At 42.3% G+C, this 139,501-nt stretch overlaps 10 protein-coding genes across 31 annotated transcripts in view; 6 read left to right on the forward strand and 4 right to left on the reverse strand.

Annotated features, from left to right (window-relative positions):
- Positions 1-2,848: 2,848 nt before the first annotated feature.
- LOC101175070 (sodium- and chloride-dependent GABA transporter 2) lies at positions 2,849-39,142 on the forward strand. 2 transcript variants are annotated; one of them, XM_020703050.2, is made up of 16 exons: positions 2,849-2,973; positions 19,912-20,003; positions 20,258-20,442; positions 21,295-21,429; positions 24,001-24,141; positions 24,282-24,369; positions 25,283-25,415; positions 26,842-26,976; positions 27,095-27,198; positions 28,572-28,696; positions 29,000-29,112; positions 30,787-30,924; positions 31,073-31,175; positions 35,224-35,324; positions 35,727-35,897; positions 38,326-39,142. In XM_020703050.2, exons 2-16 carry the CDS (start codon positions 19,996-19,998, stop codon positions 38,467-38,469), a joined length of 1,824 nt encoding a protein of 607 aa, XP_020558709.1. In that variant the 5' UTR covers positions 2,849-2,973; positions 19,912-19,995; the 3' UTR covers positions 38,470-39,142. The 2 variants fall into 2 exon arrangements, 1 of the variants encoding a protein (XP_020558709.1); XR_002290175.2 differs by lacking the exon at positions 2,849-2,973 and having other exon boundaries at positions 19,861-20,003; positions 30,839-30,924.
- Positions 39,143-40,614: 1,472 nt separating this feature from the next.
- On the forward strand, positions 40,615-58,401 carry LOC101175312 (sodium- and chloride-dependent GABA transporter 2-like). Of its 2 annotated transcripts, none has more exons than XM_004068570.5 (14): positions 40,615-40,850; positions 43,296-43,430; positions 43,507-43,647; positions 43,893-43,980; positions 44,958-45,090; positions 52,099-52,233; positions 52,322-52,425; positions 53,123-53,247; positions 53,368-53,480; positions 53,569-53,706; positions 53,862-53,964; positions 55,229-55,329; positions 55,408-55,578; positions 55,678-58,401. In XM_004068570.5, exons 1-14 carry the CDS (start codon positions 40,679-40,681, stop codon positions 55,777-55,779), a joined length of 1,761 nt encoding a protein of 586 aa, XP_004068618.1. In that variant the 5' UTR covers positions 40,615-40,678; the 3' UTR covers positions 55,780-58,401. The 2 variants fall into 2 exon arrangements, with proteins under 2 accessions (XP_004068618.1, XP_078803022.1); XM_078946896.1 differs by lacking the exon at positions 40,615-40,850 and adding an exon at positions 42,101-42,237.
- Positions 58,402-58,943: 542 nt separating this feature from the next.
- Positions 58,944-62,347, reverse strand: ppil1 (peptidylprolyl isomerase (cyclophilin)-like 1). Its single transcript, XM_004068507.4, has 4 exons — positions 62,113-62,347; positions 61,755-61,909; positions 60,271-60,339; positions 58,944-59,240 (listed from the first exon to the last, which is right to left on the reverse strand). The coding sequence occupies exons 1-4, from the start codon at positions 62,166-62,168 to the stop codon at positions 59,020-59,022; spliced, it is 501 nt and encodes a 166-aa protein (XP_004068555.1). The 5' UTR covers positions 62,169-62,347; the 3' UTR covers positions 58,944-59,019.
- A 10,309-nt stretch (positions 62,348-72,656) lies between these two features.
- On the forward strand, positions 72,657-81,195 carry LOC101159429 (sodium- and chloride-dependent GABA transporter 2-like). Of its 2 annotated transcripts, none has more exons than XM_020703052.3 (14): positions 72,657-72,948; positions 74,132-74,266; positions 74,336-74,476; positions 74,613-74,715; positions 77,478-77,610; positions 77,741-77,875; positions 77,961-78,064; positions 78,611-78,735; positions 78,849-78,961; positions 79,052-79,189; positions 79,934-80,036; positions 80,297-80,397; positions 80,490-80,660; positions 80,776-81,195. In XM_020703052.3, exons 1-14 carry the CDS (start codon positions 72,741-72,743, stop codon positions 80,863-80,865), a joined length of 1,800 nt encoding a protein of 599 aa, XP_020558711.1. In that variant the 5' UTR covers positions 72,657-72,740; the 3' UTR covers positions 80,866-81,195. The 2 variants fall into 2 exon arrangements, with proteins under 2 accessions (XP_020558711.1, XP_020558712.1); XM_020703053.3 differs by having other exon boundaries at positions 80,741-81,039.
- Positions 81,196-87,024: 5,829 nt separating this feature from the next.
- On the forward strand, positions 87,025-95,665 carry eno1b (enolase 1b, (alpha)). Of its 4 annotated transcripts, XM_078947954.1 has the most exons (14): positions 87,901-87,979; positions 88,350-88,410; positions 88,579-88,675; positions 88,871-88,965; positions 90,936-91,031; positions 91,456-91,514; positions 91,600-91,669; positions 92,906-93,039; positions 93,128-93,350; positions 93,451-93,648; positions 94,485-94,686; positions 94,851-94,959; positions 95,082-95,140; positions 95,365-95,665. In XM_078947954.1, the coding sequence occupies exons 4-14, from the start codon at positions 88,881-88,883 to the stop codon at positions 95,432-95,434; spliced, it is 1,305 nt and encodes a 434-aa protein (XP_078804080.1). In that variant the 5' UTR covers positions 87,901-87,979; positions 88,350-88,410; positions 88,579-88,675; positions 88,871-88,880; the 3' UTR covers positions 95,435-95,665. The 4 variants fall into 4 exon arrangements, with proteins under 4 accessions (XP_020558714.1, XP_078804081.1, XP_078804080.1 ...); XM_020703055.2 differs by lacking the exons at positions 87,901-87,979; positions 88,350-88,410; positions 88,579-88,675 and adding an exon at positions 87,025-87,157; XM_078947955.1 differs by lacking the exons at positions 88,350-88,410; positions 88,579-88,675 and having other exon boundaries at positions 87,866-87,979.
- Positions 95,666-98,822: 3,157 nt separating this feature from the next.
- Positions 98,823-112,880, forward strand: rereb (arginine-glutamic acid dipeptide (RE) repeats b). 8 transcript variants are annotated; one of them, XM_078946897.1, is made up of 17 exons: positions 98,823-99,212; positions 100,002-100,050; positions 100,806-100,933; positions 101,631-101,730; positions 101,830-101,928; positions 103,899-103,979; positions 104,091-104,244; positions 104,340-104,426; positions 104,511-104,704; positions 105,511-105,672; positions 107,671-107,781; positions 107,868-108,952; positions 110,292-110,484; positions 110,551-111,253; positions 111,328-111,468; positions 111,549-111,720; positions 111,800-112,880. In XM_078946897.1, exons 1-17 carry the CDS (start codon positions 99,187-99,189, stop codon positions 111,957-111,959), a joined length of 3,645 nt encoding a protein of 1,214 aa, XP_078803023.1. In that variant the 5' UTR covers positions 98,823-99,186; the 3' UTR covers positions 111,960-112,880. The 8 variants fall into 8 exon arrangements, with proteins under 8 accessions (XP_078803023.1, XP_023810518.1, XP_078803024.1 ...); XM_023954750.2 differs by having other exon boundaries at positions 111,939-112,880; XM_078946898.1 differs by having other exon boundaries at positions 105,514-105,672.
- Positions 112,881-113,555: 675 nt separating this feature from the next.
- On the reverse strand, positions 113,556-118,381 carry perm1b (PPARGC1 and ESRR induced regulator, muscle 1b). Its single transcript, XM_023954752.2, has 4 exons — positions 118,243-118,381; positions 115,005-117,473; positions 114,465-114,581; positions 113,556-114,182 (listed from the first exon to the last, which is right to left on the reverse strand). Exons 2-4 carry the CDS (start codon positions 117,457-117,459, stop codon positions 114,094-114,096), a joined length of 2,661 nt encoding a protein of 886 aa, XP_023810520.1. The 5' UTR covers positions 117,460-117,473; positions 118,243-118,381; the 3' UTR covers positions 113,556-114,093.
- A 5,007-nt stretch (positions 118,382-123,388) lies between these two features.
- c5h1orf159 (chromosome 5 C1orf159 homolog) lies at positions 123,389-131,225 on the reverse strand. Of its 4 annotated transcripts, none has more exons than XM_078946909.1 (9): positions 131,025-131,225; positions 129,305-129,385; positions 129,149-129,233; positions 127,460-127,555; positions 127,320-127,376; positions 126,180-126,314; positions 125,072-125,097; positions 124,949-124,973; positions 123,389-124,633 (listed from the first exon to the last, which is right to left on the reverse strand). In XM_078946909.1, the coding sequence occupies exons 2-9, from the start codon at positions 129,374-129,376 to the stop codon at positions 124,536-124,538; spliced, it is 594 nt and encodes a 197-aa protein (XP_078803035.1). In that variant the 5' UTR covers positions 129,377-129,385; positions 131,025-131,225; the 3' UTR covers positions 123,389-124,535. The 4 variants fall into 4 exon arrangements, with proteins under 4 accessions (XP_078803035.1, XP_011472995.1, XP_004068621.1 ...); XM_011474693.4 differs by having other exon boundaries at positions 130,895-131,086; XM_004068573.4 differs by having other exon boundaries at positions 130,886-131,068.
- A 272-nt stretch (positions 131,226-131,497) lies between these two features.
- Positions 131,498-136,145, forward strand: ccdc36 (coiled-coil domain containing 36). 4 transcript variants are annotated; one of them, XM_011474698.4, is made up of 8 exons: positions 131,498-131,609; positions 131,838-131,902; positions 132,066-132,216; positions 134,319-134,455; positions 134,536-134,584; positions 134,667-134,745; positions 134,971-135,086; positions 135,179-136,145. In XM_011474698.4, exons 1-8 carry the CDS (start codon positions 131,535-131,537, stop codon positions 135,806-135,808), a joined length of 1,302 nt encoding a protein of 433 aa, XP_011473000.1. In that variant the 5' UTR covers positions 131,498-131,534; the 3' UTR covers positions 135,809-136,145. The 4 variants fall into 4 exon arrangements, with proteins under 4 accessions (XP_011473000.1, XP_011473001.1, XP_023810522.1 ...); XM_011474699.4 differs by having other exon boundaries at positions 131,499-131,605; positions 131,838-131,904; XM_023954754.2 differs by lacking the exon at positions 131,498-131,609 and adding an exon at positions 131,625-131,643.
- kbtbd12 (kelch repeat and BTB (POZ) domain containing 12) overlaps positions 136,076-139,501 on the reverse strand; it is a 4,131-nt gene continuing 705 nt past the window's right edge. Inside the window, exons 3-8 of one of the 3 annotated variants that reach the window (XM_020703059.3) lie at positions 139,442-139,501; positions 138,206-139,350; positions 137,854-138,124; positions 137,565-137,715; positions 137,258-137,455; positions 136,076-137,177 (exon numbers count right to left, since the gene is read on the reverse strand). The exon at positions 139,442-139,501 is cut by the window's right edge and continues 167 nt beyond it. In XM_020703059.3, coding sequence (XP_020558718.1) covers positions 137,008-137,177; positions 137,258-137,455; positions 137,565-137,715; positions 137,854-138,124; positions 138,206-139,278 — 1,863 coding nt within the window. In that variant the 5' untranslated portion in view covers positions 139,279-139,350; positions 139,442-139,501 and the 3' untranslated portion in view covers positions 136,076-137,007. The remainder of the gene's footprint in view (positions 137,178-137,257; positions 137,456-137,564; positions 137,716-137,853; positions 138,125-138,205; positions 139,351-139,441) is intronic. The other 2 variants (XM_078946906.1, XM_004068574.5) reach the window with 2 other exon arrangements.

The following is a 139,501-nucleotide window of genomic DNA, read 5'->3' on the forward strand; positions in this document are numbered from 1 at the left end:
TCGTTTCATTATTTTTACATTTCTTCTTTCTTACGGATCCGTTGAGCTCATATTTGACCCCCGCCACATACCCGAAAACTCACCAAAATTGGCACACACCTGGGATAAATTGAAAAACAATTTTTGGCAAAGAGAACGTCACCCCCCCGAGGTCGATGACATCACGGCGAGCAAACATGTTGGAGATATCCCAAAGCATTATTAAATCATTATGGGATAGCCACACGACCTACGGCTTGGCAGCCATTTGGCGGCCATTTTGTGGCGAACACAGAGAAATGGTGATTTTCGTATTTGTTGACAATATGGGAAAAGGACACTTTTGTTTGAGCGATTTTCACGAAATAGCACACAGATGCCACCAGCATGATTTTACAACTACCAAAGAAGTTTCGTTGACTTTTGACCTTCGGAAGAGGCGGCCATCTTGAATTTTTAAAAAAAAGCACCTTTAATAACGGATACAAACGAAAAGTCTTCCTAGGGATTTTTTTTCGATCTTCTTGAAACTTCTCGGTCATCAATGGCAAGCCACTGTGGACAAAATGTTGGAATTAGAAGTTGTCGATTTTGAAGGGCGTGCGCGTGGCGAATTCGCAACTGTTGCGATCTTAGTTACCTCGCACATATTTTATTGGAATGTCCTGAAACTGAAATATGTGATTCCCTGGCCCACACTGAACAAACCGATGTCACATACGACAATATCGATAAAGGCATGTGGGCGTGGTAAACAAAAAACGATTGTAAAAAAAGTGCCAACTCAGCAAAAAAAAAAAAAATCGGATTTTTTTTTTAAGAATTGGCTAACGAAACCCAGATAACTTTGTCGGGTAGATCCAAACAAAGTTTTGAAATCATTACGTGATGGCGACACAACCTACGGTTTGGGAGACTTTTGCGTTTTTACACAATATGGAAAAATGAACTTTTTTCGAGCGATTTTCACAAAATTGGACTCACGTGTCCCTAGCGTAAGTCTAGAATCACCTTTGGAGTTTCGTCGACCTTTGACGGGATTCAAACGTAAACTTGTCGTTGGAATTTTAATCGATCGTCTCGAAACTTTTCGGGCATCAATGGCAAGCTTCTGTGGAAAAAATGTTGGAATTAGAAGTTGTAGATTTTGAACGGCGTGCGAGCGGCGAGCTAGCAAAGTGGCGCACTGTTATAACTCCTGTGTTTTTCAATGGACTACTGTGAAATTTGAATGCATGCATTCATGCCTGAAACTGAATACAATGAAAAACACTGGATATGGACATATAAGGAATGTGGGCGTGGTTAGTATAAAACCACTGTTGCCAAGGACAACAAAAAGTTTACTTTTTCCGATCTGTCTGAAACTCACGTCGATCTGTTCATCCTCCCGAGGCGACCAAAACATAAAATGGTTGCTATGGAGATAAAATCAACAGAAAAGACGCCATTTTGAAAAAAGTGTTTTTTGTTTTTTTTATCAACTTGGTACATATAGCTCTCACCAATGGAGCAATGTATTTTTCTGAGTTAGTTGATGATGCTGATCGCTATGCTTGCACTTTTAGCAACATTAGCATTGTTAGCATAATTAGCATATTAAACAATGTGTTTTTCTGAGTTAGTTGATGATGCTGATCGCAATGCTAGGACTTTTACCAACATTAGTATCGCTAGCATAGTTAGTATAATTAGCATACGCATTTCTGACTAGCCTTGATAAAAGGTGGCTGGTGAGGGCGGTGAGAGGTGCGTAGAGTTGGGCGTGGAAGGCGGGTTGCGTCTGCGGGCCATACAACGCTGCTTGTTATGATATTTTTCTTATTTTCATTGAGACAATAATAAATTGATCATTCTTGTTTTTATTTTCCCTTTCTTGAAGGAATGTGGGTCACAGAGACACAGAAGTTACAGCTGAAAGCGGCTTTTGCGGCAGGACGGAGAGCATAACCATGTTTATGAATGACTTGTGACGTGAATAATTATTTCATTCGCACAAATTAATTATTGCATGGGAACGAGATATTAATTTGTGGGAACGAGATATTAATTTGTGGGAACAAGATAATTTGTGGGAACGAGACATTTTTTATTTTGTTTATTCATTTTATCCATGTCAGGACACGGGCTCCATAATTATTTAATTGTGGGTGTGTATTTCATTACCAGGACACCAACAACAGCTGACAGCATGATGTGCAAATCTGAAAATTGCTTTCAATTAGGGAAAATCTGATAAACTTTTATAATTCAATCAGAAATCTTTTAATGCTAACAAGCAAAACATCTAGTGATAATTAGAGCAAACCTTGGAGCCACAGTTGTGACTTGGGGTTAAAACATCATAATGAGGACAGAACTATATCAATGCATTTCTGTGATAGCATTGTTGAGACCCTTACCAAGGAATTTCATTGTGCTTGATATAGACATGAGTCTGCATTCTTATCTAAATAATAAAAAAATCATTCTGTTTGTAGTACATACTTTGTTGGATATATTTCAGAGATTTGTTTTATGTCACGTTGTAATACTTTTGTTGATACTGATTTGGAAAAAGTTCCCCTGCAATCAGGGTGTGAAATAGCCCGCATACTTTCTATAAGTAGATCCCGCATAGACGTCTGTCACACAGGCACAAATGTTGCCACTATCATTTTTAAAGTGTCAGGACTTTGTATTTGCAGCTACAGGAGTTCACCCTAAAGTGCATCCGTACCTAATCAATGTTTAAAATACTGTTGAAGGCCTTTACATGGTTTACTCACAGATCCTGAGGTTCCGTCTTGTAAAAGTCAGTGACAGAGAGTTCATTCCTCCTTAAATTCTTGAAGATGCCGCAGAAGTGCTGTGGGAAAATCTGATGACTAGTTTACCAAACAAATCCATTCTCAGAAGTTTGAGTCCTGAAGTTTTGCGACATGCTGTAGTCCTCCACGATTCCTCTGCTGTCCTTCAGAGCAAGGGGGAGAGGATCTGGACTGATTGACAGTGGTAAGACCCTTCCTGCTCTTTTCAAAGAATGCTCTTTAGTGCTAAACCTTTGAAATGTTTTAAAGATCTTGCTTATTATTGTCAGGTTCTGGGCCAGGGCGGTTGTTGGGTTTTGTTTTTTTATCTCTGCTCGTTTGTTCTGTCTTTACCTTATTGGTCTCACCTGTTGCTGAATCACCTGGAGGGTATTTAGCCTGCACTGATCCTGTCCCTGTCACGGGATCGTTTTGGATTATTGTTACGATCGTGAGTGTTATTAAAACCTACGATTTGACTACGAGTCCCTGCGTCTGCGCCTGTGTCCTCACCTGCGAGTCCCTGACATTACGATCCCATCACCATGGACCCAGCAGAAGCAGACAATTCGCCACTCACACTCCCGTTTAGACTATTTATTAATCAGTAACTCTCTTTTAAAAAATATTCAAAGCTCCAATATCCATCCAATTATTATCAGTGATCATGCACCAGTCTCTGTAAACATTTCTAGGGAAAAATCCACACCCTCTGGTACAACCTGGAGGTTTAATACGTCTCTGTTAAAAGACCAGGAATTTCTTGAATTCTTTAAAAAAGAGTGGGCAACCTTCTTAGACTTCAACAATACTCCAGACATCCCACCGTGCGTTCTTTGGGAAACAGCAAAGGCAGTCATGAGAGGGAAAATCATTTCTTATTCAACGCACAAAAAACGCAAAGAGAAAGCAGATTTATTAGAATTAGAAAATAAAATCAAAACCCTGGAGACTGCTTATGCTGCTTCTGCACAGGAACACATTCTGGGAGATCTGAAAAATTTAAAGCTGCAGTTAAATGACATCATTAATAAACGAACACAATTTCAAATACAAAGGCTACGACTTGAAAGATTTGAAAACTCTAATAAATCTGGCAAATTTCTGGCTAATCAGCTTAAAATTAATAGAGAAAAATCATCAATCACCTCTATTACGGACCAAACAGGAAATGTCACTCATGACCCGGTCAAAATTAATAATGCATTTGAAAACTTTTATAAAAACCTGTACACACCGCAGATCAATCCGTCAGAGCAAAGTATTGACTCATTTCTTAATAATGTAAACATACCCAGGCTAAATGAGGATCAAATCACAAACTTAGATTCTCTGCTCTCGCTGTCTGAACTTCATGAAACTCTGTTACTTATACCCAATGGTAAAGCACCAGGGCCTGACGGCTTTCCTGCTGAGTTTTATAAAGAATTCTGGGAACAACTGGCACCAACGTTTTATAAAACGGTCACATCTATTAATGAGAGCCAATCAATGCCACCTAACATGAACTCAGCCAACATAATTCTTCTTCTAAAACCAGACAAAGATCCCACTAGTCCTTCAAGGTATCGCCCCATTTCTCTAATCAATGCAGATGTAAAAATTATCTGCAAAGCACTAGCACAGAGAATAGAAAAAATCACTCCTCACATAATTCACTTCGACCAAACTGGATTCATCAAAGGCAGACACTCGGATGATAATGTCCGTAGACTAGTTAATATAATAGACTTTGCCACCATTGAAAACCAGGAAATGACGGTACTATCGCTGGATGCTGAAAAAGCCTTTGACAGAGTAAATTGGAAGTTCCTTATTGCCGCCCTCCATAAGTTTGGTTTTGGAGAAGCATTCATCAATTGGATCAAAATATTATATCACAACCCCAATGCATCAGTTAGAACTAATAAACAGACTTCAAACAGGTATTTTCTTGGAAGAGGAACCAGACAGGGCTGCCCACTCTCTCCTTCTCTTTTTGCTATATTCATTGAGCCTTTAGCTGCAGCAATAAGACAGAATGAGAGCATTAAAGGAATAAAAACCAAACACAGGCATAATAAAATTAGTCTTTATGCGGATGACATATTACTGTTTTTAAGGAATTTACATTCTGTAAATGAAACAGCAATGATCATAAATGAATTCTCCTCCATATCAGACTATTCCATTAATTGGAATAAGTCTGTTTTATTACCACTCAACAGGAATATGGAACAAAGACTCACAATTCCAGTTAAAACAGGAAATATCAAATATCTGGGTATCTACTTTTCCCCCAAAATATCAGAACTGGTGCAGCTAAACCACACCCCATTACTGAAAAGCATACAGGACGATCTAACACGCTGGACCAACCTGCCTCTGTCACTTATGGGCAAGGTAGCCACGGTTAAAATGAAAATCTTACCCAAGGTTAATTATCTCTTCTCAATGATTCCCACACAACCGCCATTAAAATGGTTCAAAACATTAGACTCATCCATATCAAACTTTCTATGGAACAACAAACCTGCAAGAATTAGTCTAAAAACTTTAAAATCTGCAAAAAGCTGTGGAGGATTAGAATTACCTAACTTCCACAAATACTTTCTTGCAAATAGATTGCAATACATCTTAAAATGGTTAAAAAATAATCCAGAAACCAACTCATGGTTAGACTTGGAACAGGTGTTATGTGGGAAGATCAACCTGTCACAGCTACCATTTATTAGCCAAACAGTTAAAAAACAGGATTGTTTCAAAAGCATTAATATAAATGCCACTTTAACAGCCTGGTGGGAATTTCTCAAAATATCAAAATAATCAATTCAACCGTGCAAAATGACACCCATCTGGAACAACCCGGACATCCTTATTAACAAAAAAATGATTCACTTCCCAGCTTGGCAAGCAGGGGGCATAAAACAACTAGAGCACGTAATTATTGATAGAAGATTCATAACTCCCCAGGAACATCAAGACAAACATGGAATAAATAACTTCTTGGAATATCAGCAACTTAACTCAAGTATTACTAAAAAGTATAAATTTAAAGACGACGATTTAAAGCTACCAGATGTAGTTACCACTCTGATTAATTTTTCAATGAATAGAACTCTCTCCAAAATATACACATTTTTATGTAATTTAGATAACAATATTGCCCTTCCAACAAAAAAATGGGATGCAGATTTGAGCATCAGCACAGATGAAAGCTTCTGGTCAGAACTCTGTCTAAACACCTTTAAACTGACAAAAAGTCCAAATCTGCAGCTAATCCATCTCAAAACTCTTCACAGAATTTACTACACTGGACAGAGGATGTTCAAGATGGGTCTCAGTAACTCAGACATTTGCGAGCACTGTGATAGTAATCTACCCGACAGTTACATGCACGCACTGTGGTTCTGCACTCCTGTCCAGGCTCTCTGGCAGCAGGTATGTGCCGATTTATTAGTCTGGCTTAAGGTTTCAATCACGGCCTCACCGTCACTTTGTGTGCTTGGTGACATGAGTGCCATCGATATAGAAGAAGGATTAGCATCTATCATTTTCACAACTCTTTGTATTGCCAAAAAAACTATTTTAATAAATTGGAAAAACAAGAAAAATATAAATATAAGTCAACACAGAAATCTGCTGTTTGATCATATCAGCTTGGAAAAAATGTCAGCCCAAAGTTCAAGTAACTTTGAAAGAATTCAGTCTCTCTGGTCTCCTGTGGTTGACTCCATGACTTAGGGGGTGGGGGGCTTTGTCGTCGCTGCTCCTTGCCCTTTTGCCGTGGTTTGGGGTGGGGGTCGGGGCCTCCGGTGCCTGGCGGGGGCGGTGGGGGCTCCGTTGGTCGGGGGGTCGGGTCCGGTGCCTGGGTGGGGCGGGCTGGGGCGCTGCGTGGTCCTCTGGGCTTGGGTGTGGGGGTGCGTGGTGGGGGGGTGGGGTGGTGGTCTGGCTTGGCTTGGGGGGGTGGTCCCTTTGCCTGCGCTGGGGGGGTGGGGGGGGGCAGCGGCGCCGGATGGGCTGCCCATCTGCACCTGGGGCTGGGATCGGCCCTTCCCTGGCTCTGGGACGGGACGGGACAACCCTCTCGGGGCCCCCGGTCGCTCTGGGTGTCATCCGCTTCGGATGCGGGGTCTGGGGTGGTGTGGGGTGGGGGGCTTGTCGGCCCTGTCCTGTGGGGGGGGCGTTCTGGGGGGGAGGGGGGCCCATTATTGGTACGGGTCGGGGGGGCTAACGGGTCGGGGTCTCCGCTGAGGCAATCAGTGGTTGCCTCGGCCGGTTGGCCTCCTCGGTCCCGTCAAGGCCTGACCAGAGCTCCTCTAGGGCCGGCGTCTGGGGGTGGGGGCCTGGGCTTGCTCCGGGGGGGGCGACGCTTTCTGGCTCCTCTCTCTCTGTGTGGGGTGGTTGGTGCCGGGCCTGGGGTGTCGGCGCCTCCGGGGGTGGGGCCCCTGGGCTGGGTGGCCCTGGCCCCTTTGCTGGGGGGGGGGGGGGGGGGGGGGGGGGGGGGGGGCTGGGGGACAGCTGTTTGACCACCGGGGCACAGTCGACCAGCTGTCCCCAACTTACCCCCTTCCTCATATAACCTCATATTAGGGTGAGGGGGTGGGGGGTCTAGCCTGCGATGCGCCTTGGGGGGGGGGTTACTTGGCAGTTGCCCCCCTCCTATGGTTGCCGTATGGAGTCGGTTTTATTTGCACTTTAGACATGTAGGGTCCTTGGTAGGGGGGGTGCTTGGACATCACTGCAAGCAAGCAGCAGATGTCCTCCTGGCACCCTACCCGCCAATTTTAACCGCACCTTAGACATTTAGGGCCCCTTGGTGGGGAGGGTGGGGGGACATCACTGTGAGTAATCAGGAGATGTCCCCTTAGTGCCCTACTCGCCAATTTTAACTGCACCTCCCTTAGTACACACACCCCACCCCCTTCAATATATACATTCCAACATAATCACACACACATGCACACACACACCCTCTCAAACACACATACACGCACACACATTTTGCAAGGAAGGGGGGGACCTGGGTCCATCTGTCCCCTACCCCTTCCCTGGTGGGGGGTGCGGGCCCCTTGGCGATGGCGGCCGTGTCCCTTGGGTGCCGGCTCCCTGGGCCCGGCGGTGCTCTCTCCGCACGGTGGGGGGGGTTCATATTACACCTGAGCCGGGGGTGTTCGTGTCCCTGGGGGGTGGGTCCTGGTCCTTGCCCCTGAGCGCTGGGCCCCGCCAAACTTCCAACATGGCCGAGCCTGGTCTGGCCATATTTATAACACACCTTGTGGGACACACTTTTTTCCCCGGGGTTCCCCCCTCCTGGGCGGGGGCGGCGGGCCCCTGCCTTGCTCCTCCCTGGACCAACCGTGGGCCGGGTGGGTGGCTGCCTGGAGTGCGGAGCGGGTCTCCCTTGGGGGGTCCTGGCTCGTACCTGGGGTTGGGGCGGGGGGATGCCCGGAACTCCTGGGTGGTGGTGGGGTGCTCGTCTGGGGCTGTGGGCGTCCTTCTCCGGTGGGGCCCTGCGTTGGGCTCTTCCGGCGCGGCGGGGGGGCTGCTTTCCTGGCTGGGCTGGGGCGGCGCTCTCTTTCCCTCCGCGCCTCCCTGCTCTCTGGCTCTGGGGGCCTCGCGGCGGTCCTGCTGGCCCTGGCCTGGGTGGCGGTCTTGGTCGCCCGGGGGGCGGTTGTTCCCTGCCTGTTCCCGTGTGGCGTTGGGGGAATTCCGGCTGCCGCTGCTGCTGCGGCGGGGGTCTGGGTGTGGGGGTGGCTGGGCGCTCCTCCTCCTTCTTTTCACATTCCACCATCCATTTTAGAAGAACATAAACACTCACCTGAGCACAGGTGTTAGCTCACCTTTGAACTTATAGTTTGCATGATTGAATGAATGAAAGATTTCACACTAGTTGGTTTAAAGGCATAAGTATGCATGTGTGAACACTATCTGTTTTGTGTATATGTTGACATGTGAACATTTCTTGCAGCTAGCAGGTGTGTTGATAATATTTGAGTGTGTGTGAACAGGCCCCGCCCTTTTTGTACTACATTTGAACTGTACCGTAACGATAGACAACCAGTAAACCTGTCTGCTCTATGCTGCTTCATGGTCCTACCCCCCCCTCTCACTATCACCCCCCCCCCCCCCCCCCCCCCCCTCTGACATCCCTCCCTCTTCTTCCCTTCTTTCCTTTTCCGTCCGGTCCAACACCAAAGATTTTCAATCATGGTTGAAATGAATAAAGTTTGGCCTCAATTACAAAAGGGGTTTGTTCAGTCACACCTTTGGTTTGTCTGAAGATTAATAACCCCTCTTGTTAAAGTAAAATATGTCCAACACAAGAGGCCCTCAGCTCTCATCTGCCTGCCTAGCTGTTGGACAGGACAAGTTAAAAAAAAAAAAAAAAAAAAAAGAAGCAGACATTTCGCGTTCAGAGTCCTCCAACCAGGAGAGAGTGCTCCGCCAGCAGGAGGAGCAGATGAATTATTTACGGAGGGGTATGCTGGAGATGGCCAACCGCGAGGATCAGCAGCTGGTTGCGATAGGGGGTCGCATCGATCAGCTGGCGCAACAGCTCCAGCAGCCGTCTCCGTGCCATCCTCCCCGATGGCTGCTAGCCAGACGTCCTTGGCTCCCACGGTTCCGCTGGCCCGACCGGAGAGGTTCTCCGGTGCGTCTGGGGACTGTCAGGCGTTCATCACCCAGTGCGAGCTGCACTTTGAGCTACAAGCGGCCGCCTACCCTTCGGATCGCGCTAAGGTGGCGTTCATCGTTTCATATCTTACCGACAGAGCCGCCGCTTGGGCCACGGCGGAGTGGCAGCGCGGGTCCGCCTCCTGCGCTTCGCTCCCGGCCTTCCTGGAGGCTTTCACCCAGGTATTCCAACATACGAGGCCGGGTAGGGAGGCTGCCCGGGCACTGATGCGGCTGCGCCAGGGGAGGCGCCGAGTGGCGGATTACGCCATTGACTTCCGGACTCTCGCGGCCGAGAGCACATGGAATCCCTCGGCGCTTATTGACCCTTACCTGTAGGGCCTGTCGGGGGAGCTGAAGGACCATCTCGCTCCGCTGGATCTGCCCGCCACCCTGTAGTGACTCATCGGACCGTCTGCGGGAGCGCCGCTCCGATCCTCTCCAGGGGGAGGCGGTGGCGATCTGGCTCCACATCTTTCTGACATTTTTTCTGTTCCCATAGACCCCGCACCTCCGTCGGAGGAACCTATGTGTTTGGGTCGTGGTCTCCTCTCTTCTTCCGAGGGGAAACGGTGGATGACGGCTGGTGAGTGCCTTTACTGCGGCAAGCGAGGTCATTTCTGCAAGGACTGCCCAAAAGCCACCGCTCGTCATTAAATGTGGGTACGTTGACGAGCGGAGGTTTAGCGCCCACCGGTTCTGATGCCAGAACTTGTTAGAGGGGCTTCTTTTGTTTCGGACTGGGGAGATTCCTGTTCGGGCCTTGTTGGATTCTGGTTCTGAGCAGAACCTCCTGGACGCCGAGCCCAGGTTCCTGACCGAGACGTTGCTCCGCCCTTTGCAGGTGGTTTCCCTGATAGTGGCTTCTGTTGCCACTATCACTCAGGAAACGGAGCCCGTTCCCCTTATTATTTCCGGCAACCACCATGAGTTCACTCGTTTTTTTATTTTTGACTCCCCCCATAACCCTGTTGTGTTGGGATTCTCCTGGTTATCTACTCACAATCCAGTAGTTGACTGGGCCACTAGTCGCATTGTCGGTTGGAGTACTAACTGCCATAAGACCTGTTTGCGCTCGCTTCGATGTCCAGAGGCTGATCCCGATGCCCCAGTTGGGCAGCCGCCCTCAACTGACCTCTCCGCTGTTCCGCCGGAGTACCATGACTTGGGGGGGTGTTTTCTAAATTCCAGGCTCTCTCCTTGCCGCCGCACAGGCCCTATTACTGCGCCAATGAACTGTGGGTCGGCGCCCCTCTACCTAAGGGCCGACTGTACAATCTGTCGAGGCCTGAGAGGGAGGCCATGGAACAGTATGTGGCTGAGTCTTTGAAGGCGGGTCACATCAGACCCTCCTCTTCCCCCCTGGGAGCTGGGTTTTTCTTTGTGGGTAAGAAGGACGGCTCCTTGCGGCCATGTATTGACTATAGGGGGCTGAATGCTATTACGGTTAAAAATCATTATACTCTTCCCCTGATGAACTCGGCGTTCGAATCCCTGCAGGAGGCTAGGATTTTCACCAAGTTGGACTTGCGGAACGCCTACCACCTGTGCGTATCAGGCAGGGTGATGAGTGGAAGACCGCATTCAACACCCCGCTGGGTCACTACGAATATTTGTTGATGCCTTTTGCCCTGTCTTATGCCCCAGCTGTGTTCCAGGGCATGATAAATGATGTGCTCCGCGATTTTCTTCATCATTTTGTGGTTGTTTATCTAGACGACATACTTATTTTTTCGCGGAACCCAGACGAACATCGGTGGCATGTTCGGCTGGTCCTCCAGCGGTTGTTGGAGACTAAACTGTATGTCAAAGCAGAGAAGTGTGATTTCCACTCCTCTTGTGTTTCTTTTTTGGGGTTTGTCATTGCCGAGGGGGAGGTGCGACCCGATCTGGCCAAGGTGAGCGCAGTGGTGGAGTGGCCCGTTCCCACTAACCGGAAGCAGCTTCAACGTTTTTTGGGGTTTGCGAATTTTCTACGTAGATTCATTCGTAATTACAGTTCTGTTGCCTCTCCTCTGACGGGTCTTACCTCCCTCTCCGTGCCTTTTCAGTGGACAGATGCTGCTGATGCTGCTTTTTTACATTTAAAGTCATTGTTTTCCACTGCGCCGGTTTTGATCCAACCCGACCCCTCCGGTCAGTTCATAGTCGAAGTAGACGCCTCGGACACAGGGGTAGGGGCTGTGTCGTCCCAGCGCTCTGCTACCGACGGTAAAATCCACCCCTGCGCCTTCTTTTCTCTGCGTCTTACCCCAACGGAGGCGAGGTACGACGTAGGGGACAAGGAGCTACTAGCCATTAAGCTGGCTCTGGAGGAATGGCGCCACTGGCTAGAGGGGGCGATTCAGCCGTTTGTGGTCCAGTGGGGTCATGCCACACGTCTTACCTGCCACCCCGGAGTCCGCAGAACCATCGCTTTCCTTTGTCGCCGGTTTTGGTGGCCCAGTCTGGCACAAGACACACGAGAATATGTTGCTGCGTGTTTGGTCTGCGCTCAAAACAAAGTTCAGCAACCAACCGCCGGCTGGCCTTTCTTTCATCACCTGCCTGTCCCAAGTCGTCCGTGGTCCCATATTGCCCTGGACTTCATGACCGGTCTGCCCTCCTCGGCAGGCAGGACCGTGGTCATGACGGTGGTGGATCGTTTCTCCAAAGCAGCCCATTTCATGGCCCTAAAGAAGCTGCCCTCTGCGGTGGAGACCAGTGGAGGTCGTGGCTGCATGGCATCCCGATGGAGATGGTCTCAGACCGGGGTCCGCAGTTCGTGTCGCAAGTGTGGAAGGCGTTTTGCTCCGCTTTTGGCACCAAAGTCAGTCTCTCCTCAGGCTTCCACCCCCAAACCAACGGACATGTCACGGTGCCTCCGGCTGCTACCCCTCCCCTCCCTGCTCCTTCATTGGAACCAGCTGACCTGCATCATCTCATCACCTGGCAGACCTTCTTAAGGAGATCCATCCCAGCATACTACGCCAGTCCGTTATACTCACTCCGGTGCTTACGTCTGGCCTCAGGTCTAGTAACTTCGCTCTAGCAAATTCGAAGCCTTGTACTTACCCTTGTCTCATGCCTTCAGGTCATCTCACCACTGGTCACGCTGGTTCCTCGCCTCGTTCCTGTTTCCCCGTCCTTGGCTCCACCTCTCGCTCCAAGCTGTGCTCGCCGTCCTCGGCGCTTGACCTTGTCACAGGCTGTCTACGCCGTCCTCGGCTCCACCACTCGCTTCAGACTGTGCTCGCCGTCCCCGGCGCTCCACCTCGTCACAGGCTGTGTACGCCGTCCTCGGCGCTCCACCTTCATCACTGACTGTCTACGCCGTCCTCGGCGCTCCTCTTCGTCCACGACTCTCATCCCCTCTCAGATTAAAACTTCTGACTCTGCCTCGTCTCCTGAGTTTCTTCCGGGTTCCAGCATCTGGCTCTCCATAGAGTTCGATCATGACAGAACGGACTGGCCAATACCCAGACCCAGCTGACCCGGAAGGACTCCGTCTGGCCGTCACCCACCAAGGCGTCGCTCTAGGGTGACAAGCGGAATCCTTAAGTCAGATGGCGGTCGCCCAGCAGGACCTTTCTCGTCGTTTGGACAGTATCGCTCAGACTCTGATGGAGCTAACTAGCCAAAGACCCCCGACCGTCTCTGCCGGCAACACGGTGGCCGCCGCCGCTAGTCCGGTCCCTGCTACGGATAGCAATGCTAACGAAAACATCCGGCTCCTCCCCGAGTGCTTCCTGGGTGACGTAGGAGCTTGCGGAGGTTTCCTCCTCCAATGTCATCTGATTTTTCAACAGGCTCCTCGTCATTACCAGGCAGACCACAGCAAGATCACTCTTATTGTGAACGCTCTTCGAGGCAAGGCGCTTCAATGGGCGCAGACTTATCTGACTGCTAATCCCATTTATCAAACCTCTTTCGAACGCTTTCTAGGGGAATTTCGACTGGTTTTCGAAGAACCCCGCAAGGAGGAGGAGGCTACCCCTCGACTGCTAAACCTAAAACAACGCCACAGATCCGTGAGTGACCATCTGATTGATTTTCGGATTCTAGCGGTCGAGGCGGGCTGGCCGGTTGTAGCCCTTAAAGGGGTGTTCTATCAATCCCTCAGTGACTTTATCAAAGATCATTTATGCTCTCAGCCAGAAGCCAACTCATTTGAGGAACTCGTGACAGCAGCCTTACGTTCCGACGTTCGCCTACAGGAACGTCAGGCGGAACGCTCCCGCCTAGACAAGAAGACTAATTCTAATTCTCCCTCTTCCTCTCCAGCCGCTAACTTCGTTCATGTCGTCTCCCACGATTCAGTTGGACGCTCTGCAGAGGAGCCCATGCAGATTGGCTATTCTAAGCTTACCCCCGAGGAGCGGCAGAGGCGAAGAGAGGAGGGGGCCTGTTTCTACTGTGGCCAAGCCGGTCACCTTGTTCATCAGTGTAAGCTTCGTTTAAACTCCCGAACCCCCCGTTAGAAGGCAGGCCACGGGCGGGTCAATCTTCTCTCTCCACCGAGAGACTTTTTCTTTATTTACCTGTCGAGTTAAGTTTTTCTTCTAGTATTTTTGAAGGTAAAACCCTTATTGACTCTGGAGCTGAGCAGAGTTTCATTGATGACTGTCTTGTTTCTGAGCTTAACCTCCCCACAGAACCTTTGGATATCCCTGTCAGGGCGGCCGGATTGGGTGGTCAGGTCCTCACTCACATAACCCACCGTACTATGGCCGTTCGTCTCATCACGTCTGGTAATCATTACGAACTCATTCAGTTTTACATTACCAAAACCCCCCAGTCTCCCATCATTCTAGGGTTTCCCTGGCTTCGCGCTCATAACCCCCAGTTCGATTGGGTTAATCTCCACGTTACCAACTGGAGCACTACCTGCATGGCCAATTGTCTTCGTTCCGCCATACCCTCGGTTTCTCCTTGTTGTGATCCAGATCCTGAGGAGATCGATCTTTCTAAAGTACCTCCGTGCTATCACGATCTTAGGACCATTTTCAGTAAGACCAGGGCTGGTTCTCTTCCTCCCCACAGGCCGTACGATTGTTCCATCGAACTAGTTAAAGGCGCTACGCTGCCTAAAGGCCCGTTCACACGGGGACGAATTTCGCCGGCGATTTTCGCCGACGTTTAATGCCTCGTGACTAAACAAAGGGCACCAATGAGAGTGTGCACATCGACGCGAAAAAACGCCACGCGTCAAAGCGTAAAAAAAAAAACGCCTCGGGTTCGTTTTTTTTTTTCGACGCGTCGCGTCGAAATCTATTCGACCAATGAGAAAAGCGCTTTTGCACACGTGTCTGGAGCTTCTGAAGTTACAGTAAAACACAACTTGGGGGCGCTCAAACACAAAACTGCCTTGCTGAGCACACATACCAGCGAAGAAGATAGACGCCAAGTAGCGTCTACACTGTCGCGAAGAAATAATGACGGACATTCTAAAATATCCCAGAACGAAGCACCAGTTGGAGCTACTGGTGCTTGAAATATTCATGTTTTCTTTGTATTATTCTGACAAGCGCGTAAATACTTGCTCTCTTCTTCTGAGTGAAGAGCGACTTTAAGAAGCGTAAAGTTGCGCAGCGCCACCTTGTGTACAGGAGTATTTCTGTTTACATTAAGCGCCATCTAATGTCAGGGAAGGAAATTGCATGTTCGCTCGGCTCATCGTCAGCGAAAATCGCCTGGGTGTGAACACAAAAAACGTGGCGAAAAAAACGCTGGCGAATAACGCCTGGCGAATATTCGTCCCGGTGTGTACGGGTCTTAAGAGGAGGCTATTTAATTTATCAGGCCCTGAAAAATTGTCCATGGAGAAATATATCCAGGAAGCCCTCTTGGCTGGTCATATTCGCCCCTCATCTTCTCCGGTCGGTGCCGGGTTCTTCTTCGTCCAGAAGAAGGACAAAACTTTGCGCCCGTGCATCGATTACCGCAACCTCAATCAAATTACCATTAAGAATAAATATTCCCTTCCGCTCATTGATTCTGCTCTAAATTCTGTTCAAGAAGCTCGGGTTTTTTCCAAGTTGGACCTCCGTAACGCTTATTATTTGGTTCGCATGAGGGAGGGGGACAAGTGGAAAACCGCTTTTAACACCCCACTCGGTCATTTCAAGTATTTAGTGATGCCCTTCGGGCTCACCAACGCCCCTGCCATTTTCCAGAATCTCGTTAATGACGTTCTTCGTGATTTTTTGAACCGCTTCATCTTTGTGTACCTTGACGACATCCTTATTTATTCACGCGATCTGGATGAACACACCCACCATGTCCGTCAGGTTCTCTCACGGCTTTTAAAGAACCGACTGTATGTAAAAGCCGAAAAGTGCGAGTTTCACCTACCCACCATTTCATTTCTAGTTTTCATCATAGATTCAGGAAACATTCGTCCCGATCCAGCCAAAATCTCGGCCGTCACCAGTTGGGAACCTCCAACTTCCCGAAAACAGCTTCAAAGGTTCCTCGGCTTCGCGAATTTCTACCGTCGCATCATACGTAGCTATAGCAGCATAGCCGCCCCGTTGACTCAGCTCACCTCCGTTAATAAACCCTTCATCTGGACCCCCGAAGCTCAATCCGCTTTCACCGAGCTCAAGCGCCTCTTTACTTCCGCTCCCATCCTTATACAGCCTGACCCCCTCCGGCAGTTCGTCGTCGAGGTCGACGCGTCTGATTCAGGTGTGGGAGCGGTTCTCTCCCAACGAGAGGAAGCCTCAGGAAAGCTAAAACCCTGCGCTTTCTTTTCCAGGAAGCTCTCCGCGGCGGAGAGAAATTATGACGTCGGTAACCGGGAACTCCTCGCCATTAAACTCGCCCTACAGGAGTGGCGTCACTGGCTCGAGGGGCTGAGCATCCGTTCATCGTTTGGACGGATCATAAAAACTTCGCTTACCTACGTACGGCCAAACGCCTAAACTCGCGTCAGGCCCGTTGGTGCCTCTTTTTTGATAGGTTCAGGTTCTCGATCACCTACAGACCGGGCAGCAGAAACATGAACCCTGACGCCCTTTCACGCATATACAGTTCTGAAAGCGATCGGGAGAGCTCCTACATTATCCCCCCCCACTTATATCGTGGGAAATTTGACGTGGGACATCGAGAGGAGGGTCATCCAAGCCCAGGGAGAAGAACCTGACCATCCTCCGGCGCCGCCCGGCACCCTATACGTGCCCTCCTCTCTCCGCTCGGACGTCCTGGTCTGGGGCCATACTTCACGTATGGCTTGTCATGGTGGTATCCATAGGACACTTAGACTCCTGCAGAGCCGTTTTTTCTGGCCCTCCATGAATAGGGACGTTTGGGAATTCGTGGCGGCCTGCGACGTCTGCGCCCGTTCCAAGTCGTCCAACTCGCCGCCTGCAGGTCTCCTTCGCCCCTTGCCTGTTCCTCAACGCCCCTGGTCTCACCTAGCTATGGACTTCGTCACTGGGTTGCCGGCCTCTCAGGGGCACACCATCATCCTCACCGTTATCGACTGTTTTTCCAAGGCCGCCCATTTCATTCCCCTTCCTAAGCTGCTCACTGCCACCGAAATGGCGGACATTCTGGTTAGAGAGGTTTACAAACACCACGGCATTCCCAGTGACATCATTGACGGAGCGCCTGCTTACACCGCCAGCAAGGTGTTGGACGTCCGTCGCCGGGGCGCGGGTTCCAGTTTCTGATGGACTGGGAGGGTTACGGTCCGGAGGAGCGCTCGTGGATCTCCCGCTCTCTCATTCTGGACCGGACCCTCATAGACGATTTCTATCGGGCCCACCCGGATCGTCGTCCCGGACCGCCTGGAGGCGGTCGTTGAGGGGGGGGTACTGTCACGGTGCCTCCGGCTGCTACCCCTGGCTTCATCAGCTTGGTAAAACCATTTCCACAGTCGGAGCCTGGTCGGCCCATGTGTATCATGCTCAGGGGGGACCGTCACTTTTAACATTTAGACAGGATTGTAATTAATGTGAGCAGCCATCTGGATGGACAGACAGTTGTGTCCAAATTCCTTGATTACTCACTACATAGTGCCCTATATAGTGTGTTCACCATTTTGTAATGCTGTCCAAATCTTTAACTCCAAAATACTACAAATTTCCCAGAAGTCTCTGCGAAAAACCAGTGTACATTGATGCTCACTACATTGGTGAATATAGACCACAGTGCATTGCATCGGAACAGTTTTTGCCAAAAAAAAAAGGATTCAAATGCATTTTTTTAATAAAACATCAACTTTTTTATCTTCAGAAGACAGTGAACTCCTGACTTTCAGTGACTTTCAACACAGGAGGGATTGTTGGTCATGTGAGCAAAGTAACTGGCTCCCTCTCTTTTTACAGACAATAATAACAAATGTTTGACACAATAGAAAGTCAACAGTAACTCCCTTCCTTGTTGACCCCTATGCTGTCCTCTAACCCCACCCTTACATTGACGTGTTCTCCCTACCATGTCAAAGGTGGATAAAGGTGGAAAGATTTCATGGACACCAGTGAAGATCACAAATCATTGAAGAAAAAAGGTTCAGAGCACTGTCTAGTGGGCCTAGATGACCCAACTCCCAATGTCTAAGTGCCTAGGATAGAACAAGGGTTACAGCCATGTATGAAAAAGAGTAAGACTTGGATTATTGTTCTTTTCAGTCCTGGCTGTCCAAAAAAAACAACCTTGAACTCGACCTGCAAACAATCTGCAGACTGTGGAGGTGGGAGGAGCAGTTTTCAAATCACCTGGAAAACACACAATTTGAGATTTTCCCCTGATCAGTTTTTCATTTCCTCAGTTTTTCTCTTCCTTGATTCCCTCATCAGCTGCAAACAACACTTAAAACCAATTTGTGTTTTTAACATGGAGACCTTTAATGGTGCAGATGCAGCACACAGTCTGAGCAACAGCATGTTGGTGGTCTGCATACTCCTTCATGAAGGAAAATCAGTGTTCTAAAAGAAATCTCTAAGTTAATTTTTAATTTGTGCTGCAAAACAGGTCCCTCAGAAATATGCCAAAAAATCTTAATAAATTTTCTTTAAATGACAAAAAAAATCTGCTAGTGAGGTAATAAAAATGGGCTAACCAAGAATTCCTATTTTATTAAAATAATCTAGTCAGAGACATGTTTTGTCAAACTAAGATTCATTTGATGATGTTGGATTAGAAGGCTGGGCTCACAGTCTTTGCTTGAATTCTTTCCAAAGTTGCTCTGTTGGGTTAAAGTCAGGACTCTGTGCAGGCCAGTCAGGTTCTTCTAAACAGAACCGTCTCATTCACGTCCTTACAGGCCTTTGCTTTGTGTCGGGTGCACATTCATGTTGCAACCAGAAAACACCATCCCCTAAATCAAATAATTGTCAAAGATCCCTTGGTATGTTAATTCATTCAGAGCTGCTTTCTTTGGAACTAACACCAGTGACTGAAAACCATCCAACACCTCCTTTCACCAAACTTGAAATTTGGCACAATGTAGTCAGGCAAGTACCATTCTCCCAGCAACCAAAAGAAAAAAACAAAGTTTGGTTTTACAGATTTCCAGAGACAGAGGTATGGTTGGTCTGTCCCCCTAAAGAACTTCTCCTCCTCCAGAGGTCTTAATTAAATAACAAAAAAGTGGCTGAAACGTTATATCACGAGATCAAAATGACATTTCAATCAATGAAAACACAAAAAAATATAGTTAGTAAAGAAATCTCGGCAAAGAAAAAAGCTTTGCTAAAAGTAAAAACAGTGTAAACCCTGATGTCAAACTGACATTGCAAAACTGAAAGTAAACAGAACCTGGAAATACATATGAAGTCAACACATGTATATATATAGATCCATGTTACACTAGCTTTTGGGTTCACTCACTAAGTTAGAGGCACCAGAAATACCATAAAACCAGATCAGGATTTCAACATGGCTTGAGTTAAACAATAAAAGTCAGTTATGTTAACTTTATTGTCTCTACAAGGTCACACCTGAATGAAACAAAAGAAAAAGCCATGGCGATTTTAAAAAGAAAGATGGAATGTAAAGATAGATGGAATTTAACTGCCACAAGTGAGTCACTTATTAAGTAAAAAATTAATAGAGTAAAAAGATAAGAGTAAAAATATTGTGCCATTATAGATGTTCAGACAAAGGTGCATTTGTATAACAGAGTATAATAGTGTGCCTGTGTGTGTGACAATACAAAATAGAGGCGAAACTTGGGTTTCTTTTATTCACACCGAAGGACATTTGAAACCCCAAACTCTAAAGTCCCACCTGGCAAGCCACAAGTCTGTGCAAAGACTGACATACCAGAGAGGGGTCAGCTGTTTTAGTTTAGTTGTTAGTACTGTACTAATCTGAATGAATCAAAGGCTTGTGTCAGTGGAAAAATACAGCACGGAAGTGGCAGTACCACATGGCGTTACTGAGCCAACAACTTGTTCAAGTGAAACAGCATGGAGTGAAAAGCGATCCCAAAATAATTAGAAAGAAGAGGAACTTGCTATTTTTTCTGCTGTGGTCATACTCTGCTGTTTGTGTCGAGGTCTTGCTCAGGATCCAGCTGAAAGGAATATAGATCAGTTTGCTGTGTGGCTGGAAAAAGCTCTGCAGGGGAGAGCTGTTTGCAATGGAGGGGTAAGTCTCTGCTGTGTTTCTGTTGCTGCCAAGACAAAATGTTTTCCAGAGTTTTTCTGCTTCTTTGCAAACAAAATCTTGCCAGTAAAATCAAAAACTGTTCTTGATAATCTTTCAAGTTTTGATAAATGAATTGTCTACACACAAACATCAGCTGAAAGCCTGTGAAATGCAGAGTTGACAGTCTGAGCCCTGGAAACATGGATGTGGAGGTGTCATTCATAATTTCTGCCACTGTTGCTCGACATGTCAAGGGAACATCTCAAAGGGACCAGCCACAAGGCGCCCAGTCAAGAAAACCGCCTGGTGAAGAAAATTCAGGTGCTGGAACGAGGCCAGTGGGCGAACAAGATGGAGTTCCTGTTGGCTTCTGCTGGAACACTCGTTGGGCTGGGAAACCTTTGGAGGTTTCCCTATTTGTGTTTCAAAAATGGAGGAGGTAAACAAGGCATCCACTAAAAAATACACATAAAAATACAGTAAATAGACAAAAAGCACTTGCTTTTCAATTAAAAAATCAACAATGTCATTGGATTTTTCCTTCTAAGAGCTGTTAGAAAGCAATATTCAGGCTAAATTTAAGGCAAAGGTTATTGCATCAGAAGTTGGACCATTGACTGTAAAAACAATGGACGGCTCAACCCCTCCCTTTCTCGTGTTCCCAAACAGTAAGCACCATTGCTTCCTGATAGGGGCGCCGCCATGTTGAAACCAGTCGACCGTGATTGGTCCAAGTCGCTTTGAGTCATTGTATCTATGGCAACTACTGTCACCGTAGCCATTGATACGACGACCCAGAGCGACTCGGACCAATCACGGTCGACTGGTTTCAACATGGTGCCGCCCGTATCAGGAAGCAGTCGTGAGGGTTTGGCCTCATTTCGATGGACCTGGAGGAAAGACATTTTCTACAGTTAATGACTTGGACACACCTGTTTTTGTTTTTTACTGAAGAACTTAAAGTTGAAGTCTGATTAGTTATCACATACCTAGGTATATTAAATTTGTTTTCTATATTTGACCAACGGGGGAGCAGTGAGCTGCAGACACAGCTGCACTCGGGAGCTAAGTGGTTTAGGCTTTGGGTCTCATTTTTAGAGTCTCTGACTCGGCTGTGGATTTGAACTCACAACCTTTCAATATCAGGGTGAACACTGAGCTGGCCTTGTTGTTTTAGTGCTAATATTCTCCTACTGGTTCCCCATTCAAAAAGGGTGGGTCTATAAACAGAAACATGTTACAAACCAAACTTTTCCACTTGGTTTGTTCTTTCTTTTCCTTTTTCTTGCAGGTGCTTTTCTGATTCCCTACATCCTGTTTCTTCTTGCTTGTGGTATTCCAATGTTCCTGCTGGAGACAGCAATGGGACAGTTCACATCCCAGGGATGTATTACCTGCTGGAGATACTTTTGCCCCTTGTTTGAAGGTCAGTTTATTAACAGTCCCTGAAATAACTATTTGTCATGAAGGACCTGATTTACAAAGATCCCCCCCGAGAGTTTACTCAAATTAGCTCCTAAACATTGCAATACTATTATGGTAATAAATTATCTCTCAATTCACCTTCCATGGTACACAGGCAGAACAGTTGTGCTGTCTGTGTCGATGACTGAAGTTGTGTTAGTTTGCATTTGGTCTTTAGGGGTGATTAAATATAATGTAAATATAATAAAAACTGTATTCTTTGATTTGTCAATGAAATAACAAACCAAAAAACACAAAAAGGGGTTTATACAAATTAACCCTCTGGTCTTCCGAAGATACATAACCTCTTTTTGTAAAAGTAAAACCTGTCCACCAAAAAATGCTTTCAGCGCTCCTCTGTTTGCTCAGTTGTTGGACAGAACAAGTTAAAAATAATAATAATAATAACATAATACAAACCAGCAACCACAGTCCTGTCTCACATCTAATGAATCACATGGTGCATATTCAGTCCCTTTTCTAGCCTCCAGTCACCTTAAAAACCTCTCAATCATTTTAAGGAAACTCCTGTCAGACATGGAGAGCGACAACATTTGGTTGCATCATTGTGTTTTGCAGAACGCACTGCTTTGTTCTTGTGCAATGACAACAGAGTAAGCCGTCTGAGTTTTATCAGATGCAATCTGGTTGTTAATCATGTGAAAATTATTATTGTAAATGCTGTCAAGTTTGAACATGTTTTGCCTGGAACCAGTCACGTGGGGGATGAGGTTCACGGCTGCTGTGGCGTCCGTCAGATTTACAAACGCGTGAACCCTGCAGAGCAGCTCATTCACCGTTTGACTGGCGAAACTTAAAGTGTACTAATTAAAATTCCATTTTAACATTTTTCCATTTCTGTTTACAAACTGTAGAATAGAAAAAAATCACCAAAATAGTTAGTATTGACTTACTTTTTTTTTTAGCTTACTTTTTTTTTTCTTTCAATTTTCTCCATGTAGATCACTGCCAGAGACGTGTCTAAACAAGTTCCTGAGTTTATACATGTAATCCTCCATTTAGAAAATGACACTTAACCATATTAAAGGACGGCTGCACTTGACTCGCTACCACTAATTCTATTAATTCTTAAGCTGTGTCACATTCTCTGGGATCACCGGCGCCCCCTGCCTGGAGGCTGTCGTACTACGGGTCTCACAGACTGTATTTCTAACCCCTGTGCTATCTTAGATGACCCCACCCTCACATTGACGCGTTCTCCCTACCATGACAAAGGTGGGCGAAAGCGTATTCTTACTGGATAAAAAAGACTAAATGAGTCACAGACTGGCACCAATGTAATTAGATAGTTGACGAGAAATAAAAAAAATAAATGAATTAATTAAAGCGTCTTTTCTGGCGATAGACAGACTGCAAAAAATAAAGTAGATGAATCAGCTGCAGCTCCAGTCAGTGTGGGCATGCGGAGGAGGGGACGGGCTGCTGGTGCCTCACCTGCCGCTTTCACATGTTTTTAAACAGAAATCTTGTAAATTCACTACGTTTTTTATTTTACCAAAGAAATGTTGAAAACCCACACAATACAAAAGTAATCATAATTGACTCGTCTAAAAATTAATATTTGGTTTTTTCTTTTTAATTTTAAAAAAGAAAATTGATTTTATTGAATTTATGTATTTTTAACAGCCTCACCTGCCTCCTCTGACTGCACGTCGCTGCCTAGAAGTTTCCATAAATGCACTGACCACCAAACCTTGTAGATGTAGACGGACACAAGGTCAGGGAGTGTGTCTCTGAACCCTTTCATTGTAGATTCTCACCACAGGATAACTACAAAAAAAAAAAAAAAGGTTCAGTGGGTGCTAAACTTTTCCATGTGATAGATTGTGATCAACAGAAGAGCGCATACTTTCCAACAACAGGGGACGGCATTTTTGCCCTAACAAGTCATTTCTGTAGGTGTGAATGAGGGTGCAGGTTTAAAGCAACAACAAAACAGTTATAACACACACTGGCATGTCCCTGAGGGTTGAGTCTCACTTATACACTGCAAGCATGCACCCTGTCACGCACACACAAGTTATGAGAACATTCGTAAATTAGTCTCCCACCTCGTGTTCAGAAATGAGCCCTTCAAAGGCAGCTGCTGACGGAGCCAAGTGTCGACATGATATATAAGCTGACCCAGGAACATAGCTCCACAGGGTTTCAAGATACTGAGAAAATGTTGTTGAATGCTTGCCAAAGGCTACCAAATTAAGGGTGGTGTCAATTATATACTTCCGAAAAGCAAAAGAAAGCACATGGTTTGGCATTAATTTGACCCTGTAACTGTTTTGTACAGGTATTCTGAATTCTTTGAATCATTTTTGTTGGTGGAATCTCAAGCAGAGGTGAGAGTCCTGGTGAAAAAGTCACAATGATCACACATTCTCAATATTTCACAGCAGTAAATATATCCTTACTTTGTCTGTACCAAAAAAAAAAAAAAACTGGTCACAAGTTACTTCATACATGATTTTTGTTCCCTTTCACACCTTGTAATCTATAATAACCCTGTCTGTCTCCTCAGGCATTGGCTATGCAACCCAAGTTGTGATTGCATATGCAGCTGTATCATACATTGTCATCCAGGCGTGGGCTTTCTTCTACCTCTTCTCCTCCTTCAGGGCTGAGGTTCCCTGGGCCAGCTGCAAGAACGACTGGAATACAGGTTGATACTAGAACAGCACACTAGGATATTCTGCTGATCAATTGTGCTGACCTTTTTCATGCTACTACTAATACTAATGTGGAAAAATGCATTCTGATTAAATGGGATATGTGTGTGTGCTTCTTTGTTTTAAAATTCAGAATCCTGTGTTGAATTTGACAAAGCAAACACGTCATCCAATTGGAGTGCAGCTGCGAATGCAACAACGCCTGCAACTGAATTCTGGGAGTAAGTGAAACTCTCATCTGGTTCCTTTTCTGTCTTGATCCAAATTTTGGGTTGCACTGGGAAAACTTGATTATGCAAAGCAGCCAGTGTAAGACTTTTAGGATTATTTTCTTTTATTTGCTTTTCCAGTTCCAGATTTCTCACTACTTCCCAGTAGCCACCACATTGGGTTACATAGTTGGCACTTTTTCAAAAAATCCCTCCCAGCACGAAACTCGACTTTTTACTCCCTTTTTAATACTTTCCTTTTTATACAAATCTAATGCCAAACCCATTTGGATGACGGAAAGCATCGATTCTTTGGATTAAAGAGAAATCTTAGGGAAAACAATGACCGCTTTGATTTTTACCTGTTTATGCCTGGAATGCAGGGTGAAAGTTTGAGATCTTTAGTCGTGCAACTTCCACAAAAAAGCTATTTAGGCTGCTGCTGTGTTTCACAGTTTTTTCATAGCATTGCACTTGTAATTTACTATATTCTACTACTAAATATAAAATTTGAAGAAATAATGATAAGACTTTAGTCGAATTAGAGAACCAAAGTATTTCATAATAATATTGTTTTTCCATCAGTTTTAGCTTTACAAAGGGTAAAAGCACAGCACCTCTGTCTGCTTTTGATAAAGTCGTATTAATTAGATTGAGTAAATATTGGTCATTGGACAAGACTTCATTGACATAAAGTGCTGTTTTTTTATTTTCTGCCCTAAAGAGAACATAGTTTTTTTTTAAGAATATTTCAGTGTTTAAATGAAATGATCATCTAAACAGCAAATATTTTCATGCACACTTTTTCATGCCTTTAACTTTTTCTAACAAATACTCTTCAACGTCTTTCTGCAAAGTTGTTCTTTAAATTTCCTTTAACCTGTTAACTGCTCTTGCTTTGGCAATTTTATGTCTTTCTCTCCAGGAGACGAGTCCTGGGTATTTCTCAGGGGATTGAGCAGATTGGTAGCTTGAGGTGGGAATTGGCCTTGTGTCTGTTACTGGCTTGGATCCTGTGCTACTTTTGTGTTTGGAAAGGTGTAAGATCCACTGGAAAGGTAGTGAAATGTTGCAGGAGAACTTCTTGAAATGTTTTAGAATGAGCTCTTTGTAGACATTAAATGAATTGTCAGTTGTCAAACGTTTTACCCTGAAAACTCATTTATTTTCAAAGATGCAATAATAATGGATGTTTTTTATTTTTTCACAAATAGAATGCTTTTTTTCATATAGCCAAAAATGAGCTTTAATTGCAGATTTACAGATTTGATTAGAAGATTTTACAGCAGAATAATTCATAACGTTTTTTATTAGCAAGCCTGCAGTCTAGCACAGGCTTCCAGGGACTTAGGCTGTGAGGGGCTTTGTGGGAAAATGAGGAAGAACATGAGTTTATATTATTTCTATCCCAGGATGAATGTCTGTAGCTATAGGAAGGAGTAAGAATGACCTCTATTTGCAATAAATACTATTAGGACATGATAAGCTATGAGTCAACCAATCAAACACGTGCAAACACATGTTCAACACGTCCTGTTAATCAAAGTTAAGAGTTTTATGGTTGCTAAAGATGTGAACATAAAAAAAATTGATTTTATGATTCGTGTGGTTTGTAGCATAGTGTCTTTGTGGTGGAATGTTGTATGTTGAGGAGGGAAATCACATTTTTATCAACACAAGCATTTCTTCATTATTTTACTCTTTGATGTTGTAAACCCTTAAAAAACAGCTGAAGAAGCTAAACACACTACTGAGATAGATGAGTGATTATCTCTGAATGGACATAGTCAAATCATTTTAACAAAAAGTTTTTTTTTGTTTTTTTGTTTTTTTAATTTTCTGAAAATTGTATGAAATTTAGGAATAAACGGATGAAAACATTGCAGAAAGAAAAACATAAAATGACGAGGAAAACTTTACAGTCAGAATTGTGTGTGGCGGACAGAACACTTTTCACAGTAAAAGCATTTTTGTTTCTTTTATGGTCCCTGAACACCTAGAATGAAAATACCTGTGTACTGTGGGATTATAGAAACATACGGTTGTCTTCTTATATATTTTGGAGCTAAACAAATTGTGTCATATGTCAGTTGTATTCTGTGGTGGTCAAATACAGAAGCATTTATGAAATATTATGACTTTGATATTCATTTCTGTGGGAGACTGACCAGGTTTTGTTCGTAGTATCTACAGTAAAATGCTAACAGCATTTAGACTAACTTTGTGAAATAACGTTTATATGTTTTTAAACTTATCTACAAACTCTATATAAATGCTCATATCCAGTACATTACATCACATTCAACACTAGTGAGCGCTTTAAAGTGTTGAAGCGATGCATGTCAACAATTCCTGAATAAAAGGATTTACAGTCTTACTGTTGATAGACGACACACATTCATTCTATAAAAATGAAGCTATAAACATAAAATAATAGTGGCACTGACTGCCTTGCAAGAATAAATCTTTGCTCTGTGTTGACAGGTGGTTTACTTCACAGCAACATTTCCTTATGTCATGTTGGTGGTTCTTTTGGCTCGCGGTCTCAGCTTGCCGGGAGCTATGGATGGTTTAGCTTTCTACTTGTATCCAGACCCCTCCAGGTTGGTGGACCCTCAAGTAAGTATATAGTCAAACACACCAAAGATACTCAAGCAAAACAAAATCATTTAAATTGAATCTTTTAATGGTTTGAGTCTATTCTGGGGGATATTTACTGAATGCTGTGTGCTCACAGGTTTGGATGGACGCTGGAGCACAAGTTCTTTTCTCTTTTGGGATTTGTCAGGGAAGTTTGACAGCTCTGGGCAGCTACAACCGATTTAACAACGACTGTTACAAGTGAGCGCATTCTATTTCACTTTATTCAGTTTGACAAACGGGTGCGTGCATGCGACTCCGTTCTGGGATGTCCCCTGAAATCTGTGACTGTGGTGGGTAAGAGAAGTATGTTATTGAAACTGGAATCCATCATGGAAAATCATCATCATCATCATCATCATCATCATCTGCATAAGACCTGAAATGCTCCTTCAATCAGAGACTTTAACACCTCAATGCAGGAAGGAAGGCGTTTGCAGATATTTTTTCATATCAGCTTTTAGACTCTACACTGCCTTATAGACACTGGACACTATTGTTACTAGTTAATTTTTAAAGTGTATTTATGGTGTTAAGTATTATCTATCTGCTGTTTTTATTAGAACTCAGTGAAGATTTGCTTCAAGCTGGCTCTCAGAATGGGGAAAAGAGGTGTTTGATGATTTGCTGGTCTGAACATTTCACAAGCTGCTCTCTACAGATGTTTTCTCTCATAACAACATACGCATGACATATTTTCTGGTATCATCCATGTACAGTTATAAAAGCTTGTCTTAATGTTAGAAATTTGTTCTTGGGTGTAACAATTTTCTTTTATAGCTGATCGAGCATAAATGTTGTGAAGCTCAAAGTCATAATCGTATCCTCTCACTTCCTGCCCCTCTCTATTTTTCTTCTTTTTCACCCTCTGCCCAAGCCAGCTCTGTTGCTTCTCTTGAATGTGTCTACATTACTGAAGGCACTAAGCTGCTACTCTGTGACTAATAAGGCATTTTACTAAGTAAGAAAAGAATAATAAACAACTCCTATTTGCAGATCCAACAGTTAATAACGTTGTCATTGATGATGTTGTTGATGATGGTGTTTCAGCAGACCTCATCAGCATCATAAATCTGTGGGACCAAATTAGAAGCAACACAATCTAATCTCCTTCTAGCCAGTCAAAATATGCCCTGCTTCTCAGCTTTCTGCCCTCGCGGGGGGGGGGCAGACAGGTCAACAGGGCGGCTGAGTGGGCCCTCTCTCAGCACTACAGTATGTGTTTCATTAAGGCTGCTCACCTGGCCTGCAAGCATAAGGCAGCAAGTAACCCTCATGCTTTGAAAAGTCAACTACAGCGTTGGCAGAATTCATAGTATGTCTGTAAAGTCATGGAGATGCAGAGAAAACACAACCAAACTCCGCACCATTCAGTCATTCCTCCAGTTTGAAGGACATAAAGGAACCAGAAAGAGGCTGCTTTCGCTGGGATTCATTCATGAAAATAACCACAAATGACAAAAAAATGTGATGAAAACATTCAAATCTACTAGATTTAGCACAGGCCAGAATAATCCATTCAGTCATGTTTTTTTAACTTTGTTTTCATTGTATTTTCTTATTTGTTTCCTCAGAGACACTTTTGGTCTGTGTTTGGTCAATGGTGGATCCAGCTTTGTGGCAGGGCTCGCCATCTTTTCTGTTCTGGGTTTTATGTCTTATGAACAAGGACTGCCAATATCTCAGGTGGCTGCTTCAGGTAAAATATTTTTTTATTTTCATTGTAAAAAATGAAACAAGCTTTAATAAAAATATGTGTGTTGGCCTGAAAAGTGTTTTTACAGTTTGATCCTGCACAAAAACCTGCCAAATTATTGATTTGATACTTAAAATAATGTACAGTACAATAACTTGTGTTGATGAAACTTCACTTTTACAACCCAGTTATAAAAATGAGAAGTGTATTTACTCACAATGGTCACTGATTTTACCTGTAGTCCTGGTCTGTTTTTTCAGTGCTTTCTCCAGAGTAAACCTGTAATATTTCCTTCTTTGTGTCCAGGACCTGGCTTGGCTTTTATCGCATATCCTCGTGCAGTAGCCATGATGCCTTTACCTCAGCTGTGGGCCGTGTGTTTCTTCATCATGGTGATCCTGTTGGGAGCAGACACACAGGTGAAAGTCATGCATAAACAACTGAAAAGACAATGAACCTGCTTTTATTATTTGATTTTTGGATATTGGCTGCTAGTTAGCTGCTGCACAGTGGTGCAGTGGTTAGTGCTCCTACCTCACAGCGAGAGGACCCTGGTTCAAATAAACTATATTACCAGAAGTATTGGCTCACCTGCTTTGACTCGCATATGAACTGAAGTTCCATCATATTCCTAACTGAGAGTTCAATATGATGTGGGTTCACCTTTTACAGCTGTTACAGCTTCAGCTCTTCTGGGAAGGCTTTCCACAAGGTTGAGGAGTGTTTCTAGGAATTTTAGACCATTCTTCCAAAAGGTCATTGGTGAGGTCAGACACTGATGTTGGTGGAGAAGGCCTGGTTCTCACTCTCTGCTCTAATTCACCCCAAAGGTGTTCAGGTCAGGAGTCAGTGCAGGCCAGTCAAGTTCATCCACACCAGATTCTGTCATCCATGCCTTTATGGACCTTGCTTTGTGCTCAGGTGCACGGTCATGTTGGAAGAGGAAAGGGCCGCTCCAAACTGTTCCCACAAGGTTGGGAGCATGGAATTGTCCATAATGTTTTGGTATCCTAAAGAATTCAGAGTTCTTTTTACTGGAACTAAGAGGTCAAGTCCTGAAAAAACAACCCCCACGTTAATCTTCCTCCACCAAATTTCACACTCGGCACAATGCAGTCCCAAATGCACCGTTCTCCTGGCAACCTCCAAACCCAGACTTGTCCTTCAGATTGCCAGATGGTAAAGTGTGATTCATCTCTCCATAGAAGGCGTTTCCACTGCTCTAGAGTCCAGCGGCGTTGTGCTTAACACCGGTGCATCCAACGCTTTGCATTGCACTTGATGTGTGGCTTGGATGCAGCTGCTTGGCCATGGAGACCCATTCCATGAAGCTCTCTGCGTGCTGGACTTGGGCTAATCTGAAGGTCACATGAAGTTTGGAGCTCTGTAGCAACTGACTGTGCAGAAAGTCGGTGACCTCTTTGTGCTTCTGCATCTGCTGAACCCCCTCTCCATCAGGCTACATGGTCTACCACTTGGCGGCTGAGTTGCTGTTGTTCCCAAACTCTTCCATTTAGTTCTGATAGAGCTGACAGTTGACTGAGGACATTTCACCACTGGATTTGTTGCACAGGTGCCGTCCTTGACAGTTCCACGCTGGAATTTACTGAGCTGCTGAGAGCGGAACATTCTTCCACGAACGTTTGTAAAAACAGTCTGCAGGCCTGAGTGACTGATTTGATACACCTGTGACCAGACCAAGTGATAAGGACACCTGATTCTGATCATTTGGATACTTCTGGTAATATGGTGTTTCTGCGTGGAGTTTGCATGTTCTCCCCGCGCATGTGTGGGTTTTCTCTGAGCACTTTAACTTCCTCCCACAATCCAAAAACATGCTTCATACTTTAATTGGTCAATCTGAAGTGTTCGTAGTTGTGTGTTTGCAAATTACATAATAAAGGAGTAGATCGTGTGCCCTGTGACAGACTGCGACCTGTCCAGGCTGTGTCCTACCTTTGTGCAGTTGTAGCTGGGACAGGCACCAGCAACTTAGTGACCCAAAAACGGACATAGCGGGTTAAGAAAATGAATGGATGGTTGGCTACTATTTAGTTTATTTTAACTCGTTTTTTTTATTGTTGTGTTTGCAGTTTGTTAGTCTGGAGTGCTTGATGACCTCTGTCACAGATATGTTCCCCTTAGTGTTTCGAAGAACTTACCGCAGAGAGCTGCTGCTGCTTTTTCTCTGCACTGTTTGCTTTCTCCTCGATCTTCTTCTTGTCACAGAGGTGAGAAAACAATATTCAGAACATCCTTGCTTTATTTTATCTTCTGAAAATGTGTTTTTATTCCCCTGAAAAGTTTTCCTTTTCAGGCACATCATGAAACTCCTCTCCATGCACAGTTGTTGATCATGACCCTTCTCTTTCCCTCTAGGGGGGCTTGTATTTCCTTCAACTTTTCGATCACTATGTTTGTAGTGGCAGCAATCTTCTCCTTCTTTCAACATGTCAGTCACTTGCAATTGGATGGATATATGGTGAGTTTTTAATAAAGTTCACAAGCAAGGTTAACCCTTGTGCTATCTTAGATGACCCCACCCTTACATTGACGTGTTCTCCCTACCATGACAAAGGTGGATAAAGGTGGAAAGATTTCATGTAATCCATGGACACCAGTGAAGATCACAAATCATTGAAGAAAAAAGGTTCAGAGCACTGTCTAGTGGGTCTAGATGACCCAACTCACAATGTTAAAGTGCCTTGGATAGCACAAGGGTTAAACATGCTGACTCTGTTTCAGTCTTTGTTTTTGTTTTTTTGGACACTAAGCACAGAAACAATGTGGATTTTTTTTATATGTTAGTCTTTTATTGCGCTATTTAGTCATCAGAAAATAACAAAGAAGTCATTATTTATTATGTAATTTGCTGACTACTAAATAAAGCATGAAAGGCACTAAAGGGCAAGTGAAAGACAGTTGACTCCCACAATAAGAGAGTCATGGTGAGAGGCGGCGAGAAGGTCTCTGACTGTGGCCTAAGGGTCATATAACAGTGTGGAATACCCAACCTTCTTGGTGTCTCTCGAAGCGGTACTGGAAAGTCCAGCTTGTCTATAACACCATGTCCAAGCACAAGGGTGTCCATCAATACACGTTGTATCAGGACACCCTAGGCAGGAGATCAATGATCAACTTTGTAGTTGTTTAAGGTTTGTGGGATTCCAGAGGCAGCTGACAGGTACCTGCAGTAAGTCAGACCTGTTCCCGGTGTATGTTGGACTCCAGCAGGGCTGCCCTTTATCACCGGTTCTGCTTATAGTCTTTAAGGACAGAATTTCTTGGCGCAGCAGGGGCCAGAGGGGCTCTGGTTTGGGTACCACAGAATTTCCTCTCTGCTCTTTGCAGATGATGTTGTCCTGTTGGCTTCATCAAGCCGGGACCTCCTGCATGCATTGGGACAGTTTGCTGCAGAGTGTGAAGCGGCTGGGATGAGGGTCAGCACAGCTAAATCTGAGGCTATGTTTCTCGAGAAAGGTAGTTTGCCATCTCTTGGTGTGTTGAATGGGTGGAGGAGTTTAAATATCTAGGGATCTTTTTTCACAAGTGAGGGAAGATTGAAGCGTGAGACTGACAGGCCGATCGGAGCAGCATCCATAGTCATGCGGTCGCTGTATCGGTCCGTTGTGGTGAAGAGAGAGCTGAGCCAGAAAGCAAAGCTCTTAATTTACCGGTTAATTCTAGTACTCGCCTACTGTGTGGTCATGAGCTCTCAGTCATGACTGAAAGAACGAGGTCCTGGCTACAATGAGCTTCCTCCGTAGGGTGGGTTGGTGGTCCCTTAGAGATAGGGTGAGAAGCTCGGTAACCCAGATGAGCTCGGAGTAGAACCGCTGCTCCTCCAAATCCAGAGGAACCAGTTGAGGTGGCTCAGGTATCTGGTCCGTTTGCTTCTTGGACGCCTCCCTGTGGAGGTCTTCCGGACATTTCCCACTGGGAAGAGGCCCCGAAGACCCAGGACACGCTGAAGAGACTGCGTCTCTCGGATGGCCTGGGAACACCCCTTGGAACTTCCTCCAGTTCCTCTGGGAGAACATGGTTGGGGAGAGGGAAGTCTGGGCAACTTTGCTTAGACTGCTGCCCCCTGATGGGCGGAGGAGTTAACTGGGCTAAATATGTGGATTCAGATAAGGCCAAAGGTCATAATATATGCATCACTTCCCTTACTTTAGCTCGTGAAAGCACAGTCTGATCCAGGAAATGGTAGCATGAGCAAGACAAAACAACTATTTGCAGTCATGTTTACTATAAATAAAACCCCAAAACCAATTCTTTTTAGTCTATATGGGATTCAAGAAAACTATAAATCTCTGAAGAGTTTCTGTGCACAATGAAAGATAATGAATTCAAAACAGGTTTGACACTTTTAGAGGTTTAGAAAATTATAGATAAATGGCTGGAGGTCTGCTTTTCCAGGTTCAAATGCAGTACATGCAGTTCTTTAACAGGCATAACTGGATTTCTGTTCTATTTTATCCGCCTTAAACTTCAGCTTTTTGGTTCACTCCAAAACGCTTTCCCACAATGACTTCAGTTTGTTTCACTGAAGCTCCATTGATCTCATGTCTTTGGGAGATTAGATGTTGGATCCATTAAACATTTTCTTTGGTTGAGAAATCCAAAAAGTTCTCATGAATTCCATTTTTAAAAATATTTCCTTAATGCAGTCCTTTTGTCTGTGTGGATTTCATTTCTGCCTCGAGGGCAGAAGTTCATGAGTGGGGAGGGAAGTGTATTATTTAACAGAAGTTTTGAAACGTGAGGTTAACCTTTCCTTTTCTATCAAAGTTATGAAACTCACTTTCTAGTTATAAGCCTGCAAGGATGAGTCTCAATCAAACATATTTAAATGTTAAATGAATGTTTTTAACCAAGTACAGTTTAATTATTGCATTGCAACAATGTTTTTTAACAAAACATTTTACTTTATACATTTTCCAACTTGAAAAGTAAAATACATGAAAAAATGAGATAGAAGAAAAAAAGAAAAATAAACAGCAATGTTTTGACATATTGCTGTCATGATGTAAATATAAAACAAATTAAATAAATGTTTGAGTTCATAAGATCATCCCAGAAAGAGTCTCTGCTTCCACTCCCGCAGTGAAATCCGCGTCTTAATCTGACACCCGTGTTTCCATCTCTCTGACAGAGTTTGAAGCCAAAGCTCCTCCCCAGCCTCTCGACCTGCTTTTCCCCTCTACCTGTTCACCTGTTCATATCCTCTGCAGCAGCGAGTTGTTTCCCCCCCGCGCCCCTCCAGTGTGTCTACACTGAGAGCGCAAAATACAGTCATCATAGCAGCGGGTTGACACGATAGTCGGGGCGCTCTAGCGCAGATTTAATTCATTTTACGTGCGCGCTGCGTGCAGTCTGAACAACAGCCCCGCCCCCCGTGCACACAAATAGCCAGAAAGACATCTCCTCTTCAGCGAGAATAGCGACATCAATATCATCCTTAATTAACCGAAAATTGACTGACTTGGTGAGTTAAATATGGCAGACAACGTTTATATCTTGTAGGACACAAACAAATCTGGATGTTTTACACCTCATTGAATTGGTTAGCTCAAAAGGGGCCCAAGTCCAAGAGGTTTGTTTTTCCAGGAAATGATTTTAATTGCATAGCTTAAAAGGAGGCTTCACCAAATGATTAATAGTTTACCCAGATTTAGCACCAGTTCATTGCTTACAAATGCTACAATATGAAGCACCTCACTTTTATCATTTCAGAGGACTAGCAAACTAAAGTCAATGGACTTAGACCCTTCTTGAATTAAACAGGGGTGCTGCCATATGGGATAACTAGTGCTGCCATCTATGGGATAAAGCAAAACCCATGCAAGAGAGGCCCAAGTCCAGGAATTTTGCACTTAATGCATTTTAAATGTCAAGCATAGTCAATACATTACAACGGACTTGGAACTTTTTTTGCACATAATCAGATAGCTTTGCCCTTGAAGACCATAGAACATATAATATCTCGGTTTTGAAAAATTGTGGACTTGGGCCCCTTTTGAACTAACCGATTCAATTTTGGCTCTCGCTGAAAGACAAACAGTTTTAACGGCGATAAAAGAAAAAGCAATTAAAAAAATTATAAAAGCACCAGCAGAGCAGAGTCTCACGCTGTGTCAAAAGTGCCTTTTATTTTGAAAGGAATTCATGTGAACCTCTGTCAATCATAATAAAGTATTTTATATATATTGAAAAAATGCTATTTTCTCTTTATGCTTATGTTTAACTTATGCCAAAAAACAAAACAATTATCCTAATAGTAACAATAACACAAAAACAAATTTGTGTCTAATTTTTCTGAAGGGTCAAGTCATTCTTTGTGGTTCCTACTTGGTTATGGTCGGTGAAAAATGGACCAGAATCGCTCTTTAAGGGTTTTAGAAGAATGTTAGTTAATTCTGTCATCCTGAGCTTAACATTCTTTGCTTCAACCTTTTTCAAAATGCTTTCACAATGACTGTTTCTGTGTCCACACATGCAGATGTAAAGCACGTTTCTTTTTCACTAAGGTGGAGATCGGCTGTATGATAACATAGAAGACATGATAGGATATCGCCCCGGGCCTCTCATAAAGATTTGCTGGTTATTTGTAACCCCCACAGTCTGCCTGGTTAGTGAAAAATTACTTTTTTTTTAAATAATAAAGTAAAAAGTTGGTGAAATTGACTGCTATCAAAGAGATGCAAACTGTACCAGGTCCTATGACAAGCAGGATCTTTTTTTTAAATAATTCAATTTAATAAATATGAACTTATTGGTGTTTTTGTGATTGTCATTGTTCACATGTATATTCAAATATCAGAATGAACAAGAACATAAAAGGAAATCTGTAAGGGATCCTGCATAATCCAAACTTCATTATGTAATCATTAATTCTAGATTTAAGATCCAGTTATTGGTTTTGTGTTATTTTACATTATTTCTGTTAATAACAACTAACCACTGTGACATTAAGCTTTTTATTGAGAAAAGTAACTAATGCTGATATGTGTTTTTGGTATTGCTGTCTCAGGGCACGTTCATCTTTTCAGTAGTGAGATACAGACCTCTGAAGTTTAACAAAACCTACATCTATCCGTCCTGGGCCTACATTCTGGGATGGACGCTTGGACTCCTCTGTGTTATTATGGTTCCTCTGTGGATCATCTTTAAAATGTCTCAGATGGAAGGGACATTAAAACAGGTGAGAACTCCTAAAAAATAATGAAAAAGAAGGGTTAAATAATGACTTTGCATTTCTGTTGCAACTGTTTGCTAACAGTTGTCAAATGAAGTCATTCACCAATAGAGGTTATGTCGATGATTGTTATGAACAGTTTGAACAAAAAGAAAGTTGAATTAATATATTATCAACAGAATTATTGTGGTATTTTGCGTTAATAATGATCATTTAAAACATAGATAAATAGATGTGAAAATACAAAACATCTCCAATGAGGAAAAATCAATTCTACACTTCACCTTAGATGCCTCACATTGTGCGAAATTTTCCGTTTAGTTACTTTTTCTTTCAGTTGTATGAAAATTAAAATCATATACATAAAATATGCTTACAAAAAAGAAAATGCATTGTGAGTTGACACTAGTGCAAAGAGTGATAACTATGAAAGTACCGTCTCAAGGAACCATTAATGATTGGTGTTGCCCATAAGTGATGTTGTTGGGAAGATTCAGCAACCTGAGGCTCTGGAGCAACATGAGTTTTTTGTTTTGTTTTGTTTTCTTACTTTTTTATTTTAAAAAGAAGTTATTCAGCATTGATTTATTCAGGAATTTATGACAAAGGTGCTCCTATAATCATATGATAAGCTGTGCACTTTTTTTTTAATTTCACTGCTGATAATACACTCAATTAAGAAGCTTTGTGTGCTTAGAAATCCCCTGGAACGCACACATTTCAAATTAGGAGCAAAATATTGGTAGAAGGTTTGATCTTCTGCAACCTCTGTTTGTTATTAAAGCACATTTACATGAAATACATATTATTGTACACGCTTCATATACTTTGTTTATTCAGTCCTAAAGTACGGTGGCCCTGAAGTGAAAATCCTAGCAGGAGTAGGCAGGAAAATGAACGACGGCCCACCAAAGTAGAAATATGGTATAACAAAAGAAAATGCCATTTTTGGTTTGGTTTGCATTGGAGTACAGTTGACCCAACAGAATGACCTTCTGTTACTCAGGGAGTCAGATTACAAATAATTCATGTTCTTTTGACAAAATTAAAAACCTAGATTAAATCCAGAAAACATATATAATTTTCTCTTTATTGTTCATTTAATTATGTCATAGAAACAAAAACATGAAAGCAAAGCAGTGCTGCACTTTTCTAAAGGGAGAACATATGAACCATATTTAGGGAAAATGTGATAAAATACATTTTTGCCTAAAACAATGGCTTTGCTATTTTTTAATCTTAAATCTGAAAAGTATTGCCACCAAAAAAACAATAGTTTCAAATCCAAATGGTGTTCAACTGTCAGTTTTCAGAGAGAAGGGGCCAAAGATCTTGTTTTCAGGCCTTTCCAGTCCCATCATGTCACATTGGAAGGAAAAGTTTTACTTTGGGCTTTTTTGTTTTGAATATTTCTGCTGCAATCACTTTATCAAACTGCTGGAATGTGTGTCTTTGTTTTTGCCCTCCTCATTTCAAATTCACCACATCCCACGTCCTAAAATCCTATTTCAGTCACATTCCTTTTCTTCATTCTACCAACTAAAGAGCTTATAGTGCTTTTTTTAAATTAAATTCTTTTTTAATGAAAAGCATTTTGTTACAAGATGCTGCTGCATTACAGTATTTAATGTTCCCCTACAGTCTTTACACAGTTTCGCTGCACTAATAAGAAAATAATCCTGACACCCAGAGATAAACATTGAGTGGATTTTGTAAAGATGAAGCCTAAAGCTTTTTTGCACCGAATAACAAAAAGAAGCTGATAATAATTAAAAAGAAAAGAGGCGTGTCTGTCCTCTGAGTGATGTTTCGGTCTGAAGGGTCATTAACACAGACTTCCTGTGTGGATGACCCTTCAGACCGAAACATCACTCAGAGGACAGAGACGATGCTCATCATCCAATGCTCATCTTTACTGTGCTGGAGTTATCACATTCACTCATCTTCTAAGCCTTTTTTGTCCCTTTCGGGGTCATGGGGCTGTGGAGCCTACCCCGGCCCCTGCTGGGTGAAGGCAGAAGACATCCTGGACAGGTCCTCAGTCTGTCACTGGACAGGAGTTATCACAATAGAGGATAAACTTAAACTAAATGAGCTCGATTCAACTTTCAGTTTTTAATATTTCCAACAGCATCTTTCTGGAATATGGAGAAATAATTAGAAAGCAAGGATTTAAAGGTTTCTATAGAAACCTTCCACATAAACATCTGTTTATGTGGACAGAAATAACCAAATCCAATTCTTCAGCATCGGTTTCTGTTCATAGTTACTGTACTTTGAACTACAGTATGAACTTTGCGATGGGAGTTTAGGAAGAGAATAATTTAGGCAGAAGAATGGGAAAAATGCTAAGATTTTACATAATAAAGGAGTACATTGTGTGCCCTGTGACAGACTGCTAATGTGATGTATTTGGACTTATCTTTTCCTACAGAAACTCAAGCAGCTCTGTGTCCCTGAAATCCCACCAAACAGCAAAGTGAATCAACCAGAAGAATATCCTCTCAACCCGGACAACACGGCGGCTGCCAGTGACTGCAAGGGCAGCAGTGAAGCAGAGGTGGAAATGCAAGTGTGATGACTGAGCAGCCTTCCTTTTAAAAGCAACACCTTCAACCTTTTTTTGTCATTTCAAAAGAACATTATATTTTGAAGACGATCTTTAAATTGTTGTCTTCAATTTGCCTTAAAATCGGTCAGGGCTTCCTGTTGTAAACGTACACAACATGTGCAAGGGACTGAAAAGAACCGGTTTATTATTTTTAACCTTTTTTCTAAACCAAAATCGGTTTATAATTGGCATAAAAAGCACAACAGATGACCTAATGATTGTTAGTGTAAATAGAAAAACTACTATCATCTACAAGAACACATAAGATATGATGTCACTGTATGCATTTTACTGTGTTGTTGTATGTAGATTACGTGTTAATGTGAGTTTACGCTCCATTATGTGAAAGTGTCTGTTGCTATAGATGTAACTTTGAACTTCATCAATGTACCTCCAGCCCGACAGCCTCATGATGATACGACACACAGAGATTCTGTGAGTGATTCTATATCAAATGTCCTGCTTGGAGTAAACATTAGTTTTTGTAGAAAGTAAACTTTTTCTGACCAGTTCCACAGTTCTGTTGACAAGTTTTGTTGAACTATTCCAGTCTCTGAATGTTACGTCTTTTATTACACGGGTTTACCTTTTTCTACACAAAACATAGAAGCTTCTGTGATTATCTGAATAGGAGAGAAAATAGAACTGTAAAATAAACGTTTGTACAGCAAAAGAATGACCATAATAAAAAAAAGCTCCACAGCACTAATTGACCTTTGAGGTTTTAAAATGAACTTCTGGATAACATGTAACATCCCTGCAAGACAACATGGAGAAAACACAAAGCTGTGGTTTACCTTCAATGAGAACTCTGAGAGCCTTTCCTTTGTATGAAGTCCTTTAAAAACTTGCTGACTTTTGGAGTGAAAAGTGAAAACTTTAGCACGTCTGTCCATGTAGCTAAAATATATTATCTGCAAAAGAAAAATGTTTGGTGAGTTAATAATGGGAAAATAACAAAAATAAAGACTGTAGGGTTCATTAGTGGATGAATCCTAATTGATTTATCTGAATGTATTAAAGCTTCTGCAGAAAAAACAAAAATCAGCTTTGAGTAGCCAACAAGCTACAGCAGCTACAGGATGGATCAGTTACCACTAAGGGAGAAATCAAAGATCCGGAGGTGCCCCCTCCTGTGCTTTTGAAATGTTAAGCTGCACAAAAATAGTCCTGGAGAACAGAGATGTTGGAAAGGCATTACAGTCATTCAGAAATGGCATACCCTGGGGCAACATTAGAGCTGAGTTGTATGGAACCATCAACTTTTATTAAAACCTACGGCTGTCTGTCAATTAAATTTGCACTTTCAGATCCTCTGCCCTCTCCTGACAAAAGGTTATGCTGCAGCTGAATTACACAAATGTCTGAGTCGGGCCTGACATTTCACTCTGTGCCAAACAGGCTTTGACCTGAACGCATGCAGTTATAAGCCAAACCACCTGCAACTCATTCAAAAAAAACAAAAACAAAAACACGTGCAAATGTTTGCCGATCTGATGAGCAAAAATGTCTTCCTTGCAGATTTTTTTACAAGTCAGCATCTGTCAGAAAACCATTTAATTAATTACAAACGACCATATAACTAATCGTGTAGTTGTAGTTGTTTGTGACGTTTCTTGCAGCTTGCTTTAAAGACTGTATTGTGCAGCTTTAATTAACTTTACTTAACTGTGCATTTGCAGGAAAATCAGTAATGAAAGCAGAAGAGTGCAGATGGTGTCAGAGAAGAATTGTACATATTGTTTATAACCTGTTGTGTTGTTACTTGATGTGCATCACTGATATGCATCTTAAGTTCAAACCTTTATTAGAATGTAAATATACTCACGGCATATTTATACATGTTTATAATGTGTTTCTGGGGGAATCAGGTGATAATTTTTCTAAAAATTAGGTTTGAGTCTAAACATGTCTCATATTTTTTTGTGTAGCTGTAAGCCCCGCGGTCAAACCTGTCCATAAAATGTCCAGTTGAAGAATGTGCTCTCAAGCATTCCTCTATTTATCATCTGAAGTCTAATGAAGCTCCCAAAATGCAGCTAGAGGTCCCCCTTGTGGCTAAAAGGCATGAAAAGGGTCAATTATTAGGTAAGCCTTAGGTAAGCCTTGAACATAAGTTTCTAGTCAAGTCAACATAAAAGATCCTTCCCACTAGTTCAATTCCTCACTCAGCAGGATGGCAGAAACTCTGCGCAGCCCGTGTCATACCCCGATGAAGAATACACAAGCTACTGGGGAGCGGGGCAAGTGGGGCAGCAAAAAGGAGTTTATCTTGTCTGTTGCTGGGGCTATTATTGGACTTGGCAATGTGTGGAGATTTCCATATCTTTGCTACAAGAATGGCGGGGGTGAGTACTTTTCATTTTCGTGGGAATATGTAAACTATTTTCTGTTTAATTGTTGTCTAAGTCTGCAGTTTAAACTCATTATTATTTGCAGTGAAACACAAAAAAATAAAAAACCATAAAGTCTCAGGAAGTGAAGCAATAACTTTGAATTGTAGAATGTGTTACCCGTTTACCTGTTGGAGGTAATTAAATGAGACGTCGAGAAGTTTAATAATGAATGAAGGAGTTTAGGATATGGCACCCAAAGCATCTATACTATTTTTACATCTTTTTAGTCAGAAAACATATATAAAGGAGTACAAAATAGCAGACTCCTAGCAAATAAAAAAACAAGCCAACAAGGATAAAAAAACATAACTATCCCAATATAGGTTAATTTTGGATTAATATCCACAATGATTAACTGTACTCAGTGCTCTCTGATCATCTGCTGACATTAGGATCTCTTCAGAGTTGTGCAGAATTTCATTGCTTATCTTTTAGCAAACATTTTCATTCTAATGAGAAATCTGTTGATTATAATCTTGTCACTGTGCAAAATATGCATCATTTGGCCAAAACATTTCATGTCAGGTACAACAGCTACTGTCAGTGTGCTCTATGCTCTGGAGTTTTCTTTTGCTTGCTGGGACTCTGAGGTTATGCTTTGGTTTTTCTAAAAAAAACAAAACAAACATATTATTGTTTAAAAGACAGGGCGTGCCTCAAAATATAGAGATTTTCCCCTCACTTTTTCCTGGAAACAAAGTATTTTAAAATGTGCTTGCTTCACTGAAATAAGCTCAATTCTTTCCAGTTTTGATAGATCCATGTTCTGAAATTGTTTTAAAAAATGGTTCAAAGGATGGTAAAGATAAATGATAACAGCATCTGTTAATAAACTGTAACATGCATTTATTTAGAAAGTTTCCCGACCAACCTTATGTGTGGTGAGTCTCAGCATGTTGTTGTTTAGATGTGTCCAACGTTAGAAAAAAGCTTCACTTTACTTTTCCCCTTGAACTCTCAACACAGCTGCATTTTTGCCTTCGCAATAAAAGGCACTTTCAAAATAAAAGTGTCTTAAAATGAGCTTGGAACATGTGCACAGCAGTGTAATCATTTTCAAACATTCAGTCGTCTACTTAGTAAAATAGACTACAATAGCAGTTGAAAATGCTAGAAAACAAAAGGCAAAATTATTTTCACAAATAAAATGGACAACCTAAATATGGTATGCCCAAGTACAGATCAAATGACTTCTCAGCAAAAGACAAGACTGGGTGGAGTGATCTGGCTTGATTCCACGTGACACTACCTATGGTGCATGACAGAGGTTCATGCATGCAGTGGCGGTTTCACCTGTGGCCAGTGAGGGCGGTTGCCCAAGACGTGAACAAGTAGACAGGTAGTCTCACCGCACACCACACAAACTGCTGCTTCCCAATAAATAAATAATGCTTCGCTACTAACCAAGATCGCTGCTGCACGCATGTGATGGATAACATGTCCATTATTCAAAGAAGAATCTGTTTTACCTTCAGTCATGTACGGTAGATTAATGCCAGTCATGGTTATCCAATTAGAAAAAATCTCCAAAAGCTTATCTGGACATTTTGGTGCTGACAGGATGGATAAACACTATTTGTTTGGATACTTCCATACTTAGTCAAGAAATGGCTTCTTTTTCAGATTGAGGACAGCAACCTTTACTTTTTCATTCTGGGGTGTTCAAACACAAAAACTGCAGGACTGGATTTTTCTTGCACCTGGATTAAAACATGCAGATCTCTCTTGGAATAGCTTCTTCTGGTTTTTCCAGCCCGCCACAGGAGTCTTATGACAACAGCGGGATAAACCATGCGCATACACTGGTTTCACCAGAGTCGGATTGAGAATGTCACAGGGTCAGAATTGCTATTCTGGCAACACTGAGAGAATTATCCCAACCAAAGACGAAGTAATTTGAGTGTGTAGAGGACCTCTGTAATCTGTAACTGTGAAAGCAAGTTTAGCAGGTATATTTTCATCTGTGCTTCAGAGCACCAAGCGGGTTTTTCTCTTTTGGGTTGCTAAAGGTTATCTTACACACTGCAAAAATGTGCACAATACAGGGAATGCTGTAAATTTATGGGTTAATTGAGATTAATTGGACCCTGTATTCTTTTTAACACAGAAGCAAATATGAATAAAATCTGCCTTGGATTAACTGTTTTCTATTGGAGTCAACCATTTTCAGAAATACAAATTCACAAAAACAGTTCATCAAACTGTAATTACAAATTTCTCGTGAGTTTCATTCGTTGTTGGGCAGAGATAATGAAACATGTTTAACTTCAATTGTAGTTTTGCTCTTGGAAGGCAAACTTTCGCACCTGACAAACCTCCATTTCGATGATGTTTATGAAAATTAGGTCACTAAAAAGTCCTCTGAAGATGCTTGTTCTGCCATATTTTCCCTTGCAGGTGCATTCTTTATTCCTTACACGCTTTTCCTCGTGACATGTGGAATTCCTCTGTTCGTTCTGGAGGCAGCACTGGGACAATACACCAGTCAGGGAGGCATTATGTGCTGGAGGAAAGTCTGCCCTCTGTTTGAAGGTAAATGTGCGTCACAGGTTAGGGTTTGAGATGAAGGTATTCGGGACATGCAATGGTAACAGTTTGTTATTTCCAGGAATGGGGTACGCCAGCCAAATGATCATTTTCTTTGGAAATATCAGCTACGTTGTGATTTTAGCTTGGGCCTTCCTCTACTTCTTCTATTCCTTCTCGGGAGAGTTACCATGGGCTACTTGTAATAACAAGTGGAATACAGGTAAAAGGGTTAGTTTTATTTATTTTTTGCAGGTAAAAGGATTATAATAAAAACACATCTATGTCCCCCACTCATGAATCCTGAACAGTAAGTGATTTTACTACAATATGGTGACATGCTTAATGTCTACACACCTTCATGCCTGCACATATTAAGGGGTTTTTACATCTTCATTAAATGATTGACTCTTAATTAATGAAACACTCGTGATGCAGGGTATATAACGACGTTTTCATGTATTTCAGATCATTGTGTGGAAATCAACAACCAGAATGCATCTGTCAACTGGACCTCACTTGTGAATTCGTCATCATCTGTTATAGAGTTCTGGCAGTAAGTCTGCATTCGATGGGACTCATCTGAATGTTTTAATTCTACAGGAAAAGTGAGAATAAAAATAAAAATGAGCAAATAAAAAGTAGAATACTGTGCATTAGAACCAAATCTAAAAAAAAAAAACTGGCTTTGTACTTTTACCATGGTGTCAACCAGAACAGTTGAAAGAGTAACATCAGATTTTTTGCATTTTGATTGTCGGCGCTTTTAATGATCGGAACTGAAGAGAAACAGATCCGTCTTTACCTTCAGAATAAGTAAAAACCTTGTTGTATTGACCATAGACTGTATATGAGAACTGGACAGAGGGAGCGTGACATCACCCACTGAAAATGCTTCTTTTTTTCGTGCTCTAACCAAATGAACTCAATTCAGTCACCATTTTGTCGCCATATAGACGCCGTCATGTTAGAGCCAGATGACATCAGTAAACAGCGATTGGTCCAGCAACCACTCAACAATCAGGAGTGAGCTTGTTGAAAGTCCACACACATTCCTCTTGAAAGCAGGCTATACAGAGAAATCTGTCAATCAAACCCGTAGAAAGTTCCACATGAGACCACCTACTTTTGAGCCATCTGATTGTTCAATTTATACCTTGAATAACTGCACTACAGAAGAAAACATCATAAAGAAGAAATAGTATCAAGAACCTGTGAAAAGAAAGTATCAGAGCAAGAACGGTTATTCTGCCAGAATGACTGAGTGATAGCATTTTATTTCTGAATAGATGTCTATTGGAGTTTAGCTTCTTGGAACCAGCGGGTACTTCCTGTCTGGAACACCAAGGGGCGGGCGGGGTCATTCAGTCCAGTTCTCAAATACAGTCAATAATATTGACTATGGGAGGAGCCTGTATTTGTGCGCTCAGGCATACACATTTAAAATAATCCGAGTTTCAGCAGCTAGAGATGGAACTAATATCATCAAAATGTTGATGTTTCCTCACATGCTGACTGTACCTTGTCTTGTAGGCGGCGTGTGTTAAAAATCTCAGCAGGTGTGGATGACTTTGGAAGCATACAGTGGGACCTTTCTTTGTGCCTGCTCCTGTCCTGGGTCATCTGCTACTTTTGTGTCTGGAAAGGAGTCAGGTCCACTGGAAAGGTAAGACTGAGATGCCAAAATGTGTTTGTGCTAAATCACCATGATTTGTCTCCAATTTTCATTGTCTTGCTTAGCTTTGTGATTTGATCTGGTTTTTAGTTGCTGCTTTTATCATTTTGTATTGTCTTATTTTTTGCTATTTCTAATGCTTTTGCTACTAAAAACTACTCTATAACTTATCATTTCAAAACCACTTCTCTGTTTTTACAATCCAGTCCTTCAGTTAACAAATCACTTGGATTACTTGTGTTTTTTCTATGAAAATTATTTATGTATTTATTTATTTTTTATTTGTTTTATTATTATATTTTTTTCCATTTATTTATTTACTTTTTAGGAGGGGGTCGCCGGGGGGGGGGGGGGGGGGGGGGATGATAGTCCCTTAGGGAAGTCAGGGCATGAATGGTGTGGCTGGACCTTCTGCCCCTCGGGGTTGGCACCGGGCCCCTTCCTTGCTGACTCACTCTCGGCGCTGCGGCGGCTCTGGCCTCGGTCTGCAGCTGGCTTGCCACCTCCTGGCTGCATGGGAGGGGGGGCGCCTACCGCGGCTGGCTCGGGGAGCCTTCTTCCTCTGGTTGTGCCCATCCGCCTGCTCCTCCCTGCTCCCACCCAAACAAATGTTGCACACAGGCACATAGGGCTCCAACTGGTTGGGTGGGACTGGGAGTGCCTCTCTTTGGGGTTGCGTCCACTTTTACTTGCATATTAAACACCTTGATTCATTTAGGGCCTTGTGGGGATGGTCTGGTGGACGGGGGTACGGTGAAACATCCGTGCTCATCTTTCACTGGTCCGCCCCACAATTTTAACTTCCACTTTAGACACACACTGCATGTTAGCACCACGCACACAGCAAATACACCAATCACCGAGGGACCCCGGAGTCGGGGGGCTGTACTGCTTGGCAGCGGTGGGGCCCGCCACACTGGAGACCTCCTATTTCACCTGCAGCACACACAGCACACCCACACCACCATAAATTGGTGGGGTCCTGGATGGGTGGCCGGTCTTCACCCGCTCCGTCCTCTTACGGCAGCCAGGCTTGTGGGTATCCTGTCGGCTGCAGTGGTGGTCCGGCATGCGGCGCTGGGGGGTCGATCGGCCGGAGGGGGTTACTGTGTGGCGACAGGGGGTGGGGGGCATACAGAAGATTGTGAGTATGTGTGCAAGAGTGCATGGTTGGGGCTGACCTGGGGGCTGGCTCACCGGGCATTAGGGGGGGTATGGGAGGAGAGGTCGGAGAACATGACAGGTGAGGAGGGTTGTAGAGGGTAGATAGTGGGGTGGAGCTGTGGTTGCGCGGTGATATCTGGGTTGCTCGGGTCGGGTGCCAGGGCTTCACTTGTGGAGACGGGGCTGCGGCTGGGTGGTGGGCAGCTCATGGGTTCTCGGGGCCCTGGGTTCGTCCTTGGATGGCGTCTCGGTGTCCGGCGTCCGGTGGCCCCCATGGCTGCCGCCTAGTACGCCGAAGCACGTCTGTCCTGTGGCCTGGGGGCCCAGAGGCCCGGTTCGCCTATGGCTCCCGGCGCGCCTGGCTGGGTGGGTGGACGGCCCCTTCCCTCCCAGGCTGCGTGGGTCCTGCCGCCGGGGGTTCTCCTGGCCTGGGGGTCAACCCCCCCCCCCCCCCCTGTGGTCTGGCTAGTCAGGCTGGGGAGGATCTGGTTCCCCCCAAGAACACATGGTTCACTTCGGGAGCATGCATGTATCTCCTACCCCACGTGCACGTGCACACTGCCACACTGCTCCCTGTCTGCTTTATCCCTCTTTCTAACCCACAGTGTATTGATGGACAGATGTCTTCCACTCATCTTTGTGTCAGAATTTCACCTTTGGATGTAATATTTGTCGTCTCAGCAGATTTGGTATAATTGTTACACAGTTTAAAATAATAACTCATTCAAATCAGTGCTTGTATGCCCCACATTCTCCACCTCTCTTCCTTTTATCCCCCCCCCCCCCCCCCCGCCTCACATTCTTCCCCTCTCCCTCCCCACACACACTAAATGTAACAAAGAAATGAAAAATAATAAAAACATAAATGGGTTTATACAAATTTACACTCTGGTTTTCCGAAGATATATAACCTCTTTTTGTGATAGTAAAACCTGTCCAACACAAAAGGCCTTCAGCTCTAATCTGTTTGCTCACTTGTTGGACAGAAAAAGTTAGAAGAAGAAAAAAAAAGGAGTTGAATTCAGTAAAAATATTCTGTGTGTTTTGAAAGTCTTTTAAATTTCCACATATGCTCTTAATTTGGTTTTATTTTAGTCCACCTAAAAATAGACCTGAAACATTCTAATTATGCCCCATTGGAATGGACAAAACACCATGTTTACTTTCAAAAAACAATAATAGAGTTGCTTCTGCGTGAGCGTCTGAAACCCTTAAAAGCACAATGGGGAAAAAAATTAGACTTCAGTTTATTCGTATTTTATTAAGATTTTACTGACGGATATCAGGCACAAAGTCAGGACTCAGACATTCAGAACCAAAAAGTTGCGTCTGAATTTAACACTCAAGTCTCAGTTTGCATTTTAACCACTTTGGTCAAAAAAGTGAACGGCCTCTGACAGAACTCAAAACCAAAAAGGTGCAGAAAAAAAGACCTTAAGTCCCACTCAAGTCTTCTTTGGGTTTCTTTCAAAAGTCTTCCCAGTGGTCTTTTAATTTTGATTATGCTCCTTTTAGACAAAATCTCAATTAAACCTGTTTTTTTTTCTAGGACATAGTTTCTGCAGAGTGGTACAAGTTCATAAAAAATTTGCCTCTGAGTTGTGGGTGGGACTGTCCACCCTGCCCCACTTCCCCTTCCGTTGCTGAGAGCCCGGAGCAGGGAGCTTGTGGCTCACCCAGCATATCTTTGACGTCACAAAAATGGCATTTTTGCATCTGCTCCTGATTCACAATGACTTGAATAAAGAAATACGTGGAAATGTATTTTGAGCTTAATTCACTTCAAGTTAATGCTACAAGAACATGTTAAAACACCAAAAACACAGTTTTCATCAGGGTGGGGCATTAATATTTTCAAAATGTTTTGCATACATGCATGTGTGGATCAATGAAGTGTGACTTACTGGTGGGATATTTTACGTATGCTATGGCTGAACTTGTGCTGTGTAAGAGACGGGAGGCAGAGCTGGAGGCAGCAGACGTGAAGATGTCGAGGATGGATAAAGGAATTAACTCAGAGTGCTTCATGTAAAGTATTTTCAAACTCATCAAGACCTTTTGACCCACTACCAGGCTGCCTGAATCCCTCCCTCCCCGTGACCTACTTTGCTTACCTGGCACAGGTGTGCTGCACCTGTATCAGGTGCATTAAATCCGCTCAGCTGTGATTTAAAGCGGTGGTGAGTTGGTCAGTGGGGGGGAAAAAACTCAGTTAGTGTGCAGGACAAAGCGGTCTCATTGTTTATGATTTTTTTTCTTTTCTCTCGTCCTCCTGAATCAGTGGTGGTTTCGAGTCCTGGGTTTTGTTGTTTGACTTTCAGTCTCCTTGTTGTTGAGTTCTGTTAAACAGATGTGGGGAGGCCTGGACTCCCACAGTCACACTGTCTGGGTCAGTTGTGTTCCTGCTCTTTTGGCCAAAATCTCCACGTCTTTTAGTGTTTTTCTTCTTTTTTTGATTTCAGTTTTTTCTTTCCTTTTGGAAAAGTTAAAAAACATGCTTGTATTATCTGTGATCCTGATCCCTCGGGCTGCTGTCCCAATCTGTCTGTTTGTCTGTTACCATAGACATTTTCAATGTGTTGTTTCTGGAACCAGAACAGAACATATATTAAAAAGAAAGATCCTTGATTTTGAAAGAATAAAAAACAGTGGCAAGGATAAAGATAAAGGATTTGGATTTATTGTCAAAGCACCTGGGGCTGAAACAGTAGCTGTGGCAGATTTAACTTTTGGTCAAATCTGTGAAGACTGCATTAGAAAATAGAAAACAAAAGCATGATTACATTTTTTTTATTCTTATTGCAATAGGAACCATATGTTCTTGTCATATGGTTGCACATGGAAGCAGGATTGAGGAATCAGTCGGTTATTCATCAGGATGGCTTCCGTCTCCCCGCTCTTACATTTGAACTGCACTGTGATTTGCATGTGCATCTGTGATGGTGCAATTAACCCAAAAGAAGGGGTAACAGATGCGACAACCATGGTGTCAGGCTCATGATTGCACTCCGATATTCTGCTTGGTTTTAATTTTTTTTACTTGGTCTTTAAACTGATGCCATTTTAAGCAGTGGGCCCGGTCTCCGGTACAACCCAACAGGCCGCTGACCGGTACTGGTCCGTAGCCCATATGGTACTGGGCTGCAGACAGAAAAAACAATGTATACACTAACTTTGATTATTTCTGCTTTGATTTTGTTCTGAATTTGTCACGGCGTGAGGGTGGCTAGAAAGCCGGTAGGACCCAGACCCAGAGGCGGAGGCACACGGTTTAGGGACTAGAGGGTTTAATACAAAACAAAAGGCGCTGCAGAGCAGCAAAAACAAAAACAAAAACTCACTGTGGCGTGGCATGAAACAAGGAACATGGCATGAAGCCGTGAACACCGAGACAAAGGCTAATGGACCAGCACAGGAGGAAGGCAGAGACAAGACTTATATACAGACAGGGCTGACAAGACACAGGTGAACACGATCAGGGCAGATGGGGACCAAAGGAAGTAAAACTCAAGAAACATGACAAGACAGGAAACCTTTCAAAATAAAACAGGAAACAGAACCAAACAAGACAGAACAAGAACTGAAACAAAAAACAAGACACAACAAAAACTCAAACCACGACAGAATTAAGTTTTATTTAGGAAAACTAGCGGATTCCGTCTGTCTTGATGTGTCACAGTTGCTCGGAGCGCTAAGTTAGTAGCTCTACGCTTATAAGCTAACAAAAACAAAACAAACATATTTGGAAAGTTTCTTTGGGGTAAAAATAGTCAGTGAGGAAACTGAAGAAGAACCTTCAACTTAGAAGAAAAATAAAATTCCTGTTTGCAGACAAAACTAGGAGTTTTCCTCCAAATACAGATTTATTGAGACGGTTGTTCTTACGAACCCAGCTGCTCTGTCTAATATGCGTTGACTGACTTTTCAATGTTTCACAAACGCAGAAAATAAAGTTGCAGGCATAGTGGATTCACATTTATTATTATATTTAGAAAATACCAGTTTTAGGAAGGTGTGTCGTTTTATTCTGCTTTATTGTTATTATTTATCCATCACACCGTCAAAAACGTGGCGGAAGTTAGCATCCAGTTGTTAGCATCTACTTTGATGTAAAAGAGAAAATTTTCATCACAAAGTTCAAGTTTTAATCACCTGCAAACACTTTACGGGGAATGAAGTTTCAATGAAATAAAGTGGATGATTTATGTAAATTTGTAAAAGGTACATTTATGAATTTTCTTCCATGAAGGAAGAATATAGGCAGGTATTTGTTATGAAACCTTACCATAGAAAATGTCATTTTGTTTAAAAAATACACAATGAATCAGGATTTATGTAAAAACTAAACATTAAATAATAGTTTTGCCCTGAAAAGTGATGAATGGCATGAATTATCATGGTTATAATGTATTCTATAAAATAAAATAAAAAAGTTGCAATGTTGCTTTTATTGAATTATTTACAAATCAGGAACTTCTACAAATCAACAACTTTGTTTCATTCATTCAGTCATTAATATACTAATGTTTTCAGAGGTTGGAGATCACTGATTAAAAGCATATGTAATTTTAAAATATCTATGATCCAGAATTAAGCCTTGGTGAATTCCACATACAGTAAGTTACATCAAATTCCATTTGTGGCAACTTCTAGAATAAAAAGACTGTTAAAATTAAGATAAACTTGAACCAAAACTATAGACACACAAAAGCTGGTTAACTGCTTCACTGATAAAAAAAAAAAAAAAAAAGAGTTGAAAGTCCGTGTTGCAACATCACTGCTCTAGAGGAGATCTGCATGGAGGGATGGGCCAAAATACCAGCAAAAGTTTGTGAAAACTTACAGAAAACGACTTCTGTTATTACCAACAAAAGGTATATAACAAAGTATTAACTTGAACTTTTGTTATTGACCAAATATTTATTTTCCACCATAATCTACAAATAATTTCTTTAAAAATCCGACAATGTGACTTTTCTGGATTTTTTTTCTCATAGTTGAGGTTTACCTATGATCAAAATTAAAGGCCTCTTTTATTTTTTTAAGTAGGAGAAATTGCACAGTTGGTGGCTGAAGAAATACTTTTTTGCCCCCAATGTAAGTGTTTCTTGAGTTTCTGCTGTTTCCCTCATGCCAAGCAAAGTTGCTTTAAAATCGGAAGGTCATAAATTATTTGTCTCTCAGATAGTTTTTATCATTTGCTTGTTCTTTCTTCATCTTGCTATGGCTTCTGTGCTGTCTGTAAACACACGTCAACAGCTGCAACCGAGTTCAAGGGAGTGTAAATGACATTTTGGAGCATTTTTATCACTGATAAACGGAATGCATCAGAGCAGTCACCCACAAAGGTTTTTGCTCCGATAACACCAGCAAAAACGCTCAGATTTTCTACTCTTGATTTACAGATGATATGAGTCTTGACTTTAGGTGTTAAGATGCACAAAGTGGAGAGCAGGATGCATTTGATTGATCTGGATTGTTGGTGCGTTTTTGAGCTTAAATTCATTCACACTAGTTTGTTTTTCAACATGAACTTGAGTTCAAATCACAGAAGTTGGAAAATTTCATCATTGGTACTTTAGAACAGACGATGAAACCTGAAAGTTCCTCCAAGATGGAGTTTGTCCAAAATCCAGAGATTGAAAATCCACATTTTCAAAGATGTTCACCTATTCTTTCGTGGTAACTAAATAATTAGGTTATAGTTTTTGCTGTTTAATGAATTTTTTTGGTTTTGTCTTAATAAATAACAAATCTTTTTCAAATCGCAGAGCAGATTTTTCTAATTTAGACAAAACCTAAATGTTTAATGTAGTATTTTTTCTTCTTGTGCAGGCCACCTACTTCACAGCCACATTCCCCTTCCTCTTATTAATAGTGCTTTTCATCAGAGGAATGACCCTTCCTGGAGCTTTCCATGGCATCAAGTACTACCTTTATCCTAATCCACAGCGCCTCGCTGACCCCCAGGTATCGTTCTCGTCCTTCCTGTGGTTGGATCTTTGTGTGCTGCTGTGGCAGCAGTGTTTGGAACATGTAATATATCATTGGTTCATAGGTCTGGATGGATGCTGGAACACAAATATTTTATTCCTATGCTTTATGCTTGGGATACCTGACAACATTTGGGAGCTACAACAAGTACAACAACAACTGCTACAGGTGACTACATCAGGGAGGCATGACTAATACGTTGGTGGAGTTCAGGCTTTCAGGTGTAGCATATCGGTTCGAAGTAAAGGGAATGTTTTGTGACCAAAAATCTTGTAAGACAAATTTGACCAAGCGAACATTTGATTGATGTTTTAGACCATTTCAACAAAAACAATATTACTGATCCTTTTACGTTTCCAGTAGTAAAACAGCACTCTTGTTGAAAATGTTATTTTTTTAGTGACCTTTTTAAAAGCTAGAGGAGTTGATTTTGTTGGAGAGATTTTATTTTTTTTGATTTAAAGTTTATTTTATTTTGACTCTTCTTGAAGAGTTGCTCTACAGCAGCACCAAAATGAGCAACCTGAAGAAATCCAAGGATCTTTTCAAACACTAAAGACTGTGACAAGGAAGGGAACTCTTTTCCTCGTCTCTGTTACCTAGACACCTGACGGGAGGATACAATCTTATTTTTATTTTTTCAAACATGCACAAACACCCACTGCTGCTGCTCAATGGATGTCAACAAAGTCAACACAGTGTGTGAAATTATTTTGGCATTTTTACTTACTGCATAGCTTTCTCCCTTTTCTGGAGCAAGTTGGACTCAGTACATTTGTATTTCATTTCTTTGCACCAATTTTCATCATTGTGTGATACATTTGTGTTCACGGAGACTAAATTAAAGGTGTTTTGTGGTTTGCAGAGACTCCTTCTATCTGTGTTTGTTGAACAGTGGAACCAGCTTCTTATCTGGATTTGCCATTTTCTCAATTCTTGGCTACATGTCACAAAAGCAGGGTATCGACATCTCTGCTGTCGCTGAATCAGGTAAAAATATGTAATGTCGTTTGAAATTACATTTATAATTAAAACTATGCTTTTTTTATTAAACAAAAACACTGTTTAGACCCCAGAAGGTTTTCTAAAAACACTGCGACTGCTTTGCAGGCCCTGGCCTTGTGTTCATAGTCTATCCACAAGCTGTGACCCTGCTGCCATGGCCTCAGGTCTGGTCTGTGTGCTTCTTTGCAATGATAATCCTGTTGGGAATTGATGGGCAGGTAAGCAACGGCTTCCTTTGACAATGGGATTTTTATTTTTGCGTTTGTTTGTTTTTTTAACTCTGACCTGTGTTTATCTCTCTTTCAGTTTGCCGGCCTTGAAAGCATCATGACCTCTTTATCCGATGTCTTCCCTTCCCAGATCCGAAAGGGCTATCACAGAGAACTGTTTCTGTTGCTCCTCTGTGCTGTTAGCTATGGGTTAGGCCTGTTTTTGGTGACACAGGTGAGCTGTCAGCTCTGCATTCGTCAGGTCACGAAAAGGAGTTTACCTTTCAAAGCTAAATGTGGTCCACCAGTGGGCAATCTATTCCTTTCCAGATTAATTAAAAAGATAAATAAACTAAAAATAATACTGACATTTTATTTTTTTTGTTTTAGGCAGGAGCATACATTCTGCAGATCTTTGATCATTATGTATGCAGTGGACCTACACTTCTTTTGATGGCAATTTTCCAGTCAGTGATTATTGGATGGATTTATGGTAAAATGCAAACACCTGTGTTGTCACCATGATTTAATTAGATATACTACTTCCTGAATTTTCAATCTTTTCCTGTTGTTAATGTGTTGCCTTTAATATAAAAAGAATCCATTCATGTGTAAACTATTTTTCCCAGTCTATTATAAACTTAAGTCTTACATTTATTGTTGATGTATGGACCAAAACTGTAGGCAAAAGCTCAAACTCTGGGTTAAGATCATTGACTGTATATGAGAACTGGACCGAGTGAGTGTGGCGACATCCAGAGAAAACAGTTTATTACCAGCAACAACCAAATAGGGGAGCCGGTTTAGCTCGTGCTGGTTTGCGGCGCCTTCCGTCCGTGAAACCAGGGCTCGACTCCGGGCTGCTCACTGTTCCCTTCTCTACCTCTGTGCCGGTCCCAAGCCCGGTTGCTTTGAGAGGGTTGCGTCAGGAAGGGCATCCGGCGTAAAACATTGCCAAATTTACCATGCGACTCGTTCGCTGTGGCGAGCCCTGATGGGAAAAGCCGAAAGAGAAGCAACAACCAAATGAAGTCAATTTAGTCGCCATTTTTTTGTGATTCGGACGTCGCCATATTGGACCCAAACAACGTGAGAAAGCAGTGATTGATCCAAGTCGGTCTGAGTCAACGTTTCTACAGAAACTACCCAATAAGGAGTGAGCTGGTTGGAAGTCCACATCCCTACTACTTGAAAGCGAGCTAGGGAGAATCTGTCAATCAAACGTTTTGAACGTTTGATGTCGGAGCCAGAAGGTACCGCCTACTTTTTATCGAGGCACCTGATTGGTCAGTTTAGACCTTCCAATAAAAAAATGTTGTGAAAAAAATAAGGATTAGAAGGAATATGTTTAAAAGAGGGATCAGAACAAGAATGGTTATTCTAATGCATATAATGACTGAGTAACAGCTGCTTATTTCTCTACAAAAATTTATGTGATTTTGGCTTTTTGGAACCAGAAGGTACTTCCTGTTTGGAACGCCAGCGGGAGGAGTCTCTCAGTCCACTTCTCACATATCTCACAATGGTTAAAAAGCAACTCTGGACAGAACTCTGTGGAATGAGCTGCAAACGCTTTCAGTCATGGGTTATAGATTTTTTTATACATGTGATATTTGCCTTAAATAGCCAACCATATTTAGTAATGGTCCATCGTCTGCAGAAAAAGGCAGATATCAAAGCAACACTTTAGCTGATCAGTGTCAGAACAGAGGATGTCTCAGTCTGTGGGGTTTGATCTGAAATCCTTTTCTCTGCAGGAGCTGATCGCTTCTTTGAAAACATTGAGGACATGATTGGCTACAGACCTCTGTTCCTGTTCAAGTACTGCTGGCGTTACATCACCCCTCTCGTCTGTACTGTGAGTGTCTAAAGCAGCTGATTGAAACAACCAAATGGTCTTTAAACATGACCCACTGGTCTCTCTGTTTCATTGCAGAGCACCCTGGTGTTTTTGTTGCTGAAATACACCCCTCTGAAGTTCAACAACACGTATGTGTATCCTTGGTGGGCTTACTGTGTTGGCTGGTTTCTGGCAATGTCCTCGCTTTCCATGATCCCACTCAACATGGTCTGTAAAGTGGCCAGAGGGAAGGGGACTCTGTGGCAGGTCAGTGGTTTCCTCTGATCGAAAGTTTCCTGCAACCTTGATTCAATGTCTCCAAAAGAGGATTTTGTGTTCATTTTTTCCTTTTCTTGCTTCCACCAGCGTCTAAAGATGAACTCGCAGGCTGCAGATGACCTGCCTGTATCCAGTAAAGAGTTGGCAAACCTCCCTGCTTTACGCATTGAGGAAACTGATCATCTATAGAGATCAAGATCATTTTTTAAATGATATCTAAACTTAACTTTGAAAGTAGTAATCCACATTTTTTTTAAATATTGGGATTTATTTTTTCTTTGTTTGCAAAGACAGTCATTTGCTTACATTTTTTTCTTTTTTGTCGTAAAAGAATCCCCTCTATACCCCTGGAGTCGGGGTATAGAGTGGAGGAAAACCATTTGATCTTTTCATTTTTATTATACTGTATTTATCCCACGAAGGGAAATTCGTCACCGCATTTGACCCATACCCTGGGGGAGCGGTGAGCTGCAGCCGAAGCGCGCTCGGGAGGCAGAAGCGTTAAGGGTCTTGCCCAAGGGCCCTCACTGGGTGATGTTAATTGCTCCCCATTGATATGGTAATTGCCCCCAGTTCTTCATCCCCCTCTGGGAATCAAACCCTGGTTTCCTGCGTGGTAGCTTACCAACCGAGCTACCCAGACGCTAAATTTGACTGAGAAAAGATCAGTCTGGTGTTTGAATGCCTTTTTTGAAGCAGTCAGGAAAGTTATCATTCTTCAATGCGTGAATCAGGCCATCTTGAAAACATGACTGGCTACTCGCTTTAGCCCAGGGTTGCCAGGTCCTTGACAGCCTTCATCCTCCCTGTTTTCAGGTCTCCCTGCATTGCTTGCTGCTGAGTAACTGACTCAAATGATTCTACTTTCTGATTGACTGAAGACACCTGATCTAGGTAATCGGCATCAAGCAGTCCAGGGAGAGCTAAAAAACAGGCAGGTTTGTGGCTCTTGAGCATCCGGGTTATGGTTCTTGAGGATCAGGGTTGTGGCTCCTGAGGATCATAGTTGTGGTTCTTGAGGATCAGGGTTGTGATTCTTAAGGATCAGGGTTGTGGCTCCTGAGGACCGGGGCTGTGGCTCCTGAGGACCAGTATTGTGGTTCTTGAGGATCAGGGTTGTGGCTCCTGAGGTTTAAGGTTGGCGAGCCCTGTAGGAGGCTGTTCCAGCCTTGCTTTGCATCAACAGTCCCCAAATACCAGAACTGTATTTCTCATGATCTATAAAGTATGTCTTGGTTTTTGCTAAAAACGGCATAATGATAATAAAAAAATCACAGGGAAGGACTTTACAATAGAAGAAATATGGTTGGACTGGGACTGTAAGTGGACAGGTGTTTTACGCAGATAAGCGAAGCACACTAATGTGGATCAATACTTCAAACAATTATTAAAGAACAAATCATGGTTTTATTAGATGAGATTCCTGTTTGTGTATTCTGTCTCTCACTGCTCATTGAACCTGCCACTGAAAAGGATTTACCCGTTTTACGTCACCGTAAAGGCCAGTCATCAAGGGAACTTGAGCAAAACTCTGGAAAACCTCCACCGTCACTCCGTGCCTCGTCTATTGAAGGCCTTCCAGCGGTTTGAGCGGAGGTGTGTGGGTTGGTTTAGGGGTCGTTTTTGGAAACCAATGTGTAAATAGAGTTGTAGGGATTCTTTGGCTTTTATTCCTTTCTCCAACATTCTCAGCTCCTTCATTTGACTGAAGGCATTAAGGCTTTGGGTTGTTTTAAAATGCCTGCATAAACTTTGTTATAAACCTTTAAGAAATTTTGTTTTGTGGTGGGATCATATGAGAATATGTTTAAATGTACAATTGAAACACTTTTTTTCGAGTTTTGTCCTGAAACTGAGGTTGTGTAAAATATGAAAGTTTAGACTCTAAACTTTAGAGGCATTCCATTCATACTGTCAATATTTTGCTTTAAGGGATTTTTTTTAACATATGCTTACATTTTTAGTTCAGTCCTGTCGTTTTTTTAAAAGTTTGATATTGTGTTGTTTGCTTGTGTTGCTCCAGTACTTTAACGTGGAATCATATTAGGATAGAAGAAGACCAAAGTTAAAAACAACCAAAAAATAAATTGAAATCTTGTTAAGACGGATCTCTAACCCTTTAACAGATGAAAACAGAGCCAGGCTCTCAGAAAGAAAACAGATCCGAGGGATTTAAAACAGTAAAATTATGTCAATTTGTCATTTAAATGCAGCTTTTTGATTTATTTAATTGAAACCACTATTGTTTCCAAAGTATTTGTCACGGAGTAAAACACTTTTTTCATCTCTTTGCTAAACCGACTGTACATCTTGCTGGTTCCACAGCTTTGCTACCTCACACTCAAAATGTCATTTACAAAATGCACACATAGATCTCTGTTGTAACAACACGTCCGTGTTGGTTTTTAGGTGATATTCTGACAAACTCAGCTTTACTTTTGTGTCCTCCAAACTAGTTTTGTCTTTAAAAACATGAGACCATGTAGTATCAGAAAATGTTTTAAAAGGTGAGGATTGCTGAGAGCTCAATCTGTTTGGAAACGTTTTAGTGCAACAAAGAGATGAGTTTCTGGTAAAAGCAAAGGTTTGGAGCAGACAGCTGTTGGGTACGGTCAGAAAATGTCATTGCTTTGAATGAACACCCCTCTTCATGGCTTTGTGTTAAACTTCTCACTACATTTTTTTGATACTAGCTTACATTTTTGGAAACAGTATTTTGCCAATATTACAATCATCTGAACTGTACAGCCTGCTTATGAATTTTCTAAACTGTGTAATAAAATAAATAATGTTTCTCTTTATATGAAAAAAGCCTTATTTTTAATTTTGTCCGGTGATTTGCCTATAATGTCGGGCGGCGTTCTTCCTGGGCTGCATTTGAAGGCCGCTTACGTCACGGCGTGCTGTCCAAATCCAACGACTCCTTCGAATGCGGCCAACGAAGACAGCCTTCTAGCGTGTCCTTCTATGCTGTCCATATCCCAAGATGCATTGCGGCCGAACCCGGAGATTTTCTGACAACAGTGGCGGACTGTGAAGCGGGACCCGAAGTTTGAAATAATTACACATCAAAGATTAAAGTTGGATCCATAAACCAGGAAAATGTTGAGCTCCATTCACTACTCCTCTCTGTTAGGGACTCTCGGTTGCTAGGCGACAGAACATTCACCAATGTCACAGCGGGGATTATCTAAAGGCTAACATCCAGCCTCCCCGATCGACGAAGGACCTGGCCAACGTGGACTGGGAAGGCGGCGGCCATTGAAGGACGCAGGCCTCCAATTTGGACTCAGTCTATAACTTACTGACAGTTCAGTTAGTCATCATGCAGTTAAAAACCTTCACTCGTCATATTTACACATTTATGAGACATTTATTAAAAAATATACTGAGGATTCATGAAAAAAAAAGAGATACAAAAAATAAGGTCTAAATAGGCAAAGTGGTTCGAAGAATCCTTATGTCATCGGTGGGACGGTCCTGACTGTCGGTTTCTACCATCCCGATGCGGTTCAGCACGCCCATGCCCTGACACACTCTGCCGAAGATGCTGTGCTTTCCGTCCAGCCACTGAGTGGGAGCGAGCGTGAGGAAGAACTGACTCCCGTTGGTGTCCGGTCCGGCGTTAGCCATCGCTAGAATTCCAGCACCTAACAGGCACAAAGCACGACCGTCCACAATTACCCCGATACCCTCTGTACATCATCTGCTTTGCTCACAAGACCCACTCTGATCAAATATGTGGTTGATCATGATGGAGGTCAAACACAAAGAAAATGAATTGAAATATGACAGTATTTCTTAATTCAAATGATGGTAAACCCGGAGCCGATTAAAAAACATGCCGTCGGGAAAAGATCACATCTGTGACAGAAAACAGGCCGAGCGGGCCTCCAGCTTCCTGCTCCGCTCCATTCTGATGCATCTTTACAGACCAACAGATCCATGAATGTCTTTGTTTTCCTGGTCTGAGCTGGAATCTGGATCTACACTGGACGGACGGACGGATCTGATATGGCGGCTGGAGGTGTGAGGGGCTGTAAGCTAGCTAGACAGCATGTAAACAAGGAGCTCTCAGCAAAGGGGAGGGGAAGGGGTTGCTCCACGCCAACGGTCTCACCCACAAATTTCTAATTACCTACTGCCGCTCTGCAGAAACTATGTCTTAGAAAAAGACTAAGACTTATTCCACTTTTGGCTAAAAGTGGAATAATCATAATTATAAAAGCACTAAAAAAAACACACTTTTATTTCAGACTCAGATGTGGTCCATAGAAAAAGATACAAATACAGTATACATAATAAAAAGTAAAAAGATATAAATTAAAAAGAGTATAATCGCTGTATCCAGTGTTTCCTCAGGGCAGAAGTGTAGCGGCATGAGCTTCTTTTGGGATCAGTCAGAGACATGATAATTGAGTTCTTAGATTTGTCCAGGCGTTCCATAAGGCCGTATGTAAGCTTACGCAGTAGTGCTTCACTGGTGGGGATGTGAGCATCCACAAATAGCTGACTGGCTCTGACTAACAATGCTTTGAAAATAGATCAAAAGATGATCGGAGTGGGATTTTGTCTGCTTTGAACTTGTATTTGAAATCAAAGAAAGTTTTGGACATAGCGAACTACAATCTGCCTGGAAAATGAAAACATTCGTCATTTAAACATTTCTCCACTTTTTACCTGTGAACTTGAGCTCTGGGTGTAGCTCATCCTCAAACTGTTTCCCAAATATGGATGCGCCTCCTCGACCTGTTTTACAGAGAAACATATCACAAAAGTGAGATACGCACACATCTGACATCCAACTATTTAACACATAACACATCTCATTGAAAATTGAAACTTTTGTTATTTTTGGGGCAAAGGTGGAGAATAAAGACTGAGTGTTATAGAGTAAGTAATGAATGTAAAGCTATCAAGCAGGAAACACAAAGTAATGCTCACTTTGTGTCGGTTCCACTTTCACTACTATTCTGAAAATGGTCCTTTCTGATTTCCATAACTTGCCCATCGACAGTGGTGGACAAAATTGTTGGTACCCCTCAGTTAAAGAAAGAAAGTCCACAATGCTCAGGTATTTATTGAAAATACCTGATTTCATCATGACCCTCTGGGCAATTAGTTCTCAGTCTTTTCTGGAGGTAACATAATTTTTGTCCAGCCATATTCCATTAGTTTGTTTTTTTAAATAATTCTGTTAATCAACAACTCAAAAGTAATGGCTGATTTGGATTATTTCATTTTCAATAAATTTTAATTTTTTGTTACTTTTGAACATTTCGAGTCATTTCAGTGAGCATTGTGGACTTTCTCTCTTTAACTGAGGGCTACCAACAATTTTGTCCACCACTGTAGTTTCTGCTTTCAGCCTTAAGTTCACAAATCAAACGGATTCTTTTACTTCCACTTTAAAAACGTAAAAAATGTGAAAAGGTTTCCTGGCTAATAGATCAGACTTTTTCTAGATGCATTGTGCCATAAAGCACTTTGTTTGTATGGGGATCCTAAGTATTTTTTATTTATAATTAATAATATTTATACATAGATACTTCTTTATTTTATTTCTATAAATAGGAATATGTTGAATTTAAAAACATCAATGTTTAATTTTTAACAAAAGTTACCAAATGTTTTGATGTGATCTTTCGGATTTATTTGTAACAGACACACATAGACAGATAGATTTTTTTAATATATACTAAATATATATGTTTTTCCCATTGTTATGGTAATTATCCCTATTTCCATTACTTGTTCATTTTCCTGCGTGACCCCCCCCCCCCCCCCCCGTTAAACTGATCCACAGAATGTGATCAGTTGCACTTTAATTAGGGCTACAAACAATAAATCAAGCTCTACTTTACTTTAGTTAATGATCACTATATTTAATTAAGTAAATGTGATTGAAGTGTCTTTTTTGTTTGTTTTATTTTCTGTTTTTTTTTTTTTACATCTGTGCATTTCATCATTTCTCTAATGGATTTGATAAATCTGTGTACATTCTTTATTGCTTTGACAACAATGCTTGAAATAAATAAACAAATCAAAATCAATCAAAACTGAACATTTTCATCTTAAATTCAAGTCTGGATCTGGATTAACTGACCTGGACTGCAGGTATATGTTTCCAGGCATTCACCTGCCCTTTCTCAGGATGCACTCACCTGTTCCTGTAGGATCTCCACCCTGGACCATGAAGTCTTTAATGATCCGGTGAAACCTGGTGTCGTTGTAGTATCCTCTCCTGGCCAGTTCTGCAAAGTTCTTGCATGTGTTTGGAGCATGGTTCCAGTACAGCTCCACCACAAGTGTCCCCATCCTGCAACACATGACGCCCATAGACTAGAGAGTTAAGGGCTTCAGCTGTCTGAGCATTGAACCCTTTTTCCTTCACTGTGGCTCCCGACAAATACAGAAGTAACAGTTTCAAAAGAGCAACCCCGCGTTTACGCGACTCCACTCTCCAGTCCAGAGACGATACGCTAGCAGGAAATAGCATAGCAAGCTTTGTAAGAAACGTACGTGGTTTCCAGAGCAACAGTGGGCGGCTGCCATGTATCTGGAGGTATCCCGGACATAACGAACCCTAAATGCGAGCCTCACAAACAAATAAAATGTAATTTAGGACTGGAGATTCCTATTCCTCAAAGGTTCATTCAGCAGATTCACATAGAAAGTTCTTCTTCTACTGTTTCCGCCTGGTTGGGGACATCTCTACCGCCCCCTGCTGGTCAGGGATGGAAGTAAGGGAAATGGCACAATAGTAAGGTCACAACTGAAATGTAAGACAATTATGTGAAAACTTCATTCTAAAAAGTCAGAAAAATTAACAAGAAACTGAGAAAACTATAAAAGCGGATTAATTAATGTACATTGAAGTATAAATTGCTGGCCGGATTTGCACAGAATTTAAAAGGTTTTCTTGCAGGAAACAGGCAACGTGTGACCTGCTAAAAAACAGGGGATAAGGAAGCAGGTGTACTGCCACCACTCTTTTCTGTAACTCTTTTTTCTTCTTGATCCAGTTGAATCGAACTCGGCACAGCAGATCTTTATAATGAACTCAATTACCCCCACTTGTTCCTTATTTTACACCCCCATAGTGACTAAATGGATCAGTGGTTGTGCAATGGATTTCGCAAATTCCCAAATCTCCAAATTTGTTCTCTTGGCCCATTCCCTACACCTGTCTTTAAATCAGACGTTCCTGTCATCGGCCCTTTGGTCATCATTACAATACAACCATTCATTGCTGTCTGGCTGCATTCCATCTGTCCTCTTCGGAAGATCTCCATCATCAGACGACAACTCAAAAAACTGGTCCTTTATCTGTGAAACCTAATGAACCGCAGACTCCTGTCCGACCTACTTTTTCTGTGCTGAGATCCAGGAAAAGGTCATTGCTCCACATCTGCAAAGCCACCCAAACTTTAGCAGTCAATACAGTTTAGGAACAAAGGCAGTCACAAGTGTTCTGCTAATGATTACTGATTCTGGTTCACCATCTTCTCTTCTCCTAGAATTAGAAAGGTTCCAGGAAAGTGGGCTCCTGGACCATTTCCTCTCCTGTCCTCACACACCTCATACCTTCAGTATACACCTCTTACTTTTCTCTGCAAAGGAAGAACTTCCTCTCAATTAGTTTCTTGTGACGTTTCTCAAGATTCAGTCTTTGTTCCATTCATGTTGATCTCCCTCTCTAGTTTTTATTAGAAACTCTAGAATATCATCACACCATATGGACTGATCTTAGTGACACCCCCCCCCCCCCCATTCCAAACAGGAAGTACCCACTGGTCCCAAAAAGCCAAAATCCTATAGACTTCCTTTAGAGAAATAAACAGCTGTTACTCAGTCATTCTATTGGCCAGAATAACAATTCTTGCTCTACTACCTTTTATTAACAGGTTCTTGATAATCCTATTTTTTTCACAAAAATTTTGCTGTAGCGTAAGTTATTCAAGTTATAAACTGACCAATCAGATGTCTCAATAAAAGTAGGTGGTCTCACGCTGAATGCTCTAAACCAGGGGTCGGGAACCTATGGCTCACGTGTCATTTCTGGCTCTTTTGATGGCCACATCTGGCTCGCAGACAAATCTTTAAGTATACTTTTTTTTTCATTAGACCAGTCCTTCCCGGCGCAATGCGATGCCAGAGGGGCGTGCAGTAGTAGCGGAGCTTGCAGAAAACCTGCGCCACTATCAGTTTACTACTATCTATTATTTCACAGAGTTTGTACCAGCCGGGAACCTGCAGATGCGCGGTTCCATCTCTGAGAAGGAGCGCGCATCTGCAGGGATGTGTGAGGAGGAAAGGGGGAGGGATAGTGGGCACAGGCAGCGAGGTGAAACGCGCAAATTGTCAAAACTTAGAACACGCTGCCCGTCACATTCCACACATTGCAGCGTGTGTCTTTGTCTCCACGTTTGCATGTGAGCAGTCTTTCTCACATCTGAAGTACATTCAGACCAACCTACGATTAAGTTTAACGGACGGAATTCTCAACGCCCACTTGAAGCTGAAACTCACCATGTATTAACCAAACAAGACCATCAGCAAAACCACCATGCAGCACCAGAAGTTGCATTAATGCTAAGAGATATAATCATTTCTTAGCAACAGCATAACAATGTTATTAAAAAGAATCCACACATTTCTTGTACTTTAAATCTGTTGAAATTGCACAAAATGCACACATTGTACCATTCAGCATTGTGGTGAGTCGGATTTTTAGGAGGGCTGATGCGGGAGCATAAAAAGTTGGGAGAAGCGCTCTCAACGGGAGAGATTGAGGAGTTGTTGAATAAGTAGGTCACAGCCTACAATAACCAGAAGAAAAAACCTTAAAAAAGATTAAGTCTCCGTGCCTCAGTGGGAAAGGGACTCTACAATATTGTATGGCTCTCACGAAATTACATTTAAAAATATGTGGCGTTTATGGTTCTCTCAGCCAAAAAGGTCCCCGGCCCCTGCTCTAAACGTTAATTTTCCCAAACCTGCTTTAAAGTAGTAGGGGGTGTGGCGTTTTTTTAAACAACCTCACTCCTGATTTGCCAGAGTGGTTGTTAAACCCGGTGCTATCTTGTGGGGTCCAGATGACCCCACTCCCAACGTTAACGAGCCTCCGCGTTAATGTTAACGTTGGGGGTGGGGTCATCTGGACCCCACAAGATAGCACAAGGGCTAGAGAAACGTTGACTTAGACCAGGGGTCGGGAACCTTTTTGGCCGAGAGAGCCATAAACGCCACATATTTCTAAATGTAATTTCGAAAGAGCCATACAATAATGTTGTGTCCCTTTCCCACACTGAGGCACGGAGACTTAACCTCTTTTAAAGTTCTTTATTCTGGTTACTGCAGACCGCAACCAACGCCCTACAATTAATTCAGCAACTCCTCAGTCTCTCCCGCTGAGAGCGCTTCACCCAACTTCTTATTCGCTCACTGCCGCATCAGCTCTCCTATTTCCTTATTCTGCCCATGGCTGAACCCCATTGGTCTAAACTACCTAACAACAGGCTGAGCGACAGAACTGAGGGCCAATCAGCAGCTCTGCTTGATGCGTTCAATGAACTCCAAAATTTAGAACGCGACCCAACAACAGCTCAACTCAGTTCGCAACAATATGTTTAAAACTAAATATACGAGTGAATGCATTTGATGTAATTTCAACACTTTTCAAGTACAATAAGTCTGTGGATTCTTTTGAACAACATTGTTATGCTGTTGCTAATAAATGATGAGTATTTCTTATGGTGCTGCATGGTGGTTTTGCTGAGGGTCTAGTCCGGTTGATAGGTGGTGAGTTTCAGCTTCATGCAGGCGTTGAGACTTCCATCTGTTAAACGTGATTGTAGGTTGGTCTGAATGTTCTTCAGATGACAGAAAGACCGCTCACATGCAGACACGGAGCCAAACATATACTCACATGCTGCAGTATGTGACAGCAGCGTGTTTTAAGTTTTGACAATCCCTGCGCGATTCACCTTGCTGCCCGTGCCCACAAACACCCCCTTTCTTCCTCACACATCCCGCTGCAACCGCGCGCTCTTTCCCAGAGACAGGAGCGCGCAGTTGCAAGGACGGCGGTTCGCAGGTTTCAGGCTGTTATAAACTCTGTGAAATAATAGATCATAGTAAACTGATATGCAGTGCAGATTTTTTTTCTCCAAGCACCGCTACTACTGCCCTGGCATCGCATCGCACCCGAGATGGACTGGTCTAATGAAAAAAAAAAAAGTATAATTAAAGAATTAAAGATTTGTCTGCGAGCCACACGTGACCATCAAAAGAGCCATATATGGCTCGTGAGCCATAGGTTCCCGACCCCTGATTTAGACCAATCATTGCTTACTGACGTCATCTGGTTCCAACATGGTGTCCGTATGGAAAAATGTCGAATGAATTGACTTCACTTCATTAGCGGTGGATGTTAGCTATTTTCTATGGGAGACATGACACTTGCTCCGTCAAGTTCTTGCATGACCAGTCAATGGTCTCACCACAGCCATCAGCTTTCATCTGTCTGGAGGAAATAAAGACATGGCCGGAAGATCATTTTCTTCAAGTTAACGGTTCACAAACTCAAGCCGCCCTAATTATAAACCTTAACAGTGGTTCAACCACCCGCCAAAAGCAGTAGCATACAACTTTCTGTAGGCACAACATCCTCTCCATCATTGTTCTCAGTCTTGCAAATAATTTGATCCAGTGTCCTGCCCAGAGTCAACAAGGTCTCTCTCCTCATTCATAAATATATCCATGCAAACACTCCAACTTCTGTGCTCACAACACACTGTGAGACTCCTACACTAATGCCCATCTCCTTTTAACATTTTATGAACGAAACCTGTCACTGTGTGCAACAGCGCCATCGGTCTGTCTGAGGGCCCCACAGCAGACCGTCGCCTTCATCCGGGAAAAAACGTTTTTTTATGATGCTTTAGTATAACTGGCCTTTTCAAAATTATTATTGTTCTTGCATTTTATCTTGTATTAAACACAGGACTTTGAAATTTTTTCAAATGAAACCTGCACTACAAATAAAATACTGCATTATTTTTTTTTTAACTGACAGGCTCACAGTAATGAAGAGACTCACTCTGGGGTGAGATCGTGCTACCAGGAGAGCTGTCAGTATGTAAACCAAAGCAGGAATATTTAAGTGATGAGCCGATGACGCCACAAAGAGCCCCAGCCCAAAGAACAAAGTCAACCATGAAGGCTCAGAGCCAGATGAATGGAGATGACAGCCAAAGCCAGATTACAGATATTCTTGGGAGACCGGCCAAGGCTTCCAGTTGCGCCCATAAAGTTAGCTTCTGGAAACCTTGGGCTAGACACTTCACCTTCCTTGCCTCCAGTGCAGCTCCACTGGTGTGTGAATGTGCATGACTGTCCCGGTGATGGTCAGAGGGACCGTAGGGGTGAACTGGCAGCCATGCCTCTGTCAGTCTGCCCCAGGGCAGCTGAGCTAAAACAGTAGTTTACCATCACCAAGATGGAATGAATAATGGACACATTGGAAGAACTTCCAGCATCTGGAAAGCACAGATAAATACAATCCATTATTATTAAAAAATGATACAACGACCAGACTCAACAAACCTGCTGGGTTGTGGGATCAAAATGTAAAAAAATACTACTGATAATTCAACTTTGTTGACCCAGTTGTTATCACCAGTCTCAGTAGAACCACTTTCAACTTATAACTTACTTTAAATAATGTGACTGTCAAGGTTATTTCTGAAAAACACAAGAATTAATTAACAGACAGAATCATGAGCCCTGTACAATTTCTCATGAGCAGAGCCAGAAACAGACAACCGTTCGGCACCTCTGCCTCAAGCAGCTCTAAAGATTTTTGTGCCGACATCCTCCTTTCATACCAGAAGTAGGTTTCCCGGGTCACAAAAAAATCTAGGGGCTGCTGGGTTAGTATTTATCAATGCTGCTCAATCTTCTGGCTTCAGAGATGGGTCCGTGGAGAGTTCTAATCTTATGGACACTTCTTGTTCATCTGATGGTGCAATCTCCTTTTCTCCAACTGGCATGCAGAAAAACTCCAGCACTGCAGATTCAACGTCTGTCAAACAGACTATAATCACAGTTTTAAACAGCAGTTAGAATAATAATGAGAAAATAAAGTACATACATCCTAAAGTGACCTCTTGCGTGTCCTATTAAGACCTATTATATTTTCATGCATGCAGATAAGTCGAAAACCTGGAATGAAATTTCTGTGTGAAATAATTCAACAAGATCCAACACTTTAAGAAAGGCTGGATTTAAAAAAAATCTATAAATTCATATTAAATCAAATTCTGTATTGGGTCCTTGGGCAAGACCTTCTGTGCTGCTGCCTGACTATCTAGCCACAAAGGCGCCCAAGTCTAGGTCCCCCTGTGGCTGTCCCCAGCCCGGATAAAATGCAGGATTGTGTCAGGAAGGGCAGCCGTCACATGTGCGAATCAGCGGATTTACTGGGGCGACCCCTGAAGGGATAAAACAAATGCTAAACAACAAATTACAGTGTCATTAATAAACATTCCACCTTAAATTGCTAGTTTTATGAAAAGGGTTTAGAAGAAAATCAAATTGGTTTTGAGTAAAAATTGGAAAATTTGATCTGGAATGCATACACAGGAAGGTGATCAAGGACTTTGTTGACTGCTGTGAACTCAATCACCTTAACATCAATGCCACCAAAACCAAGGAGATGGTGGTGGACTTTGGAAAAAAGGGACTGGACATCCAGGGACCGGACACAAAGAGGGTGGATGTGGACAGGTACCTTGGCGTTCATATCAACAACAAACTGGACTGGTCAGACAACACCAGACTCCTGCACAAAAAGGGTCAGAGAGAGTGGCCTCCACCTTTTGAGGAGATGGAGGTCCTTTGGTGTGTGTAGGCCACTACTCAGGACCTTTTATGGAATTGTAGTTGCATCAACAACTTTCTATGCAGTGGTCTGCACAAAAGGAGGGACAAGGAGAACCTGGACAAGTTGGTCAAGAGGGTAGCTCTGTCCTGGGCTGTCCCCTGGACTCAGTGGACTCTGTAGGTGAGAGGAGGATGCTGACCAAGCTGTCCAGCATCTGGAATAACCCCTCTCACCCTCTGTATGAGACGGCGAGGACCCTGAGGAGCTTGTTCAGCCGCAGACTGTTGCACCCTTAGTGCAAACAGGAACGCTACAGGAAGTCCTTTGCCCCAACAGCAGTTAGACTGTACAACACCACGGCACAGGACTGCAGAAACTGCTGCTGTATTGACTTTTTTGTTTATAATGTGTACTTTTACTACCACTTTTATTTTTTACTGCTATTTTCATTTTTATTCTTATTATTTGTTTTTTTCAAACTGTTCTATTTTTCGTTTTGGTTAAAATTAATATTTTATTGAATGAAACTGAGTAGTAAATTAAACTGAATGGTTAACAATGTCTAAATTGTGATCAAATATTAGTATTCTAACAGTGACACCAAGCCCTATTATTAAGTGAATTTTAACAGAAATATTCAAAGTGAATTATGTGTCTTTAGCAAAAGCAGACCAAGAGGTTTTAAAGATCCAGTAGAAAGCAAAAATAAAAGCCATTAAACTCCACTACATTTCACAGCAGGCACTGTTCCATCTGTTCCACCATCACTTCCTGTCTCCTGCAGCACAGAGGAACTAGACAACTGTGGCCAGCAGTGGAGTCACTCAGACAAACAGCTTATCAGCTGGATCAAGGGTTTTTATACATGCTTTTCTGTGATTCATTCAATATGCTCACGCTCAGATAAAGAGATTTAAAAGCTCAAAACATTTGATTAAAAAAGGTTTGTGTGCAAAGAAGCAGAAAGCACACACATGCACTGTCTCAACAGAGAGGTCTCAGCGTTTATGTAAAGAAAGTTGTTCAAACTTAGACTGGAGGCTTTTTTTACAGTTGTGAATTCTTGAATGGTGTTGTGCTAAAGCAGCTCTTTCACTTCTTGGTCACAGTTCAAGCGGGTCTGGCCTCTTTATTTCAAAAACAACAGCTGCTCATTCCCTGAAATTCAAGGACGCTTTTCCGAGCTTCTGAAATACCACTAAAGAAAGGATTCTGCATTGTGGCCATCTGATGAGACTGGACCACGACGGGCCTTTGGACACAAGGCCATGGCTCTGGTCCACGATTTAAGGAAAGGACGTGAAATCCATGGCAGGAAAACAAACACCGTCATAAATGTCATTAAAGACGCACTCTGATCATTTTCAAAGTGGTCTTTTAATTCTAATCCTGACATTTTTAGCCTAATTAAAAAAACAGTCATTTTCTTGGTCATAGTTTCTGTAATTTCATCAGATATTTGCCTCAGTTGTGGGCAGAACTGTTGCCATGGATTAAGCCCCCTTCCCTTCATCTATTTGCTCACGCGCCCTCCTGCTAGCTCACAGCCCCTCACAACCCCAACCTTACATTACTGGTGCAACAAAATTGGCGAGCGACATCAGAGCTATCCAGCTGTACAGTTTAGTACCAGATTCCAGCTCAGAGATGAAAAACAAAGACGTTCATGGATCTGTTTTTCTGCAAGTGGAAGCATCAGAATGGAGCGGAGCAGGAGCTCATGGCCTGCCGTGGTAGCTTTTACGTTACACCTACAACTGAATATATTTTCCCAGATCTCAACCAGTGAGACAGCAGCTACAGCTAAAGACGTCATGTCGTCAAAGTGGGATCTTATTTGTGTATTTGTACACAGGACACATTTGTACTACATACACGAGTTTTCACAGCAAAGAAGAATCATGTCAAATGGAAACCCCTGATATGCATTTGTTATATTCAATAAAATCCAATGTTGTATTTGATTGTTTTATTTTATTCCAGATATTTGATGGTTTTTGTGGCAGAACCATTTGCAGATTTACTAGTTCAACCAGCAAATAAAAAATGGAAAAAACCTTAGGATCTGCACTTTTGCTCTCTAAAGCTGAGTTTTAGTGTTTTTTGTGCAGGAGCTACTTCCAGATAAAAGTGAGTGAGGTGAAACTTGTGGTAAAATCCCTTAACCACAGTGAAAGGGCTGCTTCCTGTTCTCATTATGAAATCTGTTCAGAGCATTCTGGAAAAAGCAGAAATTCGAATGGATGCTTGACAAACCTGGATTTGGATCAACAGAGTGAATGTGTGACACATGAGTTGTTGTGAAACGGCGTCTTTCTGAGTGAGCTGGAGGTCAGGCCGTCATACCAAGTGACAGACGTGACAGCTGAGAGTCACACTCTGCCTGCACACGGCGGGGAAGGTGCCTCCGTGCTGCAGCAGGAATTTAACCTTCACACAAAACCAAGTCAAGCAGACAGAAAGAAATGACTCCAGCAGCAGAAACACCTAATCAGCCAAGTCAAGAGCTAAAAATCTGAAACCAATAATTCACTTTGTCAGCTGGTTCACACTTGGTGAAAAGTGTTTCAGCTGACGGTTTGCTTAGACGCACAGTTACACAAATATTCTGCAGCTGTTCTGGTTTTTCTAAGAGAGTTTTCACACTTTTTATCATTTAAATGCTTAAAATATGACAGGATTACACTAAGAGTTCTTGAGTCAACTTCTCCACACCTCTGGTCGCAGTGATTCAGCTCATCTGTTACTTTTGATTTGGTGCTGGTCACAGATCTGGGCTGGTTTCTTGGGAGTGATCTCAGCTCATCAGGCTGAAGTGCAGAAATAAAGTCAATATTTTGTAGTTGATTTTGATTTCTACTCTATGCAATGTGAGATAATCGTGAAGCTGCACTACAACCCTTTTTTTCTAAATTAAAAAAATGTGTTGAAATCTTTTTATAGAAAATTTAAATGACAGATTGGTCTGATGAAGTCCAATAAATCAGAAATCTGTTTTTAAACTAAGAGAAAAAAAAGTTTTCTTTACAAAACGTCTACTAGTTCAAACTATATCATTTTCTATTTTCAGGAGCAATAATTTAAATGAAAAAAAAAACTGTACACTAAAATCAACAGAAATAAGTGTTGTTTATTCCTGCTCCCTCTCTTTTCTCCATCTACATGGACTATGTTTTAATGTTTTTCTAATGTTCATTACATGTTTAGTCACTGTTTTAAACCCTCTGTCTTCCTGTTTTCCATCTGTTCTAAACAGAAAATGCAAAAAGCTGCTGTTTGTCAGGAAAATGAGCTGCGAAGGGCTGCGTTGTTTTCAATTCAGATTTTAAGCAGGAAAAGAGCTTTTTTAGTTTGATTTGATGAAAACAAAAATAATGGAGGCATGTCTTCTCAGTTCCTTGGTTAGAGAGGGAAAAATTCTGCATTTACCCAAATATAAATACTCAGAGGTGACCCCCACTCAGGCTTTGCCACCCTGAGCCCCATAAATCTGGCATTTACAAGACGAAAGGCAAAAGAAAACTTTATGGCAGTTTTAAAATACAGGACTTCACTAAGGATAATGTTCAAAGAGAAGTAAAAAAGAAAAAAGAAAAGAAACAGAAAAATTCCTAAAACAGTGTTTTTTGGGGGTTGATCATGCTTTTTCAAAATTCTGCTGTTTAAACTTTTCTAGAGGATTTAGAAAAAAATGAAATAAACATTTCCTAAGGAATTGGCTAAAGGCGAATCTTTCCACCAACAGCTTTCCAATCCTCCAGATGTGCATCTACAGTTGTGAAGTTTCTTCTGATCCAAAGAATACTTTAAATTCCCACGAATCCACACATGTAAAAAAAATGTTATCATAGTTTTCAGAAAACAAAGTCAAAATCTCATGTTAAGCTTTTTCTGTCCTAAATGACACTTTCTGAAGAAAAATTAAATACTTTTTGTTTTGTGAAGTAGTATTTTCAAAGTAAATGTCCATATATATAAGTTGTCACACCAACCTTAAAGCTGACGCTTTAAAGAAGTTCTGGTCAGAAAATAATAAAGCTGCCCTCAGAAATCCTCGGAATGAAAGCCCATGGATGAGAAAGATAAAAGATTTAGCCAAAATGTTATTCCTTCTAAGCTAGGATGTATATTGCTTTTCAGAGTGGGTATGTTGGGCCCCCTTGTGGCTAAAAAAACACACTTCCTGAAAATTAGGTAACTTTGAGGCGACTCCTTAATTCATATCTATTCTCAGTCAGACCATTTAAAAACTAGAAGATGTATGCGAGCCCTGCCATTAGACAACGTCTCCCTCAGCAACATGGCAGATTCTGTCTGCAAGCGGCGCAGTCTCCTGAAAGCTTCACACACCATCAAGGAGCGGGGCAAGTGGGGCAGCAAGAAAGAGTTTATCCTCTCTGTTGCCGGGGCTATTATAGGACTTGGCAATGTGTGGAGATTCCCCTATCTCTGTTACAAGAATGGTGGCGGTAAGTTTTCCTTTTAATTTTGCAAAATGAAGTTTCGGGCACATTACTGCCAACTGTTTTGGGTTGAGAGGAAGATTCTGACTGTTGTCACAGAACATGGATTTGCTCCAGAGGGAGCAAGTAAGTGTGTAGCTACAGTCTCCATAGGTTTCCCAGGTTTTCCTGCCATAGTGCTGTTCATTAGGCAGAATGATTCTGGCTCCAGATGGGTTATAATTAACTTGACACTGTTTAAAACTTTTAGGAAACTCTTTAACAACAGCGCAACACTCATAGATAAAGTGCCCAAGAACTTTTTTAAGGAGAACATTTCAGTTTCAGCACAGACCCTGAATGATCCAGGTTATGATCCTCTGAAGATCCCAAAGTAAAGTCAGGTCATGCCAGAAGAGCTCAGACCGTTACATGACAAAAGCTCAACCACTGCAAAGCTAAGGAGCGTTCTTCCAAAGAATGTAATGTCCTCAATCTGAACAGTGACAGCAACCCATTTGAAAGAGCAGAAACATTGAAGGGAAAACATGAAAGTGCTGTGAAGGACTACCTTTGCAGCAGCAACAATGCAGTAAGTAACTCGCACGTGAATTCAGGCATGAAGAGAAGCTCACGTGTCAACAATGACCTTAACACCGGGCGGGATGATGTTTGTGTCAGGGTCACAAAGGAAGGACTTGCAGATATGAGGAGTCTGCTCAGAAGAAGCCTTTTAGATTAAGTGTCAACAATCTAATCTAGTTTTCTTTTTTTAGTTCCTCCAAACCTAAAGTCATCCACTTTCCTCAAGGTTTGAATTGGAAAAGAAACAAAAAATGGTTTGATTTTAACTTGATTCTTTTATTTGTTATTTATTTTTTGGCCAAATTTTGTCTAGATTTAAATCTCTGATCAAAATGGGCGGCTGATATTGACAGCAGAGATCACACTTTTCAGTTTGAAAGCCATTTCTTTTTCACATCTTCAAGACTTTTGGATTTTATTCAAAAAGGAAACAGAAAAAAACCTTTTAGCCTGCGGCTGCTGGATAAAAAAGGTCAAAATACATGCAGTAGAACAGACGATTCCCTCTTCATGGAGACTCAGCTGTTACAACCATGCAGAGAAAATCGGCTGCACACGGCTTGTTGCTCTTGTTACACTGACACATAGTTCTGTGGTGTGCTTTGTTGTTTTTTTTCTTTTTCAGGTGCATTCCTAATTCCTTACAGCCTCTTCCTTGTGATGTGCGGCATCCCACTGTTTCTACTGGAAACAGCACTGGGCCAGTACACCAGCCAGGGAGGCATCATGTGCTGGAGGAAGATATGTCCTTTGTTTGAAGGTAAGACTTCCAACAGAATGGTTCAGGTGAAAACAGATGACACGTGAGACTGACTGTGTTATTCTGCAGGGATGGGATATGCCAGCCAGATAATAATATTTTACGGAAGTGTCAGCTACATTGTGGTTTCAGCCTGGGCGTTCCTCTACCTTTTCTCTTCGTTTTCTAAAGAGTTGCCTTGGGCGACTTGTAATAACGAATGGAACACAGGTACATTTATGACACAATGACAATAAGTTTTGTGCCTAAGATTCTATAGTTAAACTGTTTCTTTTTCTAAATGACAAAGACCTAAAGTGGTCTAAAAAGAGTTTTCAGTATTCAAGATGTGCTTGATGTGTTTCAGATAACTGTGTGGTCATAAACACCTACAATGTGACGGCTAACTTGACCTCACCTGTGAATGCATCATCATCATCATCATCATCCTCCATCATGGAATTTTGGCAGTAGGTTTCTGAATGTGTGCACACTCACAGGTAGTCTCCATGTGTTACTATTGTCACAGCCTGCTGCAGCCTGAACATTACAGTGAAGGCAGCAAACACTCAAGATCTACAGATCAATTCTTGTACAGTGGAGGAAATAAGTATTTGATCCCCGTGCTGATTTTTTGGTTTGCACACCTAAAAAGAAATTGACAGTCTGCCATCTTACCATACGTTCATTTGAACAATGAAAGACAGAAAATCGCAAAGAAAACCAAGAAATCCACTTGAATTAATATACATGTATTTGCATTTCATTGAGGGAGATAAGTATTTGATCCCCTAGTAACCATTAAGAGTTCTGGTTCACACAGACTCTCCTAATCAACCTGTCACCTGAACTGAAGACACCTGTTTGACCTAATCATCTGTAGAAAAGACACCAGACCACAGAATCAGTCCATCAGTCAGACTCCAAACACTCCAACATGGAAAGACTAAAGAGCTTTCAGTGGACTCAAGGGAGAATATTGTAGACCTGCAAAAGACCAGGATGGACTACAAAACCATCAGCAAGAAGTTGGAGGTTAAGGGGACAACTGTTGGTGCAATTGTGCCAAAATACAACATGACCATCAATCCAGCTGTAGATGTGGAGCTCCAAACCAGATCTGACCTGGAGGGGTTTCCATGATCATAAGAACAGAGAGAAATCAGCCTAAAACAACACGGCAGGAGAAAGTTGATGATCTCAAAGCAGCTGGAACCACAGTCACTAAGAAAACCATTGGTAATACTTTACCCCGCAATGGTTTAACACCAGTGCTGGCGTATAAATGGTAAAATGGTAAATGGCGTATACTTATATAGCGCTTTTTACCTTCTTTCGAAGGCCCAAAGCGCTTTACAGTCACAGTCCCATTCACCCATGCACACACACATTCACACACTGATGGTGGCTCCGCTGCAGAACACTGGCAAAGTCTCCTTTGCTAAAGAAGGCACATGTGCGAGCCTGCCTAAAGTTTGTTGGTGTACACCTTCATGATTTAGAGATTGGGATAAGGTGCTGTGTTCAGGTCATGCCAAAATGGAACTCTTTGGCATCAACTCAATCCGTTGTGTTTGGAGGAAGAGAAATGCTGCCTATGACCCCAAGAACCTTCTTCCCTCCACCAGGAGGCTTGAATAGGTGGTAGATAGGTCTTCCAACAGTATAATGACCCTAAACACACAGCCAAGGCATGGCTGAAGAAGAAGCCTATCAGGTCATGGAGTGGTCCAGCCAGTCTCTGGACCTATGGAGAGAGCTGAAGCTCAGCTGCCAAGCAAAAGACGCCAAATGATATAAAGTCATTTGTGAAGAACAGTGGACCAATCCTCCTGATACGTGCAGACACATCAACTATGAGAAACATTGGACATCTATGCATGAAAATATGGATTTTGTCACATGGAACTGAGTCTTTCTAGCAATAGGGTTCAAATACTTATTTCCCTTACTAAAATGCAAAAAAAATGTATATCAATTCTTTAAAGTTGATTCTTGTTTTTTTTTTCTTTGAGATTTTCTATCTTACTGTTCAAAGGAACCCATTAAGATGTCAAACTGTCAATTTCTTTTTAAGAGGGCAAACCTACAAATTCAGCAAGGGGTCAAATACCTGTTTCCTCCACTGTAAATGGTAAAAAATAAAAGTCAACATCAATGTTCAATATAATATTGGATCTTATTATAAATTGTGGATATACATTTAAATGTATTCATTTTTATGTTCTTTACATTTTACTGCAATTGAATCAGTTCAGTTAGCTTTCTCTGTTGCTTTCTGGTGGCTTGTTGGCTGTTGTTTGTCAGATCTCTTCATTACTGGCATCCGTATGAGAGCGTATTTTTGTTATGGAAAAAACCTTACTTGAAAGTAGCTTTTAGCTGGTTGGTTTACCTCTGGAGTAAAGCCCTTTTCCTCTCTAATATTCTTGGGTTTTTGCTGACACTGCTTTCTACAAATCCTCCAGAGACGTAGGGTTAAAATCTGGAAGCTGGCTTGGTCTCTCTGAGATTCTCAAATAAACCCTTGGTGGATTTTGAGCTGCGCTTGTCCTGCAGGAGGGTTCACAGATCCTGAAGATCTACTTCCAGGCAGCTATGAGAAATTTTTTACAAAGCACTTGAACGCCCCCGTGTGATCATGACTTTGTGTTAAATTAACTTAGGTCTAAATTGTTTTTTCACCAGACAATTGCAGAAAGTTGAAAATTGCAAAGTTTCTCTAATAACCCACATTTTCAGCAGGAATTGAACTTTTGGACTTAGATTGCAGATGTATTTTATTTTGTATAAACTTCTGGGCTTCAGGTTTGGAACGGGGCATTGGTCTGTTAAGCTTAAGTTCAGAAGGAGTGTCTTCTTTATACTTGAACTTATTGTTGTGTTTGTTCCTTTGTGTTTTGGTTATGGTGTATTATTTATGTTTTTAAACTTGCCCTGTCCAACAATTAAGGAAACAGATGAGAGCTGAAGGCCTCTTGTGTTGACAGGATTTACTGTTCCAACATGGGGTTATAAATCTTCTGACATATCAGAGGTATATTTGAATAAACCCCTTTTGTAATTGGCGTGTTACATTGCTAAAATGTAACAGAAATGTGAAGCTGAGTCCAGCATTGTTCTTTTTTTTGCAGATTGTAAAATCTTCTTGACTGCTTTGATGTGAATTGCACTTGGTTGGTGTGTGATAAATAGATTTGTTGAGAATAAACATCTACATGTGATCTTCCAGAAGGCGGGTGTTAAATCTATCTAGCGGCATAGAGACCTTGGGAAATTTACGTTGGGACCTTGCCTTGTGCCTTCTTCTGTGCTGGGTCATCTGCTACTTTTGTGTCTGGAAAGGAGTGAAATCTACAGGAAAGGTAAAACTAACATTTATTCAATAGAAATTTGAGATGACAAAATTACTTATTGTTGTGACTTTTTTAAATTCCACTCAAAACAATCAGTATAAAATTTCATTTGATGTGGGTATTTTCTCTTCTGACACAGGCCACCTACTTCACAGCCACATTTCCATTCCTGTTGTTAGCAGTGCTATGTGTCAGAGGACTGACCCTTCCAGGAGCTCTCCATGGTATCAACTATTACCTTTACCCTGATCCAGCACGGCTTGCAGACCCACGGGTATTGTTTTACTTTTGCTAAATGTTTTATTGTATTTGTTTACTGTTTTTTCCGTTTTAGTATAAACTGTGTTTTATTCTTTTAGGTTTGGGTTGATGCTGGAACACAAATATTGTATTCCTATGCCGTATGCTTGGGGTTCCTGACTTCTCTTGGGAGCTACAACAAGTACAATAACAACTGCTACAGGTGAGCCCATGAGGAATTATTTTCTATTTAAAACATCCAGCAAAAAATACATTTTTATCCCAAATTTACAATCATCTTTTAACTGACAGTGATCTTTAAGAAAACAGAAAAACCTGTGAAAAATCAATTCCCAGCTCATGTAAAGCATTCAATAATTTGTAAAATACAGATTATTATTTAAAAAAAGGCACCTTTTTTAACATTCTTAGTTTAATCAAACTGAGAAGCACATCCTTCACTTCTTTGTTTTCACTTCCATTGGGAAAAAATTGACACAGTGAATCATTGTGGCTAAAGAAATATGCTCCTTCAGGAGCTATTTTTGAACAATGAATGAATGAATGATTCATCAAATGGAAATGCAAATCTGAGAGTAAATTGCCTTTCTGGGGGCCTATGAAGAAGCTGAAGTTAGTAGTAGAAATTGCATGCTTTGAAGTAATGTTACTGCATTGTTAAAGAATAGTTTTCAAGCCTTGACCCATATCCACTGCAAAAGAAAGTCAATTACGATGCATTTATTTTGTTTTTTGGTTAAATTTGCAGAGACTCCCTCTGTCTGTGCTTGTTGAACAGTGGGACCAGCTTCACATCTGGGTTTGCCATTTTCTCAGTTTTGGGCTACATGTCAGAAAAGCAGGGTGTTGATATTTCAGTTGTTGCTGAGTCAGGTACTGACTATAATTTCATTGTAAACTCAACATGATGTTTTTTAAATTAAAAAAAAAGTGCCAATTCCCAGGCTAAAACATCCATTTAATGATCAGATCCCACTGCTTTGCAGGCCCTGGCCTGGTCTTCATAGTCTATCCACAAGCTGTGACCTTGCTGCCATGGCCTCAGGTCTGGTCTGTGTGCTTCTTCGCAATGATCATCCTTTTAGGAATTGACAGCCAGGTTAGCTTTTAAAATACTATATCACACATTTCATTCTTTTTTATCTATTGAAACCAAGGTGTGTTTTTTTTTTTTTTTGTCTTTTTCCAGTTTGTAGGGCTTGAAAGCATTATGACCTCTTTAACAGATGTCTTCCCCTCCCACATTCGCAGAGGACGCCACAGAGAATTATATTTACTGCTTATTTGTTGCATTAGCTTTGGTTTTGGACTGTTTTTAGTTTCAGAGGTAAGACCCGCTGCAAAGAAAAATGTGTTTTTGTTATTTTTTTTAACACGTTCTTGTGGCATTTTTCTGATGTTAGATTTGTATTTAAAAAAAATAGGATTAAAGATTGCATTAGTAGCAGACAAATAAATGCCATTTGAAAAAGAGCTTATTTGTGACACAAAAAAATAAGGTGGACGAGTCACAGTCTCCCTGCTCCGCTCCATGCTGATCATCCACTGTCAGACAAACTGATCCGTGGACGTCTTTGTTTTCCTGGTCTGAGCTGGGATGTGGATCTAAATGAACGCCTGGGTAGCTCTGGTAAATTTTGTTGCACCGGTAAAGTTAGGTTGGGGGTGTGAGGCGCTATAAGCTAGCGGGAGAGCATGTAAATAGATGGGTGATGGGAAGTGTGGGCGGCTTGGTCTGCACCAATGGGACCGCCCACAACTCTGAGAAAATTTTTTGAAAAACTCTGCAGAAAGTTTGTCCCAGAAAACAGAATTTTTATTATGCCTAAAAACGGCATGGTTATGGTTAAAATACTACTGGGAACACTTATGCAATTAATGAAAAGATTGGAGTGAGAATTTAAGTTTTTGAAACTCTAATATTAAAATTTATAAAATGTACATAACCATTGATCTACATTCCCTACTACACACAAAGAACATGTTACCCAAAAAGGACAAAAATAGTTCTGCTGTAACATCTGGATGAATATTGAATGAATCTTTTACTGACTGACCTTTTCACTTTCAGGCTGGCCCATATATCCTTCAAATATTTGATCACTATGTGTGCAGTGGGCCCACACTTCTTATGATGGCAATTTTCCAGTCGGTCATCATTGGATGGATTTATGGTGAGACACACTTGCACACGCCTCACCCGTTGGGTGGTCCAATCTATTTGTCAGTCAGGGGTGTAAATCTCAGGCTTGACACTTTAGTCCACATACCTTCATTTGCTAAGAACCTTGAAAGTTTCTATGGATGAAAGGACATGCAAAATGATTAAATAGAAATGTCAACACAGCCTTGAAGTTAGGGCTTTAGGAATGCTGTTGAACACCCACTTAAATCCTTTTGGTACCCTTTAATGATGAAGGTGCTCTTCTTCTAGGAGCTGAGCGTTTTTACGACAACATTAAGGACATGATAGGCTACAAACCCCTTCCACTGATTAAGTACTGCTGGATGTATGCTACTCCTCTTATTTGCCTTGTAAGTTTGTGAAACCCATCTTTTTTGATTCATCAATGTGTTTTCCCTTCAAGCTCCATTTATATGAATACATGATTTTTTCTCCTCTAAAGGGAACCCTTGTATTCCTGCTGCTGCAACAAAGTCCCCTGATGTTCAGTAACACGTATAGGTACCCATGGTGGGCCTACCATATTGGCTGGTTTCTAGCTACGTCTTCGTTATCTGCAATCCCTCTCAATATGATTTGGAAACTGTCGAAAGAAGAAGGAACTCTCTGGCATGTTAGTGTCTCACTAAAAATTAATATGAAACAAGGCCTTCACAAGTTGTCAACCTGTTTGCACTGTTATTCCTGCTGCAGGAGGCATTCTGTAACAATATGGTTGTTTTCTCCAGCGTCTCAAAACAACCACCCAGGCTGCAGATGATCTGACTGTGATGGAAAATGAGATGGGAAGCATTGATGCTTCTGTGGCATGTCCATGAGGACAGGAACTCTAAATGTATTCATTGACGTGTCTGTCCTTTTTTCTTTGTTTTTGTTTTTTTTAATTTTTTAAAATTGTGTATTCAACATGTTATGGCATCTGCATTGTTATTGAAATGGTGCAACATTTAATGTAGCACACTTTAACAAGTTATAAAATGAAACACACAATACATTCTTAGTTCTTTATTTTTCTTTTTTACATTTTATTTTCATTTTATTTTCCTGTCTTCTGCTAGGCTTTTCCAACTCCGTAAAGCTCTCTGTCATCATGTCTAAAAGGTGCTTTAAAAAGAAAAAAAAAACTGCCTCATTAAACCAAAAACAAATGAATCAATTTAAATGTCAGAAATGAAAGAAGCTATACCTGTGAATCAGATGAAAAAAGCTTAAAATGGATGGATGGATGGATGGATGGATGGATGGATGGATGGATGGATGGATGGATGGATGGATGGATGGATGGATGGATGGATGGATGGATCAACAAAGTGATACAAATGGGGGATACATTGAACAAAAAAAGTAAGAGTACAACATTAAACATTGCATGTGTCCTTAAATTTTAGAGGCAAACGCATCGACACAACAAAAACAAGTGCAACTGCTCCTTTTGTTAAAATATATTTATATTAATTTATACATTTGATAAGCAATGGAAAGATCAACTCTTTGAAATGCCACTTCTGGTTTTGAGGGGTTGCTTCTGTTAGGTTTATGACAAAAGAAAAGTTCACAAAGTAGAGTAAAGCAACAAACAAATCAAAAGAAACAGATAATAGAAAAAACAAATAATAAGTGAAGTCAAGTACAGAACCAATACAAAACATGCAAACAGACATAAACACCCGCACATAAAAGCTCTCACTTTTTACCCCTCACCCCAGATGCATTGGTCAGAGGTAAGAGCTCAGTCTCCCACACTACAACTCCCCGCAATCCCCAGCAAACACTTCCTGGATGTGTCATTCATTCATTGATGAATGAATGACACCTGATTCTCATTCATTCATCAACCACAGCATACTGAAGCACTGAATTATTGCTTGTGTCACTCTGCCTTCATTACTGGACCTTCATTGTGTTTGGACCTGATCCTCTGTCTCCTGACCCTGCCGCCTGCCTCGACTCTTGCCTGGATCTTGACTACCCTGTCTCTCCTCTGATGATCTTATGCCTGTTATTGACCCCTGCCTGCCTGACCCTGATTTAGCTTTGTGTCTTTAAGCTGAGCTAATAAACCTGCTGTATTTGGATCCAGCCGTCTGCCTGTTCTTGGGACAGAATACTTCGCCAAACAAGGATCCAGCAGCAGGAATTTCTAGCCCGACCAACCCCACGGGGTTTGCTACTTTGTTGCTGGAGCACGGTCGCCAGCTCCAATTGAATTCAATTCAATTTTATTTGTATAGCCCAAAATCACAACAGTCGTCTCGATGGGCTTCGAAGTAAAACATGAACTCAAAAGGATCACGAATACAAAGAGTTCAATAGGAAAATACTAAAATGAACTAACAAACTGACTAAGCTATACTGGCATCCCTGCCCTTAGACCCCCCTTCGCGGTAAGGAAAAACTCCCAAAAAAAACGGATTCCGGAAAAAACGAAGAAACCTCAGAGGTGCCCACATGAAGGAGGGATCCTCCCCCAGGACGGACAGGCGATTTACCAGAACTCTTAGAGAAGAATTAACTTATCTAAATCTACAACTACATATATGAAAGTCCAGCAGACGAGCTTCATCCAGCCGTGGTTGTGGGGACAGTCAAAGGCGCGAGTCGAGCCGGAGACAGGAACCACAGCCAGGTGTAGGAGCAGGAGCAAAGGCGATGTAAACGGTCAGGAACTGGAGCACGGATGAACCAACTGGAATCTGGAAGCACTCCCACTCCCCAGGAGGGGAGAGGAAAAGAGGGACAATACATGAATCGCACTGTACCAGACAGAGGCATGGAGAACTAAATGATAAATTATGATCAAGAATAGAGGAGAGGAAGGGTAGAAGTAAAAAAGGAAAGAGGACAGAACCCCAGTGTACCATAGTTACCCCAGCTTCAACTTCTAGCAGCCTTTTAAAAGAAATAGTTATTAAGTTTAATTTAAACAAATTAACATTAAGTTAAATAATCTCTGAATACTAACTAGTCTGACAATAAGCCTGTCCAAAGAGGAATGTTTTAAGTCTAACTTTGAATGTAGAAACTGAGTCGGCCTCTATTACATGAGCTGGGAGTTTATTCCATAAGACAGGGGCTTGGTGACTAAACGCTCTACCTCGAACCGTACTTTTACTAATTCTAGGAACCACAAGCAGTCCTGCATTTTGCGAGCGAAGTGTTCTCATTGGATGGTTAGGGACTATGAGGTCCTTAATATAGGACGGGGCCATTCAATGTAAGGCCTCCATCATCTAACCTCTGCAACAAAAGCCATCACATCACGGCTGCAAATCAACTCGCCTGTCAGTGACACATCTCCTCCTGTCCCTCAGTTATTAACAACAGCCGGAGGCGGCGCACCTAGAGCAATTCTTGCTCACACACCGAGACCGAGAATGGCGCTTCCAGACAAATTTAATGGGGACCCTGAGCACTGCGTGGGGTTCCTTATGCAGTGTAATCTGTTTCTGCGCCAACAATTGAGTCTCTATCCCACAGAAGATGTTAAAGTGTCACTGGTGAACTCTCTCCTGACCAGAGAAGTGCGAGAGTGGATGACTGCGCACTGGACTGGAGGATCGTTACCCTTTCACTCATATGCTGCACTCTCAAAGCAGTAACGTGTGATGTTTAACCACCCAGTGGAGACTATGATTGACTCTGGGACGGCAGGGAATTTCATTGACCTGGTTTTTGCTCATTCTCACGATGTCCCTTTCCTCACCTACGATGCCTGGGGGGGCTGTCACCGCCCTAGACGGAAGGCCCCTGGGGGCGGGCCAGATCCGATTCCTGACTCAGGACATTGCAATCGTCTCATTGGATCACCATCATGAATTACTCCACCTCTTCGCCATCAAGTCCCCTCGTTGTCCAGTAATCCTTGGTCTGCCTTGGCCACGAACCAACTATAAACTGGTCAGACCAGTTACTCATATTCACCAATGCTCATTGCCGGCAACACTACCTTCAGGCAGTGATGAGACCTATCTGAGCCACCACCCTCGCAGAGATCAGCACCACAAGAGGGGTGGAGCAGCTCAATATGAGGACCTTCGAGAGGCATTCAATAAGCAGCTTGCCACACAGCTCCCTCCACACGGGTCCTGCAACTGTGCCATCGACCTTCTGCCCGGAGCTATGCCCAACCAATGTCAAGAGTTCCCCCTTTCTTAACCTGAGTCTGAGACCATGCAGGCCCACATCCGAGAAGAGTTAGCAAAGGGCTTCATCCGACCGTCAACATCCCCAGCCTCAGTCAGCTTCTTCTTTCTCAAAAAGAAAGATGGTGGTCTGTTGACTACCGCAGCCTTAATGATGTGACTGTTAAATTCCGTTATCCCCTGCCTCTAGTTCCTGCAGCTCCACGCACCTCACTTCTTCATTAAACTGGATTTGAGGAGTGCCTACATCCTTATCCGCATTTGAGAAGGGAATGAATGGAAGACCGCCTTTTCAACCGCCACTGGATACAATGACTACCTGGTCATGCCCTTTGATCGCTGCAACGCCCCCTCTGTGTTCCAGGCTTTCGTCAATGACATCTTCTTAGTTATGTTGCAGCGCTTCGTTGTCGTTTACATCGATGACGTTCCATTTGTTTGGCAGGTGTTACAGCAGCTGATCATACATAACCTGTAGGCAATGGGAGAGAAGTGTAAGTTCCATGAGACCTCTGTTTCTTTTCTGGGTTATGTGATCAGTGCAGGGGCGTGGCAATGGACCAGGGTAAGGTGGAGGCAGTGCTGTAGTGGTACCAACCCACAACAGTGAAGGATCTGCAGCGGTTCCTCAGGCTTGCCAACATCTACAGGTGTTTCATCCATGGCTTCAGCACTGTGGCAGTGTCCCAGCATCATGGTCAGCCAGCCAAGACATTCCTGTGTGCCTACTATTCCAGTAAACTTAACGACGGAGAGTGTAGCTATGACGTAGGTGACAGGTAAATGCTGGCCATAAAGGATGCATACTCCGAGTGGAGGCACTGGCTCGAAGGGTCTGCTCACCCCTTCCTGGCTGGTTCTAACCGACCACAAGAACTTGGAATACATCAAGCCTGCAAAGCAGTTGAACCCAGGGCAAGCATGATGGCCTCTCTTCTTCTTACGCTTCCGGTCAAAGATCACATATTGCCCGGGTTTTCAAGAACAGAAAGTCGGATACACTGTCTCATCTCCTCTGCAGCAGGACCAGTCGCACCAGAACTAGTTATACCTTCATCACTGATCCTGGCAGTGGGACATACAGACCGAGTTGTCGGAACACAACGATACTAAGGCTCCACCGCCGTCCTGGGGGGGTGTACGTCCCTCCGGCCTATCAGCAACGGGTTCTCCATCTTGTGCACAACTTTTCTGCAGCTGGACACCCAGGTATGGCCGGCACACAAGCATTAACAGCGAACTCTTTCTGGTGACCCCGCTGCAGGCAGATGTGGCCCAGTACGTAACTCGATGAGCATCCTGCCAATTGGCTAAGTCTCCTCGACAGCTTCCGGCCAGCCTCCTGCATCAACTGCCCATACCACTACATCCCTGGCTGCAAATTGCAGTGGACATTATTACCGAACTACCCCGGTCAAGAGGCAATACCACCATCCTCTCCGTTATTAATCATTTTTCTAAATCTTGCCAGTTTATCCCTCTGCCTAAGCTGCCCACAGCGCTGGAAATGGCCGGGCAACTCATCATCGACCATGTGTTCCGGCACTATGGTCTCTATGGTCATGTCAGACCGTGGCCCCCAGTTCACCTAACGTGTGTGGCACGAGATGTGCAAGGGTCTGGGCATTAATGTTAGTCTCACCTCCGGCTACCATCCTCAGTCCAACGGGCAAGTGTAGTGCCTGAACCAGGAAATCACGCAGTTCCTCCACATGTACTGTGGTTGACATCTAGAGGACTGGAGTCAGTTCCTAGTTTGGGCTAATTTACGCCCAAAACTCCCTCAAAAAGACAGCCACAGGCTCTCACACTTTCAGTACGTGCTGGGGGTTCAACCTCCCTTCTTTCCTTGATCAGAAGTACCTACGGAGCTGCCAGCAGTGGACGAGTAATTCCACCACTCTGAAGAAACGTGGGAGGTGACTCATGTTCACCTAAGGCAAGCCGTCCGCCGAACCCAAGAGTAGGCCAACCGGCGCAGACGAGAGGGTCCCAATCTGGTTTCTGGTCAGTGAGTCTGGCTCTCCACCCAAGACATTTGGCTGTGGTTCCCTTGCAAGAAGCTTGGCCCTTGGGGTATGGGTCCGTTCCAGACTACCAAACAACTTACTCCTGTGTTTTAGCACTTTCATGTACCTCCTGAATATTGCTTTACACCCACCTTCTGCGTTTTCCTGCTGTCTTCTTGGACCTCCGGATGGGGGTTGCAGCCTGAACCCACTGACGTCGACATACCCCCACTGATGTGGAAGGTGAGGCGGCCTATCTTGTCAGGGAGATCCTAGATTCCCAGCGCCAAGGCGGTCAGCTTCAATATCAGCTGGATTGAGAGAGGTACGGCCCAGTGGAATGCTCCTGGGTCGCCGCTGACGACATCCTTGACCTCTACCTGATCAACGATTTCCACCAATGCTGCCTGGACAAACCAGCACCCCGACCTCATGGTCGACCTCGGCGTCGGAAGACCCCTCGCTTTCGGAGCTGCTCGCAGGAGGGGGCTCTGTCAAAAGTCTGAGCTTTGTCTCCCCTTCTGGTCACCAGCAGGAACCATCTCCAGAGTTCTAACCAGCAACCCCAGCGCATACTTCCTGGATATCACACACCTGACTTTCATTCATTCAATCAACCCCAGTCTACTTAAGCACTGCACTGAGTGAAGCTCAGTGTGAAGTATTGTTTGTGCCACTCTGCCTTCATAACCCAGCATTGTATCTGGACGTGATCTTCTGTCTTCTGACCCTGACTCTGTTTTCATGCCGCCTGCCCCAATTCTCGCCTGGATTTTGACCATCCCGTCTCTCCTCTGATGATCTCATGCCTGTTGTTGACCCCTGCCTGCCTGACCCTGATTTAGCTTTGTGGACTTTTAGCTGAGCTAATAAACCTGCTGCACTTGGATCCAGCCGTCTGCCTGTTCTTGTGACACATATTTTACAGAGCAGCTGCAGTTTCAAACGGACTCCTCCAGGTAAAAGAAGTTCAACTTACTACTGATTTATTTAATATTTAAACATATCGTTTGTGAATTTTAAAATCTAAGTTGTCTAAAATGTGCTGTCGGACAGAAATGCAGATGTTTTTAGTAAGTTGACAGGGTTTCTGGGTGTTCATCTTGTTGGTGCTCAGAGGTTTCTCTGCAGCTGCACTGCACTGGAACTCCTTAACTTTGCCATTGCTGCTCCTAAATTCTAGATGGGTTTTCCCTCTATGAAAAAATACTTTGTTAAATTATTTTGTCTTAGACTTCTTTGTAACTTTAAAGGACAGTACCTATTACTGATTGTTGGGGGTGTAATGATTGATTTTAACAACAATTTGATTCAGAATTGGTGATTGCTGACACGATTCATAATCGATGATGGTTCATTTTGAACGATCTGATTCTCTGACCTAAAATCGATCCAGGACGTCTATAGCCTAAAAATTCAGACACGGAGATGGATAAGTGGGTACTGAACAGTGCAGATTCCCTGCATTTTTGTAAGATAATCAAGTGCAAATTAAATATGTGTACCAGCAAAAAAGTTGACAAAAAGTATACTCATATCCATTCACATTTTAGTTTCCTAAAATTCAGCCCACTGTTGTTTTTCAAACATCAAAATAATACAAATGGAACATTCTTAACAGCCAAACCATAACAGCTAATCTCCTGATTTAGCAGGACACACAGTCACACAATACCAAGGATGGTCTTCTAAAGCACAAACAAGCCGTCCACACATTCTAAAAGCCGAACCGGCAGCCGGGCTCCAGGAAAAACAACTTAGACCCAAACGATCCTCTCAGGGTTTGTTCATTGCCAGTAGAAATTTGCTCTCAGTTTAAGGTGCTGAAAGTCATTTTGTTGATATTTCACCTGTATTTTGGTGGGTTGTGACCTTTTTATACTTATTATTTTATTTATTTTACAGAAATTATAGAGTTTTAAAAGTATCATAAAAATCTGAAATCATTAAAATGGTGAAATCCTTAAAAAACAAGATTTGCAAAATTTCTCCCAAAGCAGGAAAACAATCTAAATATGGCACTTTGCATGTATCTGAATTTAGCTGTTTATTGTACAATAGAAAGTATTGTTGATTAAATATTTTGAACTGAAAAAAAGGTGTACAAATTCTCTGAATGAAACAATTTCTTGTGTTTATGGGATGTTGCAGGTGAAGATCTTTTCTAACTTTTACACTCACAGAAGCAGAGGCAGACCAACCCCCCACTCAGGTCTTCAGATATAAAACAAATTTAAATTGATTAAGTCATGTGCAAATGGGTTGGATGTAAATGTTTGTCCCATAGCTACTTTTAGGGTTTTTAGTTATCAGTAAACCATATTCACAAACATATTTTCTCACTTTTTCTGAGGAGTTCTAAATGTATTTTTGCTGGCAGTTCCTGCAGGCTTAGCATGACCCTGACAGATGCAGCATTTGAATGTCCTCCCTGCTATGCGATTAATCAGCTGAGGGACTACAATCCAATTAAGGAGGTAGCTCGCCTTTTAGTACCCCTAAGCTTTCAGGTAGGTCAGGGGATTTGTGAGCTGCAGCATAAGGAGCGGGTAGCAGAGGTGCTGTAGCTGTGTCGACGTTGATATTGGTCTGTTTTCTTCTGTTTTTGGATGTTTACTAGAGAAAAATCTGTCAGTAGGAAAGTATCCCGTTGAATTGTTTCTTATCTCCAGGTCTTGCACCATGTCCATCATCAAGATCCATGCCAGGGAGATCTTTGATTCCCGTGGAAACCCCACAGTGGAAGTCGACCTCTATACTGACAAAGGTGAGCCAGCAAATGTGATAATTTGATAAATAAAATTAAAGGAGCCACAGAGTTTATAAAATGATGTTTTTTCAAAATACAATCTTGGTAGTAATAGTAATAAACAACACTTGGCCATCTCACTCCTGGAGTAAATAAAACCAGAAGACTGGTGAACATCTGTTCTTCTGATCCCAGACCTCGACAAACACATCATTCAGACCTGAGGAGTCAAAATCCTTTGTTTTGAAAGTTTTCTGATTTATAACCTAACCAGATTTGGTTTTTGTATTTTTCTAAGATCCTTAAACATCCTTTGCAATAGCTTTAAAAACATGTCACTAGATCAATTCAAAAATAAATAATGAAATGTTTTTGCAGTACTATAAGGGTATCACTTTTACCAAAAATTACACCAGGTCCCAGCGTACGTTTCCCAAGGTCTCTATGCCGCTAGATAGATTTAACACCCGCCTTCTGGAAGAACACATGTAGATGTTTATGCTCAACAAATCTATATATCACACACCAATCAAGTGCAATTCACATCAAAGCAGTCAAGACGGATTTTACAATCTGCAAAAAAAAGAACAATGCAAGACACAGCTTCACATTTCTGTTACATTTTAGCAATACGTCTTTTAAAAATACACCAATTACAAAAGGGGTTTATTCAGACATACCTCTGGTTTGTCAGAAGATTCATAACCCCTGTTTTTAACGCAAAACATGTCCAACACAAAAGGCCTTCAGCTCTCCTCTGTCTGCCCAGCTGTTGGACAGGCCAAGTTAAAAAAATATATACATATACCTGATGCAAAATAATGCAATGCTACATTTAATGCTGTTGGAGCCATTTTAATGTTTTTCAAATTTTGTATTTTATTTTCACATTTCCATCATAAAAAGACCTGAGTGTGGACTTCAGTCTCTAGAATAAATGCACATGAAAATCCGACTGAACAGAGCCAAAAAAACAGATTTCAAAAAAAGGATTCTTGAATTTTTTGGCACCGATGGGTAAATTCAAAATCTTCCGTCAGTGTTTGGTGTCTGAAATTTTTTTTGTGTCTGACACCTTTTTTGGAGGATAGTATTTTTCATTGAACTGCTTGTGACCCTTGTGCTATCCTAGGCACTTTAACATTGGGAGTTGGGTCATCTAGACCCACTAGACAGTGCTCTGAACCTTTTTTCTTCAATGATCTTTGATCTTCACTGTTGTCCATGATAACATGAAATTTTTCCACCTTTGTCATGGTAGGAATAACACGTCAATGTAAGGGTGGGGTCATCTAAGATAGCGCAAGGGTTAATGACCCACTCTGATGCAAATGGCGTTTTTAACATGTTCTTGACATTTTTCTGATAATAGCAAATATATAGAAAAAAATTGTGCTCAATTGCATTTCTGGTTATTTCTTTATTCAAATCATTGTGAATCAGGAGCAGACGAAAAAAGCTTACTTGTAACGTAGAAAATATGCTGAGCTCCCTGCTCTGCTCCATTCTGATGCATCCATTTGCAGACAAATGGATCCATGAATCAGATCTGTACTAAACTGACAGCTCCAATATTGCTGGCCATTTTCGTTGGACAGTAATGCTAGGATGGGGGTGTGCAGAGCTGCAAGCTTGTGGTAGAGCGTGTAAACAGAGAGCTCAATTATGTGTAACCGGAAAGGGGGGCGGACTTACTGTGCACCAACGCTCCCGCCCACAATTCCAAGGTAAATTTCTAATGAAGTCCTGCCACTCAACAGAAACTATGTCCTAGAAAAAAACAACATAATTATGATTAACAGACCACTGGAAACCCTTTTAAAATACGGTATCAAAAGATGATTGGAATGGGACTCTTCTTGCCACACACTTATTTTGTGAAATGAACAGTCGGGCTTTTTGTATTCTTTTGTTCTCTTTTAACTATCATAATTGAAACCTAAAAAAAGAGGTTTCAATGCCCGGATGAGTCTTTTCCATTTTTTTAGGTTTGTTCCGAGCTGCAGTTCCAAGCGGAGCATCCACTGGAATCTATGAAGCCTTGGAGCTCAGGGACAATGACAAGTCTCGTTATCTTGGCAAAGGTCAGTGCATCATTTTCAGTCAAATCCACAAACTATTATAATTGGATATATTTAGAATTTTTTTTATGTCTTGTAATTTCACAACTTCCTGTTTTCTTTCCATCTTTGGAAGATGTGAAAAATTGCGTAAGCTACCTCAGCTCATCTCTTAATTAAAAAAAAAAATGTTTTTGACAACCAAAAACAACTAAGAAACCTTTAAAGCAGCATTAACTGCTTTTCTTGTTGCTGTTATTGGTGCAAATGAAGTGTGTGAACTAAAAAGCATGCTGCATGACTCCTACATGTGAAGTTAGTGTTTGACTTTTTCAGAACAAAGAAAGTATTAACATTTGGGCATGGAAATGGATATTTACCAATTAGTACATTTGTAAAGTTATTTAAGGTTTCTCAACATCCTAAAGTAGTTATGTTTTCATGACAGGAGTCTCTCAGGCTGTAGAACATATCAATTCAAGCATTGCACCTGCGCTTGTGGGTCAGGTAAGGTAGTAACTCCTATTTATTTATTTATTTTACCACAAAAATGTCATAAATTCAAAGCAAACATCTCTCTTTTTCCCCTCAGGATGTGTCTGTGGTTGAACAGGAGAAAATTGACCAGATAATGATTGATTTGGACGGCACAGAGAACAAATGTAGGATTTTAGTTTTTCCACTAGTCCCTCACATTTGATTTGACCATATTTGTACTTGTTATCCTGCTTTTCAAAACAAAGTTAGAAGCCTAGATTTAACAAAGTAAACATTGTTAGGCGTCCCGTTGGATGATTACTGCAAGATGATAGTTTCAGCCACGTTTTCTGTAACCTAAAGGCCGTGTCACACAGCCACTATGTACATTTTACTCATTTTCCACGGTTAAGATTTCGGCCTTTCATGTTCCATCCGTGATGTACGTCAGTTGAAAGTTTTTGGTCGGTTGACAATTTTGCAGTTTATGCATATTTTATGCAGTTTATACGCAAATATTATGTAAATCTTACACAGTGGTGAGTAATTTTTCCTCAATACATGCGCAAATTAGTGGCTTTCCGTGACCCTTACACATATGTCTATCAGACTTTTCATGCATGTACCACCGATGTATTACTTTTATATCATATATACTGCGAACAAATCACTTATAAATTGCATATAAACAACGCAATGATCACGCTTGGTTCATGTATGATTCGCATATATTGTGTGACGAGCGTATGTACCGGCCTATCTTTCACCCGTCCAGAAGTCTGTACTGAGCCGTCTTTGAGTACACATCTCTGTGCATGAGTTCCAAAAGAGATCACCATGAACCATGGAACTGCTTCTTATTCTTCAGCAGCATAGTAACCAACTGGTCCAACTCCAGCAGCTCCTGAGTAGTCTGAGTTTGGCCATGGATCGGACGTAGAGTGAAGCAAGGGGCCGTATGAGGACCACAGATCATTCCAGAACTTTTTGAGGATGCCTCCTGTCATGTTTGACATGCTGACATCACCTTACTGCAGCCGTGGCTTTTATACGCGTGGTGCGGACGCAGTTCAGACGCCTTTGTCTCCCATGCGTGATCCATTAAAAATTCATATGTGGTTCATTTGTTTTTCATATGGATCTTGTGCAACTCAGTCGTTGTTTTCAGTTTCAATAATGTGCACCAGTGATAGGGTCGTTGGAAATCATTAGTTTTGGAGGTCAGGAGTTTGACACCTGTCAATTAACCCTATAATAATATGTATGTGGATGTGCTTTTTGGAGCAGATTTTCTTTTTAAGTAATCAATGCAAAATCTATTAAAATGAAGCCGCAGTGAGTGCATTATGTAATCAAAGTCAAAGACGGTTCAGTCAAACAGTACTGTGACATTTTCAATTCCCTTTCTTTTCTACAAACAGCTAAATTTGGTGCGAATGCTATTCTGGGTGTGTCCCTGGCAGTCTGCAAAGCTGGTGCAGCAGAGAAAGGAGTCCCCCTGTACCGCCACATCGCTGACCTGGCAGGAAACCCTGAAGTCATCCTGCCAGTACCAGTAAGATTTGCACATTTGCTAATATCTTTCTAATGTTTACGTTCATCAGACACTTCCATCTTTTATCTCTGTCTTTTATAAACTGCAGGCGTTCAACGTGATCAACGGCGGCTCTCACGCAGGGAATAAGCTTGCCATGCAGGAGTTCATGATACTGCCAATTGGTGCCAGCACTTTTAAAGAAGCCATGCGCATTGGAGCTGAAGTCTATCACAACCTCAAAAATGTCATCAAGAAGAAATACGGACAGGATGCCACTAATGTGGGGGATGAAGGGGGTTTTGCACCAAACATTCTGGAAAATAAGGAGGGTAAGCAATGAAGGAAATACTGGGGTTTTATGGAATCAAACTGAAGGCTTTCATGTATTAAAGCAGAAATGTTATCTGCATTTCTTCTTGAACACTGCAGCTCTTGAGCTTCTGAACGAGGCCATTGCCAAAGCGGGGTACACGGAGGAGGTTGTGATCGGCATGGATGTGGCAGCATCAGAGTTCTACAGGGATGGAAAATACGACCTGGACTTCAAGTCGCCTGATGACTCAAGCCGCTACATCACCCCCGACGAGCTGGCCGATCTCTATAAGAGTTTTATAAAGGATTATCCAGGTATTTTTCTGCTTATTTTTGTTTATAATATGCATTTTTTACCTCTAGGAAGGGAGACAACTCGTTAAAATCGAAATTAATGACAACCACATTAACTTATCCGAAATCTTAAACCCCTGCACGCTGATAGCCATTGTTTTGTCATCAGTTCTAGCAGTAACACAGTTCTCACCAGGTCTGAATACCTTTAATAAGTAATGGATTGGATCCTCTTAGATGGAAACTCTTGGGAATGTTCATCAAAACAAGACTGAATATCAAGTGCTACTTTAGAGACAGATCATTTTAATACAGAAAATCTATTTCAATAAATGTTCTGAATTTATTGCAGCAAAATATAATTTATCTCAAAATGTACTTGATATGGACTGTCACCTAAAAATTGAATTAATGTCTAATTATCCGAAGTTGATACGTCTTTGCATGAATGTATAACTGATGATTTTTTTTGTTTCGTGCATTATTCTTGCTTTGATTGCTTGAAATAAACCATTGCAAATCAAAATCAAATCAAAATCTAACCTATTTGTTTGTCTTCGCTAAAAGCAGCGTATATAATGTCATTAACACAATAGTCTGATGAACAACAGTGCCATTTCTTGTAGATCTGGGTTTCAGTTTCTACGGTATCTTGGAGCTTGCTAAACTGCAAATGGTTTGCATTTGGGAAATTTTGTTTGACAAACCTGTTCATCTAAATGTTTAGAAAACATAATCATTACTTATTGCTTCCGTTTTTTTATATTCCAATTCTTCTTGTAATATTAAACCCCAGCAGGATAACAAATGCTAAATTGGAATTTGTCCAACGTTCAATCTTTTTTTATACATTCAAGTGGTGTCCATTGAAGATCCCTTTGACCAGGACGACTGGGCAGCATGGACCAACTTCACTGATACTACAGATATCCAGGTTGTTGGCGATGATCTAACAGTGACAAATCCTAATCGTATCTCCAAGGCTGTGGAGGAAAAAGCCTGCAACTGTCTCCTGCTTAAGGTCAACCAGATTGGCACCGTTACAGAGTCAATGAAAGCGTGAGTTTGATCTTTTAACTTTGTTTTCTCAGACTAGGCTAACTGGATTGGATTAAATTGATTTTGAATAGCAATCTCCTGCCTCGCAACAGGAAACTGGTGCCAATGGGCACTGTCAGAAAGTGAATCCCATTGTTTTGGTGAAATATCTTTGTACTGCTTAGGTGTAAGATGGCTCAGGAGAGTGGCTGGGGTGTGATGGTTAGCCATCGCTCTGGTGAGACTGAGGACACCTTCATTGCTGATCTGGTTGTTGGGCTGTGCACTGGACAGGTAAAATTTCAGCTTTGCACTTTCACCTTAAACACCTTATATCAGTAGTCTGCAAGAAACTAAATTGCAGACGACAGGTAAAGTTCCACATCTAACACAAACAGTGGTTACCGTGTTTGCAGATCAAGACCGGGGCTCCCTGTCGATCTGAACGACTGGCTAAATACAACCAAATTCTGAGGTAGGTCTAAAATAAAAATGTGTTTGTTTAAATTAATTTATCATTCAACAGTTCAGCAGTTTGTTTTTACACTTTTGAAACATCTCTCACACAACAAAAAACCTAAAAACACTATACTGTACATACTTTTTAAATTCCTTTTTATTAGGATATAAATTAAACAAAGGTTGTTTGTCCAAATGACCACAGTTTAAACTAACAAAAGCTTTTTTAATTTTTTGTAGAATTGAAGAGGAGTTGGGAGAAAAGGCTCGATTTGCTGGAAAAAACTTCAGGAAACCACTGATGGAGTAAATCTTTTGCATAGTCTTCCAAACATAAAAAAAAACATATCAGCTCCCTGACTGTAGCAATAACATTCTAGGGACAGATCTATGAAGAAAATATACTGAAGCTGGAATTGTTGATCCTCATATTCAGGTTCTTCTTTGGAGGTAGCATGAATTATTAGATCTGATAACAGCATTAAAAAATTACTTTCAAAAGTGTTGCACTTGCAATTTTAATAAAAACATTTTTGGTGAAGACTTGAGTTTTGTTGTTTTTTTTGGGTGGTGAGATTTTATTTTCTCTAACTTCCTAAAACTTGTCTAAGATTATTTGTAGAATTCAATAACTCAGATTGAAGAGTCGAAAATCCCTATAAATAGGACATGCTGAGGCTAAATTTTTGAGTGCGTTATTTTGATTATTACTGTTAGCCTTTATTACATTTGGAAATACAAGCATAGATCACAACTGCTCTTGGTTTTGCATCTTCCACTTAGTCAGCGTCCAATGCCATCCATCCATTCATCCATCCATCTTGCATACCTGTTTAATCCCGTTTGAGGTCACAGTGTTGCTCACAGCTACTGTTGGGAAAAAGCTGGGCACATCCTAATCAAGTGGCTTATCCACTGCAGGGCCTTACAACCACACAAACTTTCAAGTGCACACTTTAGGTACAATTTAGAGTAATCAGTTAACTTATGAAGCATGTTTTTGGATTGTGGGAGGAAGCCGGAGCACAGGAAAAACATGCAAACTCCACATGGAAAGGATCCAACTCGAGCCTCAAACACCTCAAGTTTATTATAAAACAGCTTATAACCCTGAAAACAGAACAATGGACAATTAAAAGCTTGGTTTATTTAATCCATACAGTAGATAACTGCTCATTGTTCTAAATCTATTTTGTGGATTATAGACAGAGATTTTCTGGAAATGAATAGGAAAAAAAGAGCATAGAAAAAATTGGACCATGGAGACTGATAAACCTGTCATAACTTTTGGAGACCTCTTGGAACATTTAGGGCAGCAAACAGAAAAACATCCATTTATTATTGCTTTAAAAAATAAAGCCACACTTTAAAAGGAAACATCCTTCCTCGTGCACAACATATTCCGATGATAATCAGTGAGTACCGTATTACATATGTGTTGCATGAAGTGTGATTCATCTATGTTTATGGTGTAAGAACGTTTTCGGAGGATAATAAAGCGGCTGGATAGCTCAGTTGGGTAAGGTGCAGGACAGGCACGCAGGAAAAGACTCTTAACCCTACTGCCTACTTCATGGCCCATGAGAGACACGTCGTGCAAACTCAGATATCACCCGGCCAAACAAGGTCTGGGTCAGAACCAGACTACCCCGATGGCAAGTGGGCTACTGGAACAAGACGGAAATAGACTAAATGTGAGAACAAGGTTGTACCAACTCAACAGTTATGCACGGGAAGTTATCAGATACCCTGAAGGAATAATAAGATGGCCAAAGGAAGAGATACAGACCACGGATGTTAAGACACGAAAGCTCCTCACCATGCATGGAGGGTTCCATCCCAAATCCAGCACCCTGAGACTGTATGCTAGCCGCAAGGAAGGAGGCCGAGGACTAGTAAGCCTGGAAGCCAGTATCCACAATGAATACATCAAGCTCAAGGCCCCAACTGACAGTGTGCTCAGTGAATGTCTCAGGCAATGGAGAGCAGAGGATGCAGTGCTGGAGGACAGATCCTCATGGGAGGACAAACCCCTGCATGGGATGTACAACCGGACCATATCTGAAGTGGCTGATATGCTGATATCAAGAAGTCCTACCAATGGCTAGAAAGGGCTGGCCTACAGGACAGCACTGAAGCGCTCATCCTGGCAGCTCAGGAACAAGCCCTGAGCACCAGAGCGATAGAGGCTCAGATCTACCACACCAGAAAAGACCCAAGGTGTAGATCTACCACACCAGACAAGACCCAAGGTGTAGGCTGTGCAAAGAGGCCCCTGAAACAATCCAGCACACAACTGCAGGGTGTAAGATTCTGGCAGGGAAAGCATACATGGAGCGCCACAATCAAGTGGCTGGAATAATATACAGGAACATGTGTGCAGAATATGAACTGGAAACCCCAAGGTCAAAATGGGGAACACCTCCAAAGGTAGTAGAGAATTAAATCAAAGATCCTGTGGGACTTCCAGATCCAGACTGACAGGATGGTGATGGAGAACCAACCAGACATTGTAGTGGTGGATAAAGAACAGAGGAAAGCCGATGTGGTGGATGTGGCAGTGCCAAGTGATGGGAACATTAGGAAGAAGGAACATGAGAAACTGGTGAAATACCAGGGACTCAGAGAAGAACTGGAGAAAGCCTGGAAAGTGAAGGTGACAGTGGTGCCTGTGGTAATTGGAGCACTCGGGGCAGTAACCCCCAAGCTGGAGGAGTGGCTACAACAGATCCCTGGAAAGACCTCAGACCTCCCTGTCCAGAAGAGAACAGGAACAGCTAAGATACTGCAGGACCCTCAAGCTCCCAGGCCTCTGGTAGAGGAACCGAGCTTGGAGGAGAAACCACCCGTGGAAGGGTGAGAGGGGCGTTTTATTTTTTTTAACTACTTGATTTTAATTGATAATACATTCAATGAAATGAATGTGACATGTGCATTAGTGTATGCATTACTGCATAAAAATCTATATAATCAGTAATTACACTGTAAAGAAGATGGCACCATTTTCTAAGATTTGTTATTTTTCTTCATATCCTAATAAATGTAATGATATTAGAAATGGGTTAATATATATGAATTTATAACTTTATTTTATTACAGTATCCAAATACATTTTAATGCTTGTGTGGCAGGATGAGCTCATTGGGGCACAGATGTGGTCACTCCCATCATGGTGCTGCTAGTGATCACCTGGTCACCTATAAAATAAACCAATCAGATGAAATCATTTAAGACAAATAAAGTAAACTTTCTTCTTTCTTCTTCTTCTTAAATGAAGAGGGTAGTGTCAGGAAGACCATTCAACATAAAACGGATGCACTGATATGATGATAGTATGGTTTTCTATGCATTTCAGCGATTTTGGAGGGATTTGTCACCGCAAACTCTACTTGCACTCCATTTGAAAGACTTCATAGGGCTGTGTCAACATGCCTCCTACAAGAAAACATCAACCATATTTAGGATATAAACAAGCAAGAAACTTATTCCAAAAAATGGTAATTTAATAAGTACATGTTTCAATTTTTTTATATTTAGTAAATGTTAAACTGATAAGGGTCTGCTTTCTTCAAGGTAAACTATCTTTTAATTATTAGATGTTGAAACAATTTAAAATATTTTTTTCCTCTGGTACGTAAATGGGTTTCAAACTCTTTGACGGATCTACTTTAGTTCATTTGCACGGTGGTCAGTTTCTTGCATAATAATGCTAATGAGCGCAGGAGTACATGCGGTGTGGTGCGTTCCTCGGCTGATGGCCGCCCGTGCAGCCGCCGCCGCCGCCGCCGCAGCAGCAGCCAGTGTGTGCCGCTCCTGCCGCCGATGGTCCGAGGCACATGCTCAGTTCTGTGCTCCCAGACAGCGCTGAAGGTTTAGCGGCGGCGGCTGAGGTCATTGCTCTGGAGGGGGGTTAAAAATGGAGCACGTCCCTCCGCTACACTGCCTCCATTTTGAATAGCCCTGTAATAGGGGATTCGCACGGTTCGTGTGTGGGTGTGTGTGTTTGTGCGTAGCCCGCTGCGCTGCGTAGTGTCAACAAGCCACATCCAAACATCCTTCGACATGGACGACCTGTTCAGTCCGCGCAGGTAACTTTGTGCCCCCGCCGTTCGTGTGGACGCCGCTCGCGCGTCTTAACGCCGTTTCGCCGCGATACTTTCGGAGAGGTTCGTGTGAAATGAGCGGAGTGTCAGCGGTCACGAAGTTCGTGTGTTGCTAACAAGCTAGCCAAACAACAGCGTTCCGTTGATGGGTTAGCAGCGGCTCGTGGCGGACAGAACGCCTCCGGTCGCTTCCGTTAAACTGTTATTCACACACTGAATGTTGTTCGTGGGTACTGTGGTTGCGGTGGGTCGTGCGTGTGTTCATTTCCCGTCGGGTTGGACGTGTGTTGATGATCGCAGCTCGCTGCTAACGTCAACATCACCTTCTGCGTGTAATGCTTTCTTGACTGCGTTCAGACTTTAGGCTGTTTCAACTCGGAGGCGCGGCGTCGCTGTGTCACGCGCCGTGGATCTCGAAAGTAGCACACGCTGTTCTCCTAATTGTGGCCGTGAAAAATCGCAGCGCGTGTGTATGATTGACAGTGTTTTGCGGCCGCTGGAGCGTCGGGTTTCATTCATGCGAGGCGCGGATGTGACAGCTGAGATTGGCTCCTGTGGGGAGTGGGAGGGCTGCTGTCTCCCCCAGGCAGTCAGTGCAGTCCGTGCAGGGAAGCTGCTCGGACAAGTTGCACATACCGATCACTGAGCTCTTTTTTTCCCTTTTCTTTTGCACCATGGTAATAAAATACCCCAGTATTATCTGTGCTTGAACCTGTAACTGCTGAGTTGCATTTGATTTGCTTCACTGTTGTGATGTTTACTTGTTTATTTCAGAAGCCTCAACAGCACCCAGGGGGAGATAAGAGTGGGGCCAAGTCATCAGGTAATTTCTTTATCATGGAGGATAATTTAGAGACGCCCTAAAGTCCACTTGGACAACATAAGGCTTTGCATTCACTACATTTTTTTTTAATAAATAGGAAACATATTTCTGTTTTGGCTCGAATAAATACATAGATATAACAAAATACTAACATTTTTTTTACTTTTGACAGAATCTCATGTGACTTCTTTTCAAAATAAAAGATTCTAAATGTGCTCCTATAAAAGGTTTTAAATAAAGGAGGGCAAAAAAGGCATTATCTCCTGTTCCGCTCTGCAGACTCTGTCCTAGAAAATAAGAGGAGTTTTGATTTTGACAAAAAACTTCATAATCATAAATAAAGGGTCACTGAGAACACTTGCAGGAGATCAGAAGAGGATCAAAGTGGAACTTCACCAAAGACAAACCAAGTAATCAGAAACAGAGTTTTTTCCAAATATATATTTGTGATTCTAAGATGAAAGGTACGATTTGATGAAAATACATGGGCAGGTTGCTGCAGCCTGTTACGATTTTATTTTGTTTGGTGAAATGTCAAGATTTTCTTCCGACATCCTTATCCTAAGCTGATGTCCAGACATGTTCCTGATTTTTCTTTTTAGTGGAGTTAAACAAAGTTAGATCAGCACCAATCCTTTGCACAGATTTCAAAGTAGTCATCATTTTCTGCATTTTATTTTTAATAAATAGACTTTTTCACCCACTATTTCTCTCCAAGCATATTTGTTTTTTAATGGTGTCTGTTGTGGCTGCAGGCCAAGCTACCAGAACTGCAGCCAAGACACGCAGCAGCAGGTCCACAGGCTCAAACGGAGAGCGAGGAGCTCATGTGGACTCCTGGAGTCAATGACTGTGACCTCCTCATGTACCTCAGAGCAGCCAGGTCAGTGCTTGTGCTTTTGGGTTATGTCTGAATCTAAAAGTTAACCCCAACGCCTGAATTAAGATGCAGTTACCTACAGGACATGTTATGGTATGTAAGAGTTAAGTGTTTCAAAGCAACAGGTTGCTTTAAAACACGCTTAAGAGGCCTTTCAAGTTTTTATCCAAATTTGACTACTGATGTTAAAATAAGGAATTCTAATAGAATAAATCTGAAAAGGTTTTTGTAATTGACAGATAATTGACCCATTTCTTCATCGTCAAGTTTTTTCTGAAGTTATCTTTAAAGACAGAGCCCCACTATCTGTCACACAGCTAGGTGAGCAAAATTTGTTCTCCCGTATTTGACCCAACCCCTGGGGGAGCGGTGAGCTGCAGACACAGCCGCGCTTGGGAACCATTTGGTGATTTAACCCCCCAATCCAACCCCTTAATGCTGAGTGTCAAGCAGGGAGGCATTGGGTCCCATTTTTAAAGTCTTTGGGATGACTCGGCCTGGATTTGAACTCACGAGCTTCCAGTCACAGGATGAACACTCTACCACAAGGCCACTGAGCTGGTAATCTTTTTCGTAAACTGACCACTGAATCAAAAGACTTAGGCGCCAGAATTTCTGACCACAGACGCAGTTATTAGTGTCAATCGCTGTCTTCTTGTATTTGTTCCATCCAGTGACACTTGTTTGTTTTCCCGTGAAGGAGCATGGCGGCGTTTGCAGGGATGTGCGACGGCGGATCCACTGAGGATGGATGCTTAGCAGCTTCCCGGGATGACACCACCCTCAACGCTCTCAACATGGTGGGGGAGCACATCTTTAGCATTTCTTGGTGTTTTCTGTGTTAAGACTATTTTAATTTAACTATAAAATGCAAAACACATTTTATTTTTGTTTTTTAGCTTCATGCAAGCCATTACGATGCAGCAAAAGCTCTCCAGCGTCTGGTCAAGAAGCCACTTCCCAAACTAATTGAGAAATGCTGGTCGGCAGATGATGTGGTGAGACTTTTATTTTTAAACAAAACCCGGCTTTGTTCAAAGAAGGTGTCCAACAGTGGTGCAAAGTGGTAGATGTCAAAGAAATCATGTTGATATTTCAGATCGATGGCAGACGAAGTATGCATTATAACTTTTTAACACACGCCGTGGAAGCCTGAACCGCCCTTCGCGGTTGCTTCCCCGAAGTGCGTTAAAAAGTGATAATGCATACTTCGTCGGCCATTGAACCGCTTATACCATGGTCACTTAGAAAAGAAATAAAATGTAAACCGTTTTCAGTTCTTAATTCTTGTTTTTATTCCACTTTGGAACTAGTTGTTACGTGGAGCGCCGCGTCGTAACAAATAGTCCGCGTCGCGCCGCACAACCGCTGCAGTCAAGATTTGGCGATATAAAGCGATATATATATATATATGCTGATCTTTCCGATGGGTTGAATAAAGCATCAGTTCAGAGAGAAAGTTCACCTCTTACCGTTTGTTTTTGTCCAAATGATGAAGCAAAAAGTGGTGTCAAAGAAGCCGGCGCAGTGATACAAAACATTTAAGCTAGGTGACCGGAACTTCTTTTTTCACCTTGCGGTTATCCCGTGGTATATCACTTTTTAATCTACATCCAGCAGCCAATCAGAATTGAGTATTCACCCGGACCATGGTACAATTTCTGATAATGAATACATCCAAGGCCATTAACCCGCTTATACCATGGTCACTTACAAAAGAAAGAGATATTCAACCAGTTTTCTGTCCTTTTATTCTTGTTATTTTTTCGGTTTGGATCGCTTTTTTCACTAAAAGCGGACTATTTGTTATGTGGTGCTGCGCGTTGTCACGGTAACATGATACCGCGCTCCTTTGCCGGCTTAGCCGGACCTCGACTGCAGCGGCAAAGGAAAGCGATATCTATGCTCATGGTCACAATGGGTCAGATAAAGCATCAGTTGAAAGAAATCTCACATCTTCCCACTTGTTTTTGTCCAGATAATGAAGCTAAAGGTTGTTTTAAAGAAGCCAGGAACTACCTTTTTAGGCGTGCGGTTATCACTTTTTAATGCACACCCAGCAGCCAATCGGAATCTAGAATTCACCCGGGCCATTGCATAATCCACAATATTATCCTTAAATGACCTAAGGGGCTCAAAGCTGTAAATCTGAAAGCATTAATGCTTCATATGGTAAAGAGAAGCTGTGATGAATCAAAGCCGCAAAACTATCCAGCAATTCTGTTTATAATATTGTCCTTTTGTTTAAACAAAACATTCAGATTTGTTTTGTTTACCGGTAACAGGATTCTGCAATATATACAAACATGGTAAGAAATTGAACGTATGTGTGTGAACACATGGTTATGAAAGACAGGCAGGTCCTTTTAAATGCTGCAGTCTAGCAGGAAATACAGGAACTGATATTTATTCATGCCCCACCCGAAAAGCTACTTGGTTTATGCCTTTTCTGTTAGATGTTGTCTTTTTTAAACAATCGCTTGAATCTCTGTCGCCTGCTGAAGTTTTACAGGAAAATATTTTCCTTTTTATGAAAAAAATGTGATGTTATGACTTGTAGTTTTTGCATAAAACATTTCCAAAAAACCCAAATATATTTATATTGTGTATTTTTTTCAGTTTATTTGAGTCAAAAGAAAATATAACTTGTAAAACCCATTCACACTGCGCTCTTTTCCCTCACGTATTTAACATATGGCTTTTTTGCAGCAGTTATTTATTCATTGGGGATTATGGCGGGTTAGTGCCTTGCCAAAAAAGATATTAATATGTAGAAGGTTAAGGCCGGGAATCAAACCGCCAACTGTCCTGTAAGCAGACAAGCACTTTACCCTTTTAGTTTCATATTTTACCAATCAGTTTTAGAAATCGGATCATTTTTAATGTACCTTTAATCAAACCATTGATAACGATGTATAATTTTGGAGGAGATTAAAATCTGCTTTCACACTTTTTTCCCCCCCAACAGAAACGCTTCATGAAGGGTTTGAGGCAGTTTGGAAAGAATTTCTTCCGCATCCGAAAGGAGTTTTTGCCGAGCAAAAAGACTGTGAGTCCAAGTTTGATTTGCAGACGGACAGCTGTGGACGCATTTCCGTGTTTTCTTGTTTTGACGAGCATTACTATTGTAAGGCCCATAAGAGTTGTGAATTCTCTTTAGGGGGAGCTGATAACGTTCTACTATCACTGGAAGAAAACCCCCGAGGCTGCAGGAACCAGAGCTTATCGCCAGCAACGCCGGCAGCCGTCGTCCCGCAAAGCAAAGACCCGATCTGCAGCCGTTCTGGACAACGCTCCATCCCGAAAATACTCAGGTGAGCTTCTTGCAGGATTTCTTTTAGTAATACGACGCTTTTCCTGTAGTAATGGAACTGGGAAGATGGATCTAAACTGACCTTTCCTCTTTAAGTGGATGCCAGTTCTGCTAGTGAGGATGATCTTGACAGTGAAGACAGTGAACAAGAAGCTAAGAGCTGCAGTCACTGTGGTGCAACAAGTAAGTTTTGCTTCACCATTTTTGTAGAGACACATTGATTAAAAATGTGTAGAGCTACAAGTACAGCTGTCATTATGGTAACAGGTTCTAAGGATTGGCATCAGGGCGGACGGGACAACTCTTTGCTGTGCACCACATGTCGCACTTCTGTAAACAAACATGGCTTTCTGCCGCCTGCGTCAAAGTCTGCCAACTCCTCCTTCATGTTCAAGCTTGTTAAAGCAGAGGAAGAGGTAAACAGCAAGCATGGCATGAGGACTCGGCGGAGCAGAGCACCAGTAAGTCCGGACTGGGATGTCGACACCCCGCTTAGGGCGTTCCCACCAACAAAAGTTTGCTTTAAGCATTAAAAAAATGCACAGCAAAAACCGAATCTTAGAAAGTAAACTTTGATTCAAGAAAAATGCTCTTATTTTCTGTCTTGTAAGAAAAATGATCTTATTAAGAAAGTTTTCAATAGCAAAATAGTCTTAGGGTGTATTCAGACTGTAAAAACCATCTGGTCTGGACTGAGTCTGCCTAATTAGGTCCAGGTCGAGTCCGGAACCGTGTGTTTGGTCTGTATTCAGATTGCCATCAAGCAGCTTTTCCTGTTTTGAACCAAAGATTCCAGACGAACCGAGACCACTTTAAAAGAGGGGTCAGAGAGCGGTTCCTGCTCCGGACCAGGGTTCGCTTGGGTGTATTCAGCTGGAACATTCGGTCTGGATCATCGGGGGAAACAAACTCTGGTTCACTTTAAGCGAACCAAATGTGTCCGGTCTGAAAACAGCTTTAGTTTGAGCTAACATGTCTTGGTGAGAATTCTTTTCTTAAAATCAGAATTCTTGCTAAGACCGTTTTGGAAAATGTTGCTTTTTTAAAGAAAATCTGCCAATGGGGTAAGAATGTTTTAGTTCTTTCTAAGGAGCCTGTTTTTGCTGTGCCGATGCTCCGTAAAACTATTAAGAAAAATGTTCAATATGTTTCATACTGACCATGAACTTAGAGAACTTGTCTTGTGTTTTATTTGAACAAGCAAAGCAGAGAGTCAAAGTCCCTTTTTTTCAGCTGGGTTTTAACAGTGTTTACTGTGGTTTTAAAGCAGTTGTCGTCGTTGAGGAGTGGCCACAAGAGGCTGACGGGTTCCCCCACCAGTGAGGACCAGCCAACCAGTAGCCAGCTGTCCCCAAGTGGATCCATATCCAACTCTTTGAGATCATCGTTGACAGAAACTAAGAGTGACTCCACAAAGAGGACCAATAAGGTATTTTTATAACGATAAAAACGGAATCGGCACAGAAGTGAAGTCACCTCCGCACAGAACTTTTACCTAGTGGTTGTACTACATCATGTAGTGTATTTTCCACACTACCAGTCACTCTGGAATACCAGTTGCAGCAGCCAAAAAAAGCAAAATGAAGAAGAAAAAAATCACATATTTGCACTGAGCCTACTTTTGGAAGATATTTATTTAACAAAATATAGGAAGGAACGTTTCCTCTTGAAAGGCAGAGCATAATAAGGGAATAAATCACATTATTAGACTGAATAGCTGCATTTATAAATTAGATAGTAGTTAATAATAATTGAATTAAGTTCATATTTTTACTATTCTAATAAATATAATCCTATATTTTCCCAAAACACATACTTGCAGCTTAAGGAATATTTGAAAGACATTTTTATTTAACATTAGAAGTTGCATAGATAAAACATCTACATAACATTGCACATACACTTGGGCCATAGAATGTCTTGTTAGCAAATTTCAAAACATGTATATTTGCTTTAAGTCTAGTAGATGCTAGAAGGAAGTACAGAGATCAGTATCAACCGCAAAACTAAAGTAGTGTAGAATTTAAAAAGAATTCAAACGCGTTTGTCCCACTTCTGCAGTCCTCCAGAACTTCTGGCTCCTCAGTGATGACTGACCCATACAGAGTCTTGGTCGTCCTGTGTTTCATTGGGATGGACCACGACACTCTTGAAGCAATTACTTCTGTCCTCTTTCACTGCATCTCGGCTGACATCCTGAGAAAAATAAATAAGCTGTAATTAGAAATAATTAATAATACATTCCAAGAAAAACAAACGGCTAAGAGAGGGAAAAAATGTTAAAATAAAAAGAAAGGGGTATACTCAATTTAGTGTAATTTAAAAAAAAATTCATGACACTTTTTTATGTCAAGTTACACAACATGGTTCACATGGGCTGACCCTGAGACAAAGACATGTTTGGGGGCCATGTAGGCCAAGAGGGGGTCAACACCCAGAATCCTGGGCACACAGTGGTGCAGAGCCCTCTAGTCACCCAGGCAGGAACTGTCAATGGGACAACTGTGTTGGTAGACCAGAACTATTCCCAGTGTGAAAGGTCCCGATGGGAGAAAAACACTGGAGCTAAAAAAAAACTGAGGGATCAAATCAGTAAAAAAAAAAAAAAAAAGTAGGTATAACTGAAATACTATTATGCTCCTAAAATAACAGTAATAATTAATCAACGACTAAAGTTGATTTAAAAAAGGGTAAGAGAATAAAATGCTTATAAGAAATCAGTTGAAAGTCAAATGCACACTTCGAAGGCCATTAACCCTAACGTGACCATCAGCATAGATACCACTTTCTTTTGCCGCTGCAGTCGAGGTCGGCGCCGGCTGAGCAGCACGATGTCGCCGCACCACGTAACAAATAGTCCGCTTTTTGTAAAAAAGGTGATCCAAACCGAAAAGATAAGAACAAAGTACTAACAACTGGTTGAATATTTATTTTTTTGTAAATGGCCATAGTATAAGGGAGTTGTGCATCAGGGGTGCGTTAATTTCTGATAATGCCCACTTCCAAGCCCATTAACCCTCACTTAATAGAGATACGAATCCCATTTGATCAAAAATGTTCTATAGTTCAAAGATACTAAAACTATAGTTGCCTTATTTTGACTTGATTGGTGAAGCTACTTTACTCTGCTCAAGTGTTACATGATTAAAGAAGGTGAATAAATAGAAATAAGGACCAACCAGGATCTGTTTATTCCTTTGTTGTACAAAAGTTTCCGATGGGGATTCTGCATCTGCAGATACTTAAAAAATCAAATGACTCTGAATCGGATCACGGCCAGAGAACCTTTTGGGGGCTCTCCCTCCAGTGGACTGGAAGGCTTTGTTTCATTCGAGATGCTCTTGATGGGTGTTTTAGTGTGTCAAATGTCACTTTTATAGAGGATGCCAGTTAATCGTTGTGCTTTTTTGTTTGTTTATTTATGCAGAAAATAAAAGAGGCGGTAACACGGCCAAAGACGACTAAACGTGCACGAGAAAGCCCGGTTCTGGAGCCCGATAAACCTGAAAGAAATGTACAGAAAAAACAGAAAATCCAGGTCAGGAGCATCTACACACAGAGAAAAGTTTGTTTAGTTTTGAAGTGAACTAGAAAACTTTTCCTCCTGTTCGTTCATTCCTGCAGGATCTTCAGGGCTCCCGATCTGAGGGGGAGGCAGAGGAGGAAAGCTCCTCGGAAAGTCGCAGTGCTCAGGATGATGGCAGTGATACCAAAGACATCGATCAAGACAACCGCAGCTCCTCTCCCAGTATTCCCAGCCCCCAGCAGGGCCTGGAGAGCGACTCCGACTCCTCTGCCCAGCCCAACGGCATCCCGTCAGAGTCCAACGCTCCCGTCGGCGTTCTGCCCCACCCCCCAGAGACTCTAGCCGCTCAGGGTCCGGCCGTCACTGCTCAGCAACCAGCACAAACGCCCTCCGCTGATCCCACTCCGAGCCCATGTCCCCCCTCCCCAGAGCCCGTCCCAGGGGCCGCAGCGGGCGGCCGAGTGCAGCCCCCCCCTTCCTCTGTCTCTTGGCCCCCAGCGTCAACGCTGGGTCCGGACGCTTCTCCCTCGCAAGCTTTTCACGTCCCACCGGCTCTCAACTCGTCTCAGCCTCTGCAACCACACAGCGCATCCCCACAACCCCCCCTGCGCCCCCCACCTTTCTTTAGGGAGACACAAAACCCACAGCCTCCCCACTGTGGCCCCCAAATCAAGCCCCCTCCCACTACCCCTATTCCGCCTTCACTCAAACAGCCCCCTCACCCGTCTGCTGCACCTTTCCCCCAGATGCCCTCCAACCTGCCCCCTCTTCCTGCCCTGAAACCCCTCAATTCTCTGCCCAACCAGCATCCTCCTGGAGCCCCCCCTCCTCCCCTCCAGCTCATGTCCCACCCACCACCTGTGAATCCACTTCCCGCCCAGCTGCCTGTCATCTCTCAGGCGCAGAGCCACTCTGGGAAAGACGCCGCGTCTTCACACCCTCCTCTTCCTCCTGACACATCCTCCGTCGGCCCGGTCCCGAGCCTCCAGCCGGCCCTCCCGCCCGCTCCCTTCAGGCTGTCGCCAAGCTCCGCCCCCGCTGCTGCCGCCGGATCACAAGTCCGGATTAAAGAAGAGCCACTTGATGAGGCAGAGGAAGCAGAGAGTCCTCCTCCTCCCCCCCGGAGCCCTTCACCCGAGCCCTCTGTTGTCAACATGGCGAGTCACGCCAGCCAGTCTGCGCGGTACGTCCACACGCCTCTGCTGTCTACGGGCAAAAGGGGAAAACGGCATCAGAACACGTTTCCTTCGGTATTGAGGGGCAAAGCAGTGCACTTTGAAAACAGATCCAGTTTTGTTTACTGCTTGATGATCAAATGAAAAAGAAACTGAGAAGGAAGTATTTGAATGAAGGGGGTTTATTTTCTAAAGCATACATGAGGCACAGCGGACCATACGGTGCATTAAGAGAGACAGAAAATTCAGAGATAAGGGTTAGGTATCTGCCTTCATAGTAACTGGGTCACATTTCCTATTATGCTTTTGTGTTCTGGTGTTGATTATAGACGACTTTGGGTTGGTGGGTCTTTTATGCTGTTTGACACTAAATGAAAACAGTCATCAGCAGTCTGCATACATGCTCCAAAGCGTTAAATATTCAATACCGTCAGACTGACTGATCAGCATACATGAGTTTACAAAGGAACTAGAAGGAGCTGGATTTCCAGGAGAAAATGAAGGGTTGATGCCTTATAGCTGAATGAAAATTCAACTAAAAGGGGAATAATTGGCAAAAATAAATAAAGAAGTGATCAAAGTTGACCGTAAATAAAGTGAAAACAGCAAAAATAAAACGGCTAAACAGCTAAAAATATATTTTTGTGAAAAATGCCAGCGAGCTTCTATATTTCAATGGAGTCAAAAATCCTGGTAAATCTTGAAAAGTTCAAGGATTTGAAGGACAAAAAGTCATAGCTGGAAAAAGCTGAAAGACCTGAACATTTGAATAGTTAAATGGCTAAAATAGTTGAACAATTGTAGAAAGAGTTAAGCGGCAAAAAATGGAGGAAGATGCTAGAATAAAAGAAAAACAGGAAAACAATGGGTTGGATGATTTATATTATTCAACATAATATGGTGGAAGACAAAACATTTGTTACCTTCCAGTAACTTTGTTTGTGTTTGTAACATGCTATACGTTAGCATGTTCACACCACCGGTAACTCTAAACCTAAAATCAAACTGTCCGGCATCGCTACGTTAGCTGTTAAGCACATTAAGCACAGCTGTTAATCCACACATCAAGCTCTCCACACTGTCGTTTCTTTGAAAAATGTGTGACTTCTAATGCAGAAAAGATGGTATTTTTAAAGAAAATGTTTTTATAATGAAGCAGCACTGAAAATCTTCAAACATCTTCATTAAACACCAATCTGTCAGTCAAAGCTTCACCCAGCAGAGCAGTAACCTCTGTTCAGCCGCTGTTGGATTTGGAAAGTTAACCCTTTTTGCATCGACATGCCCGCCAAAGAGAAGCTGCATCTTTTTGGGACTCCTGCCCTTCAATATTTGCGTTTCTTTCAGGTTTATCAAACACTTGGATCGGGGGTACAACTCCTGTGCGAGGACGGACCTGTTCTTCACCCCTCTGTCCTCCTCCAAGCTGGCCAAGAAGAGAGAGGAGGCTGTGGAACGGTCCAGGAGGGAGGCGGAGCTCGGCGCTCGACAGGAGCGGGACAGAGAGAGGGAGCGGGACCGCGAGACCGACAGAAACATGGTGAGTCAACTCTTTTCTTTTTTCACACAAATGCCAAGTCTTTTCACGCTCCGCCTGTGCTTCCAGCGAGCGACGAGTTCCTCTCACGACTGTCGCATGAATGAAGTTCAAATGGCGGCTCATGGCCACGGGCGCCCGCCGTACGAGCAGTCGCCCACCACCGTGGCGGCAGTTCAGCCCTACATTGGCCCAGACACGCCGGCCCTGCGCACCCTCAGCAACTATGCCCGTCCTCACGTCATGTCCCCCACCAATCGCAACCACCCCTTCTACGTGTCGCTGAGTCCCGGCGATCCCCTGCTGGCGTACCACATGCCGGGCCTGTACGGTGCCGATCCCAGCCTCAGGGAGCACGAGCTGAGGAACCTCAGGGAGAGGGAGCTCCGCGAGAGGATGAAGCCCGGCTTCGAGGTCAAACCGCCCGACATGGAAACCTTACCGCCTTCACCCAACCCCATGGAGCTGCTGGCCAGGCATGGGGCTCTGGGTCTCCCCCACATGCCTGGACCTCCTCATCCCTTTGCAGCTTTTCATCCCGGGCTGAACCACCTGGAGCGGGAGAGGATGGCGTTGGCGGGACCCCCCCTTCGCCCAGAGCTGAATTATGCTGAGCGACTGACCGCAGAGCGCCTTCACGCCGAGAGGATGGCCTCCGTAGCAGCTGACCCTGCCACCCGGCTGCAGATGCTCAGCGTGACGCCTCATCATCATCAGCACTCCCACATTCACTCCCACCTCCATCTGCACCAACAGGACCCCCTCGGTCAAGGTGAGTCCAGGAGACCAGCAGGGATTCACACCAACATCCCAAATCATCCATTGGAATTGCTGTTCTCCACGCAGGTCCTGGCCCTCATCCCTTAGTGGACCCGCTAGTGACGGGACCACGCTTGGCTCGATTCCCGTTCCCCGGCGGCCCAATGCCCAATCCTCTCCTCAGTGATCTTCCTCATGACCATGAGATGCTGCGCCACCCACTTTTTGGTTTGTAACCTGAATTCAGCAGACGCTGAGTCCTGCAAACATTCAGCTTGTTGAAGGTGTTTATTTTTGTGAAACCACAGGAGTGTATCCGCGGGAGCTGCAGGGTCCAATGCCGCAGATGTCTGCGTCCCATCAGCTTCAGGCCATGCACGCTCAGTCTGCAGAGCTGCAGAGGATGGCGATGGAGCAGCAGTGGCTTCACGGGCATCACCTTCACGGAAGCCCTCTGCCAAGCCAGGAGGATTATTACAGGTGATCGCTCTTCATTCTTCCTCTGCATGCCCCGTTTGGTCATCCATTGCTGTAAAGTTACACTTTTGGTTTGTGCTAGATACAAATCGGAACCTGCATGCTCCAGTCCTGTGTTCCATTTTGTTGTTTCATCTCCATGGAAGCATCAGTCTTGTAAAAAAACAAAAAAAAAAAGGACTAATCAGAAACGTTACTCATCCTCGTTTCTATTTTTTAAGCCGCCTGAAGAAAGAAGGTGACAAGCCATCTTGAGGTGGTGCATGCTTTTGAATCCTTATCTAAATATCAATACTGTGTCTGTTTAAAGCTGTCATAAGATTCCCCTTTTTCCCTTTTTAATATATTTTAGAGATATATTTGTGAATCTTAATGTGCATTCCTTGTTGAGCACTTCCTAAGACTGCCAAAGTCGGTCGGACTTTTCCTGTGACTTTAGGGATTCTGCATCCGAAATGTTGGACAATCTCCCTGGATTCTCTGAGATTCAAAACTCTTTGCTCAAGTCCCTGCTAACCTGTTTGATACGCACTCATGCATTAGCTGATGGATGTAAAAACACAGCGACTTTGTTCTTTTTTCTCTCCATCTATTCCTTGTACATGAATGCATTGAAATCTGTGTTTCGGTGGAAATAATTATCACCCGGCATGACTCACCCGTAGTTTAGCAGTCTTTGCGTTGTGGTGTGAGGCTCTAATGTAGAGGTCAGCTTTATTCCTAGATCTGCTAACGTTTTAATACAAAGATTTTATATATCAAGATATCTTTTCACTGCATATTTGAAGCTTTTATTCCTTTTTTTTTTGTAAAACTGCAAATAGTACATGAGTGTAATATTCTATATGAATGAGTACAATTAGTAAATGTAATCGTTAAGCACCCTTAATCCTTAACTTAGCACGACAAACTGTAACCCATTCGATAAAATGGTGTTCGCTATTATGAATTGTGACAACTAATGGGACAAAGACGTGTCTGTTCTGACTGAGAGCTGTAATAAAGTGTGTTTGCATTGTTCTGAAGACGGTGGGTGACCCGATTGGACAGAAACCAAATGTGGAGCATTTTAGTGGAATTTTACAAAGAACTCAGTATAGGTGTGATAAAAATACCAAGCTGTATTCATGCTATATTTATTTCAATAAATATTTCTTCAATGATTTCCCTTTTGTCATCCTTGGGAAGTGGAATCCAGATGTTTTTTTGTGTTAAAGCTTCAAGCTTTATTTGATGTACAATTAGTGGCTTAAAAAAACTTTAAACTATGTTTGTTACAATAAATACATAATCAGATGTTTAGCCAATTTATAGACACTAACACCCTCTTTTAAATAAAGGATTACCGGTATTTAAAGTCCCACTCTGATCCTCTGTGGATCTACTGTATATTCAAGGTTCCCAGTGGTCTTTTAGTTATGATTATGCAGTTTTTAGCCAAAATAAAACAAAATCAGTGTTGTTTTTTCAGACGGATTCTACAGAGCGGCAGTAGTTCATCAGAAAATTGCTTTAGAGTTGTTTGCGGAACAACCTTCCATGTTTACACTCTCTCCCCATAGCTTACAGCCCCATCCTAACATTAGCGGTGCAACGAAAAAGGCGAGCAATATCGGATCTGTCCAGTTTGGATCCAGATTCCAAAGACCTTCAGTTGGTTTGGGACTGGCACATGAGAAAAAACATCAGACTGGGTTTTTAACAGTCTAACACATATTAGGTTTACAATCCTGACGACAAAAAAGGTAAATTGAGTTTAAAAAAACAAACAGTAAAATAGCAGTGTATGATGACAAAACCACTTTAGCTGGAGGAAAAACCTCAATATTCCAACCAGATGAAGAAAAATATATTTTTTATTTTTTATTCCATGATGGAGAATGACATCTACAGAGCAAACTGGAACAGTGCACCCCAACATCGTTTCTGTCTGACCAGCCTAATGTCATCTGAAATGGCTCTTTTGTACATTTGAATGAGAACAACTTTAGGGTCTGTAATTTGGTATTTCATCCGGTGATTAAAGCAGTTTCCACAAACTATCCCCAACCTTTTGTAGCAAGAGAGGTCAATGTTCTTGCTATATTTGTAAGTCTAAAACCTAAAATTCTGTTTTGGCCAAAAAAAAAAAATCCAGAAACACAAGACAGTGCTCTGAACCTTTTTTCTTCAATGATTTGTGATCTTCACTGGTGTCCATGGATTACATGAAATCCTCTCCACCATGACACCAATGAAGTCATGGTCCAGACAGAGGAATGAGACGGCAGGAAAACCCCACCAGGATGCAGCAGTTTGGGCTCAGAGCAGAGAAGCATGTGCTGTGGATGGACCCAAGGGAGACTGTTTGGAGATTCCTCAGTGTGTGTGCCGGCCTCAGAGGTGACCCGAGAGAGGAGCCTTCTTCTTCACGTACTGTCGCAGGTACTGGATCGCCGACAAAGCACTCACGTTCGCTAAAAGAGCTGCAAAGTGCATCGCATATGAATGATTCTGTCCCTAATGTCAGCATCTCAACTTCAAGTTTCTCCAAAGGTTTAGGCTCTTGGAGTGACAACATCAACAATATGTCAGATGAAATGTAAACCTTCGTTTCTGCCAGCTGAGCACTTTTAGAAAGTGTCAAATAAATGTCAGGACAAAAAAAGAAAAGTAAAGAGAGACATTTTCCAACACCTGTTTTCATGGCTTTTTATGCCGTTCACTGACAGAATGATGTAAAAAAAAAAAAAAAAAAGGTTTAATACCTGCTTTCCAGGCATCAGCAGCATCTGGATCCGAGGATTTTAGTACCCAGGAGGCGAAAGCAATGCAGACTAAACACATGTCTGACTGCTTTACTGAAGAGAAAATCCCATGTTGCTCTACAAGACAAAAAAAAGTCAAAGAAAGATGAAAACAATAGAATTCTACAACTTTTGGTTTGATACGTTTCCTTTGCAGGTGAAATGTCCTAAATGTTGGGCGGAAAACCCTTTATGGTGGAACTTTCTTAGGCCAAACTTTGGAGGGGACGTTAGTAAAAACATCACCTCCGGCTGAAGCTAGAATTTCACCCTCCTACTTCTAGATATCAATGCCAACCACCCAAAAAAGTATCAGTATTTAAAATTTAAATACTTTACGCGTTCTGTACGTAAAGCTCAAACAAGGTCATAAAAAAATGCACCAGTTTTGAATGCAGAAGCCGGATCTCTGCATTTCCACACGTTTACATTAACTTTCCTTTGGAAGTGGCCGCTTGAACGCGCTTTGCAGAGGGCGATGTGAACGCCGCTCACACTCACTTGTTGTCCAAAAGGTTTGCGTGACCTTCTGCGACTCCTCATCTCCTCTGAACGCCTCAGGAGAAGCTGGGAAGGCTCCTCCGCCTCCGGGTGCCACGGCTGGAAAGCTCCATACTCCGGATCTTCCGCTCCAGATGCTGCCTTTGTCCAGGAAGCCAATCATCCGCAGTGACTGGAAACTCCTCCACCAGCAGGATCCACCCACGGCTGCTGCTGAGGCTCCATGAGGACCAGCTTGGAGGACAGAATACGATGCTGTGCTGATCGGAGAGCCTTTCTCCAGCTCCTCATCGTCTGAATTCATGGGAGCAAAGGACTGTTTTGGGAATGTGAGGTGTCTGACTGTGGAGAAAATAGGGATGGGCTTTTCCCTACAACCCTGGACAGGAATTTGGGGTAAATGCTCCATAAAGGCACTGCAAGTGCAGCAGAAGGCAGGAATCACGGATATGTCCTCTGGGTCATAAAGCTGGACCTTCGCTTCAGTGTCTGTGAAAAAGTACTGAAACGTCTCTGAGAAAGACATCTGGTGATGGATTGGCGGTACATCCATGCAGAACAGAGGAGAACAAACGGGTGTTTCCAGGCTATTCACTATAAAGTCCTTGTTTTCCTCAAAATTCTGAAATGTGCAGAGAGATAGACTGCCACCATTATTATCCAGTAAGGACAGCAAAGGTGAGGCCTCTTCTACAAGGCTGCTTATGTTGAAGAAAGATTTGCTTTTTTTCATCTGTTGTGGCCCCATGAAGAAAGTTTGAGGTTCCTGAGAGTCCAAATGTTGTCCTGGTACCTCCTCCAGAGGAACGGGTGTAGCTCCTCCTTCAGAGTTTGTATCGTCGCCAGAAACAAAACAGCTTTGCTGCGTTTCACTGTCAGAATCAGAGCTCACGTTCCTTCCCGCACCAATATGCTGCCAATATTCCTCCTCAAAATCCGAGGTGGAGAACTCACAACCTGCCTGCTCCGGTTTGGATTCATCCGACTGTGTGAAGTAGTCAGAGTCTGCTGTGTCACCTGCATCCGTGACATCGTCTCCATGTGGCACCTCCGGATCCTGTCTGGGGGCCCTGCTTGCTCCCATCCTAAGGTGTAAAATATCGTTGATCGTGAGTTTTTCCATGTGGTCCCAGAAAGTGGAGATGGCGTACACGGGCCGAGTGTTGCCCTCAGCTCTGGCGTGCCTTTCAGGGCTGTCAGGAGCTGGGGCCGAGACCTGAGCGGGGTCAAGTCTGTCCCCCTGTGGAGCAGCCTGAAGGCTTTCTGTTGGAGTTTGTGTTCCCGAATGTCTGTTATTGGTGCGTGCGGCATCTTCACCTCTACCATCTGAGGTTTCCTGAGCTGCAGATGAGCATGCGAGGGGGGTGTCAGCGCCGGCCGTTGAGGTGCTGGACAGAGTTCTATCAGAACTGTGCATTTGTCCTCCATTAGTTTGGTCAGAGTTGTTAGTGGAGCTGGGCTCAAGCCCATCACCTGGGAGCAGTAATGAGCTTTGAAAGAGCTGGTTTTCCATGAAAAGGTCGTGAAGAGAAGAATCCTCCGCTGATTGAGCAGCTTCAGAGCTGTGACTGGAGAAGTCCTCAGACTCGTGACAGAGTTTGTCCTCCATCGGTGTCCATGCTGTGGGGCCGGGCCTGCATGTATTGGTGGTTTCCTCCTGAAATACAGCCCGTTTTTCTACTAAACTTACAGTTTGTTTGTTTCCTAAACTTTGGCTTGGTTTTAACTCTGTGTCCTTTATTACATTTGACTCCGTTTTCGTTTTCTCCTTGTCTACGTCGCTTCCCGACGATGTCAGAGGACTTCCCTCATTAGTGCTTTTTTGTTGGCGTTTTTTTTTCAAAGTACTCGAATGCCCTCGCTGCCTCCAGGGTTTCTCGTTCACTGTCACAAACCACCGATCCTTCTCTACTTTCACCTCCATCATCCCTGTAGTGCCTGGCTCATTGACATTCTGCAAGTCTTGATTACAAGGAGTTGGATCAAGTTCCCTTGGGGAGTTCTGGTCACTCTTTGTTTGCAAATATTTATCCTTTCCAGCTCCTGAACTCTGATTATTGATGAAGTCAGCCTGCAGGGCTCCCGTTCCTGTCTTTATAGTTCCCTGTGAGTCCGTCTCCTCTGCGCTGAAGGCATCTCCTCCAGGACGCCAGCCACAGGTTTCCACCAGTTTCACGCGTGTTGCAACATCCAGCACACATCCACTTTTGTCAGGCTGCTCTGAAACTGTCCCCTCTGTGGTGTTGCTTTCCCTTCCATCACAGTTTGCATCAGGGCCTCTTTGTGTTAGCTGCTGCACAACTGAAGTGGAGTTTCCTGAATGCTCTGCATCGCTGAGGCTGCAGTCGTCAGGGTAGGCCAGCGACGGCTGCAGCAGATCGCACTCCTCGCTCTCGTCACAGAAGGTGCTCCAGTCATTCTCAGCAATGTGAATGCTGTGATCTAAGTCATCCATTATCACATGTTCTCCTGTGTGAAATAAACACAGAATCGTCATTTTCTGCATGAACAATAGATCCTATATGTTTACCTCTGAAAGGTCAAAGTCAGAGCAACGTAAAAACTACAAAGCAACTCAAGAGCGCCTCAGTCACAAGCAGGAGCCCAGAATATCCAGCAACCTTGCTCCTGAACTGAAGGTCATGTAATTGGACTTTCCAGAACACATCAGTTCATGGTAATGAAAACACTCACAAAGCTGTGGTTTTTCTAATTCACAAAACCAAGATCCCTTTTTATTCAGTCTAAGCAGATCCCATTAAGATGTTTTCTGACAATATTTTAAAAATACCTGCTCTATAGTCCCATAACGTCACACATGAGGCACATTAGGCTTTAAGGATCCAAGAAATATGAGGAAAAAGAATTGTTTCAGATGTGGTTTTGGTTTGTCCCCCTGAAAACTGACCACTGCTATAAAAACATGAGTCACATAAATGTTAACGGTACATCTTTTTATTTGAATGGTAAAAACCCAGATACTATTTGCATTTCCAGAGAAAATTTTATCAAATACAATTTCTTTTCTCGCTTTCTTTTTATTCTAACACCAAAACGAGTACAGGCAAACATCAAGGCTACGTGAACAAGAAAAGCAAAATTATTTCATGAACATCCAAAATATGTGTCTTTTAATGTGGAATAATTATCAGACTGTCCAAAATAGCTTTGCTTTGATGAAATTCTCATCAGGAAAACTTTTTTTGGTTTCTTAATGTAATGGTGAAGTGGCGCTTACCAGCTGCAGACACACAGTTCCCCCGGCCTCAAAGCGTCTGTTTTCCTGCAGGGGCATGTCAGCGTCGATGTCCTTCTGCCCTTGCATGTGGCAGACGAGGCTGTTATAAATAGTTTACCCTGTCACACGTGACGTCCTTCACTTTCAGAGGGCTGACATTTCACTTTCCCAAAATAAAGAATCAACAAACACAGATATGATCTTTATATAATTGAAAAGTGTACATCATATCAAAAATGTTGTGCAGTATTCTGTCCCGCAGCAGTGCTGGGCTGCAAACACCAGAATGTTGTTACAAGTTTTCTTTCTTCCTGCACCTCTGAGTGAAAATCTGACCCCCCCCCACCCCCCACCCACAAACTTAACAATATTTTCACACATCTAGTACCCGGTGAAAATGAAGTTTTGGCACAGTCAAGCAGGACTTTGTGTGCCTGAATGTGTTATTGGTGCGTGCAGCATCTTCACCTGCGATTTCTGAGGTTTTCTGAGCAGTGTGTGTGGTGGGGGGGGCATCAGGTACTAATACTACAATTAGTTTGACTATAACGTAAAAGTGCCCTAGTGCCATCCATCACAGCGGACACACATGTAATGTGACGGGATTTAATAAAATTAAACACTCAGTTTGCAAATTCAGTATATATTTTTGACCTAAATATTTATTTTCTAAACTAAAAATTTGAGTTTTGTAAATATGTCTATTTGCTAAAGTAATATTTGTGTTCGAATTGAATATCTAACTTATAAAACAAAATATTTAGTTTGCAAACACATGTGACCTTATGGTGTGGTAGTAGCTTCGATATGGAAAAACAACAGTGGGGGGAACTTTATGGAACTAAAATGGGAATAGATTTACCAGAAAATTCTTGTTTACTTGTTTATTTAAACCAATTTTTAATTTACACGTGTTTATCTTGTAAGAAACACATGGAATCTCAAAAACTTGTGGTCACACTGGTTGATTTTTTGGCTAAAAATGTCCTGGATTGATTTTAGGTCAGTAAATCGGATCTTTCAACATGAAAATTAGCTGCGTTTTCATGGACAAAAGTAATTGGAATAAACGCCCAATCAGAATAAAATTGCGTAACGTAAACACGCCGTTCGTAATCCTCTGCCGAATACTCAGACTCACTCAAATTTCCTTCCGACAGGTCAGAGATAGGTGGGTTATTTCGATTGTTGATCCGACCATGGTGCATTTGAACAGTTTATTCAGGGCTGCAGTTTAGCTCAGGCTGTAAAGCAGGTCGTCCAACAATCAAAGGTTGGCAGATCAATTCCCTTTCTCCCCAGCCACCTGTCGCCCCCTGAGCGCAGCCAGTCTACAACATGCACACACACACACACATACATACATATATATATTAAAACGCCCCTCTCACACCTTAGACATTTAGGGCCCCTTGGTGGGGAGGGTGAGGGGACATCACTGTGAGTAATCAGGAGATGTCCCCTTAGTGCCCTACCCGCCAATTTTAACTGCACCCCCCTTAGTACACACACCCCTCCCCCTTCAATATATACATTCCAACATAAACACACACACATGCACACACACACCCTCTCAAACACACATACACACACACACATTTTGCAAGGAAGGTGGGACCTAGGACCAAACGGCGGCCGTGTCCCCTGGGTGCCGGCTTCCTGGGCCCGGCGGTGCTCTCTCCACCCGGTGGGGGGGTTCACATTGCACCTGGGCCGGGGGTGTTCGGGTCCCTGGGGGGTGGGTCCTGGTCCTTGCCCCTGAGCGCTGGGCCCAGCCAAATTTCCAACTGTGGCCGAGCCTGGTCGGGCCATATTTACAACACCCCTTGTGGGCCCCCTTTTTTCCCCGGGGTTCCCCCCTCCTGAACAAACAAAAAAAACAATATCGTCACTCAAAGTCAGCAAAAGGAAAGGACTTTATGTATGTAATCATGCTTATTTTCACATACTGGCATTTTCAACACCTGTATGACAACAAAACAGACGCCGGGTTTTGTATGTGATAAAAATGGCTTTTTACCCCAATCTTGAGAAATGACAAAATTGCGTAGATGACGTGCTACCTTTAAAACCTGTGTAAAAACAGCGTTTGTGATGGCCAAATTGCTGATCTTTATGGCATTTTTCCTGATAAACGATTCCTTTTGCTTGCCGTACCATGGTGTTGCAATGGGGAGATTCAGTTACATGAAATATTGGGGGAACGCTTTTAAGCCTTTGAACTATTGATGGTTTTTCCCTAATGACAGTTTCAGTTTGATGAAATTATAGATTTATAATGGATTATAATAGATTTTGGGACTTTTTTAAAAATTCTAACGGTGCTTTGTAATAAATGTTCGTTTTCTTTCAGTAGAAATCTAATCTCTGAGGGATTGTGGGAACTGAATGGCTTGGAGCTGGAAGTCTGACAGCATAACAAACCATGTTTTTCTTTTTCTTTTGCAGCCCTTCTGCAATTAAATTTACTTTGTAATGGCTTTCTTTACCCAAGAATTCCCTAACAAAGCTGCTTTATGACCAGGATCTGTAGATGTAAATGTTTTAGAAGCCTTTGACACTTTGAGGGATTCTCAGAACTCCCTCCTGCGATTGAAGCCTTTGAATGCTTTTCCTCCTCTTGTACAGACCAGAGCTTACAAGTGATGCCTATAATCTCATGAAAATCTCTGGACCACAGTGGTTGACGCAGCAGGCTGGGCTTGTTTGTTTCTCAGGTCTCTGAGGCTCCAGAGCAGCTTCACTAATTTTTATTGATTTATTTTTAGCTGAGAAAAAGGACAGATGGAGATAAATCTGCGAGGAAGCCCAGCTTTGATGCCTGATCTCCAGAGGAAACTACAAAATTGAAGCATCACCAAGGACAGCTTCACCAGCATGTGGCCAACTTACATGGCAGGCGGTGTTTCTGTGTTCAGATTTGTAGTAATGTGGGAAAAAAGAGTGAAGTTACAAAATGATATCAGTTTAAAATAATTTAATGTGAAAAACTCAAAAAATCCCTGATCCTTTGAAATCCTCTGTCGTCACCTGCACCAGCGTGTTTCTGACAGCAGGGGGTGCTGCTGTATCCGGACCAGATTGTTTGAACCCGCCCCCCTCCTGTTTTATTTTCCACATTCATTATATTTTCCCTTTCTCCCACATTAGCACAGATCCTGATGATCCAGAGGGATCGTGGGATCCACAGGAACCTGGTTCAGGTCAGAACCAGAGCGGAGCCTCTGTGCTGCACACAGATTTGTCCCTCCAGGATTTCATGCAGAACGTTATGATTTGTGACGAAAAGTTGCAATAAAAGTTTGGATATTTTTCAGTGATAATTTTCAACTGATGGCAGTAGGAGGATGCACAGATTTAGCATTTGTTTTTCAGATTATTGAAAGTACTTTGATGTAACCCAACAGGAAATGCACAGCACCGATGAAACGCCTTAGTTAACAGTGCGTTTTGCTTAATTTCTTTTTTTATTTATTCATCTTTAGTTTTAACTTGTTCTTTCCAACAACTGAGCAAACAGACGAGAGCTGAAGCCCGTTTGTGTTGGCGTTGTGCATTTTGGTTTATTTCTATATAAAATAAACTTTTTTTTTTGCCATGTAGACATGTTTGTGCCAGAAAAACCCTAAAACCTTTAAACTTAAATAATTGAAATTTGAATTCAATTACCTTAATTGAATTTAAAAGCAGCGTTTTTCGTAGATTGTACCATTACATGAATATAACCAACTAATGTTGAAAAGTTAAACTTTCCCTATAAAAAAATAAGTGTTAAGATTTAATCAATGATTCAATTTATATCATAATTTGTGGCTGACTATCCGATTCATAGTCAATATTCAATATCCAGTTAAATCTGATTCACTATCTTAAGGCTGATCCAGATCATCTTTATCCAAACTTCCAGCAGTGAGAAATTCCTGCTACTGAACAGTGAAGTTTTCCAGATTTCTTCCAGATCATCAAGTGTAAATGAAATTTGTGTCAAAACAAACAAGTAAACTGGAATGAATGGTAAATCCATTCACATTTTAGTTTCCTAAAGTTCAGCCCACTGTTGTTTTTCCACATCCAAAGAATCCAAAGAGAATGGTAAATGGTGTATACTTATATAGCGCTTTCTACCCTCTTTCCAAAGGCCCAAAGCGCTTTACAGTCACAGTCCCATTCACCCAGCCACACACTCATTCACACACCGATGGCGGCTCCACTGCCGCCAACCTCCCACCAGAGGCAAGGTGGGGTTCAGTGTCTTGCCCAAGGACACTTCGACACAAGAGAACATTCTTAGAACATTCTAGCACACTGGATGGTCACATGACTTGCTAAATTCAAAGTCTGTCCACACATTGGACTGGAATGATGGACTGATCTGTGTTTGATGATGTCATGTGTGTCCGCTGTGATGCACTTGATCGTTATGTTAAAATAAACCTATTGTGTCTCAATCCAAAAGATATTTTTTCAAAATTGCTGTAAATCTTGTGCTATCTTAGATGACCCCCCCCTTACATTGATGTGTTCCCCCTACCATGACAAAGGTGGATAAAGGTGGAAAGATTTCTTGTAATCCATGGACACCAGTGAAGATCACAAATCATTGAAGAAAAAAGGTTTAGCGCACTTTCTAGTGGGTCTAGATGACCCAACTCCCAATGTTAATACCACAAGGGTTTCCATTGGGAGTTGGGTCATCTAGACCCACTAGACAGTGCTCTGAACCTTTTTTCTTCAATGATTTGTGATCTTCACTGGTGTCCATGGATTACATGAAATCCTCTCCACCTTTTTCATGATAGGGAGAACACGTCAAAGTAAGGGTGGGGTTAGAGGATAGCACAAGGGTTAAGAATGAGGATTTATAAACCTAAAAAATCCAACTAATTTAAGATATTCAACTGAAATGTCATATTTGATATTCAAAGTGCCAAAAAAAATCGGAGCTCTGGACGTGACACTGAAAAATAAATAAATGACTTGTTCCCTCAAATAAGTAGAACAATTCAGCTTTTCAGGCTCACAAAATGCTGAATTGTTTACACAAAATGAGGGACAAGTCATTTATTTTTTAGTGTCGCGTCAGGGGCGCCGTAAAAAATGATGCATCCTTCATAAGATTGCAGATTTAAAAAAAACAACCTTTAGCTGACTTTGCAAAGGAGCTTTATTTCTGTAATTAAAACATGACTTAAGAACTTTCTTGCCTCGCATCAGAATATGTGCTTCAATACAAAAACTAGTCATTCATGTAAGAAGAAAAAAAAGTGTAAAACATTAAAACATCAGATAATGAGGGAATGACACTTTCTGCTTTCTACTTCACTTCTAATTACTGTAAAAACAGGATTTTCTTTACAGAAGACTAAAACAAACTGACACATAAGCACAATATTTATAAATACACCCAAAAAGAAAGGACTAGTCCCAAACCTATGAGGCTTAGACGCTTTAAAGCTCCTAATGGCACATCGCCACGACTTCTGTCTTTAGTTTGGCAACGCTCTTATTTTGAAAAGGGTCATTCATGGCTACAAGATATTCCCAGAATGTCTTCAATAGTGTTCTTGCTGGAGTGGTCAGCTAAAGTGCACGAGAAATTGCAGATTTTCTTAGAACATCTGACAACAGTTTGGCGGGATGACGGATATTCCTGGAGAAAAATATACATTTCTATACATATGGCTAAAAAGACACTTTCCACTGTGGAGTTTATGACACTTGTGTGGTTTGTTCAACAGACCAAATACATTCATCTTAGTTTCCAGAACAATAAATAAAAACATCTGTTCATCGACACAGTGCATTAATAACTCCGCGTGGTTAACTCTGACGGCGGATTTAGCAGAACCTCAGCGCACAGATAAAGGAGCACAACAGAAAGAAAGTCCAGATAAGCGACAAAAACCTCCTTCAGATACGACAGCAGCGACATAAAATGCTGCTGTTGAGTTTACCTGGATTTGTCGTCTTTTTTCTGTTAAAAATGCGATTGTTGCCGAGCAGCTCCTAAACCTTCCTTTTGGGACTCGGTCAGTTAGAGAGAAAAGAAAAGAAGCCTCCACTTCAGTCAAACCAAAGTCAAAAAGCATTTTAACCAAGAATGGAGGAGCTGCAGTGGTTGGTTTTCATGGGTTTTCTCCTCACTGCTGAGAGGAAAAGCTGCCAGTTGTCTTGCTGCTGAGCTTAAAAACCAAAAGCACAGACGTGGATGCAGCAGCTCAGCTTGAGCCATGGGGTGAGCCTCCCGTCCTTCATTCTCATTCAAACCTAAGCGTCCTTTCCCGCGTCTCCTTCTACACGTTGTGAACTCTGGTGGCGGCGGCTGTGGCAGAGCGGTCCAGCGTTGAAGCCGCAGAGGACCGCTCCCTCCGAACATATCTCGGCTTACGCACTGCAAAGGATAGAGAGCAAAAGTTAGACGACGGCAGACAAGAAGTGCAAAGATCGGAGCTTTCCGTTTACGGGGGTTTTTTTATGTCTCGTCATTTGCAGGCCTGTTGCTACCGCCACAAACCTGAACGCCACAAACCCTCCAATCTCAGAGACTTGAATCCACGGGTGTCAACCTCTGAGTCTCCAGGCCGTTTGGCAGTTTGGTTGGAATGCATGTTGGACAGCGGCCATCGAGGCCTGGATTCTGACACCCCCGCTAAACTAGAACCTGTTCAGCAGGATCACAAAGTAAAAGTCTACAGAGAATTCTTACCTGATGAAGAGGGAATCATGACAGCCTTTAGGAAAAACACACAGAAAGATAAGATGAAAAACATTGAGCCTTTGATGGTTTAAATGTTTTTTTTTAAATTTGTTTAGCTTCAAACCAACTTACAGTTTCACTTGGTTGAAAAATGAACGCTGAAAGAAAAAAAAACCGAAATGAAAATTATTTAGTATTGCTCCCTAGCAAGGCAGCCATATTTTTCAAAGTTTTTCTTAAGATACTTCACAAAAAACATTCAGAAAGAATATGCACATTTTGCTTAAAACCCAGATTGACACAATGATCTAAAGGTGCTGACGGGGTCATCTGAAGCTACGTTAACTCCGCCCACTATGTCAACGTGCATTAATGCGCTTTCAGGCTGCCACTTTCAAAACGCTCACATTCATGCGTCGCAACGCAAGTTTTTACAACGCTTTTCCGCCTCAACACACAAACCGCGTGGCCAATGAACACGGGATGCAGGTCCAACTTTGACCAATCAGGGACTCTCATTTAGTAGTGACGTATGGATGACGCCTCCTTTTAATTCACAGAAGAGCCAACCGTTTGAAAATGGATCACGGAGAATAAAAATAATTGTGTTTTGGACTCGGCCGGAATTCTATGACACCAAGTCTATCGTGTATCGGAATAGAGCTGTGAAAGAAAAAGCCTAGAGTGACATACACAAGATTTGCACCACTCTGACATGTTGCACCAAGCCTCTTCTAACTAAAGGTGGCAGACATGCGCTAGTAAAGAGTAGAAGAAGAAACAAAAAAAGCAGAAGCTTCTCCGTTTTGGTACAGAGTGAACACCATGGGCTAAACGCACACGTTTTAAGAACCTGCATTTGGACAGGTAACGTGAGACGTTCAAGAACACTCTAAATACAGAACCTGCATTTAAAGTGTTCTACGCAGCTTCAGTGCGGAACAGAAACCAAGCAAACGGTCCTGAAATAATAAAACACTTTGCAAAAAAAAAAAAAGGTTGGCAGCAGAAATATCCAAAATCAAGTTTTTGAATTAAATGACAAGGAAAGAAAAAAAAAATACGGGCCAGAACCAAACGATGTGTCAATGCCACGAAGATTAGCTGAAAAAAATGAAGACGATAACATCTGGGTCGGGTTTGAACCCGGTGTTTGTGCAGCCGGCTGCCTCACACAGCACAACAAGTCGATTTTTCCCATGTCCCAGCGCTGGATGTGAGGAGCGGGAAGCAGCCTTACCCTTGTTCCGCCGGTAGAAGATGTTTGGGAGTCGACTGGAGCGCTTGAGGTAGAAGAATAAGGCCACAGAGAGAATGAGGAACAAACTGATCAACAGGGTTCCTAGAAGAAGAGATGCGGCCACACCGGGTCCTCCTGTGCAGAAACGGCTAAATCAACAGTTGAAACTTCCACAGTTACAGCAAAAGACAAACTTTTCTACGAGCTAAAGATCTAAGATGATTAGGCCTGCTAAATATATACCGCAAATTTATCGTTATCGCAATATCCAGCTCTGCAATAGGCATATCGCAAAAGACGGCGAATATCGCAATAAATCGTAAACCCAAAATGTGTTAAAACAATCTTATGGAAGCTTGATGCTTTTAACGAATCAAATAAATCCCTTTATGCTTTCACCAATCAGATGGACGCCTTCCCACTGTTGACCAATCAGATGGACGCCTTCCCATTGTTTACCAATCAGATGGAGGTCTATTATGTGAGATGTTTGTCACCTTTGTCGATGAGGGTCATTTGGAGTGTAATTTTAAACTGTTGCAATGAAATGGGAATGATGTTTTTGGCATTTTTCTATTTTTTTATAGACCACAAATCACATCGTTATCGCAATATTAATCTCTAATATCGCATATCGTAAGTTTTCCTCATATCGTGCAGCCCTTAAGATGATCATAATATACTGTTTCCTTGTTTATCGCGGGGGTTATGTTCTAAAAATAACACGCCGCAGCCTAAATCCACAAAGTAGGATTATAGTCGTTTCTTTCTACTCTTTCCTCAGACAGACATGAACATTTTCACTCTTTCCTCTCGTCTTTAAACTCTCAAAGTTCAAACCCTCAAAGAAAAATATGTCTTAGTTTTATGGAATGAAAACAGAGATCTGATCGCCAGTGAAGATTTCTGCAGATTTGGCAAACTGAACGCATGCTGAACCAGAGGCACGGCACGGAGGAGACTGATTGACAGGCTCTGCAGCCAATCAGGATGCAGAACACAGTCCACTGTAGGAAAAAAAACACAACAAAAACAATAGCATGCAAAACTGCACTGATGGCGATATGGCGAGGGAATGCCGTCCTTTAGGTCTACACTACAACCCGGAGGTGATGGAGCTTTGATGGACCCTTTACTCACCAATTTTAGGAATGACAGTAGTTACTGTTGTGTGATTTCTGCGTTCCACCGTGTAGTCTGAAGAGGACAAAACAACGGCACGTTAGAACCCGGTTTCAGCGTCTCTGCTCAGAGTAGAAAACCACAGGAAGGGTTTTTACTGTAGGTGCAGACTGTGACGTTCTCCAGGAACGCAGCAGCCGAGTCGCAGGAAATGCAGACGGTGTTGCTGTTCTCCAGAACACGAAAGAAACACCCTGAAGGAGAATTCAAGAGCAGATTCACACATTTCATCCTCTCTCTGCATCCACGTCCAAATCCAAACGACGGAAAACCCTGCTGAGATCAAACTTTCTAACATCGGACCATTTCTGGAAGCTCCAAATCAAGGCCAGAGAGCCAACCACTACACCATCATGCACCCCCACTGTAAAAACATTAAGAGTCATAAATATACCATTACTGTGTCTGAATTCCCACCCTAACCCCTAAATACTAAAAAATGATAAAGTGTGGCACTATGTAGTGCCCTGGATTTTAAAAGCGTTGATGGTTTATTAAAAAAATACATTTGAATAAATTTTCTTTAAAAAAATTGTTCCCACGAAATGCATTATGGTCTATATTCGCTAATCTAGTGAGCAATGATGCACACTGGTTTTTCACAGAGACTTCTGGGAAATTTCTAGGGCACTGAATTTGGACAGCACTACAAAATGGTGAACGCACTATATAGGGCACTATGTAGTGCACTACCTGAGGTTGTGTCCAAATTCCTTCCCTACTCACAGTAGCCACTTCATAGTACAGAGGTTGCGTTTAAAAATGCTTTAGTTTTTCACATTTTTATGCAATCTTTTATTTCAACCCATGGAATAAAAGCTGAAAGTCTGCACTTCAATGGCATCTGAGTTGTTTTAATTCAAATTCACTGTGGTAATGAACAGAAACTAAATTAGAAAGAACGTGTCTCTGTCCAAATATTTATAGTCCTGACTTTATATTAGACTGCACTACTCCAATACCGTTTGATTCTTTCTGGCTTATCTTTGTCTTTACCTTTTCCATTTTTGTTTTATCTTCCTGATTTATATGAATTTATTTGTAGTAATTGTTGCTCAGGCCACTTGGCCATGGCATCCTTTACAAAAAGAGGGATTTAAATCTTGGCGAGACTTCCTGGTTAAACGAAGGAAAAAAACAATCGAATTCAGAGGTTTTCTGCAGCTTGGTCCTCCTCAGTGCAGCTTCAATGCTGAGGTAGATGGTTTGTCAAAGCCGTAGTATGAAATGATGATTCTAAGCTTCAATTCCAACCGGATATTTTAATAAATGAAATGCAGAGAGCTTTAACTGATGTGGCTTAATCTTTGTTGAAAAAAAAACAAACAATCATTGTAGTTTTTTTTAAAAAGACATAAGTTGTGTCAAAATGCCTTCTCTACTGTGTCTCTGTGCAACTATTTATGGTCCTGGCTGTAATTATTTTCTTTCTTTACTTGAGAATGATAATATACAGTAACTATGATCAACTACTTTAGGTTTACTCTGATCTTTAAAATGATATGTTTAAAAGTTTAGTTTAATCACAGTAAAAATACATTTGTGTGTAAAAAAAAAGACACATTACTGCAGGACCATTGTGAGATTTGTGGATATTTGCTGGAGGATGTGAACATTAAAGCTTTAATACTTTTTCCTGCAACCATAAATGATTTGTAGCAAAGAATGTTTTCTAACTACCGGTAGAATAAACATAATTGCAGATAAACTAAACTCAGGAGAAATGATCCAATGCAGAGGTCAGCAGAATACTTGGCTCTTTCCTGGTCCGCTCAGGAAAGCCGTACCTGGTTCACAGTGGGTGTCATTGGAGCAGGAGCTGTTGAGTCGCTGCTTCTCCCCGCAGCACTCCAGCGAGTTGTGATGCAGGGCCTGCAAGCAGACATTTGGGTTGGTACCGCAGAAGGAATGTGGGCTCTTACGCTGGCTAACGTCCACTCTACCTTTGTTACGGGCGTCTCGGGTCTTATGAGGATTACAGTGGCGGCTAAAACCAAGAGGAAGGAGAGAGCCATTCCCAGACCCTTCAAAATAAAGCATAGTTTAAGTTAGACATGAATAGCTCAGCCACAGAACGAGGCATCCAAAAGTCTCCCTTGGTGTCCTGGAGGCTCCTTTCCTTTTATTGCAGCTCTTTGACTTTAAAGAAAAATGCTTTGAGTCACTCATTTGACACAGGATGCATTTATTTTGACGGGAATTTGTATATGCAGCTGTCTAAAGCTAAATAAACTACAAATGTTATGCATATAGAAAAATACCACACTGTCAAGATTCAATTCATTGGTGTAGATATTTAAAAGCTACAGTGTATAAATGTATGTCTTAATGGCCACAAAAACAAAAAAAAAATTTCTGTTAAATTTAACTGCTAAAATGAATTACAGTTTACTACAGTTTATCCACGACTGTACGCTCAGACCACTGACACCCCCCACCTCTTTAAGCCTAACCTTGACCTGAACCCTAAGGTTAACCCTTACCAGAAGCTGGGGAACGCATGGTGCACTGGGGTTCTGTCCTCTATTCCTGATCATTATTTATCATTTAGGTCTCCATCCCTCTGTTTGGTGCAGTGCGAGTCATGTCTTGTCCGTCTGATTCCAGATTCCGTGCCCCTGTACCTGACCGTGTACCTCGTCTCTACTGTGGCTCCTAAATTTGGCTGTGGACCCTGCCTCTGACTCGCCTCGGGCCCCCAGCCGTCCTCCAACTCCATCTGGATAAAGATCATCTACTGGACTATTTAAACATGTGGTTGTAGAGTTAGATTAGCTAATTCCCTCTAAGAGTTCTGGTGCATCGCCTGTCCGTCCTGGGGGAGAATCCTCCTTCATGTGGACAACCCTGAGGTTTCTTTTTTATCCAGAATTCATTTTTCTTTTTAGGAGTCTTTCCTTACCGAGAAGGAGGCTCTAAGGGCAGGGATGCCCCGTTTAGTTTAGTTTAGTTTAGTTTAACCATCAGCTATTGAATTCTATGACTTTATGTTCCTTATGATTCATGTTTATTACACAATTACTGGCATTACTGCCATTGAGACGACTATTGTTGTAAATATGGGGCTATAGAAATAAAGAAGAAAGAGGAAAAAGTCTCCTCCTAATTAACTAAATAATAAACAGCAGCTTTTTTTAATAGGCAGAAAAGCTGCCGTCAGACTGTGATCAGCACAACACAAGCCTGTTGTTAAATTGTTAACTCCACAAGTCTGTTCTGAATGTTTTCTTAAGTTTAAAATTTGTTAAGACACACCTTCTGAAATGTAAACAGGCAAAGTTCAACACAACTTTTATCACCTTTGCTCTGGGAAAGTCAAATTGTGTTCAATGAAGAAGAATCTTCTATTTCATGTAGAGAAATTAGCTCATCATTTAGTGAATCAAAGGCAACCGCCTAGCTAACATCAGTCACGACTAAAAGAAACACGCATGAGCGGAAAATACGACATAAACGCAAATAATAAATCAAATTCAATTCCAATGAATGAATTAGAGAACCACTGTAAAAAACAAAAAAGTTACCTCACTCACAGAGAAAAAAAAAAGTGGCTCCGCTCCTGCCGGGTTCCTGGGTGCGGTCTCGTCACGCAGCAGGTCTTGTCTGCCGTACAGGATTACCTCACAACACTGACATGTTTGTCCGGGTTTGTTATGAACTCACCTCCGTAGTACAGGAACATGCACCGTTTAGCTAGTGCTAGCTTCTTCTCTCGTTGGTTTCCTGCAGCTGATGTTACCTCCGCCGCATTGCCGCCCCCTAGCGGACATATCCGCTCACTACACCGTCCTCACAACCACCCAACATCCTGTCTTTTAAAAGCTTTGAAAGCTTTTAGTTTTTCTTTAGTCCCGATGTTTAAAATGCGTTCAAATGTCATATCATTTATCTATAAATGTTTAACGTCCTTCCTGATATTTTCATGCAAATACCCATCACTTACTCTCAATGAAATTCTCAAATCCTGATGAAAAAATCTTGACAAGGTGATGCTGTAAATCTATCTTACTTCAGCTGAATTGATCCCTATTTTTACTCCATTTTGAAGGGAATGTTGATTCATAGAATCTGTGATTCAATTTCTTTAGAAAAATTGTTTCAAAATGTAAACAGCAATTTAATTGCAAGGAAGGCAGTGAGACGAACAGGTCATTAAATAGTTTCCGACGGTCCATGAACGCAGCACGAGAGGGCGGGAATTCGAAGCGACCTCTGCCGGCTTTTCTTCACTTTCATGGGGATTCGTTAGTAATTTTAACGCCTTTAATTCTTTTTTTTAAACGTTTGTAAATTCTATTTCACACCCACTAGACTATGTTCAACCATATCATATATTTTTAGAGTAAACGTTTTGTTTAAATAATACGAAATGCTAATTTAGCTAGCTGTACTATTTATGCTATCCTCTCAATTCTCTGTTCAGGTGATGTTTGCTGAGATCATATGTGTTCTGTCACATTATTCTCTTTAAAACAGGTAAAAAACGCCATGAGTGCCATACGAAAAATAAAGCAAACGTTGGGAATTCCAAAGGAAACCAGGTGTTGCTAAATTTTGTTAATTGGCATAGACTGTTAGCCATTTCTTTTTGTTTTTCTTACTAATTTCTGTTGTTAAATCAAAAAGTTGTAGTTTAAATATTTTTTTATAAAGAGCATGCACAATACGTTAAAGGGTGTACATTTGTTCATATGAAACCTACAGTGGAGGAAAATCGATGGACAGAAATGGCTCTAATACTGGTTTGACAGATTCTCAGCTTCTCTTTGGCTCTCAGTTTTGGTTTGAGAATTCCCAGAACACATCCCAGGATCTGAGTCTGTCATCCAGAAACTCCCAGCAAAGTTTACAAGAGGTGAGTCTGAGAGTTGAAACATTTCCTTCTTTTAGCCGGCTGCTCCAGGCCTAAATTTTGATATGTATCAGGAACCAATTACATGTCTAAAATTACTTTTAATGACAACTGTGGGGAGATTTTGAAAGATATATGAAGGTAAATGCAAAGAAACATAAAATAAGAAGTTGTTGATACAGTGTTTTTTTTTTTTTTTTTTTTTTCCTTTTTTTTTTTTTTTTTTTTTTTTTTAAATAACTTTATTGAACAAATGCAAGTATACAACATGAAGAACAATCAATGCAGTATACAACATACAATCAACATACAACACAAACAATGTTAAACAGCCAGGGGAGTCGATTCAGTAAATATTTGCAGAGAGTTACAAATTTCAATAGTTCTGAGAGCTTTTTTGTTGGAGGAAAAGGATATTGATTTTATGTAAAAAGTTACATCTTTAATGAATTGTGGGAAGTATGGTGTTTTATTAGTGAATTTACATTTATGTATGTAGAATTTTGCCAGAAGAATTAATAAATTTATTATAAAAAATACCTTTTGTTTTTTGGGGGTCCTGAAAAAACAAAGTAATACATTTTCCCATTTCAGGGAGAAATCTTTGAAGACATGAATAAGTTGATACAGTGTTTACTTAACTGAAAAAAACCAGCATAAAATAACACCTGAAACTAGAGCTGGACGACATGTCCAAAAAATAAAATCTTCGATTTTTTTTTCTTTCATTGCAAATTCGATTTTTGATTTAATCGATTTTTTTTTCTCCCTGCTTTTTTATTTATTTTACAAAAAATACAAATGAAGGAATATTATATTTTACAAAAACTTTTATTTTAACATCTCCTTCGGAAATTGGCTTTAACACCAGGTTCAACTAAACACCAGTGGTCAAATGTTTGCAGAACAAAGCAGCAGATGTTTTGGGAGCTACGGCTAGCTTGAGCATCTCAGAAAGAGAAATACTAGAACGCACTCGGCAGAGCATTTCTGGTCTCAACAGCCATGAAACGGATCACTCACACCATCCACCCACCGTCATTCCTCCTTCTCTTCAACTATGAACCAACCTCCTCATTGGACTTCCTCTAGGCTCCAACCTACCAAAACCCTCACTGTTCTTCCTCTCAACTTGTCCAAATCATCTCAACCTGTTTCCCTGCATTTATCTCTGAAATATCTACAATGAGCTGTTCGTCTTAAGCCACACATCACACCTGAAACCTTCCTCCACATGTCCCAGCTTGCTTGCACATGACTCTCCACCTCTTTTCCATGCTTGCTCTGGATTGTCGAGCCCAAGACCTCCATCTTCTTCCCCTCTGCTCCCCTCTCATTGCTACACAGATACTCTGTTTTACTGCAGCTGACGTTCCTTTCCAGAGCTAGGCTCCACTTCCTTAGCTGTTCCTGCTCTTCCTCCCTGCTCTCGCTGCGGACCGTAATGTTTTTTTCACATTTTTGTTTTATTCGTTTATTTGACAGGAACATTGCACATTAAAAAGCATCTTTGCAAATGCACCGCAGTTAGCCAAAAGGCTATTTTTCATCTGTTGTCCCAGTACAGGTGGTAAATTTGTCTGAAAACAATGAGAAATTAACCACAAAACAAAATGTCAACATAAATAAGAGTCAACCTTTTAAATCAAGAAAAGGGTAACAATACAATCTGAATATAAATAAGCAAAAGAAATATATAACATAAATGTCATCTGTAAACATCATGGTCCATCATGGTCTTCCAGCTCTCATCCATGTCCTGAACTACCCCAATATCCTTCTCTACTCCAAACCTCAGCTCCTCTGTCTGGATCCTGTCATAGACTTTCTCCAGGTCTACAAAGACACAATGCAGCTTCTGACCTTCTCTGTTCTTCTCCAGAAGAATCCTCAGAGCAAATATTGCATCTGACGTTCTCTTTCTCTGCATCAAACCACACTGTTAGGCACAAATGGGCTCATCTGACCCCAGCTTAGCCTCATGTAAAGAAAATTAAGAAACACATACATTTGTACTCAGTTTTTCACAATAATCATGTGTGAGGGGCATAACTGTCCATCATGGATGACGCAAACACATTTCATCCTGTTTTGTGTCTGTTCAGGGAAGTGACCCAAAGTTTTACCGCAGTTACCTCCTTAAACCTTTGCTGTTTGGAGACTATAAGGACAAAACCAACACAATCAGATCACTGGATCAGTTTGAAGAAGACAAGAGGAAGACAAAAGAAAATAATGACATGTGAGTATTTTGCCATTCTCATAGTAATAAACAAGCTTCAATTGAACCTTTTTTTATTAGTGTTTTTTCTATGCTAACAGTGATTTCTTAGCCAGAGAGTCACAACATGTCAGAGAAACTCTCTGCAGTGTAAGTTTGGACACACATCCCTTTTTTCATCGTTTTTCTCAGTTAAACAGCTTTCTTAACAAAACACAACCTCGTTCTACAGATTCACCAATTGGTTGCCAGCACCAAACAAACCGTCTGTCAGGCGGTCTTTGACAAAATCGACAATTTTGCATCAACATGTAAGCCTCTTAATGCACATTGAATATCTAAAGTATAGTATGTATTTGACAAATGCTGGAATGCATGTGGCGCTGATCTAAGGCCCCTTGACCAGCATGTGTGAACCACCAGCAGGTGGCGCTCTTTGTTCAAATATTTGAGAGGACTTGTGCTCTCTAGTTTTGAAGATGCTGCATGCATTTTTGTGGGTTTAGTGCTCCTCTTTGGTTTGTCATTCATGCCAGTGCAAAGCAGTCTGAAGAATCTTGTCGGTGACATTTCCCAAAAGTTTGAGACTCTGGTGGCCAAAGCAAACTCTCAAAGGGACGTCATATCCCAGCTGGAGGAAAAGATGATGGAGGTAAAGATGGAGGAAAGTTTTCTAAATCTTTTCAGTTAGAAGAAATGCAGTTTATTTCAAAAAAAGAATTGACTGAAGATTTGATTTTGTAGAAAGGAGACATCACAGCAGAGCTTCATGGCCATCTGCAAAGCTTAAAGAATAGTTTGGACGGTATAAGAGAGGAACAGGAGAGAAAAATCCACATGCTTGAAGAGGCTGTCCAGCTGCTCCAGACTTTAGCCTCTGAGCTTTTGGCCAAACCCACCGCTGAGGCGACGATGCACAGCGCTACCCAGACCTCGCCAAACCTCGAACAGCCGCTGTCGAACCAAAAACAACCTGAGAGAGCTGGTCTTCAGGTCCCGGCGCCCCCTCAAGACCACAAGCAGGTCTTCAGAAGAACGAAACCCGGCGCCAGAGGTCTGAGGAGGCGCAAAAAGAGGGCACTGGTTCTTCCCCAGAGGAGCAAACGCACCAGCTCGGATGAAAACCGCCAGCCCCTAAATGGCTGCAACAAACCGCAGAGACTTTCAGAACCCGTCCACAGGCATCAGAGAGACAGCCCCAGCCCAGGCAGCAGACGTGGAGGAGTGGCGGGCTGTTTCATCACGCCGCTGAGCAGCTGGTCTGTGGACAGCAGCGGCTCCGAGTGCTTCACAGCCATCGAACCCATCCTAGAGAAGCTGTCCGCTGAGCCCAAGACCTCAGGAGGCTTCTGGCAGCTGTTTGATTCTGAATGATTCTGGTTCAGAAGTAGTGTCAGAACATTTGATTCTACATTTATTGATCTGCTTTTAACCCCACAAAATTATTTCAAGCATCATTTATTTAGGGCAAAATGTGAATGATGCAGCCACACTTTGTTTTATTTAAAATATGAATGTATAAATATGTACAAGTTAAGCTTTTATTTGTGTTGGAAACATTAGTGGTGAATCTAAAATCTTCACTTATTTATTTAAGTCCTGTTAACGTTTCTTGATAAGGTTTCATTAAACAACCTTGAAAACTGTTTAAATCTTTTATTTATGCTTCAGTGTTTTTACAACTTAGAAATAAACATGACATGAGACTGAACTGGTGTTAAATTGATTTAAAATGGCTCCACAGTCGACATATTTTACATTATTTTGAAAATAATTAACTGAATATAAGGACTTCTTCCTTTCCCTGTTAAAGATCCACGAACAAGTAATGAGCTTTATTTGTACATAAGAAAACACTTTATGTAACACAAGGCAATACCACAACTTTTTCCATATAAAGGACAAAAAACATTTAAATATACTGTACTTTTAAAGAGACTAAATTCCTTTTGTTTAGATTCATTTCATATTTTTTAATTCATAATCCAGTTCAATGATTTTCTAAAGAAAGCACATGTAAAACACTTATACTTTCCTTTATAGAATTGACAACAAAAAAAATGTCTAACTTAGAGCCAGTTAGACTTGATGCTCTCTGCGTTGATGGCAGTATATTTATGAGGCGTCATTTTAATGCACTTTGTTTATTTCCATGGGGGGTTTCAACTACATTTAGTTGTTTTGTGGATGTTGGACAGCTGCTGGACAGTGCTATCTTAGATGACCCCACCCTTACATTGACGTGTTCTCCCTACCATGACAAAGGTGGATAAAGGTGGAAAGATTTCATGTAATCCATGGACACCAGTGAAGATCACAAATCATTGAAGAAAAAAGGTTCAGCACACTGCCTAGTGGGTCTAGATGACCCAACTCCCAATGTCAAAATGCGTACGATAGCACAAGGGTTTCGTTAATGACTGCAGGTCAACATATAAAGTGTTGGTTAACCCCTCAGAACTGTCTGTTCTCTATGCTAAGCACTAAGTTGACTGGCTTTGGCCCAGCATTAAGTGCATTAATCATTCATTTGCATCACTAGTTTTCCTCACACAGACTTTGATCTTACTGTGTCACACTTTGACCAAGTCCGCAGGTGGGGGGGTGAGACCCCTCGGGTTCAGGTTTGCTACCAAGCAGACATCATAGTTGTCGTGCATCACAGCGTTTCGGGCCACCACAGTCCAGCGGTCCTCCTGGGGATCCAGCTCCAAAATGTCTTTCGTTATAACGTCATGTCGACCTGAGGAGGGTTCATAATCAGAACGTGTCACAGTTAGAACCCTGATCAAGTATTTTCACGCTGCACATGGCCTTCACTACCTGCTCCCTTGTAATATCCACAGATGTAAATCCTTCCACCCACCACGCCTGCGTTCGAGGCTTTGGTATGCAGGGAGAGCTGGGGACACGGGAGACGAGGTCCATCCCTCCAGCAATCTCCATCCGGGTTGTAGATCTCTACGACATCCAGACAATGACGTGACTGACCACGATCTACGCCCTCACACCCAATTCCTCCTTCAAGACAGGCCGTGGAAATGAAAAGAAATAGTTCCCATGATTGGCATCCATGGACAAAAGTCAGATTAGAAATGGACTAGTATTGAAACTGGAGCCAAGTTCCTACCGATCACGTAGATTTCACCGTTGAGTGCTACAGCACTGCAGCGGTACTTTGAGTACTTCATGGGACCCAGCTCTGTCCATTTGTTTGTGTTTGGATCATACTGGAGCAGGCGGTTGCTGAGACGATCGGGCTCGTCGTCCATGCGATACGACTGAAAGGTGGAGGAGGTGGTGAATGGAGAGGAGAAGCGCACACAGTTAGTCTGGTTTCATACAGAACGTCTAAGAAATGTAAACAGTGCCTAACTACATTAAGACCTTTAAACACCTGCCAGGTGAGACATTTGTACCTGTGGGGTGAGACCACCCATCACATAAAGGACGTCTCTCATTCGGACCAGACTGTGGTAGGCTAAAGGCATAGGGAGGGGGGCTGCACTTCGCCAGGGTCCGCCATGTAGGGACCATCGCTCCACACTGTTGGTGATTAGAAACTGGTTCTTCAGCTTCATCTGTCCTCCCAGGAGATACAGGGTGTCCCCAAGTGATCCCAGAGCATAGGAGTCGCGGTACTCTGCAGATGTCAGGGGCTCCCAGCTTCCTTGAGCCTCCACTTTATACCTGGAGCCAATCAGAGACACAGTGCCTACCATCTGTGACGTATGAGTTCACCAAGGCAATGATGTAGAAAAGGCTTCTCACCTGTAGATCTCAACCTTCATGTCTTTCTGTCGGGACATTCTTCTTGCACTTGCCTCTCCTGCTACAACAATGTTGTTTCTTTCTGTCACGACTCCAGCACACACGTACCCCAGAGCTTCTCCATAGCGAGGCGAAGTGATGTAGTAAGTCCGGCTAGTCGATGGAGCATAGCAAAAGCTGCACTCGGCATATTTACCATACCTTGACCTGATCCCTGAAGTGTCATTTCCAATGCAGAGCAGCAGGTCAGTGGTCTCCATGCCATACCGGAGCTTGATTTTGCGTGGTGCAGCTGCGGGATGCATGGCTGTGGCCTGCAGAGCCTCATTCATCATCTCAAGACACTCAGCATCAGCTAGCAGGGCAGTATTTCTCTTCATAGCTTCTCTCAGGTAGTCAGAGTTTATCAGCGGCAGGCGGACCTTTCTCAAAAGCTCCGGAAGATGCAGAGCTCGTCCCTCTTGATCACCTAGAGGGTTGTGTTTGACCCAGCAAAGAACCACGTCCAAGATGGTTTCTTCTTGCGACACATTCAAATCATCCGAACTCAGAAGCTTTCCCAGCTGGTGGGCCTCCAGCTCCAGAATCTCATCACTCTGACACACTTGGGCAAAGTTTTGTCTCAAGAAGCGCTTAGCATGGTCTGCCAGTTCCTCTGCACCGAGGTCCCGGGCAAAATAATACACACCTAGGCAGTTGGATGGATCCATGTTTTCAGTCATGTGCTGCTGACAGCGCATGAAGACGTCATCCATCTGAAGAAGAAAAGCGGCAACGGAGATGCCCTGCACGCTGGCATTGGTGAGATGAAGATCCGAGCAGTACATGTAGTTCAGTAGCAGCGCCAGGCTCTCTGCCGGGGTGTCGTGCAGGAAAATCTCTCTGTTGTTGCACTCCCGCAGACCACATGTGAACATCACGCGGAAATACGGACTGAAGGCAGACAGAACCACTCTGTGGCAAGGGAAGCTGATGCCCTCAGCAACTAACACCACATCTGTCAGATGTTCAACTTCCCTCATCTTCCTCAGCTGGTCAAGCAGCACCAGCCCATGTTTGGTACTATGATCCATTTTCCTGTAAACTATAACAGTTCAAGAGGATACAGGATGCTTTCACAACCAGGGCAAACAGCAGTTTTGTCTCTGAAAAACAAAGACAAACCAAAAAACTGGATTATTATATAATCATACTCTGCTTTTTTAAAGTGCATACTAGTCTTTTAGTTCCTTTTACTTGGAAGTGCTCTAAAGCTTTGGAGAAAAAGTCAGAGACCAGACTGAGAAGATTTGCAAA

The sequence above is a fragment of the Oryzias latipes genome, chromosome 5, assembly GCF_053564925.1.
Source record: "Oryzias latipes strain Hd-rR chromosome 5, Olatipes_Hd-rR_3.1".
In the NCBI taxonomy this organism is placed as follows: Eukaryota; Metazoa; Chordata; class Actinopteri; order Beloniformes; family Adrianichthyidae; genus Oryzias; species Oryzias latipes.

Bases quoted from the DNA above. Each gene is read 5' to 3' on its own strand.
- LOC101175070 (XM_020703050.2), top strand. The intron at 24,142-24,281 runs GTTGATACTAGA...TTTAAAATTCAG, and splicing joins CAAGAACGACTGGAATACAG to AATCCTGTGTTGAATTTGAC. The intron at 26,977-27,094 runs GTAAGTATATAG...GTGTGCTCACAG, and splicing joins CCAGGTTGGTGGACCCTCAA to GTTTGGATGGACGCTGGAGC.
- LOC101175312 (XM_004068570.5), top strand. From the start codon at position 40,679: ATGGCAGAAACTCTGCGCAGCCCGTGTCATACCCCGATGAAGAATACA. The intron at 52,426-53,122 runs GTGACTACATCA...TGTGGTTTGCAG, and splicing joins TACAACAACAACTGCTACAG to AGACTCCTTCTATCTGTGTT. The intron at 53,707-53,861 runs GTGAGCTGTCAG...TTTTTGTTTTAG, and splicing joins GCCTGTTTTTGGTGACACAG to GCAGGAGCATACATTCTGCA.
- ppil1 (XM_004068507.4), bottom strand. From the start codon at position 62,168: ATGTCCGGGATACCTCCAGATACATGGCAGCCGCCCACTGTTGCTCTG. The intron at 61,910-62,112 runs GTACGTTTCTTA...CATGTGTTGCAG, and splicing joins ACTGTTGCTCTGGAAACCAC to GATGGGGACACTTGTGGTGG. The intron at 59,241-60,270 runs GTAAAAAGTGGA...TGTGCCTGTTAG, and splicing joins CCCAGAGCTCAAGTTCACAG to GTGCTGGAATTCTAGCGATG.
- LOC101159429 (XM_020703052.3), top strand. From the start codon at position 72,741: ATGCGAGCCCTGCCATTAGACAACGTCTCCCTCAGCAACATGGCAGAT. The intron at 77,611-77,740 runs GTAAAACTAACA...CTTCTGACACAG, and splicing joins GAGTGAAATCTACAGGAAAG to GCCACCTACTTCACAGCCAC. The intron at 78,962-79,051 runs GTTAGCTTTTAA...GTCTTTTTCCAG, and splicing joins TTTTAGGAATTGACAGCCAG to TTTGTAGGGCTTGAAAGCAT.
- eno1b (XM_020703055.2), top strand. From the start codon at position 88,881: ATGTCCATCATCAAGATCCATGCCAGGGAGATCTTTGATTCCCGTGGA. The intron at 91,032-91,455 runs GTCAGTGCATCA...TTTTCATGACAG, and splicing joins GTCTCGTTATCTTGGCAAAG to GAGTCTCTCAGGCTGTAGAA. The intron at 91,670-92,905 runs GTAGGATTTTAG...TTCTACAAACAG, and splicing joins GGACGGCACAGAGAACAAAT to CTAAATTTGGTGCGAATGCT.
- rereb (XM_078946897.1), top strand. From the start codon at position 99,187: ATGGACGACCTGTTCAGTCCGCGCAG. The intron at 100,934-101,630 runs GTCAGTGCTTGT...TTTCCCGTGAAG, and splicing joins ATGTACCTCAGAGCAGCCAG to GAGCATGGCGGCGTTTGCAG. The intron at 108,953-110,291 runs GTACGTCCACAC...CGTTTCTTTCAG, and splicing joins CACGCCAGCCAGTCTGCGCG to GTTTATCAAACACTTGGATC.
- perm1b (XM_023954752.2), bottom strand. From the start codon at position 117,459: ATGGATGACTTAGATCACAGCATTCACATTGCTGAGAATGACTGGAGC. The intron at 114,582-115,004 runs GTGAGTGTGAGC...TTTGTCTTGTAG, and splicing joins GCAAACCTTTTGGACAACAA to AGCAACATGGGATTTTCTCT. The intron at 114,183-114,464 runs GTATTAAACCTT...TGCACTTTGCAG, and splicing joins TGCTGATGCCTGGAAAGCAG to CTCTTTTAGCGAACGTGAGT.
- c5h1orf159 (XM_078946908.1), bottom strand. From the start codon at position 129,898: ATGATCAGGAATAGAGGACAGAACCCCAGTGCACCATGCGTTCCCCAG. The intron at 129,386-129,844 runs GTAAGGGTTAAC...TTTATTTTGAAG, and splicing joins CATGCGTTCCCCAGCTTCTG to GGTCTGGGAATGGCTCTCTC. The intron at 126,315-127,319 runs GTGAGTAAAGGG...GTTTCTGCACAG, and splicing joins TACTGTCATTCCTAAAATTG to GAGGACCCGGTGTGGCCGCA.
- ccdc36 (XM_011474698.4), top strand. From the start codon at position 131,535: ATGAACGCAGCACGAGAGGGCGGGAATTCGAAGCGACCTCTGCCGGCT. The intron at 131,903-132,065 runs GTGTTGCTAAAT...TGAAACCTACAG, and splicing joins GGAATTCCAAAGGAAACCAG to TGGAGGAAAATCGATGGACA. The intron at 134,585-134,666 runs GTAAGTTTGGAC...CTCGTTCTACAG, and splicing joins TCAGAGAAACTCTCTGCAGT to ATTCACCAATTGGTTGCCAG.